Raw genomic sequence first — 144179 nt, forward strand, 5'->3', positions numbered from 1 at the left:
TGGCAAGGGGAAAATCTGTGATGAGACATTTGTAGATCGGGCTCCATGGCATGGCATGACAACGAGGTAGATATATGCTTCAAGACTTTGCTAAGAAGGATTTGTACCAATGCAATAGGATACATATTGATGTTCATGGCAGTGAGTTGCTTGAAAAGAACACACTATCTATCTATTCTATATATAAGACGGGGAGGAATTATGGTCCCTCCCCCGGCCACAGAGAGAGAGAGAGAGAGAGAGAGAGAGAGAGGCCGGGAGAAACAGAGAACGAGAGGTTGCTGAAGGCGGCTGGCCATACTAGTTAAGATAATACCATAAAAATGCCCATATTATTCTCTTGTCTCAACAAGACGAGTATCATTGGCACTTTGAGTGTATAGCTTAGTTGGTCAAGTCAAATCCTACTACATTCACAACCAAGTGGAAAAAGGCAAAGGTCATTCCGCTTGCGCCCGATTGTGTTAGAGGAGCCACCCATAGTGGTTAGTATTTACAATAGGATCACCTTGACTTGTGAGGCTCCATGGAAGGAACTGCTATAGGACTGGAAGCCCATCCTACTAGATTCATTGTAGTCAACCAAGAGACAATATAACCATTAGCTCCATCATGGATAATATTGACTAAAAAACAAGCATGCCCACTAACTTCATCAATGCCTAATATTGGGTGCATAAAAAATATACCAATATATGCTCTCAAGACAACACACACCAGACATAGCACTCAAGGCCATGTTTAAAAAGAAAGGACCCCAAGACAATGCTAAGGCCCTAGGGGCCCTCAACAAGAGGTGCCACAAGGGTGTGCCAAAGTGGCCTACAAGCCCTCAACAAGAGGTGCCACAAGGGTGCACCAAGTGGCCTAAAGGGTCAGTGCACCCTTGTGGCACCTCTTGTTGAGGGCCCCTAGAGCCTTAGCATGGTCATGGGGCCCTTTTTTTTAAGCATGTCCTTGAGTGGTGTGTATCGTCTTGAGAGTATATATTGGTACATTTTTTGCACCCACGAATAGGCACTGATGAAGTTAGGGGGGATGTTGTTGCATTTAGGGAATAATATCCATGATGGAGCTGATGTGGTTAGGCCTCTATAGGTGATGGTGGCACGCCCTTGTGGCACCTCTTATTCAGGGGCCTAAGGGCTTTAGCATGGCACTAGGGACCTCTTTTTTAAGTCATGGCCCCCAACATGTTGAATTGTGTGTTGATGCATGCTCATGAGTGAGTGAGTGAGAGAGTGTGTGTGTGTGTGTGTGTGTGTGTGTGTGTTGGGGTTTTGGGGGGGGGGGGGGGGGGGGGGGGGGCATACATTGGTATAGTACCATTGTTGGGCATTGATGAAGCTAATGGGGATGTTGTAGTATTTAGTGTTGTCTATGATGGAGCTTATGCTTAATGGAGACCATGGTTATATTGTCTCGCGGTTGACTACCACGAATCTATACCTTGCACTTGCCTTTATGGGTGAATCTGGGATTTTCTTGGATTCATCTAGCATATAATCTTCTATTTTAGTTTATACCACAATGTTTTGGGAAAAATCACATGTTGTTGATGTTGTTTGCTCCCTTGCAATCAATCTTTCCATAAAGGCTCTGGGTTTCAAGTTTTGGCTAGGTTGTTTTAGCCAAATCATTTGATGCTAGTCTATATTGACACGTCTCTATTGTTTTGATGAAGGGTTTAGGTTTTACAAGTCTTAGGCTTGCCCTTTAAGAGTGTCATGCACAGGCATCCTAAAAAAATTCTACTTTGGCCCCCCTCTATGGGCTAGGGGGGAGAAATAAAAGGGAAAAGGGGCCAAAGAAAGGTTCACCCCTTCATAAATTTAAGTCAAATGAGTCCAAAACAAGTGAAAGGGTTACGATGGTTTTCAAAAACAATAAGAAAGTGATAAAATTGTTAGGTTGAATTAAACTGGTATCAGTGTTTGAGAAAGGATTGCCTCAACTTAGTCTTGAGTCGATTGAAAATCGAAACTAGCTAACTGCAAACCATGGTAAATGAAAGAAAAACCGATGAAATATGTGAGAAAATCGTCCAAAAATTTTACAAATCTCAAAATTTCTGCTAGTATTTCTGATTTTCTTCTTTGTGAGGAAGAAACTTGATCAGCAACCGCTTGATAAAAGAGACTTTCTCGAACGTAAACACTGATGACTAGAATCAAGCTATAAAATGTAAGAAATGTAAAGCCATGTGAAGTTGTGAAATGAAAGATGAAATAAAAATAACTAATTAATATATGTGTGTGTGTATAGAATTTATTAGAATTATGCAAAGTGAAGCTTCACTTTAGCCTTCTAAAACAATAGAATGCAAAAAAAACATGTGTGTGTGTGTAAAATTTACTAAAAATACAAGAAATGTAAAGCCATGTGAAGTTGTGAAATGAAAGGTGAAATAAAAAGAACTAATCAATATATGTGTGTGTATAGAATTTATTAGAATTATGCAAAGTGAAGCTTCACTTTAGCATTTTAAAACAATAGAATGCAAAAAAAACATGTGTATGTGTGTGTAAAATTTACTAAAATTTATGCAAGGAGAAGCTTCACTTTAGCATTCTAAAACAATAGAATTCAACGAAAGTAAAGACATGTCAGGATGTGAAATGAACAAAGGTAAGTCTCCATCATGTCAGGATGTGAGATGAAATGAGTCTCCCTAACCCAATACAACACTAAGAGTTTCTTTTAGAAAGCCAAAAAATTTCTCAATGAAACATTTATTAGTGAGAAAGACAATTGGTAAAGAACTTGAATAAACCATATAAAGTTACAAATAGGGGCTTTGAGAAGTTGATTACATTGCCAAGAAAGCTATCGCAAAAAGCGGACACAACATAAGCATTGCTAACGTATCAATGTCATTCAGTCCCATAGTAGACATATCTCCACTCTTATGGATCTCTACTCTTTTAATTGTCACAACTAACCATATAGTATAATACTCCAAATTGTCTTGTTAACTATCAACTAACTAGTATAGCAGGCGAAGCCGCCCATCTCTCTCTCTCTCTCTCTCTCTCTCTCTCTCTCTCTCTCTCTCTCGGATGCTACAGGCCACACCCGCGGGTTGAAGGAGGATCTGACGCGTGGCAGAGGGGGAACCGAAATTCCCTCCCCCTTTATGTATTAGTATAGAAGCTACATGCGAGCATGTGGTGTTTCCAAGTGAAGCTAAGTCCTTTTTTTTACATCCTTGTTGGCAAAGGGAGTAGGAGCTAGTGAGTGAAGAAAGCAAGGTAACATTTGCGTATGCATGCACATATTTATTCATACAAAAACCTCTAATTTTGGCATGCCCAAAGGACAAAGGTTATAGTGATGCCTTCTCTTTTTGCTGACTAAAATAGAAAAAAAAAGGTTGAGTTGTATTTTTAAGCATTTTTTGATAGATAAAAAATGTTGATTGGTTGAAATAAAATAGTGGACATCCATTTAAATGAAGAGTGTGTAAATGTAACGATGGACATGTCTTTAGTTTTGAAATATGAAAAAATGCTCATTTACTAAATAAAGGATTTTGGGTTGCCCTTAAAAGCATCAAATGTTGAAAGCTTTAGAGATTAAATGATAAAGACTAAGTGCCTCCACAAATCCCAAGAGTCACCTTTTCATTTTAGGAAGTTCTTTCACCCACATTTTCATTTTATTGCTAATGAAAAAGAGGAGGTTATTCAAGAAATAGATTTTTTTAATAAAAAATCAGTACTTTTTTATTGGTGCATAAAGCTAGTGATTATTTATTTTATTGCTTGGACCTTGGAAAAGCAATCAATGGATTTTTTTTCGATGAATGAGATCTTGATGATATCTACTCTACTCATACCATCCATTAGTGACATTGAGTTTTCGGCAGTAGCATTGGAACCAGCGCTTCATCTGGCCACTCCACATGGCCCGTTGTAGAGAGGGGGGAGAGAGAGGGCGGCTCCTTCTACTTCTCGAGCTCTCTCAGCTATATGCCAGACATTGCCTAAAGTGAAAGCAAGGTTCCATAGAGCACCTGCCGTATTCCATGTACACCCTTTGCCTCAGAATAAGCCAAGGTTATCAAGGTTGTAGCACCTTCCTTTCCAGTACCCAAAGAACCTCCTCCCTCTCTCTGGGCCAGCTTGTAGATGCCCCCTTCTTCTCCTGAATATTTCTCTCAGGTGCTCCCCAACTCTCTCTCTCTCTCTCTCTCTCTCTCTCTCTCTCTCTCTCTCTCTCTCTCTCTCTCTCTCTCTCTCTCTCTCTCAATGCTCTACCTCGTTCTTCTTCTGTTGGCTTGGGAATGGGCATGTCCTTGAGCTCTTAGATCCTCCTTTGGAGCTCCTCCTTCCTCTCCCTTCCTCAATCCCTCTCTTTCCTGCTAATGGCAATTTTTATCAACCTTTCTTGCATGGATCGGCTCCTACTTCCATAGTACTGAACCCACGTTGAAGGCTACTTTATCCCATTATGTGACCCCTGAGAGATCGAGGAGTTGCACCTCCTCGTCTTCTTGACATTGCGGCCCCCCTTGCTTGGAGATACCCTCCTGCAACGCTACAAGGTCACCCTCTCTACCTACTCGACAACCCCCCTCATGGTTCGCAGCATGTCTTGACACAAGCCCCTTGACAAGCCCTCACCTGGCAAGCATGGGCTCCGGCCTCCTTCTGATCTAGAGGGCTTCTCTCCTAGCAAGTTTACTTGGACTTATTCCAATAGGGAGACGTGTTACCTTCTTAAAGGTCACGTCAAAGTGTATGAGCAAGGCTCATTTGAGAGTGGAGATCATTACGTTCCCAAAGGGTATGAGCTGTACATGGGAGGAATCTGAAACCATTGGTAAACACCATAATTTCTCCTGGAGCAGGTTGCATCCTGCGCAGCTCTTGTCATTTGATTCGGGTCGTCACGCCAATCTTTGTGGATGCAAATCTATATCCCTGTTTGTGTCACATTAACCCCCACTCAAAGAGAGAGGGAGAGGGGGCATGGAGAGAGAGGTGCTTGCATGGCAACGCAAGAAGCTGCAAGCACGCCGCTATGTATGCCCACCTTGCACCTAGCTATGGCTCCACAGAGATAGAGAGTAGCTACTGTTGGCCCTCATACTAGGGGGCGCTTCTTGTTTTGCAGGGATTGTGGTTGCGGTTCTTCTGGTCGCACTCTTAGATAAAATCGAATTAGTGGTTCCAGACGGTGAAGGGGACACACTTCCTGTTTGTAAGGGAGGCCACCGTCATGCCCCTTGGTTTGCGCGAGCATGCATGCAATCTCATTAGTACTCTGGCTATGCAGACGTGGGTTCATGTTTTATGCTTTACCTAGTTTAGCATGGAGACGGGAAGCGAAGGCCCGACTCTGCACAACATCAGGCTGCCCTCAATTTGAGACCGACCCCACTTCAAGAGAGAACATAGATTTCGATCCAATGGGACAGTGGGAGGGAGAGCTTCAAAAATATTGAGACTGGATGGAACCCATGCCTAATATATTGTCGCTACAAAGGCCGATGGAATTCGAGAAGTTTCCTACAGTTCTTCGCAATAGAGCAACATGGTTTTCCACCCCACCTTGATCACGCTTTCTGCTCTTGCATCTGGCCATCAGTCCCTTCAAAGCCTCCATCGCACTTGACTTTTTGGGGATCTTGACTGGTGAACTGGGTTTTGAAGCACGCTCTGCACAAGTTTGAAATTCGAATTTTGGATTAGGTGTAAGTGGGGGACTTTTTGGAGTGAAAGTGCTTATTTTTAGTAAAAGGTCAATGATTGTGGCAAAAGAGACTTAAACAAGTGAAAGAATCACGATGGCTTTCTAAAATAATTAGAACGTGATAGAATCATTAGGTTGAGTTTAAGTAGAATCAGTGTTCAAGAAAGGATTGCCTTAGCTTGGCCTTGAGCCGGTTGAAAATGGAGACTACCTGGTTGCAAACCATGGTAAAGGGAAGAAAAACTGGTGAGTAAACAAAATAGTTCAAAAATCTTACAAATTTTAAATTTATGCTAGTATTTTCGGTTCGCTTCTTTGTGGGAAGGAAACTCAATCGACGACCGCTTAATAAAAGAGACTTTCTTGAATATTGACTAGAAATAAGTTATAGAATGTAAGAAAAGTCAAGCCATGTGAGGCTGTGAAATGAAATGTGAAATTAAAAAAACTCATTAATATATGTGTGTGTGTATCCATAGAATTTATTAGAATTATGCAAGTGAAGTTTCACTTTAACATTCTAAAACAATAGAATGCAAAACAAGTCAAGACATGTCAGGATATGAAATGAAAGTGAAATAAACATTCAAAGTAAGTCTCCATCATGCACTCAAAACAATCAAAGTCTCCCTAACCCAATTCAACACTAAGGTTTCTTTTACAAAGCAAAAAAATGGGATCATTTTAGGAGGGGAAAGGGGTCATACTTGAATTTTCTCAAAAAAGTCAATTTTTGGGACTCTTTGAACCACGAGTTTGTTAATGTGGCAAGTAGTCACTTTTTGGAGAGAGAGAGAGAGAGAGAGAGACCCACCACTAGGCCAAAGGCTACTTTTTTAATGTGTAAGATGTAGATGGCTAAGACAGTTTCACTAGGTGGGAACGCTCTCTTATGAGACGGGCAGTGAATCAGTCAGTAATTACTACGGTAATTACCATGGTGAACCCAAGGCATCTAAATAGGGCCCATTACATTGTAATCGTGAGCATAATGGGGTTAGCATTCTGGTGGCATTTGTTGGCAACTGTACTTGAGTTGTCAATCATCGTAGTTATTCTCGGCTATACTCTATCTATCTTTCTGTTCATAAGCCACATCATACTCATTGTAATCTTTCATCTGTAATTCCAATCATAGCAGTATATTCCAGTTATACTTACTCTGTACTCAGTACTCTGAATCTGAATCTGAATCTGAATATCATTCTCAATACATAGTCTAGTTCTTATTCCAGTAGATGTATTCCAGTTCAGTTTCTGTTCCTTTGTCCAGTCTACTGTCTGAACTAATACATCACCAATAAGCTGAAATCTTCTAACACTGGAATTAGCTATCTCAAGAGATCAGCTCCAATTCCATTTTGGCGATCACGGTGGCTAGAGTTGAAGCTCATTGACAAGAACACTCTTCTCCCAGTTGGAAGCTCTCAGCTACGGCAATGGCACCCAAAATCAATCATGGCCGGAAATCCACCATCCGTGTTGATCCTATTCCTGAGGAGTCAGGAAGAGAATCTGACCCTAAGCAAGAGAGGGTGACTAGCACTGAGGCTCATGAGGAGCATAGTCAGGCTGATGAGACGCGGGACTCACAACATTCCAGTCACTCTAGATGCAGATGGGCAGAAAGAGAAGCACGGAAAGCCAAGAGTTCTCGGTCCAGGCAGTAAAGGCAGTCGCCGCACTTCTAGTAGACAGGCCAGAGAGGACACTAACAGAGAGACAGAAACAGATATTGATTGGGATGCAGATATTGACAACTGTAAGAAGACTCTCAAGCGCCATTCAGAATGTAAGAAGAGAAGCGGCAAGACCAGTGGTAATCGGAATGATTATACATCTTCGTTGAAGATTTCTTTTCCAGTATTCAAAGGGGGCAAGAAGGATGATCTCGATGTTCACATACACGCTTTTGAGCAGTATGCCGAGCTGAAGATTATTGATGAGGATGATTTGGGGGAATACTTTCCACAAACATTGAAGGAGCGAGAAAGTGGTACTACCATTACCCCGCTTGTCAGCTTAGATCCTATAACAAACTACTTAAAGCCTTCAAACTGGAGTATTCCAACAACAGAGGTGATGAAGATATCCTCTGTGAACTGGATAAGATCAAGCAGTGGAATCTGTCAATCCGAAGCTATGTGGAAAAAATCAAGGAGCTAACCAGGCAGTTACAGGAACCGCCGTCCGAGAAGCAATTGTGTGCATGGTTTTTGAATGGCTTTCGAAGCAAAAAGCTTAGGGAGCAGGAGGTACCAGCTCCAACCAAGAAATTCAATCATCTGGTACAACGGGCACTGAAGCTGGAACAGCGGGCCAAGAAGGAAAAGATCCATAAAAAGAGAAGATCCAGTAGCAGCAGCTCTGCTATTGAGAGTTATGATTCCAGTGAAGTGTCCAACAGCTCTAACGAACGATCCAAGGATAAGTCAAAGAAGGGATCCTGGACTAACCTAGGTAGATTGCCGAGATTAGCCACACCAGACAACCAGTTCGGAAAATGGAGACTTGGTGTTTAAAATGCAAATCCAAGGACCATATTTCCAACGAGTGCCCACAGTGTACTTACTATAAGGCCTTTGGTCATTTATAGAATAATTGTGGTATCATGATTCATCCCTTTAAGAAGGGCAAAGACCTGTCAGTGGTAGCCTATACTGAACCAGTGAAAGTAGCACCCGCCAAAGTTTCTCAGGAGGAGAGACCAGGTACCAGTGGTACTGGTCAAGGACGCGGCCGATTCCAAGCAGGTACGGGCCAAGGCAGAGGGCGTGGCAACTTCCAGAGCCGGATTTTGAATTGCTACACTTGTGGGAAGTACGGGCATTTCGCGGCTCAATGCCCAAACGCACTTGCACCTACTGCTATTGAGGCTAAGGCACCAGAGCCAGTTCCAGTACAGGTAGTCACAAGAAGCAAAGACGTGGTAATTGAAGAAATTCCAGATACTTCAGAAAAACCAGTCACTGCTGACAGCAGCAAATGGGCTCAACAAAGAGAGATTTGGAAGGCCAAGGGTAAAGAGAAGGTGGTAGATGAATGGCAAGAGCAGAAAGAACTAGCGGCTAAAATCACGGAGGATTTAGCCAAGAAGCTGCCAGAGCAGCCAGAAAGTTCTGAAGCTCGAGTCATTCAGAAGATACCAGCCCAATCAACTGAGAAAGATCAGTCAATACCGGGAATATCTGAGACCATGCTGGCTGCGGTACAAGGAATGATTGGTGAACTGGGAGTTGATGGAAGGATTGGAATCACTGCAAGGGAGGAATGGCAGTGTGAAGATACAACCAGTTCTTCGAGCTCTGACAACCAGTCTGATCAAGAGAAAGAAGAAAACCATGTTAAGATCTGTGATAGAATTCAGAAGCTGACTGTGGAGCTGGAAGATATCATAAAAACCTTGCATGAAGTGGCAGACTTCATCAGACAGCACAGGAAAGCTAAAGTGGAGGCCAGAACAGTGGATATGACGGTTGTCCAAGATGATGAAGTACCACTCATTCAGGTGGACTACAAGGTTCGAAAGCAATGGGAACCTCTTTCAAGTGTTATCTTGGACGGAGGAGCAGGAGTCGATATAATGGGAGTCCATCTCCAGCAAAGGATGGGCATTACGAATCTAAAGCCAGCACCATTTAAAGTGCGAATGGCAGATCACAGAGTAGTACAAGCTACGGGCATGATTGAAAATATGCAAATAAGAGTAGGCAGGGAAAAATTTAAAGCCAGCTTCTTAGTTTTGGATGTGCAAGGAGCATATGAGATGCTGCTAGGGCGCCCATGGTTGAGAACAGCACATTTTGTTCATGACTATGTCAATCAAACCTTAACCATAGAAGGACAGAATTCAGATCCAGACAAACAATACAGGAGCTAGAGAAAAGAGCTAAGGCCGAAGGAATTATGCCAGAAGTACAAGGCAAAGAAGATTGAATGAATGTTAGCAGCTCTGAACATATTTCCTTTAGCAGAGATTGACTTGAATGCAGTTTCAATGAATAAAGAGCAGGCCGACAGGCAGAAAAATCAATTCCCATATCAGTTTACTGAAATCAACACAGGGGAAAGATCAGTTCAGTTAACTGGGAGGCTGAAGGAATCAACTGAAACTGGCATGGTAGAGGAGCCAGTAAATTTTGAAGAGCACACATTGGATCAAAACACTGATTCAGAACTGAATGGGCCATCTTGGGATTATGCTGAGGAATCAACCAAGCGAAAAGGAGGCATGCCTAATTGGTTGCTTCCAGACGACCAAGAAGTTGAAGAATGGAACCTAGGCTCGGAGGATAGTCCTAGGATGATCAAGGTTAATAAGCATCTCAATCCTATAATGAAGGAAAAGGCACGCAGGATGTTCCAAAACTACAAAGACATATTTTCCTGGGAACACACAGACCTGAAAGGGGTGGATCTTGAAGTATGCCAACACAAGATACCGGGAAGCCAGATGCTCGGCCAATACGACTGCAAAGATACCGAATGAACTCCAACTATGCTAAGAAGGTCAAGGAGTAGATTGACAATCTTCTCAAGACTGGGTTCATCACAGAAGTGGCCATTAGCGATTGGCTGTTTCCCATAGTCATAGTTCCCAAGAAGAATGGAAAATTGAGAGTCTGTGTTGACTATAGGAAACTCAACGCCCAAACTATCAAGGATCCATTTCCATTGCCTTTTACTGACATGTTGCTTGATGAGATTGTAGTATATAAAATGTATAGCTTTATGGATGGCTACAGTGGCTATAACCAGTTACAGATCGCTCCTGAAGATAGAGCGAAGACCACTTTCATCACCGAGTGGGGAGCTTTCATGTATCTGGTGATGCCTTTTGGTATGTGCAATGCACCAGCTACTTTTTAGTGGTGTATGATTGAAATGTTTAATGAGTTCCTTCATCGGTTCCTCGCCATCTTTATGGATGACTTTACTGTATATTCAGATGAGGAACAGCACTTACTATTCCTAGAAATGGTTTTCAAACACTGTCAGGAGAAGCGGATTTGTTTGAATCCATTTAAATCCGTTTTCCTAGTCTAGAAGGGATAGCTACTGGGACATGTGGTATCCCGTAATGGAATAGAAATGGCCAACGATAAAATCCAGTGTGTCCAGCAAGCTAAAGCACCCAGAAATGCATCTGAGCTAAGCTCTTTCCTAGGTTATGTAAAATTATATAGAAGGTTTGTGCATAAGTTTGCTTCTCAAGCAGTACCATTATACAAGCTCACAAAGAAGACTAGTAAGTTCAATTGGATTGTTGAGTGTGAGGAAAGCTTTTAGAATTTGAAAAAAGCCATTATCAGTAAACTAGTCCTTAGGCAACCAAACTGGGATGTTGTTTTCCATGTACATGTGGACGCTTCGGGACTGGCAATGGGGGCAATATTGGCTCAGTCAGATGGAAGGATTGATTATCCTGTTTATTTTGCTAGTCCGCAGATTCAGTCAGGCTGAACAAGGTTATACAACCACTGAGCGAGAAGCCCTTGGAATGGTTTTCAGCGCTACAAAGTTCAAGAATTACCTGTTAGGCAAACTATTCCATTTTTACGTGGATCATCAGGCTCTTCTGTTCTTGATTAATAAAGTCATTATTCAAGGCAGGCTGATACGGTGGATGATGTTCCTAATGGAGTTTGAATTCAGAATTTTTCATAAGCCTGGCAAGAATCACTGTGGAGCTTATTTTCTGTCCAAAAGTACAGAGGGTTATTCAGAAGCACCCTTGAGGGACTAACCAGTGGATGCTGACTTATTTCAGCTGGAAGCAGGAGAATCAGTTGACCCTGAATGGTATGATGTTTATTAGTTTCTTTCTCAAGGTGCTTTCCCAGAGGACTGGAAGCAGAATCAGAAGAAAGCTTTGGTCATCAAAAGCTTGAAGTTTACTATCATCGGAGGGTCACTCTATCGATTAGGTGTTGATGGTATTCTTCGGCATTGTGTGCCTATGGAAGGGAGAATGCAAGTCATTTCAGAGGTACATAATGGCGAATCTAGTGGACATTTTTCCAATGAAGTTACCTACAAGAAGATTCTGCAAGTTGGTCTATGGTGGCAAACATTAATTGTTGATGTTAGAAGTTTTCGTAAAACTTGTGACATATGCCAAAGAATGGGTAGACCTACAGCTACAGATATGACTCCTTTAACGCCAGTACAACCACTAGGTGTGTTCATGAAATGGGGTTTAGATTTTATGGGACCTTTTAAGAAGGTTACCCCCAGAAAGAACAAGTACATAGTAATGGCTACTTGTTATGTCACTAAGTGGGTTGAAGCTAAGGCTCTTCCTAACAAGATAGCCAAGTCAACTTCGAGGTTTCTATTTGACAATATTGTATGTCGATATGGATGTCCGGTAGAGATTGTGTCAGACCAAGGAACACATTTTATCAATGACACCATGGAAATTCTATTGGATATGCTTTCAGTCAGGCATTGGAAATCTGCTCCTTATTATCCCAGATGCAATGGATGGGCTGAAAGTAGTAACAAGACAATCAAGACTATTCTCACTAAGGTTGTGCGGAAGAAGCCAGACCAGTGGGATTTGAAACTCCAGACTCCTTTATGGGCGTATAGGAGAGCCTACAAGGTCCCTACTGGGTTGACACCATTCAGAATGGTGTATGGCACTGAAGTTGTAGTTCCTATGGAGTTTGTTATCCCAAGTCTGAGAATGGCTGTGAAGTATGGCTTAGACTTCAACCACAATCTGAAAAATCACCTAAATGAAATTTTGCAGTTAGATGAACTCAAGCAACGGGCTATGCTGGAACAAGAAATTGTTCAGCAACGAAGGAAGAACTGGCATGATCGCCGAATTAAGGTCTGAGAATTTCAAAAAGGGGATTTGGTGCTTCTCTATCAGTTTAGATTGGGTCCTAAGAAGCCAAACCTGAAGATTGCCTGGGCGAGACCATTTGAGGTAGACTGGGTCTTCTCCAATAGCACAGTAAGACTGAAAGATCTATCTGGATTACTATTGCCAAGAGTATATAATGGTGCGAAGATCAAGCTCTAATATTCAAAAGCTAGAGAGTCGGGCCAGGAACAAGGTACTAGAATGCTGGGAACTGAAGATCAAGAGATACTAGAATCAGATATTTTTGGGCTTTTTCATGTGCAGCCAGTTCCAGTTTTAGAACCAATGCCAGTAGGATCAAACCAGACTGATCCCAGGATCAGTACCAGTATGATCAAGCTAGACTGCGAACCAATCCAGTATCAGTGGGAATACAGTTTTCAATTTTTAAGCGCCCAACGGTCAGATGGCATGCCATTAGTAATCATTTCAACGATGGGTAGAAGTCTTGTCCAATGCATGTCTTCCACGACAGCAACGACACACAAAAGTCTAGGAGCGGTGAGTGGTGGAGCTTTTATGGAACGAACGCATATAACAGTGAGGAGAGTCGACATTTTTCCTCACAAATCTTCTGCGCGACGATTTCCTCCCGTTGTTCATTCGCCATCGCCAAGCTTTGAGGTATCTTCGCTACAGCCGCAGACTTCGTCTTGTGAGGAGACAGTCGACTGTCGACTAGCTTTGCCAGCAACACCTGGGTACGGCTTTGAAGCATCAAGTAAGTCTTCCTCTTCCTCACCTGTTTCGTCGTCTTCACAGTGTATGGGTAGGAAGAAGAGTTCAGACAAGATGCAAGAATCTCTCGATGAAACCCAAGCCATTGTTACTGCTGCAAAGGCAAGCCTTCCCATCATTCCTTACAGCAAAATTCAGCGCTTCGTGTTCACTGACCAAGCTATGGCTTTGCTGCAACTGTGGGATCTGCGGGTAGTTCTCCAAGATACAAGAATCGCTTTCGACGTGGCCATCATAAAGCAGGTTCTTGACTCTTTCGATGCCAAAGATGACAGTGCTATGGTGTATGGTAAAAAAGTGTCTGCTACACCAAACGACATAGCTTTTGCGTTTCGGATGCCAAATGAGCCCAAGCCGTCTATGGCAACCCCACAGCAGATCAGTATAGTCCTTAAGAAGGATGAAGCTGCCAAGCGCAAAAGAAAATCCAGTGGTCAAGGAATTCCAGTGGCAGGAGTGGAGGCTTCTACTGATTACAGGTTTGTAGCTGAAGCAGTGAGTCTTAGAAATAATCCAACATATGTGTCAGAGAAAGTTTTTGCTATGCTGCTGACCAAGACATTGGATTCAAATGTCTCTATCAACCTTTGTCAGATCCTGTCACACAACGTGCTTCAACAAACTGCCAAGTTAAAGTCTGAGAGTTTTTTTAAAGCTTGGTATGTTTGGCAATTTTTATATTGGTAAACTGCTCCAGATGCTCATGGCCAGGTCAGAATGGCTTGGAGTGAGAAGCCAGTTCCAAAATCCAAGAATATTGATTTGTCTTCAAATGAAGAAGCCACGGACAGTCAAACCACTCCGACTGGTCTGAAAAGAAAGGCCACCCAAGATGCGGCTGGCAGTTCGAAGAAACAGAAGACGACACTGACGACGAGCAGTGCTTTTCTAAAGCAGAGAGTCAAGTCAAAACCGTGACTACTGAAAAGGCTATAGTTAGCCTAGCTGACAAACAACCTACTCAGAGCACTGAAGTTAACCACTCAATAGGACAGATTACAATCACTACTGGTACTGGCAAAGATCAAGCAAAAGCAGCGACTTCTGAGAAGGCAGCAGAACAGTTGGATAAGGATAAAGGTCAACTGGACAAAGGCAAAGGTCCAGCATCTCCAACCTTACTCGGTGGTGTCTCCATCCCAAATAATGAAGACGCTTTGCACCTGGTAAAGAAGGACAGGTTGCAATAGATACAGACCCATCCACTGAAAGGGTGTCTCTTCCTACAGAAAGCTGATTATGCAGCCTTACCCTATATGGCTCCATTTACAGTGTATGAGCCCACTAATTCTGACCCAGCCACAGTCAATGATGGATGTTCAGTCCTCATCCAGTCTTCATGGAACACTATTGTCAACTGTATGGGACAAATGTTGGATGTTGTAGGGTCAGAAGAAGAACTGAATAAGGCTAAAGCTGACTTGAAGGGAGCTGAAGACCAGATTCAGAAGTTGAAGAAAGCACAAGACGAGCAGAATCTACGCCATACGCTACTTGAAGCTCATTCAGACAGGGCTATTGAGCTATTGAAAAGCAAGTTAGCTAAGGCGGACTCTGATATGCAGATTGTGAAGGAAGAAATGAATGAAGCACAAAGAGCTGCAGATTGGGCTGAAACGATGCTTAAAATAAAGAGAATTGACTACAACTCCTTGCTACTTCACCATACAGCTCTGAAGGCTTCCCTCACTGACAGATATATTTATAATAGCCTGGCTGAAATTTTAAATCCAGCAGGCAACGCTGTCTTTGATCTGGAGAACTTGAAGTCTCTTATGGAGACTATGCAGAGTGACTTGCATGACAAAGTGGCTGAATATAATAGTGCTCTGACAAATCAAGCAATCCTGGATTATATTGAGCAGCAAAATTCCCTGGATGAAGTAGAAGAAGATAAGGAAGAAGAAGAAGATAAGGAAGAAGAAGAAGATAAGGAAGAAGAAGAGGATAAGGAAGAAGGAGCTGATAAGGAGGATGACCAAGAAGAAGGGCATACTAATGATGATGATGATGCCTCACCTCCATCTCCACCTCTAGGACCTGAAACTGGTGGCATAAGGCCAACTGAAGGAGGTCAGTCATCACAACTAGACCAGCTAGGCCAGAATGAAGGGCAGAAGTCGGGCAATCAGCAGTCAGAAGAACAACGACCTAGTCACATTGGGAATCAGCCAGCAAATCAGTCCCAGCTCAGTAGGGAGGATAAAGGGAAAAGAAAAGTTAGGGATGAGGGACCAGCAGCTGATTAGTAGAATTCCTTACAGCTTATTACCCTTAAGAGGCGATTGAGACATCATCAAGCTCCCATAATTATACAATACCTGGAGGACGGTGATCTCTTATCTGATCTGGAACGTTTTCAGCCGACTGTATGTCGGAGCCAGGGAAATGGTGGAGCACTCGAAATCGGTGGCTTTTCATGATCAAGAAACTTGCCGTTTACCTATGCATCCGAGCACAATCACCCTGTTGGAAAGGGTCCCTCAATGGATAATCACTGTTGAAGAGAGAGTGACCAACCCTCATTTGCAAAGACAGTCTACTGCAGATTGTCGCTCTCTCGCTCTTGAATTAAAGCTTCTGTTGGGAAACAAACCAACCTACAAATGTATAAAGGATGTTAGGGATTAGGCTTAGTTGAAAGAGGTTTTGGTGTACATACAAATCGCCAGAGGAGTCTTGCATCAAAGAGTACGGGCCATTCTTGAAGATCAGACAGCCACTAGTAAAGGACCTCAAACTAGAATGTCAGTCGGTGAACAGGCAACTGCTCTCCGCAAACTGTTTCAGCTAGTGAGAATAACCATAAAAATGATGCAGCAAGAGAACCAGACTGTCCTCAATTTTTTAGAATTCGTGTATGATTCTCCAGTTCTCTTGTATGCCTTCCCAGCAAGAGAGACAGAACTGAAAATATTTTTTCCAGCTCTTTACCCTCAACATCCAGAACCAATCGATCGCCTTACATATTTCAAGGTTATTGATGAGCTCCAGGATTGGTATGAGCGATCAACTGTGGAATGGAAAACTTGGCAAACACTGTTCAATGATCTCTCCAACTCAATGATATTCACGAGCTGAAAGAGGAGATGCAGAGGATCTGGCTATGTATGGGTCAGTGGAAGATTCAGACCAGAGGCCTGACCAAGATCACCAATCACTTGCTACAACTTACTGTTGAATCCTCTAAACTGCCTGAAAAGGATATTGCAGCTAAGGCAGGCCTAGCACCACAGTATAGAGAGATGGTTGAGATTCTTTTTGAAGCTTGGGTCAAAACCAATCATCCTCTTCCAGAAGGATGGATCCATACTGCTTCGCATTGTCACAAGCTGGCCAGAACTAGGATCACCAAAGGCAGACACACTCTCTATGATCCTGATACCAAAACTTATCATTCCTTTATGCCTTATGAAGTAGAGATGACCACAGAAAGGCGAGATCAACTTGAGCAGGAGGCCATTTACAGACTCATTCACAAGGAGAATGCTGGCACTGGAACTTCTCAGACGCCATCCAGGCCAAAGGGTAAACGGAAGCTAGTTCAATGGAAGGATACTGGGTAGTTCCATCTCAGACTTCAGTTGGAGGCTTTTCCTCCTCAGCTGGAAGGTTGATATCAGTTTTGTGTAGACGATGAGAGCTCTACACTGACCTTTTTCTTCTCAGCTGGAAGGTTGATATCAGTTTGTGTCAATGATGAGAGCTCTACACTGACCCTTCCAGCTGGTTCTCTATCATTGGTCAAGTCCAATCCCCAACATCAGAACCAGACAGTGGTTTTTTCAGCTTCAAACCAAAATCAGACAAAGGAATTTTTCAGAAATTTTGGAATCTTGCCAAAATTCAAGAAAGGAGGGAAGGATATAGACCGCTGAGACAGTTTCACTAGGTGGGAACGCTCTCTTATGAGACGGGCAGTGAATCAGTCTCAGTAATTACTACGGTAATTACCATGGTAAACCCAAGGCATATACATAGGCCCCATTACATTGTAATCGGGTTAGCATACTCGTGAGCATAATCGGGTTAGCATTCTGGTGGCATTTGTTGGCAACTGTACTTGAGTTGTCAATCATTGGCAGTTGTTGTCGGCTATACTCTGTCTATCTTTCTGTTCATAAGCCACATCATACTCATTGTAATCTTTCATCTGTAATTCCAATCACAGCAGTATATTCCAGTTACACTTACTCTATATTGAGTACTCTGAATCTGAATATCATTCTCAGTACATAGTCTGGTTCATCTATAATTCCAATCACAGCAGTATATTCCAGTTACACTTACTCTGTACTCAGTACTCTAAATCTGAATCTGAATCTGAATCTGGATCTGAATCTGAATCTGGATCTGAATCTGAATCTGGATCTGAATCTGAATATCATTCTCAGTACATATTCTGGTTCTTATTCCAGTAGATGTATTCCAGTTCAGTTTATGTTCCTTTGTCCAGTCTACTGTCTAAACTAATACATCACCAGTAGCTGAAATCTTCTAACACTAGAATTAGCTATCTCAAGAGATCAGCTCCAATTCCATAAGAGTTCAAAATTAGCCTACTAAAGTAGGAGTACCAGTGTTCAAGAAAAAGTTAGATCCCAAAAATCAGCAATTGACTCAAACAAGGGATTGAAGACTTCATATGCAGCTACATCAAGGCTGACCAAAAAGATTGGGCAAACTATTTGGATGTACTATAGTTTCACTATTAACAACTCCATCCACTCCGCCACTGGATTCACACCATTCGAGCTCGCTAAAGGAAAAGAAGTGGTGATCCCCATGGCATTGGAGTCAACAATATACATGCTCAAAATGTTGACGCGGCAAAGAATTCATCTAGGGGTGGCGTGCCGCATGCGGCAAGCAAAGCAATGTTTGGAGGAAAGCGAGCTCAAGATGGTGACGACCACCAACAAGAAACAAAGTCCAAGGGAACTGTTTACCAAAGGTGACTTAGTTTTGGTTAGTTCTCGTAACATTGCAGCACCCAATAATCTCACACCAAAGTTCAACCATCATTTACGGGTCGTACAAAAAGCTACAAAGCTTCAATGACGTGACGTATAAGCTAGATCTACCACCAGAGAAGATTCACAACAACTTCCATGTGAGTCTACTTAAATGCTTCTACTCCGACCTCAAATATGGTGGTGAGATCCCCACTTATGTAAAGGATGGCTCACCATATGAGCCGGAAGCCATCCTTAAATCTTTCTCCATGAGCCAAGGCCTCAAGCATTATGTCAAATGACAAAACATGCCTCTCAACGAAGCTTGTGGGTACCTGAAGATCAATTGATTGACATAGTTGAGCCCTTTGCACTCCAACACTATGAACTCCTCAATGCATAAGCTCTTATTTAGATTTTTCCCTAGGTAGTTGCACTTTCTCACTTGACGAGGATGTCAAGTTCCACTCGGCCCAAGTGAGTGTGAGAAACGTACACTTTGCACGTCCTCACACCATACCCCAGACTCCCAAAAAGGGGGATTTCTATCCAAGGGGCTTGATGCTTTAGGGGTATGCTAGCCTATGTCAAATTTAATGCACCTATAAAGGGGTTAGTAAACAATTGCCTCCTTACCAAGTCCACAGATTGGGCGCCTTACGATTGTTGCGTACGATGCACAAAGATCCTCTTTCTCAAGCTATCTTGCACGCTACCTTGTGGATAGCTCTTCTTGTACACTCTCATTATTCAAGTAAGCAATCAATTATTCTCTTTTAGATTGTGTCTTGCGTACTCAACGCTCAACGTGAGGGATGGTCTTGTGTTCTAAGCATTGCGGCTTCTAGGCCGTACAAAGGGATAAATTCCGTAATGAGGCAAGAGCCATCTAGTCTTTGGTCAGTCGATTCTTCAAAACTATTATAGCAAAACAAATGAGCCATATATATTACCATCAAACTGTGAGTTAACTTTCTTCTACAAGGATGGCCTCTACCCATAGTGGCAGGTTGTGCCTATCAACCCTGGAGGTCAATGGATGTTTAACACAACCAATGTTGCTTGTGCTTTACAAGAATATCCACAAATATTTAAGATGAGAGCACTCGTTCTTCAAATGCAATTATTGCATCCACACAATGTCAGAACCGCACACAATTGATAAAACAAAGAAACTTTAGTAAAGAAGAGAGCAAAGATGACGTAACAAATATGAAGAAGGAAGATATTTTAGAACCAAAGCCACAAATAGAGCCTTATTTAGAGCTTCCACCATCCAAACATTTACCATTGTCTACGGTAGTAGAAGTAGACTTGACTCCCAAGGAGCTTCAAGAAAGCAAACAAGGACAATGAAGAGATACAATTCATTCGGCCTCTTTGCAAATTGTATTGAGGATTGAATATCAAGGTATATCATTCAATCCGATCTGCATGCAAATAAACCACTGCCACCATTTTTGACTCTATTGTTACAAAGAAAATGCCATCGTTGTCATGGTTCAGTAAAGGAGCGACAATTAGCGTCTTCTCCTCTTATTCTCTCTCTCTCTCTCTCTCTCTCTCTCTCTCTCTCTCTCTCTCTCTCTCTCTCTCTCTCTCTCTCTCTCTCTCTCTCTCTCTCTCTCTCTCATTCATTTGAAATACTAATCTATGATCGTTACGTCAATTCTTTAGAGACACCCCCTATCTCTTGAAGTACTTTTTTGTGCTTCTATCCACTACAAACTCGTGCTCCACTGGGTAACCAATAAGAAGATCCCTTGGGCGCTAAAAAGAAAAAGGGAGTTTGAGTTAGAATGATATTTCTCCTTTGATATCAAATTAAAGTTAAAACGATCTTTTCATTTAACTAATTGAGAGAGGGAAGAAAGTAAAAGGGAAGGGTGAGGGGGAAGAAAGGAAAAGAAAATGGAAGTTAGTCGGGTTTTTTTAATGTTTAAGGCTACCGCAAAAGAGACCATAGGCTTGTAGCCTAGTGGTTTAGCTTGACCCTTATAGTTTTAAGGTGATGAGTTCAAACAATGAAAGTTGAAATTATGAGTGGTTTTGATTTCAACTTTCATGGTTTGAACTCATCATGTTGAATCAACGAGGGTCAAGCTAAACCACTAAGCTACAAGCCTATGGTGGCCTTCAGCATATAAGAAAAGAAGATTGACCTGTGTCCCCCGCCCCCCCTCTCTTTCCCCTTTCTTTTCCTTTCTTCTCCCTCACCTCTCTTTTACTTTCTTCCCTCGGTTGTTAAATGAAAAAAACATTTTTACCTTTTAGGTTTATATTGATATCAAAAGGGAACTTTCATTCCAACTCAAACTCCCTTTTCTTTCTCTAGTGTCCATAGAATCTCTTTAGATTCCATCTAATGAAGACGTTGGTACTACCTATAGTACCTATAGGTAGGTGAGTTGGGCATACATATGACTTTTCAATGTAAATCATTGAAATTTCCTATGGATCCTATTCATCTCTGTGTTTTTTTTATTTTTTTGAATACCATTGTGACCCTCTACCTTGGTTAAATTAAACCATGCAATTGCAATATAGTTAAGTTTTCTAGTTTTCTATGAATTCATGCTTTGATTATGATATAATGTAGGTAATTAATACTTTTTGTTATGGTTTTAATTATTCTTTTGTCATTTTCAAATAGATTTTGCTTATGTAGCATAGTTGATAGGTTTTGTCAGTGACATATTCCAAGTTCAATGGGGGATTTCTTACTAATAATGAATATTTATCTTTGGGGAGTTTTATGTGTATGGATATGCCCTTTCCGAGACTATGGCTAGTCATGTCTGTAGAACCTTTTGTGAGGATTGTTTCATGAGGTTTTTTGAAGCTGAGCAGTGGGGAACCGGGTTACCAAATGTGAGGTGGATTAGGTTGCTTGAGATCCCCATTTTTTGCCTTGCCATAGGACATGTATGGACAGGTATAGGTGCTTTGATGCCAAGTAGGCAATCTTTTGAAAGTTCTTTTGAGCAGTATATGCAAGTTTACACCATGTTAGTACTCTGCTTATAGTTTATGCATTGTTTTGTTGAGTTTTACTCAGGATTTTGATTTTTGAATAGAGGAGACTCTGTCAAATTTTTCTACGAGTCGTCTAGTTTACTGATAATACTCATTTTCATTAACATTGCAATGATTTGATGAGTTTTTAGTTCAAATTTTGATCTCTAAACATAGGAGACTCTACTAAAAAATTACCATAAGTTCTTAGTGTTATTCTATTGCAGTAAGCTCTTCTCAGTATGTCTGGATTGTTCGAGAAAGAAGATTACTGCATTAAGCAGTTTGATGGCACAAATTTCACTATATGAAAGCAAAGAATCCTTGATGTGCTAATCAACAAAGGACCTGCAGCGCCATGAAAGAGCGCACAGAGGGTTTGTACATTGATGATCAATGGGAGGAGCTTGATACTCATGCCATGGCAACTATTAGGTCATGGTGAGTCTATATTTTTCGCGATTATAGAAAAAATTAATGTTAAAGAATTGTGGGAGTCTTTATATTCACTAGTATTAGTTCACACTTGAACAAGTTATTAGTGTGTTTACTTAGTTGAAGGGGCTTGCTTCTTTGTTCTTTGCTTGCATCATGGGATCCATCTAACACTACCATTAGTAACGCCGTCCCTAAGGGCAAGCTTTTTGGTGATGTTACCAGTGCTTTGATCATGGAAGAGATTCGATGCCAATCTCTTGACACTAGTGGACATGAAGATGCATATATGGCAAGTGAAAGTAGCCAAAGGAACAATCAAAGATAGAGATTTCGTAGTCACAGTTCTGGTCATTCTCAAGATCACAAGACTCTACATGTAGCAAGAGCTTTGAACATGGCATGTGAATGCTACCAATGTCACAAGAAGAAAGGACACATGAAAAAAAAAATTGTTTGTTGCAAAGAGAGCCATTGTCGTAAGTTTTGCACCTCCTAACAGTAGTGTGAAAACAGAGGATCTCAATGTTGTTGAGTCTTTACATCTTGATGTTGTTTCTAACATGCCACAGCCATCAAATGTACTAGTTTTCAATTTTGATTTGAGTCCAGAGATGTGGTTAGCTCTTGACAAATGCTAATATGTGCAAAATTGAATTACTAGCTCAAGTGCCATTTTTCATATTACTCCTCACAGTTCTCCAGTTATGCTTCTACACATGGTTCAGTTAAGCTGGGCGATTTTGATCAGCTTGAGATCTGTGGCATTGGAGATGTGAAATTATGTATGCGCAACGATATCGAGTTCATTTTGTGAGGTGTTAAGACATGTGTGAGATGCCTATGAGGGTAAAACTGGTGTGTAGATTGTGCAAGGCATCGTATGGCCTAAAACAAGGCTCAAGTGGTACATGAATTTTGACAAGTGCATGCAGTCCCAAGGGAATGAAAGGAGCCAAGAAGATCACTGCTTGTATACCCAAAAGTTGAACAATGGTTTACTTATCATCTTGATACTTTATGTCAATTATATGCTCATTGTTGGGAAGTTTAAAGACGAGATTGCCATCTTGAAAATTTCACTTAGCACACAATTTTCTATGAAAGATTTAGGAGGTGCAAATCATTTTCTTGGTCTGTGAATCAAGTGAGATCAAAAGCATGGAATACTAGATTTGTCACAGAAAAAGTATATCCACAAAGTTTTGAAACGTTTTAATATGTAGTGGGGAAGGCTACATTGAGTACCCCAATGCAAGAATATGCAAAACAAAGCAAGAATGTTACTCCCAAGTCTGATGCTGAGAAAGATAAAATGGACAAGGTCCCGTATTCTTGAGCAATTGGTAGTCTTATGTATGCCACTGTAGCCATGAGACCGGACATTGATTTTGCACTGGGAGTGGCTAACAAATTATGGAAAATCTTGGTAAAAAGCATTGGGAAGTTGTGAATCACATGTGGTAAAAAGCATTGGGAAGTTGTGAATCACATGTGGAAATATCTAAAATGTACAACAGACAAGTGCTTATGCATTGGGAATAGTGATGCATCCATTATGGGTTACACAAATGCAGATTATGTGGGTTGTGTCGATAGCCAAAGATCCACGTCTGGCTATGTATTCCTATTTGCTACAGTAGCCATGTCATGGAGATCATATCTCCACAATTGTACGTCATCTTCACCATAAAGGCAGAGTATATGGTAGTTTTTAATGCTAGCAGGAAGCATGTGGTTAGCTGGCCTAGTGGGAGATCTTGAAATTACTCATACTCCAATGTTGCATTGTGAGTGCAGTTGCATTAGCAAAGAACCCTCTGTTTCACTTCAAGTTGAAACACATAGAGGTTTGTTATCATGTGATATGTGACATATTAGCTACCAAGTGCATTGAGCTAGTCAAGGTTCATATGGATGATAATTCTACAGATGCTCTCACAAAGAGCCTACCCTCAAAGCATTTTGCACAATGCATGGAAGATGATGGGTGTAGGGTGAATCCACAAGATTGCTTCATGGTTGTACAGATGTACATACTTACACCTACACCCACTTGGGGATGATGGGTGTAGGGTGAATCCACAAGATTACTTCATAGTTGTACATATGTACATCCTTACACCTATAGCCACTTGGACCACATTGGCCTTTAATTAGGAGATTGTTAGGATTTAAGCCAACTGGTTGGATGCCCATCTCACAGATTTTACTAATGTTATCCATTATTTTGATCATAAAGAACAATAAAAAGATGTGAGGGTTGATCCTCATGTAGAGCTCCACCAACACTCTATGCACTCATCTTCTTCCTCACCCGCACTTGCACTTCACACAAACCACACGTGCATCACATACTCACCATCTCTAGATCACTATCGTCCTCAAATCTCCAAAAAAATCTTGTTATATCAAGATATAGGATGCACCACAAGAGCAAATTTGCATCAATGTTGATGCTCACCACTCTGGAAAGGTCATCGCCTATAAAAATAGCCACAAAGGTGTCATTCAATGTCAAAAACTCATGTGCAAGATCCACATCCTCAAGGAGGTCAAACCTCATGCCATTCTATGCAAGCATTGTAGAGCTAGTCTGTGATATGGCAATCCTTGTAAGAAAGCCTACCCATACTAGTTGAGCCCCAACCAAATGCATATTGGGATCAATGCCCCCAAATTAGTTCAAAACACCAAAGAACAAAGTGATTTGGAGAATATTCTTGCCAAAATAAACACAAGTGCTCATTACCAAAATTAACTTTACGTGGTGGAAAGTTTGTAAGGCATATTTGAGAGCACCACTCATATACTGTGGTTGTCTATCTATCCAACTTATTTAAAACATATCTGGCATTGCACACTAGTGGTAAGTGGAAAGCCCTAGATATTAAAAATTGAAAGAAGTCTACAATGATTGATGTATATGTGCTATCACAAACAAGAATAGAAAAAGAAGGGTGCCTCCATTCCAAAAAGTGAAATATCAAAATCGACAAGCGTGAAGGATGGGGGCAACCCCTACTGATGAAATGATGCCTGCATGTAGGACAAGCAGAATGTTGCACTCATGGTAGGCCATGAGTTTAACAACATCAATGGATTGTACTTTGAACGTTGAGGGGTTGAGATCCTTCTTAGCCACCGCATTGTAGAAGCAAGCGGTTATGTCTTCAAGCACGAGTGATGTGGCTATGTTTTAGGGGAAAGCATTGGACTTACAAACAGGTAAAGCAATATTTCAAATGCAATCAAAAATGGTATTTTTGGAATCTTAAGCACAACAAACCCCGGGCTAGAAATTTTCAGATTTAAATTCTGACAAAAAATGACCCCGCTAGTCCTTCCGAAAGATTCAACGTAAATTAAATTATTAAGAAAAATTGAATGGTTGCAGTAATCATTTTAAGCATAGACTTTACTAAAGGCCTCCCAGATATTTACAATATATTTACCAATTAATAGGTCAAAATATAGCAGAATTGATATTTTAAAGCTGGCAGGTAATGGGAGGGTCATCACTGACCTGCCAGGGACTCAATTAGCAGCAGGGGATGCCATCTTGAGCTGTAGGGCTACTTGAGCTACAAGAAACTGTCATTTTCAGCCTATGAGAGCTTATGAGTTCCGAGAAACCTATAAATAAGACCCCTTGCTTCACATTTTACGGAGACTTGGAGCCTTGGCAAATTCTCTCTCATTTAGAGGGATCTCTACTCAAAAATCACTAGAGAGCAAAGCTCTAGTCGGTTAATCAACTGTAATTAGCACTAACCCTTTTTTAATTAGTAGAACTATATTAATTTATTTATATTTTCTTACTTAATTCAATTAATTAAGAAGATTAAACCTATTTATACTCTAAAATTCTCTCCTAATTCTAAATTCTCTAGTGATTATTGAGATTAAGCTTAGGGATACTAATCTAATTAATTATTATATTATATTAGGACTAAAATTACATAATTTAACCATAAATTAATGATAATTATACTAATTAAACTTAAATTAAGATGAGATAATTATCAAAGCTGTGTTAGACTGTCAATATGTTTAGAAAATTATCTTTAAATTTTTTGAACAGTTATCTTTAAATTTTTTGAATAGTTTTTGTAATCATTTAAGCAGAATTATATTGTTTTTAAGAGAAAAGGAAAGGGAAAAATGGTCAGATTAATCCAAAAGGCTTTTATATAATTATCAGAGGTAAAACACATCCTAGAAAACCCGTGATAATTATCTTAACCTCAGGTAATTAGTATAACTAATTATCTCAGCAAAAAAACAATGTTTTAAAGGAAAAATAAAAGGGGGAAAATAGCAAACTAATCCAAAAAGCTTTGAGATAATTATCAGACATAAAATACATCTTAATAAAACCATGATAATTATCTTAACCTCAAATAATTAGTTTAACTAATTATCTCTGCAAAAAAACACTATTTTTAAGGAAAAATAGCAAATTAAATTAAAAAGCTTTGTGATAATTCTCAGAGGTAAAATACATCTTAGCAAACCCGTGATAATTATCTTAACACAGATAATCAGTCTAGCTAATTATCTTAGTAGAAAAACAATGTTTTTAAGAAAAAATTAAAGGGGAAAAATACAATTTAAACTATAAGGCTTTGAGATAATTTTCAAAGGTAAAACACATCTTAAGAAACCCGTCATAATTATTTTAACCACAGATAATTAGTCTAGCTAGTTATCTTAGTATAAAAACACTGTTTTTAAAAAAAATTAAAGAAAAAAATAGCGAATTAAACTAAAAATCTTTGAGATAATTTTCAAAAGTGAAACACATCTTAGGAAGCCCGTGATATTTGGCTTAAACACAGATAATTAGTGTAGCTAATTATCTTAGTAGCAAAACACTGTTTTTATGAGAAAATTAAACGGAGAAATTAGCAAATTATACTAAAAAGCTCTGAGATAATTTTCAGAGTTAAAACACATCTTAAAAAGCTCATGATAATTAGATAATTAGTTTAGCTAATTATCTTAGTAGAAAAATATTGTTTTTTGAGGATAAACTGAAAGGAAAAATTTGCAAATTAGATTAAATAGCTTTGAGATAATTTTTAGAGTTAAAATGCATCATTAAGACTTGTGATAATTATCTTAACCATATAAAGTTAATTAAACTAATTATCTTAGTTAAAAGACCCTAATTTTGAAGATAAATTAAAGAGAAAAATTAGTAAATCATGTTATATAATTACATGCTATTTATCAGAGTTAGAATACATAGTAAAAAGGCCATGATAATTATGTCAAGATTGAAAATTTAGTATAGATATTTATTTGAGTCAAATTTTAGATAAAAAGAAAAGGAGGAAATTAATAAATCATGTTAGACGATTACATGCTATTTTTCAGAGCTAGATTACATCATGAAATGGCCATGGTAATTATGTCAAGGCTAAAAACTTTGTATAGATATATTTTATCTAAGTCAAATTATACTAATTCTAGCTAAAATTTAAAGGGGAAAATTAATAAATCATGTTATATGATTACATTCTATTTACTAGAGTTAGACCATAAGATAAAGAGGCCGTGACAATTATGTGAAGGTTAGAAACTTAGTATAGATATTTATTTGAGTCAATTTATACTAATTTTAGATAAAAAGTAAAGAGAGAAATTAGTAAATCATGTTAGATGACTACATGCTATTCTTCATAGCTATATTACATTATGGAAAAGGTGTGATAATTATGTAAAGGCTAGAAACTTAGCATAGATATTTATCTAAGTCAAACTATACTAATTTTAGCTAAAAATTAAAGATAAAAATTAGATAATAAATTAAAAAACAAAAACATAATTACTAGATATAAAAAATATCTTAGAAAACCCATGATAATTATCTTAACCTCACGTAATTAGTTTAACTAATTATCTCAACAAAAAAACACTGTTTTAAATGAAAAATAAAAGAAGGAAAATAGCAAACTAATCCAAAAAGCTTTGAGATAATTATCAAACATAAAATACATCTTTAAAAAACCATGATAATTATCTTAAACTTCAATAATTAGTTTAACTAATTATCTCAATAGAAAAACACTATTTTTAAGGAAAAATTAAAAGAGAAAAATAGCAAATTAAATTAAAAGGCATTGAGATAATTTTTAGAGGTAAAGTACATCTTAGCAAACTCGTGATAATTATCTTAACCAACAGATAATTAGTTTAGCTAATTATCTTAGTAGATTAACAATGTTTTTAAGAAAAAATTAAAGGGGGAAAATACAATTTAAACTAAAAAGCTTTGAGATAATTTTCGGAGGTAAAACACATGTTAAGAAACCCGTCATAATTATCTCAACTACACAGATAATTAGTTTAGCTAGTTATCTTAGTATAAAAACACTGTTTTTAAGGGAAAATTAAAGGAAAAAATAGTGAATTATACTAAAAAGCTTTGAGATAATTTTCAGAGGTAAAATACATTTTAGGAAACCCGTGATATTTAGCTTAACCACAGATAATTAGTTTAGCTAATTATCTTAGTAGCAAAACATTGTTTTTATGAAAAAATTAAACGGAGAAATTAGCAAATTATACTAAAAAGCTTTGAGATAACCATCTTAAAAAACTCGTGATAATTAGATAATTAATTTAGCTAATTATCTTAGTAGAAAAACATTGTTTTTTGAGGATAAAATGAAAGGAAAAATTACCAAATTAGATTAAATAGCTTTGAAATAATTTCTATAGTTAAAATACAGCATTAGATATCTTTGACAATTAGCTTAACCATATAAATTTAATTAAACTAATTATCTTAGCTAAAAGATCCTAATTTTGAAGATAAATTAAAGAAAAAAATTAGTAAATCATGTTATATGATTACATGCTATTTATCAGAGTTAGAATACATAATAAAAAGGCCATGATAATTATGTCAAGGTTGAAAATTTAGTATAGATATTTATTTGAGTCAAATTATACTAATTTTTAGATAAAAAGTAAAGGGGAAAATTAATAAATCATGTTAAATGATTACATGCTATTTTTCAGAGCTAGATTACATCATGAAACAGTCGTGGTAATTATGTCAAGGTTAAAAACTTAGTATAGATATTTATCTAAGTCAAATTATACTAATTCTAACTAAAATTTAAAGAGAGAAATAAGTAAATCATGTTATATAATTACATTCTATTTAACGACATGAACGCGGAGGGGGGTGTGTTGAGCCAGCAGAGGAAGTGCTGAGCCAGCAGAGGATCACACCCACATTTTTGCTCACACCCATCATTTTGTAACCATTGATTGTAATAAATGTCTTTCCGACATTAATTTTGATTTGAGCCATTCATTAAGTAACGGGACTCAATTGAGTTTCCGGCTTATAATCCCGAAGTAATTTCACCTGTTGATGTAAATAATTAGAGATGTTCTCACCTCCAAGGCTGAGGTATATAAGCCAAAGTTTTGTAACCTAAGGAGGATTCAATTAATCAAAGTGAGTTTTTGAGCGCCGTGACTGTGTCTGAGAGAGAGAGAGAGAGAGAGCGAGAGTCTTATCTTCTTGCTACGCGAGCTACGGGGCCGCCATTGGAGAAGCGACACCGCCATTGTGTTAGCAACGGTGAGAGCTACGCACAGATACCAAGAGTGCGCGCTATCGGCTTCTACGTGTGGTAAGTTCCTACGAGCTTCGGTGTGAGTTTTCTTCCAACTCGTGTGTCGGAATAGAGCGTGCAGCATATCTATAGAACCACAACGAGTAGAGCTACACATTAGTACCATCGGGGGTCAAGTTTCAGTCACCTGTATTTTTCGGCCTGTCTTCATACGCGTTTGCCGCACGGAGTGGTTATAGGTTGATTTTGCAGTTCAAGTCTTTAGGGTGTTGTTCTTACCTAGTGCATAGACTTCCCCTTGAGTTTGAGATCGATTCGATGATTCTAGATCCTGTTTCGTATAGCATTCGTTCGTAGTACGGATTTCAGTCACTTGCGTATTTTAGAACTTAGATTTGATTTCCTTAGTAGTGATTGTCATTAGAAGGTCGAGTAGGTGATTTGACACCCACCTAGTTGTTTCCATGCGCCTACGGGTCAAGCTCCGTCCTCGTCTGACAAATTCTGTTGTTGGTTGAGTTCTCGCTATTTAGCTTCCGCTAGCGGCGTAACCGCCTTAACATTTGGCGCCGCTGCCGGGGACGAGAGCCCTAAGTAGGTGACCTTAGACTAATCCTACGAGGTGAGTCGTATAAACTACTTTGTATACTTTAGTTAGAAAAGATCTAGGAGTGGTGGACTCCGAAGATCTCGAGAGATACTAGGAAGTGGGGTATTCCTGGGTCTTCCGTGTTGACAGTATTTTTAGTTTAGCTTAGATTTGTTTGTTGTTTTGTTGGTGTTGAGTAGTTGTTGATAGAAGAAGAATTTGCTAGTCCGTGAGTGACAGTGGATATCTTTAAAGTCACAATTACCAAACCCATTTTATGATTAGGAATAGCTTAGGTAGGACTTCATTTGATCCTGATCTAGAGCTAGTAATCATTGGAGTATTTGCTTGATATGGTTGATTGCATGTTAGATCACTAAACCGTCGAGTTAGTAGTGAAACTTGCAATAAACAAAAGTCAGAGAAATTTTCTGTGTATCTGGGAGTTGCTGAGCACTTGAGAAAGCTTTAGGAAGGATTCTATGCCAAAAAAACTGGAAATCTGCAACTTTAGACATCATACGCGTATGATGTCTAAATGACCAAACAGAGACCAAAACAGAAATTTTGACTTTACCAAAGTGTTCAAAAGGGGGGTTATACCCTAATTTCAACTTAAAACAAGAGCATTAACACTCAAAGAAACCCAAAAAGACAAGTCGGAGTCCAAGAAACGCAAAGAATAGGAAATGTTGGATTCAAATCTTGTTTTTACATTCAAACCTGACAAAAACACTTGAAACTCAATTATAAACATTGGAGAAGGCTTAAAACCAAAAATAGTCAAAATCTGGGACAAAAGACATCATACGCGTATAATGTCTTTTGGCACATCCACTGCTTATTTTTGATATCTGACCTGACAAGATTGTTACAGGCACTGTAGGAAGCATAAATATCAAGTTTGGACCCAAATTGATGAAAAAGACATCATACGCGTATGATGTCTTTGACCTAATTTTGGACATATTTTGATACTTTGCTAACACAGATCCATTGTAATAGCTGCCTAGAGGTTATATTTCAAGTTTCATCCCATTTGGATAACAATTGACCCAAAAACAAGTCAAAAGCAGAAAATTGCCAAGAAAAGCCTGAACTAGCCATAACTTGCTCAAACAGAGTTCAAACTGAATTTTGTGAGTGAACAGAGCATAAAGGGGCCACTGAGAGTGAGCATAACCAAAATAGTCAAAATCTGTGAAAAAAGACATCATACGCGTATAATGTCTTTTTCAGCATAGCTGCGACAAAATTCTCACTTGATGAAATAGAAGTTGTCCAACTGACAAGATTAAACAATTGACCAAGTATCAGTCAGTTTGGATTAATTCTGACCACAAAAACTTGGGGAAAACAAATTGCCGAGACGGAAAAGTTACAGTCCTTTAGGGGAATTGATGAATTTGAGATCGGGCAGGAATCTCCGGAATAATCAACCAAAACAAGGGGAACCAGCAAGTGTCATATCAACCGAGGGAAGTGTAAACCAAAGTTGGGTGCAACCATTAGAGCCGATCTTTGAAGGAAGTGTTTCTGATACTTCTTCGGAGAGGTCTTACGAGATTTTCACCGAACACTCGAACAGGAACAACAGAGAAAATATGGCAGCAGGATCATCAAACCCTTCTGCCACCATGAAGCTATTGTTCATAAAATACCAGTACGACAATGAGCAAGGTGCCAAGATCTACAAAGATGGAATGGACCGCTATTGTGTAAAGATAGAAGATAGACCTAGTGAGTTCAAGGACTTAGTGCCTGTGAGCTATAGCGGAGATAGATATCTAGATGACGAGGGTACCATGTACTTGGTAGTTCTAAACCCTAACATTGTGGACAAGTGGGGATTGATGGGCACCAAAGCCAAAATAGATGAAGAACTCGAGGAGAAAGCACCAATAATGAACTTCCCTAATGCGAGGTTAAGAAGAGAGAATGAAACTACAAGGATCAACACTGATAACATCTATGTGGGGCTATACAAATATAATAATGGGGAGCAAGATCTCTATTATAGATGTGAAGAACCCTACACCGGAGAGTTGACAGACAAAAAAAGACTCTATGTCTTTACCTACACAGAGGGATCGGAAGTGAAAATTGCCGCTTACGATAAGTATGGCAGGCAATACTCAACAATGGGCAAGAAAGAATTAGAAGGATATACATACTTTGGGGGACCACTACATCAGTATTATGTTACTTCTAGCTCACATAGACCAGCACCAACAAATGACAGACTATCTGTTCTCTTTATTGAGGGACTGAGGAACGACACTCTCAAGAAGGACTTGCACTTGAAAGCTTGTACAAGTTTCGAGCAAGTAACGAGAGAGGCATTGTACTTAGTGGATAACTGTACGGTTTATGGAGAAGTGTCAGCGGATACAGATTTTGCATCCAGTAGCTCCTCCTCCGTAGCGAGCGAGACTACCACTAAAAAGAATGTTCAAACAACAACCATGCCAAATGTAGAGCAAATGATAGAAGATGCTCTAAAAAGGATGGCACCTTACCAAAAACCATTACCAAAAACACTGAAATGGTGTGCTATTGAACAAAAATGGACAAATCATCCAACAGAGGAGTGTTATTACAACAAAGGGTATGTAAGGGAGCGCCAGTATGCACCTCCTGCTCAATTAGCACCACCTCAGATACATCCAGTACCTCGATACCCAACGGGAAATGTACCAGGACCTATGGGGATAGAAAGACCGCAACCGGTATTGGGACAACAACCACCTTTACCAGGAGCAAGACCAGTGGGCATTAGATATGCACCAACCTTAGAGAATCAGGAAGAACAAGCCTTAGTGCCTGTTCAAGCCTATTATGAAGAATCTGGTGCACACATGTCTCCAACTGTGTATTACCCACCAGAAGAACCCAAACAACCAGAACCATGGGGCATGATTGGGAATGTTGGAACACCAACAGTTACAAGTGCTTCTGATGAAGAGAGATACAATTTGGACGCAAGAACATTGATGTTCATAGCTCATGGAGGGTTAACAGGACAAAGACCATCCTATCCACAAAGGACGAATCAAATGGGACCAAGACTAGCACTAGGACCCTGTTACAAGTGTGGAGGTGACCATCTGATGAATGTTTGTCCACATACGGAAATCATTAGAATAAATGCTTATTGCACTGAGTGTGGGATTACTCACTTCATTGAGGATTGTTCAAAGAATCCAAACAAAGTGCAAAAGACGACATTGAATATGCTAGAAACTATTCCTACCAGCAGTGGGTCTGAAAATGAAACTCTGATACCAACGCAAGTTGTTACTAGAGCTCAAGCTAAGAAAACCACTAGAGAACCTGAGAATGGAAAGTTAGCGACTGAAGTGGTTAATCAAGGACCGCGGAGTCAGAAAAACACATGGAAAGCTAGAAAAGCACGCATGAAGTTGAGAAAAGAACGTGAAGACGGTATTCTAGCTGAGGAACTAAAGCGAACTAAAGATAGATTAGAAAAACTTGAGAGTCAAAATGGGAAACGAGAGATGAGCCTAGAAAGAACGAAACAAAAGAGTATCAAAGAAACAACGAGCTTAAGCTCAGGGGGATCAGTGCTAGTCGACAAAGTACACGAACCATTGGACGCACTGATGAGAGCTTACGAAGCTAGGTTAAAGAACAACCAAACACAAGAACAGAGGTGGATGACATACCCAAACGCGGAATTGGAAAAGCAGAGACTTGAAATGTGCCAGAGAATGATCGAGACTGCACAAGCCTTATTAGAACCACCAAAAGAAACAATGAATTGTGGAAAGGAAAACCCAATTCAGCAAGAGACTATCGTTTCACGGGTAGCTGAAAAGACTCCCAGTGCACAAAAGCCTGAAAATACACAAAAGGATGACCGCATAGTATTGAACACAACCGATCTGGAGATAGAGAGTTTTCATCCAGTCATACAGAGGATTTACGGAAAAGATGAGGATTACAATGAATTTTGGAAACAAGTGAGAGAGGCAAACTTTGCAAACGAGCTAAGTTGCCAAGCTAATCAGACAAATTGGGAAAAGGACATCAGGAATCCTCCCATAGTGGAATTTGAGGCAGGATCTCAAGTGGACTTGGATCTGCAATCTTACTGGGGAGATGGGGGCTCTGTTAGAACAATGGAGAGCAAACCTCATTCACTGAAAACCTTACCTTCATACTTAGGAGAGTATGAAGCAAAATCCGAGGTTAGAGCACTTCCCTCACGAAGAATTTCATCAGAAAAAGTCATGGACTCGCAAGGATTGATAGAGATCTTGTCAACACCAGTGACATGCACTATCACTCTAGCTGAGCTTTTGAGGCTAAGACCACATATGTGGACAACTGTAGGAAAATGCTTGGAGAAATTCGGGATAACAGACCCAACATCGAGACTGAAAGAGGGTATACAAGATCTGAGTAAACCACAAAAGAACGCTAAGCCTGTACCCTTAAACAAGGTCGGAGAGTATTGCGAAGGTGAAGAGGGGAATACAACCTTACCAGTTGAATTCCAAGGAGTAAACACGATGGAAATACTAGACAGCGGAGCTGGGGTAGCCATTGCTACAAAAGAAATCTGGAAAAAATGGGGGAAACCAGCAATAAGGAAGACTAGGTTGAAACTCCAATTAGCAGATGGACACATGGAGAAACCTATGGGGTTATTAGAGAAAGTTGTAGTGACTTCTTGCGGCATTGAATACGAACATACTTTTGCTATTGTCGATTTTGCCAAGGAGAATAACTATGATATCATATTGGGAAGACCATTCATGAGACAGTTGAAAATGGTCCAAGATTGGGGCTACGATTACATATACTTGAGAAATATGGAAACCACTACACGTGTGAACCTGAAAGACCATAGCTACAAAGATGTGAACCGAACACCGGTAGAGGAGTTTGATTCAGCTACTTTGGCGGGATCCGAATTTCCAGCTTGGTTAGGTAAACCCAAGGAGTTATGGATGTGTGGAGCTTCGAAATGTGGAAGTCTAAAACGAGAAGAATGTGTTTTAGAAAGGGCTATCGAAGACGAAATTTATGTAGGAGAACCCTTTCCAGAGGACACGTTTGAACCATTAGAATGGACACACATTCTAGCAACCCTAGATGTTTGTGCAATTCCGGATGGTCCCACAACAAAATTTTCCGACAAGGACGGGTACGACGTGGTTGCGTATTTCATGTTGAGAACTGTGCTCGAAAAAGAAACTGAAAAGAACGATACACTGGAAAAGGAAGATGAAGAAGAGGTGTTTCACGACATTCCCAATCATCCAGAGTGGGAAAATGAAGCAGACAACGAGTCAACGGACAATTCAAACGGAAACGAAGAAACTATAACGGATGTCCGATTTTATGATTTTCCGAACCAAACTAAACAACGCCAGAAACACTATAGAGCAAAGAAAAAAACAAAAGGGGTTAGAACCAATCCGATGACTAGAATAAGAGGAAAAAATCAATTCCTAATGCTAGTAAAGGCTGAAGATTGTGTTAAGGATAAGATTTCTGGAAGAATGAGAGGCAGTGATCAAAAGAGCTTACGAAAAGACAAAAGAGGCTCAAGAAATCAAGTTCAAAAGAATGGAACGAAAACTGAAACAGAAAAATCATAAAAGAACAAGCGCAACAGAGAATACACGGAGTCCAAGTTAGAACGTAGAAACAAGTACAGAGAGCTCAAGAAAACTCTGAAGGAAGTTTGGACGACAGAAATTGAGAGTGGAGAGGACGAAAACGTCAAAATCAAGGAAAACATGGATGTTCCCTCTCACTATAGGAAATTCACAATAGAGGATAGGAAGGTGATATTAACCCCACCTATTCGAGAGAGGAAGGAGAACGAATCTTATGACGGACCGGAGGATGCAAAAAAAGTTGATTTAGCAGCTCCAGGTGAGACGCCTAGACCGGTGTACATAGCCACAGATTTGTCTCCAAGCGAGGAAGAGAGACTTTTGAGTCTTCTCAGAGAGTATAGGGATGTGTTTGCATGGTCTTATAAGGACTTAAAGGGAGTTGACCCATCGATATGCCAACACTCAATCCCACTGAAACAAGACGCAAAGCCTAGCAGACAGAGACCATACACATATAATGATACTTTTGCTAAGCGAATCAAGGAAGAGATAGATAAGCTAATGGAAGCTGAATTCATATACGAGATTGAACACACTGATTGGGTATCTCCGATTGTGGTAGTACCTAAGAAGAACGAAAAACTCCGAGTGTGTGTCAACTTAAAGAAAGTGAATGCTGCAACAATCAGGGACAATTATCCCCTGCCGATAACTGATCATGTTCTGGAGAGTGTATCAGGGAAAACAGCATACTCCTTTCTTGATGGTTTTTCAGGATATAACCAGCTAGCCATAGCACTGGAAGATCAACATAAAACAGCTTTTGCAACGGAGTGGGGAATTTATGCTTATCGGGTTATGCCTTTTGGTCTAACCAATGCTCCCGCAACCTTCCAGAGGCTGATGACGCATGCTTTCAAAGAATACTTAAGGTTGTTTCTCGAAATATACATGGATGACTGATGTGTACATTCTCTACTGAGAGATGAGATTTAGAACACCTAAGAAAAGTATTTGAGAAATGTAGGACATATCGCATTTGTCTCAATCCTGAGAAATGTGTGTTTATGGTCCGACAGGGCAGAATTCTGGGACATATTGTCTCACAAAACGGAATATCCACGGATTTAGAGAAGATAAAAGTTATAGTGGATATGCCTAGACCAACCAATGCGAAACAAGTACAGAGATTTATGGGACATTGTGGATATTATAGACGATTTATTTACATGTACGCTATAATAGGCCAACCACTTTACAGGCTAATAGTGAACTTTGAATGGACAGAGGAGTGTGAGGAATCGTTCAAGAAATTGAAAGAGGCAGTCATCACTGCTCCAGTCTTGAAATCACCAGATTGGGAGAAGATATTCCATGTGCATATAGATGCTTCGGCATATGCAATAGGATGTATTCTGGCTCAGTCAGAAGAAGGAAACATGGATTTTCCTATTTGTTACGCCAGTCGACAGCTCAACCATGCAGAGAAGAATTACACCACAACAGAGCGAGAAGGATTAGGAATGATCTATGCTGTGAAGAAATTTCGGCATTATCTTCTAGCCAACAAGTTTGTGTTTTTTACGGATCACCAAGCCTTGCTCTACCTAGTGAATAAACCATGCAATACTGGGAGAATAGTGAGATGGTTCATTATCTTACTAGAATTCGACTTCACGGTAGTAGTAAAGAAAGGAAAAACACATCTTAGAGCTGATCATCTTTCGCGATTGACGAATGGAGAAGACCCTATAGGAGTAGATGACGACATGCCAGACGCGTACTTGTTCAACATAGAAATGATACCTAAGTGGTCTCAAAATGTCGTTAACCTATTAACCTATGGAGGAGAGTTCGATAGAAGAGAATAAAACCTGAAACATATTGCTATTCAGCAATCCAAGAATCTTCAATTGATTGCAGGAAGGTTGTATCAATTGGGAAATGATCATGTTTTATGACTATGCATCAATCCTGAGGAATATAATATATATCTGCGCGAAGCACATGTTCAGGAATGTGCATTTCATTGTTCAAGAAGGAACACATATAGGAATTTGTTACAATTGGGAGTCTATTGGCCAGGAATGAAAGAAAGCGTACATGAATATGTCACTGTATGTATTGTATGTTCATCAAAACCGCCAGCCGAGTATTCGACATTATATCAGATAATGATCGCTCCATAATGGAGTCAGTATATTGTTGAATATCTCACAAATAGAACTTTCCCAGAAGGAACGTCAAAAGCTCGTCAGAAATCTGTAGAGACAGAAGCTAGAGATTACGCTTTAATAGGAGATCAACTCTATAAGAGAGGTAAAGACAACCAGCTTAGGATTTGCGCATCAGAGTCTGAGTATGTGATAATCCTGGAGCAAGCTCATGGAGGAGTAGGTGGAGGCCATTTCTCAGGTGATAAGACAACAAAACTTGTCTCAGCCGCAGGAATATGGTGGCCAACATTACATATGGACGCTGAGGAATACGTTAAACGGTGTGATGACTGTCAGCGGACCAAAGTACCACTTAAAAGAGATGATATGCCGCTTAGACCAATGATGGGGGCAAGAGCTTTTGCAAAATGGGGGATTGATTATGTCGGACCCATTTCACCTCCTGCATATAAGACTCATGCACAATACATCATTGTGGCTACAGACTATCTAACAAAGTGGGTCGAAGCAAAGGCAACTCAAAAAGCAGATGCCAGGACCACGGCACAATTTTTGTATGAATACGTCTTTGTACGATATGGATTGCCAATAGAAATTGTGAGTGATCGAGGCACACATTTTATAAATGAAGTGATAAAGATCCTTCTAGATGAATTCATGGTAATCCATAGGAAATCAGCCCCGTATCATCCACAAGCAAACGGACAAGCTGAAGCAACAAACAAAACCATATGTACGATCCTCACGAAGATTGTATCTGAGTCGAGAACTGACTGGGACCAAAAGTTACATTCAACATTATGGGCATATAGGGTGGCGTAAAAAACATCCATAGGAACGACCCCATATAACATGGTTTTTGGGCTAAATGCTATCTTGCCAATAGAATTCTTGATTTCAACCTTAAGGGTGGCTAAGGACCTAGAGTGGACAGGGCACGAGCTTTCTGATAGAATAGATGACCTGGAAAAGCTAGACAAGCTTCGCCTAAAAGCAGTAGCTTCTATCTACGCTCAAAAAAGACGACAAAAGGAATTTTTTGATAAGCATGTGCGGACTAAAGAGTTTAAAGTTGGGGACTATGTCCTAGTTTACACTCTGAAACAGCATGCTAAGAAGCTTAAAAAGTGAGGGATGGGACCTCTGGTGATTAAAGATCTATCACCAAGTGGAGCCGTCAAGCTTGCTACATTAGACGGAGAAGAAATGCCCAATTGGATTAGTGGATGCAGAGTGAAAAAGTATCTTTTGCCGCTAACCCAAGACATGCTTCTCAAAATACATCAAGAAGAGCTGCGTGTCCAGAAAAAGAAAAAGATTGTGGAGGAAGCGCAAGCCGAGGCGAAGGAAAGAATGGAGAAAAGAAGACTACTGCGTCAGAAACAGCGCAATGAAGGAGCAATACGAATAAACGCAGTTAGTATAACAGAAATGGGAAATGACAAAGAAGAACCCATCATTGAATGCAAAGTAGGGACCAACCAAATCAAAGCCAGAGCACTATTGGATTCAGGAGCTCAAGCTAACCTACTTTCACTCAGTTTGTATAGACAATTGACAAATGACACGAAATTACAAACTGCCAAGCAAGAGTTAAAAAGTTACTCTGAGAACTCAATCAAAACTGTCGGATGCACAGTTTTACATATACAGATTAACCAGTATGTGTATCCTCATATGTTTTACGTGGTTGAAGACCAAGCTACACAACATCCATTATTGCTAGGACAACCATGGCAGAAGCAATACAATGCAATGATTGACTGGAGTTCTAAATCAGTGCTTATCAAATACGAAGGTGAAAGTCAATCAGTTAAGTTCACTAAAGGAGCAGAGCCAACTCCAAAGGAAGAATCCACGGACAAGGGCAAACAACAAACAGAGAAAAAGAAGAAGCAATGGCAACCAAAAGTTTCTACACAACTGGATTGCTCGTCGACGAGGAACTCTCAACATTGGATAAGGAAGACAAGCAATAATATAACAGCTCAACCTTGGGATAAAACGGAGTCAACGTTGGTATGGAGACCAAAAAAGGCTGTGCCAGAAAACACAAACAGAGTCTTCAATACCAGACAACAGAATGATTCCAGACAATCAAGGACAGTGAAACAGATCTGGATTCCAAAGAAGTTCATGACAGCACAAAGCTATAGCAAGCAAATTTGGATCCCAAAGATTTGTAAACAGGAACTCCCTTCAATACAATCAACGGAAACTCCTAGGTATTTCAAGGCGAGGAAATCAACACACAGAACAAAGCAGGTTTGGGTCGCAAAGAGTTTGTGGCAAGCACAAGCAAAGCGGAAGCAGATTTGGATTGTGAAAAAAGACAACAAGGTAACGAAGAATCCATCTACTGATTCTACTACCGAAGTGCCAAAACCAACCCAAAACCCGACCACCAATCCTTCAATCAAACAAAGAGCAGCTTTATTGGAAAGACTGTTGTATCATCGCTCTACAATTGCATTGGGAACTTATGACCAAAACAACTACAATGCTTCACCCACAGACACTTCATAGTCGTCCGGGAGGACTCAGACTAGGAGGGGGGGAGGTATACAGGAGCTACAAAGCAGCTACAAGCGGGAAAAACAAAGAAAAACAAAAATTATATTACAAGGGCAGTGTCTTACATGATTTTGCAATTTTTTATGTTTGATTGCAGATATTGATAATATTTATGCCCTTATATACCTTGTTTTGCAACAAGAAGAGATCAAATGATGAATTTGGGTCTCTAGATGTGTAAATATCACTAAATAAGAGTGTTTTTGGAGCTAAAAAGTGGAAAAAGTGGTAATCCAAGTCCAGAAATCACAAAGAAGTGTATATTCATATACACAGGGTTACCAGCTATTTATCGTGTATGTTTGGAATTTTTTGGCTTCAATTTGCTATTTTCCTTTATTTTTTATGATTTTCTTAATAAAAGTAAAAGAAAAATAAAAAAGCAGGTGAAATGAGATCGGAAAAAAGAAAAGAATAGACGGTGATGGTCCTAATGACAAGGGCAACCCATGGTAAAAATTGGGTACAATTCTGAAAAAGTTGCGGAAAGCCCGAAATGACAATATTTTGGCAAAGTGGACAGATTTCTCAGAAACAGGTCAAAGGAGTCCAAATTGAGAAATTTCAAATCCTAAAGTGCATTTCACGACGAGATAGGAGCACATGTCAAATTTGGTAACAAGTGATCCGGGAAGCCCGAAGTTAAGTATTTTTCACTTCACTATCAAGCTCATTTCCACTATTACCTTCTTGGAGAGAGCAAAGAGCACACAGGAGCATCCGACCTTCTACCGCCTTCTACGACTGCTACGAGAGCTCAGAGGACACCAGACATGAGAGGTAGACTCGTTGCCATAAGCTTTTGATGCTTATCGTTAACTTTTGTCGCGAAAACTCACCAAAACCAAGAAACAAGAGCAGACGGGGAATGGGGAAGAACGCTAGGTAGGGGCACAACCGCCTAACCAAACCTTGCAAGAACTTAGAGGTGGGTTACCCTAGTATAGGAGATGAGTTTCTAACACTCAAAGCTCGAGAAAGAACGACTGAAAAAACCCTAGGTCAACAGAGCCTGCAAGAGGCAAACAGAAAAAAGTTGTCGGAACGACACAAAACTTCTCAGGAAGCTTAACAACATCGAGGGCAATGCAACCATGGAGTATCTCCGGGTTTGGATCACCAAAAGTAGGTCGGAACAACCGATTCGGCTGCGGACACACAAAGCGTCATTTTGGCATAACGGCTAAAATTGACGACCAAATGACATGAAACTTCACAAGCAGCTTCAAATATACATGGATGACTTATGTTTGCAAGCAAAACCCAAAAGAAAGCTGATTCACTTACCGATGGTGAAAAAGACGCTTTCGGGCAACCAAATGGAGAAAGATGGAGAACGGGGAGCCAAAGTCAAGTTCAACCAAATAGGTGGCTTCACAACATATCCAATGAGCTGGAAATGCAACTCTCGAGAAGAAAAGTTGAAGAAATTCAACTCCAAGGCAAAAAGACGACTTCGGAGACTGAAATGCCTATAAGGGGGCTTTTTAGCTAAACTGATGACTTTTTAAGTTGAAAACTAGTTAGCAGGGCTTAGGGCACTAGCACAAAGCATTCTTTGCACAAAAAACCAACATTTCAAGAAAAGACATCATACGCGTATGATGTCTCACAGCATGATTTTCACATCCATTTCAACATTTGAGTGCATAGCCTCATTCCACATGTTAATCACATCCTATGAACCAAGTATCATGAGAATTGGAGTTAGAAAACCCAAGGAAAACCAAAAAGACGCAAAGTAGGCCATAAAATTGATTTTTGGTCCTAATTTTGTCAAAATAACTCCAAACTCATTGAAACTTTGTAGGATTGTTGATTAACACATCTACAAGCTATCTGGAACCAAAAAGCACCATTTTGACACAAAAGACATCATACGCGTATGATGTCTATTTGCACTTACAGAGCCAAAAATGCTCATTTGTCATCATACATCCATTATATATATCTAATACATGCTACATATGAAGTTTGGAACCATTTGGTCAGGTGGATCACCCCATTAGCCCAATTAAGAGAAAATCCTTCATACAAAGCCTATTTTTGTCCCAAATCCAACATATTCAAGTCCAAACCAAGATTTGAGTATAAACAGTCCTTCACTAGCACATGGAAAGTCCACAGAACCAATCCCATGAAAAATTGATGAAAAAAGACATCATATGCGTATGATGTCTCCAGAGCCATTTTTAGTCCAAATTCTATCCAAACTTGATAAATCCACTGAATAAGCCTATCTAAAGCCAAAACCAAGCTTATAGAGAAAATTGGTCCAAAAATGCACTAAAAGACATCATACGCGTATGATGTCTCACTATGTGATTTTGGCACCTCGGGGCTTCAACCACCAAACAGAAGTGATCTACATGCCATTTGAAGGTGAACCACCAAGTTTTATCCAATTTGGATCATAAAATCCATTTCCCTTTCAAAATTTTGCCAAGAGCCTGAACTGGACTGAACTGGCCAAAACTTGACCAAATGGGATCCAGACTCAAATCCAAGCATATGATACTCATGTATACACTATCAGCTACAAGCACAACCAATATGAAGTCATTCTGACACAAAAGACATCATACGCGTATGATGTCTCAAGCATGTTTTTGAGCCTAGTTTGCATATTTTTTCACCTACATTGCATCCTTAGGCCCTGAATAGCTCATGTTTCAATTTTCAAGTCATTTGAATAGTTAAAAGCTTCATTTCGGCTTTCAGTACTAAAAAGACGCTAACTTCTGAAATTGGAGTTACAGGATCCATGGATTCCGCTAAGTCATCGGCAACTAAGAGAAAAAGACCAACCATCAAGGATGCTCTTGCAGAAGCAGAACCTTTTGATATTCCAACAGAAACCCTCAAGCCAACCAAGACTTGGGTGGAGGAAGCAGTACTAGAAAAAGAGGGAATAAAGATCTACCAGGGGACTTTCAGAGATCCTCAAGGGCAATCGGTCGATGTACCTATGATCCCACGAGAATTAGTGGATTATAGCAGATCAGAGAACATCAGCAGATACCTGGAAAAGGCTGACTTACACAGGTTCTTCACCTCGAGACCATCAGGTGTAGACACAAGAAGAGTGTATGAGTTGGCAACATCCATTCAGAAGGATGGGAAAGCCACGTTGACAGCCATGGATGGAGAAACAGTTGAAGTACAGATCACTCCACAGCTCATTGCAGATGCATTGAAGCTGCACAACAAAGGGAGTTCTGTCAGAGAAAGAAGGGAGGCCATAGAGGTCTATGGATCAAAGAAACAAAATACAACCTACGGAGATATGGCAGATCAACGAGCGGCAACCCTTTGCCGATTATACAACCAGTTTCTCCATGTGTGCAGTAAAAGACCGCAGAAGTATACTACACCACCCCATGCCATTGCGACAACCATCACATGGGCACTGAAGAGCAACATGCCAAAAGAGGTGAATTATGCTCAATACATCCACGAGCAAGTAATCGCCATGCACAACCAGAAGCCAAAGTACATAGGAGGAGGAGAAATCCTAACAAGAATAGCTTATGAAGCTATTGGAGCGAGGGATCAAGGGCCACGGGTTCCCTCCCAAAATGAGTGGCTTAGAGAAGCCGATGAAGAGAAAGAACAGCAAGAAGTATCCAAGAGGGCGTCCACAAGAGCACGCCGAAAACTAGAAATAGTTTCAGAACCTGAAGAGGCTGTGGACGAGCCGCTCAAGAAGAAAGCGAAGAAGAAGGCTGATCCCAAGCAAACCAAAAGTCAAAAAGCCGCAAGAATGGAAAGGCTGGTGGAGCAGTTTAGAGCGGAAAGAGCTCTAAAGGGGGACTTTGAAGAAATGTGGGTGCCAGACCCCACTAAAGTCGGAACCAGCTCAGCCAGGCCACATGTTGATCAATATGATCAATATATTAGAGCTTATGAGGAGTCGGAGGCCATACTGGAGCAGCAACCTGTCGAACCTTATACTGAAGAGGAAGTACAGCTTTTAAAAGGTGAGCTGAAAAAGGACGACAAGGAGAAGAAGGAAGTAGATGAGTCTACTGAACTTCGAGAGAAAGACGGGCAAGCAAACAAAGGGAAATCCAAGATGACTGAGGACAATCAGCCCTCCTTTACTGATGTACCAAGGCAGAAGAAGACGGAAATTATTGTGGAGGAAACCACAATAGAAATAGAAACAGAAGTTATGGAAAAGCCGGAGGCCGGGACCAAGGAAAAGGAGATAGATCCAGTTCAGCAAAAGAAAGATGATTATGAGGATCTGGTAGCGATCGGATACAGTGAAGAAGAGGCCCTGGAGGCAGTTTATGGGATATCCCTACGAAAACAAGATGATCGGGAAGGGACGAAGGAAAAGACAAAGGGTACAATGGAGAGTGAAGAGAAAATGGACGAACAGAACATACTAGAAGAGCCGAAGCCATTGGAGGTGGTGGCAGAAAGAGCTGTCAAGTTGACAGATGAAGATGAAAAAGACATGCACATGGTGCATGAACTGCTCAGCAAGATTAAAGAAAGATCCAGAGCAAAGGAAGTAGCAATTGAGACAGCAAAACAAAAGGAAGCAGAGTTGCAGAAGAAGTTAGAGAATGCTATGACTGAATCTGAAACTCATAATGCATCACTCTACGACGCAGAAAACGAGAGAGACGGCTTGATACTCCAACTAGCTGAAGCTTCAAGAGAGGTAACAAGTTCACAGGAAGCAAAGGAGCGAATAGAAGATGAGCTGGAGGCAGTCAAGGATGAGCTCATTGAGCTAAGGGAAAGAGTCGAACTTCAAGAAAGGACAATCACAAGACTCAGGACCACCCCTAGAGCTAGCAGAGCAGGAACAGAACAAGAGGGAGCCCTCGTACCAGCTCTGGAAGATCAGGTCAGAAGTTTGCAAAGAGAGCTAAGGTTAGAGCAAGTGCAAAGATTGCACATGGCGGAGGGATCATTTGCTGCAGAGGAGAGGCTCACATCAGAAAACCAAACACTAAGGACAGAAAATGAGGCCCTCCGCAAACAGCTCCAAGACCTCCAAGAGCAACAAAGAAGAGAAACAGAGACACCACAAGAAGAAGCAGGGGGAGCAGCCATAGAGCTACCAGAAACTAGAGAGGCAACCACAATTGAAGATCCAGCCCCAGTTCAAGAAGTGGCCTCAACTTCAGGAATCTCTGAAGAAGAATAACAAAGGCTCCAGGACCAAATAGAAAAGTCAACAGAGGAAAGTGCCAAGACGGAAATGGAATGGGAAAGGAGACTCCTCATCTCCATTAGACTTCAAGGTTTAGACACAAAAGTGCTCCATGAAGAGTGGATACAACCCAGCCTGCCTTTCCCTCTGATGAAATTTGAAGTGATAAAGACGAAAAAGAGAATAGAGGAGGAGCAGTATGTCGCTCTTTACGAAGGCGACATCACAAAAGATGAACAATCAAAGAAGATTGTAGATTCTCAACCTAGATGGAGGAAAGGTTGGCTGAACAAATACCCAGCCTACCTCATCTACTTGGTAGAGGCTCCAAAGGAGATTCGGGAGGATGCAACCTTCTGCCCGGTGCCAAGAGTCAGAAGCTGGAAAGAGCATGGCAGGATTGCAGAAAAGAAGCCAAATTGGCTTAATTACCCAAGGATGCCAGGACCAAAGGCAGGAGAGAGAATAGGTAAAGCCTACATGGTGAAAACCCTAACGGGCACCATCAAACTCTTTACTGGCTCTCCTGACCTTTCGTGTCAGATGCTAAAGAAGATCTGCAGGACTCTCTTAGCATGCATTGAAGTGTTCGCGCCAGATAAAGCCACGACCTCGAGTCTACTATCGATGGCCGACACAGTGACGGATATGATGTATGATCTTTCATTGCAGCCATCACCAAAGGTGTTACATCTCTTATACCAAAGAATTATGTTTTTGCCTAGCTTCCACATGCAAACATTCGAAGAAGCTTTCTACACCGGCTTTTTCACTCACGAAAGCAAAATATTCGGCCCAACCTTGACCATCGGCAACCTACGCTACGAATCACATTTGCAGATGCTCAAGACGACAGGACTCTATTGACCAAGCCTAAAAGTCATGTCAGGGACGACATAAACGCGGAGGGGGGGAGTGTTGAGCCAGCAGAGGATCACACCCACATTTTTGCTCACACCCATCATTTTGTAACCATTGATTGTAATAAATGTCTTTCCGACATTAATTTTGATTTGAGCCATTCATTAAGTAACGGGACTCAATTGAGTTTCCGGCTTATAATCCCGAAGTAATTTCACCTGTTGATGTAAATAATTAGAGATGTTCTCACCTCCAAGGCTGAGGTATATAAGCCAAAGTTTTGTAACCTAAGGAGGATTCAATTAATCAAAGTGAGTTTTTGAGCGCCGTGACTGTGTCTGAGAGAGAGAGAGAGAGAGAGAGAGAGAGAGCGAGAGTCTTATCTTCTTGCTACGCGAGCTACGGGGCCGCCATTGGAGAAGCGACACCGCCATTGTGTTAGCAACGGTGAGAGCTACGCACAGATACCAAGAGTGCGCGCTATCGGCTTCTACGTGTGGTAAGTTCCTACGAGCTTCGGTGTGAGTTTTCTTCCAACTCGTGTGTCGGAATAGAGCGTGCAGCATATCTATAGAACCACAACGAGTAGAGCTACACATTAGTACCATCGGGGTCAAGTTTCGGTCACCTGTATTTTTTGGCCTGTCTTCATACGCGTTTGCCGCACGGAGTGGTTATAGGTTGATTTTGCAGTTCAAGTCTTTAGGGTGTTGTTCTTACCTAGTGCATAGACTTCCCCTTGAGTTTGAGATCGATTCGATGATTCTAGATCCTGTTTCGTATAGCATTCGTTCGTAGTACGGATTTCAGTCACTTGCGTATTTTAGAACTTAGATTTGATTTCCTTAGTAGTGATTGTCATTAGAAGGTCGAGTAGGTGATTTGGCACCCACCTAGTTGTTTCCATGCGCCTGCGGGTCAAGCTCCGTCCTCGTCTGACAAATTCTGTTGTTGGTTGAGTTCTCGCTATTTAGCTTCCGCTAGCGGCGTAACCGCCTTAACACTCGCATCGCCTTTTTTTTTTTGGGGGGGGGGGGGGTCCACCTCGAGATGCCTGCCATCCCTCTTGCATCATCGATCCCCTTACCCGCCCCCACGTGCGTCCCAGTGTCACTTAGTGCCATGAGTCTACAACTGAACTTGGATGACTCCTTAAATAGTCATTTTTCTATTTCAATCTGAACAAAAGATTAGGGTTCTTATAATTCGTCCCATCTTACAATTGGAGGGGAGCATTTTTCCAAAGAAAATGTATAGGCTCGATATTTATGGGCATTGAGGTTGCTTTAAAGACACCAATATCATAATCATAAATATAGCGTGTATATAGGGTGTTAATCAGAATCCTATTATACACGTGCGACACGGAGAGGTTTTGAAGAGAGATCCAGAACAACAAAATCATCTACACCATTTACACTAGTATAAAATGGCACCGCCTTCAGCGGCGGCATGGCCCCTCTTACCCTCAAACTCCTTGCTTCCACTGCCTATTCAAAGAGGGTTTTGGACCACTTGCCAAAATTATGAGATACCAAGATCAATGATACCTTGGACTATTTTTAATGGAGCTCTCTCTCTCTCTCTCTCTCTCTCTCTCTCTCTCTCTCTCTCTCTCCCCTAATTCACTGCAGAGAGCTCAGGACTATTCTAGCATGTCATGGGAGACGTCTAGTACGTCTATTTACAAAGACGGACATTGATGATTCTCTTCAGCGCATCGATGCAATACTTTCTCGGACAATGCCCGGCATCGAACAATGCCCAATGCCATGCATCACAGAATCCTTGGGCATTGATGATGATGATGATAAATGAGTCTCATTTTAACTTTACTTCATTTTTATTTTGTGATCAGACATTGTATTAGATCCACCAAGATTGTATGAGTTTGGTCTCATAGGTCATTTTGGCCCTTGGCCCTTTGAAGACGTTTAATATAACATTTCGTTTCATTTCATTCTCCCCTCGTTTTGTCTTCCACGCTCCTTCCTCTACATGTGAGTGCTCTCTCTCTCTCTCTCTCTCTCTCTCTCTCTCTCTCTCTCTCTCTCTCTCTCTTCCCCTTCCACGGGCTTCTCATCTCCAACAACACAATAGGGGTGACCTTGATTTGGCATGGGTGATTCTATGCATTGTAGAAGCAAGGACCATTTTGGTATTTTGGGATCTGCCCTTGCTCCAAATCTGCTAAAAACAGCTTTCCTCTAGGGCATCGTACCTTCGAATGCATCGATTGCAGCATGTGCCCGTAGGTTGGCCATCGTGGGCATTATGGAAGGAGTGGAGGAGGGTATCGGATTGGTAGTCCCACTATCTCCCACAGTTGGATGGTGCCGCTATGAAGGCTGGGATGATACATGGCATTGCTGCTCCTTGGCATCCTCTCTCTCTCTCTCTCTCTCTCTCTCTCTCTCTCTCTCTCTCTCTCTCTCAACGAAACTCTCAAGCCGATCAAGCTTGACTACAACGCAATAGATTGTATCACCTGGAGAGGCCCTGACAAGCCTATACCACATGGGCATGCCATCATTGAATTCGGAAGCAAGGAAGGTTGGCTCAAGCTTATCCAACAATCACGTCTTCTCAAAGACACCAAGCTTTGGATCGCAAAAGAACTCACTCCGCTACAACTCAAATGCAAAAGTGAAGAGCTCAAGAAGGTACAGGAAGATCGCAAACAAGGTAAATAGGATAGCGGTTGAGCGCCTACTATACGCCATGAGAGTAGGTGAGTCGTCTTCCTCCATTTCTTCCACTAGATTCAATGGAGAGTTGTTGCTTTGCCAGAAGCCATCCACAGGATTCTGTTTCAGCGTGCTTGCATAGCAGTTTGAGCCCCTAGTAAGTACCATGGGATCCCTCCTTCTTTACCTGAGAAGACTCTCCCTCTCTCTCTCTCTCTCTCTCTCTCTCTCTCTCTCTCTCTCTCTCTCTCTCTCTCTCTCTCTCTCTCACACACACACACACACACACAACTTGACGCTCCTCCTCTCTGTGCTCATGTTCCCGCTTTTGATAAACGAAGACCCTCCCCAATTTTTGAATTAGGTGCAATCTGATCAAAACTAAACTCTGGAAAAAAACTAAACTCGGGATCCTGAGTTTAATTTTTAAAGATGGACGGCCAGATTGCGTGCGCCCCTCTTTTTGAATGAGCATCGTTGATCCCGTGCTTATGACCGTGTGGCACTTAAAGGGGAGCGTCTCCCTCTCTCTCTCTCTCTCTCTCTCTCTCTCTCTCTCTCTCTCTCTCTCTCTCTCTCTCTCTCTCTCTCTTTGCATCACGATGGTGGCTGCTCCTAGCGAAAAAGGGTTGAGAGCCCAGCAATGGCCCGCCACGTCCCTGTAGCTAAGCACCGAGAGACTCACCGGCAATGTACCTGCAGCATCGGAACTTCAAAAGCTATGCGTAAATGGTAACCCCCGATGCTAGTCATTCACGTGGAGGGAGCAGGCCTCATTGGCTGTGACGTAGGGATAGTGTGTCAGGAGAGGTTGACTTGAATGGCCCATCGACGGTAGTGCTGCAGCATGTGCGCAAGGTGCCGATAGGTAGTGAATTTGGGGTCTCAACCGGCCAGCCATCGGAGACCAGCGCATGTGAGCAGGCTATCTCTGAGCACACAGAAGACAGTGCACACTTGCCTAAAGTGGCCGGAGTAAGCACATTTCACCACGTGTCGGGAGGGAGGGGCCGGAATCCCTCCCCCATTATAATAGTATATATAGATAGATAGATATAGCTATAGATATAGATCGTCAAAGCCGTGATGAGGGAGTTTTGAAGGTGGCGAACCTCGTTTATAAGTGACATGGGGTGTCACTCATGGGATCAACGGCAAGGCTCTTTAACGGCGAGGTGAGGGAGCTTTGGACCGTCGGATGCACGCGACAAGGGGGTCCGAGAACTTGTACGTGTGGACTCGCATTGCATGCACAGATGCGTGATAGGCAAGCTAGATAGAGTGTGGGAGTCTGTGGGATGAGGTCGGGGGCTTGAGCAACGAGCGCGACAAAGGAACCCTAATTTTTTTAGGTCACGCCAGCAAGATCAAGGCACCGTTGATCCCTCGAGTCGACCCCGTGTCACTATAAACGAGGGGTGGCGAAGGAGGCTCTTGGAGATGCAAAGGCTCTTATTTTTACACCTCTTTTTTATTGTTAACACCCTACAATCTCTAATTGTAAGAGTCTATATTATTCATTTTACCATAAGCCACCATATCTCTACTACCGTCGTCTACCACTACTACTGCACTTTAAATATAATTCCTGAATACCCAAAAGATTCCTCGCACTTTTGACGCGCCTGTGATTTCTTAGGCTGGGTTCACATCGGGCGGTGGAAGGAATTGGAAAAGCTTGTAAACCAACAAGAAAGTGCCATGTGGACCTTGTTGTTCACATAGGGCGGCGGAAAAGTGAGATGGAGAGTGCCACATCGTGGAAGAGAAAAAGAGGATTTGTTCCGACCCCCCTCTGCGCGCCCCCTGGAAGTTCTTTCTTCCACCCTCCCACTTGGCAAAAAATGCCATGCTGGCAGCAATCACATTAAACTAAAACTCCCACCCTTTTGTCCACACTTGCCTCCTCTTCTTTCTTCCGCCGCCGCCCGGCGTTCACATAAGACGGTGGTAGAAAATTGCCTCACATTTTTCTCCGCCAACAATGTGAAACATGGCCGGGAGAAGAGAACGTTTGCAAGCTTCTCCAACTGGAAGAGCTCATAAAGTTTCTTGTTTTCCGTTGCCTCGATGTGAACCCAGCCTTGGCCATGCGCCTTTCCTGTTCCTGCCATAGCGACCTGGCATTGTTGACCTCCTCCTTTAGCCCTGCTACTTGTCGTAGCCCTCTTACCGCTTCACCCTTCTCTCCTCCCTCTACAACCTGTTGCCTGCATAGCCCAAAATGTAGAAACACACACACACACACAACAAGAGCACTTTAAGCCCTGCTCCATCCTTTTCCCCCCCTTTTTGTCCCTCTTTCCATGCCACCCAACCCCTATACCCTCAACAAATCTTTGCCCTGCAGACATCGTGTGGTGAAGAGAGAGGAGGAAAGATGATGAGCCCTACAGACGTCGTGTGGAGAGAGAAATATGGCATGGATGCCCACGTAGGAGTAGAAATACAGAACCCACTTTTGAAAACAAGTCCATTTGCTTCTAATTAACCCTCATAATCTCACCCTTCCCTTTTCTGTTTAAACTTAATGAGGTCATTTTTCTATTTTATTTCAGCTGGTATCCCCTACTTGTAAGAGTCTTTATTATTCATTTACCATAAGCCACCATAGCACTACTTGTAAGAGCCTCATGAAATTCTTGGAGGCCTTGTTCTATGCGTAGAGAGTAGGGGAGGGTAGGCTAGATCTACAAGAGGGGGCACCAGCCCTACTTGTAAGAGTCTTTATTATTCATTTACCATAAGCCACCATAGCACTACTTGTAAGAGCCTCATGAAATTCTTGGAGGCCTTGTTCTATGCGTAGAGAGTAGGGGAGGGTAGGCTAGATCTACAAGAGGGGGCACCAGCCCTGGCGGTCTCACATCGACGTGAGGAGCTCCTCATGTGGGACATCCCGGGGCCGCCCTCTTTTGTGGGTTTGGTGTACAACGTTGTTGCCCGCTGTGCAGAGTTTCTTGGGACACGTGGTTGTAGGCCAGTGGACAAGGGAGGTCTTGGGTAGGGACCTCCAGCTGCCCTTGCGGGTCATGGAGCTCTTCTGGCTCTTCAAAGACAGGCCCTACTTTTGATCTTGGGGGTTGGAGGATCTGGTTCTGTCGTGGCTCACCAAGGTGACCTGGTCAGAGTTTTGCTTGGAGGTTGCATGTGGGAGGATTTGGTTCTATCGATGGTCTAGATATGGGATCTTTGTTCTCCAGTGGGAGCGGATTAAGCGGTGGGCAGGTGTGAGTTTCCCGACGTCTTGGTGGCAACCCGTTTCTGCATGATGGGAGCTAGTTATGTTGGTCAATACGTGATGGTACGGTTCATCTATCATGGGGTGGCTATTGCTTTGGGATCAATAAGCTTGCTATTCCTACTCCGTTGGTTGTTTGTTGGTTGTGTTTTGTCGGACTTCGTGGGCACTAACAGCTCGGTGTGAGAGGGCTAGCAATGGTGGCACCCTCTAGGTTCTGCACGGCTTTATGTTTTTTTTGTAATTGGTTTGCAGACTTCCATGTAAAAAGCCTGGTCTTTGGACTCCGGTGTTTACATATACTTGGTCTCTAGGCTTTTGTGTATATGGACTTCTATTGTTGGTTGATGCTCTTGCTCAGTATGAGGGGAGCTATGTATGAAATTTTTTGGTTTTCTTTAGTACAGTATCACTCACTATTGAGTTTCTAGGGAAAAAAAAGAGTATATTATTCATTTACCATGTAGACCACATGTGTACGTACAACAAAGTAACAACATTCTCAGCAGTGTTGGAGGGGATTCTTTGTACAAAGAGCATTTCCACCATTGGTCGTTTTTAAGCTCCTTAATCCAAGGGTTGACCTTGCCTGGAAACGACCAACTCCTTGTGAAGCTCTTCACGGACGACTCCCTGCTCTTCTTGAAAGCTAGCCATAAAATAGTCAGGAAGGCTCTGGAGATTGTGCAAGCATTTTCCATAGCCTCAGGGTCACCACACTCTAATGATCAAGACTGATTGGTTCTCTTCCTTCAATAAGCAGTGAGGTAAACAATGGTCGGAACCTAGTTGGGTGGCGGTAGCAAATAACAATTGGAACCCACAATGGCCACTATCGATGAAGATTTTTTTGTGAAAGGTGTTATGGGGGGCTTTTCCACAACAAGCATCAAGATCCAAGCTCGAGGTATTAGTTCAGATAGATGCTCAGGGTGCAAAACAACAACTGAGGATGCCTCCCACTTATTCAAGGACTGCCCAACAATTAGAGGCCTGGCAAGCAAGATATGTAAATGGATTCAAAGAACTTGGAAGACAGGGTTCTTCAAAAACAATCTGTTCTTAGGAGGGAAGGGGATGAAAATCCAAGCGGTTCTAATCTGCACACAAATTATTAGATTCCTCTTTTAACAAATTTGGAAGGCCAGGAACTGCCAAGTGTTCAAAAAGGACCTCTCAATAGCCAACTTCACAGAGATTATCCAAGAAAGCAGAGAAATGTTAATTGTTACGATTGGGAAAAGAAAAAATTTGGATGAGCGAAATCGGACAACTCTCGTCGTCATGACCGTTAAACAGTGAGTAAGGGCTCATGGATAACGACTCGTCTCTTCTGAGGCAATGTAACTTCTTGGTGCAGTGATTCCTCAAGGCTCGACACAAGCTTGAGGTTACTTTGTACATTTCTTTGTGGAAAATTTAATACATTTACTCATGTGAATTTGGCCAAAAGAAAAAACTCCTTAATTAGAACTCTATAATCCCTACTCTACAAGTGAAGGTTTCAAGGCTCTCTATAGGTAAAGGTTTCAAGGTTCTCTCTCTCTCTCTCTCTCTCTCTCTCTCTCTCTCTCTCTCTCTCTCTCTCTCTCTCTCTCTCTCTCTCTAACAAAAAACGCAGCTATTTTTTGACCTAGTAGACAGCAGTTCACTCTTTTGATCATAACTTCTTCATCCGAACTCCGATTTGGGTGATCTATAGCCTCAATCAAAGAGCACAAAGCCCTCTACGCATTGATGTAAAGACAAAAAAATTTAGAGTTATGGAAGGTGTTTCTGTAACATCTTTTTGAATTGAACAGGTTCAAGAAAATTGACTCTCATCTCTTATTTTACATACAATGTCTTCCGGCACTCGCGAGGGTTCTTCTTCTTCAACAAGGTCTACAACCATTGTGGAAAATGATCCAAAATCTCCTAAGTATGGAGATAGCAACACATCCACCTACAAGGCATTGATTCAAAAGAAGAGAAGAAGATGGGAAGTAAAGCAACAACTTTTTCAAGTCCAAGAAAATGCACATGCATGTGGAAGATTTTGGAGAAACTTGAGGGACAAGCGGGTTGAGAATTTTGGTAACTTGAGTCTTGTGGATATGTACACACATTGTAGGTAATTATATGAACAAGCAAATGCTGAAAAATATCATTTTATGGTTCACTCCCATGTATGCCCTCTTTTTTTACTATTGAGGATGTATGCGGTGGGCTTGAAAAGTTGTCCACTCGTAAAGCGGGAGATCTTCAAGGTATCAAGCCGGAGATTATCAAATGGATGGGAGATTTTATCCATGAGTGGATGTGTGATATGTTTAACCTTGAACTTCAACATGGTATGCCTTATGATTGGAGTACTAATTGGGTTAAGCCTTTGCATAAAGGAGGGGATGTAAAGAATGTACACAACTACCGGACTATAATGATTGGGTCTCTTATGGAAAAGTTGTTTGGGTGCATACTGGAGATGAAATTGAGCGATTGGGCTGAAGAGAATGACAAGCGTGCAAAGGGACAAACGGGTTTTTGTCGATGCCATAGCACCATTGATCATCTTGTCACTCTTCGTGTTCTCATGGAGGAAAGTCGGTTGAAAGGCAAGCGATTGTATTGTTACCAACTCTCTTTGGTCTATGCATCGATCGATTAGAACAAATGGTACTTGACTTTATGCAAGAAGAAGGCATTGAAGAGGTCACTATTTGCAATGCGGTAATCATGCTTTTGTTGTATGCGGATGATGTAGTGCTTCTAGCACACACTTTAGAAGATGCACAAAAGTTTATGGTTGTCCTTAAGAACTTTTGCTTGCATAGTGGGATGATTGTGAATGAATCCAAAACAAAGGTTATGCTTGTGAACACCAACCATAAGAAGAAGCCACGCATTGTGTACAACAATGAGACACTTGAAGTTGTTGAGAGCTTTAAGTACCTTGGCCTTGAGGTTTCGTCCAATCACAAGTGGCATGAATGTGCTATGCGTCGTTTGGAAGCGGGAAAGAGAGCATATTATGCATTTGAGAACATGTGTAATGCGGGAAACATCAAGTGTTGGGTGCTCAAGAATATATCTTTTTGATGCAATGGTGACACTGGTTCTTCTCTATGGAGTTGAAGTGTGGGGCGGGAGCATCTCAAAGTCTACTTGGAAAGAGTTTGAGAATGTCCAAAAGCATTTTCTTACAAACTTTCTCCAACTGAAGACACAAACACCATATATGCTCCTACTTCTTGAGTCGGGATGTCTTCCAATTGAGGTTATGGGCATGGAAAGGGTTGTGGAGTACATGATAAAGATGCATCAAAACCCCTCACATCGACTTCCTACAATTGCAGGGGAAGCAAGCAAAAAAGTTCAAAAGACGCATAAAAGCGAGACCTTGAGCACGGGATGGATACAAGACATAAAGAAGTGGTTTGGGAGATGGGATGCATTACACTTGCTACATGATGCTTCAATTGACTCCCAAGTGAATGAAGCTTTTCTACAACGCCAATGTATTATGGCTTGGGAGAAATCCAGTGGGTCACGCTTCATACATTACACCACCCATATTGCCCCCAACTACAAAACCATGTTCTTCGCTGAAAGAGGAAACTGTACTCACACTTACATGCTTGAGCCTATCCCCTTGTCGGCGAGACGCACTATTGTAGCCATTTGGCTTAGCTCCCATTTCCTTCGATGCGAGATAGGGCATTGGGGCAATGGAGAAGAGTTAAATCGATTGTGCATATTACGCTCATTGCAAGTTCGAGAGTCTGAGTATCACATACTACTAGAGTGCTCAGCTTTTGGTCACATCCGAACTTGCTTCTCTCACATTTTCAGCCATAACTTAGACCTACACACTTTCCTCTCCCAGCCAAAGTGAGGGCTCTCCATTGCGACTCTCGTCACCACAATTTTGGAGCATCGAGAGTCACTCATCAACCATACATATACTACATCCCATGTAACTTTGGTCCCATAGGTCATATTTGACCTCCGAGGATGATAATGAAATCTCTCTCTCTCTCTCTCTCTCTCTCTCTCTCTCTCACACACACACACACACACACACACACACACACGGCGTGCGTAAGTAGACACATGAGCAAGGTACTTCAAACATAGGAAAAGATTCGTATGCAAGATTCTAGCAGGGGAAGAGTAGACACATGAGCAAACTCTTTCTACTAGGCTTGTGCAAAATGGAATTCAAAGCGCCATGCTCATTGTCTATTTGCAAGAGAGAGAGCCAAAATCATGCATATGAATCTCTTCCCATGTTTGAAGCACCATTCTCATGTGTCTATTTGTGTGCGCGCGCGCACGTGCGTGCACGAGAGAGAGAGAGAGAGAGAGAGAGAGAGGGGGGGGGGGGGGGGGGGGGGGGGGGGGATAGAAGGAGAAGTTTTTATGTCACAGGAACAATTTTAGGAGTCTGTGTGATGTGAACTTGGCCAAAAAAAAGACTCCTTAATCCAAACTCTATAATCCCTACTCTGTAGGTGAAGGTTTCAAGGCTCTCTCTCTCTCTCTCTCTCTCTCTCTCTCTCTCTCTCTCTCTCTCTCTCTCTCTCTCTCACACACACACACACACACACACACACGTGTGCATAAATAGACACATGAGCATGGTACTTCGAACATGGGAAGAGATTCATATGCAAGATTCTAGCAGGGGAAGAGTAGACACATGAGCACACTCTTTCTACTAGGCTTGTGCAAAATGGAATTCAAAGCGCCCTGCTCATTGTCTCTTTCAGGAGAGAGAGCCAAAATCATGCATATGAATCTCTTTCCATGTTTGAAGCACCATTCCCATGTGTCTATGTGCATGCGCGCACGCGACACAGAGAGAGAGAGAGAGAGAGAGAGAGAGAGAGAGAGAGAGAGAGAGAGAGAGAATAGAAGGAGAATTTTTTATGTCACAGGAACAATTCCAAGAGGCTCTGTGTGATGAGTCTTGAACTCAAACTTGATTGTGCAAATGGAGTGGTTGACACAAAGACACCAAAGCAACACGATGAAATTGGTGAGGGCAAGCGACAATGTTTCCATCTTACCTCCATCTATGATCCCAAAAGTTTTGTGCACGTCAATGTGTGTGGGTGGACAACGATGGTTTCACATAGAATATGGTTTCACCCCCGTAAAATAGTATTTCAACTGTATTCAATTATGTTGATTAGTTTCAAAAAAAAAATGTTTTTTTTAGAAGAGTAGAATGTATTTTAATAAAAACAAAAAAGGATACAAAGATCCCACAGTAAGGGTGTGGCATAGAATTTCAAAATTATTTGCAAAACATTGTCCCATTGTTACTCATGTAGTAGCCTTTCGTCAATTTTGTTTTATTTTTTTCCCCAAATAGTGTGTGTGTCTTTGAACACACGGGATTAATAGGTAGGTTGGTATGCAATTTTAATATTAGAAATGCACACAATTTCTTATAATCTTTAAAAGTTTATTCCTTATATAATTGGAAATGACGCTGTTGAGACTTTGAACTTTGATGCATGCAAAGAATTCGATAAAATTCTTAAGGAAGTTGTGATCGTGTTTAAACAAGTGAACGAATCACACTGGCTTTCTAAAATAATTAGAACGTGATAAAATCATTAGACTGAGTTTAAGTAGAATCAGTGTTCAAGAAAGGATTGCCTCAGCTTAACCTTGAGCCGATTGAAAATGAAGACTAACTAGTTGCAAACCATGGTAAAGGGAAGAAAAACTGGTGAAATATGTGAGAAAATAGTTCAAAAATCTTACAAATTTTAAATTTATGCTAGTATTTCCGGTTCACTTCTTTGCAAGAAGGAAACTCAGTTGACGACCGTTTAATAAAAGAGACATTCCTGAATATTTACTAGAATTAAGTTATAGAATGTAAGAAAAGTCAAGCCATGTAAAACTGTGAAATGAAATGTGAAATTAAAAAAACTCATTAATATGTGTGTGTATCCATAGAATTTACTAGAATTATACAAGTGAAGTTTCACTTTAACATTCTAAAACAATAGAATGCAAAAAAAATCAATACATATAAGGATATGAAATGAAAAGATCCATTTACTATTTTAAAATTGAAATAACATTTAATGTAAGTCTCAATCATCATTGAAAACGTTGAAACCCAACTCAACTCTGAGGAAAGCCAAAAATAGTGTGTCGTGCCTTGCTTATTTATAATTTTTGGAAGGGAAACTCATGAATGGCGTGCCACATCTCATGAATAAAGCTATGCAAAGTTGGGGACAATAACAGTTGCTTTGATGTGTGCATTGCAACGTGCACCTCTCTATTCATGAAGGCACATTTTACCTACCAGCCCTTTGACTTTCATTTGAGCTTTAGTCCATCATGAACATAGTCCTCCTACGTGAAGTAGAGGATGAAGCCCCCCTCCCCTGTCCACAAGTGGTAAGCTTTTCAAGCTTGCTTTGAAAAAATCTTATAAAGTTTTCACATGGCTTAGGGACAGATCCCTCTTTTGGAACCCGTCGACCCTCAGAATTGATGTGCATCAGTTTAGAGAGCGTATGCTTTCATGGTTAAAGCAGCACAAATGAAATCCTCAATGCACCAATGCCTCTAAACTCCCCCCCTGTGGAGGTCCTCCCTTTGGCATCTTCAAGCGTATGCTTTCGTGGTTAAAGCAGCATAGATGAAATCCCCAATGTTAAATCAAGAGCTCGAGCCTTGCTCGCACCAGTGCCTCTAAACTCCCCCCCTAGAGATCCCCCTTTGACACTCATTTTTGTTACCTTAAATGCGAAGAAGTCCTCGATCTTTGTCTTCAGTTTGCCAATCGTGAAGGTGTCTTTGATGCATATACGTGTTGCGTAGGGCTTTTGATCGAGCCCCTTAAGCCCCAAACAATTATGTATAGCGTTCACAATTCCTCGCCCAATTTGGGCATCTCTAAACCAACTCCTTTACCCTAGTGTAATAATATTTTTTAAAAACAATTGGCCATAGTCACAATTGTGAGTGGAGATTTGATATTAACTCTGCACGAATGTAGAATGATTCTCAATCACAACTTGTGCGTTGAGGGGACAACCTTCCTATAAAGGGGCTACTAGTTACAAAATCAAGAGCATTACTAAGATAGTTGCATTGGAGGGTCAATGTCATAATAACTAATATCTAATTCTCCTAAATGATTTTCTCATGTTAAACTGATCATTTAATATGGGGAAGTGCCAGGGGCGAAAAAGCTAAAATATTGGTTAAGCTGGCAGATCAGCCACACTAGTGATCCAAAGGAGGGAAAATAGGGATCGAAAGGGGGGGACTATCTGCAAAAGAGAAAGGTGCAACAATGGGCTTAAAAGACCCTAAGGTTCAGCCCATTAAAACTTCCAAAATGCTAAGGTTCCAAAATTCAAAGGTTGTGTCAAGCTTAGGAAAATTGGATGCTTTGTGTGTGTGCTCAAAAAATCTTCATGCATCCCTACATAGGAGGGGGCGAGCCCTAGAAGTAGGAGATGAGAGAGAAACACACACACACTCACACAAGCTCCCTTTACATAAAGAGAATGAGGGACACATGTCAGCTCCCTAGGCCAGACGCCCACAAGGTGTACTCAAATCCTATTGGATGGCCATGGAGGTGGACCATTGAGAATTAGGCTAGAGTAAATCTAATTTAATTAATTTAAAAACACTTAATAAAGGAACCAATAAGATCTCTAGAAGACTATTGGATAGTCTCCCAAGGGGTCCAATGACCACTCAGCAGCCCAATGGCTTGCATGATTCCTATTGGCCGGGAGACAAAAGGGGTCGAATAAGAGTTGAGTTGCATTAATTAATTACCTAAAGCTCTCACAAAAGGGGAAAGGGGAACACATGTCAGAAGGCTATCACTTATGGTGCTTATTTCATTCGCTAAGCTTGGCATGGGCCAATAGGGAGTGATCATGAGCAAATAGCAATAGGGGTCGACCGAGAGAGAGAGAGAGAGGGGGGGCTGATTTTCTCAAGGCATTATCACTTACACACTCACACAATCTCATGTGTAGAGCAAGAAGACTCTCTCTCTCCTTCTCAAGCTTTAATGGAAAGCTTATCACCTACTCCAAGCTTGTGAGAACGGAGGCCTACACCAACAACTCTTGGCTTTGTGATGCAAATCCAACCAAGAGCCAAACTTCAATGCATGCCCATCTCCTCTACCATAATTATTAAGCTAAGCTATGCTAATATGAGTGATTATGTGAGGAGATGTACATCTTTCTCGTAAGACTACTCCTCCTTCCTCTCAATCTACTCTCATACCCCGCTAGCTCTCACCATCTTCCAAGGTGTGTGAGGTGTTGGGTCTGAGACCGTGAGGGAATTGATGTTGTGTTTAATAAGTGTTTTGCTTAGTGCTTGAAGTTTCCATCTTCATTGCACTAGCTAGTATTGAAGGAACATAAAGAATTGTATTCTAAAATGTCTCTCTTGATGGGAGAAACCATAATACAAAGCCTTTTGGAGGGGGGACCGGCTCCATGTAAATCCGGTCCTCAACTATTGTCAATAGCTTAATTTCTCTCTCTTTTGAAGTATTGTTCATGCTATCTAACTAGGTGTTATACTTTTTCTTGCCCTCTCCACCCAAGCACTCTTGTTATTCTCATTAGGAATCTATTCTAATGAAATGCTCACTATGTTCATGCCATTTTCCGCTACAAACAAGTTACTACGCCATTAAATGTTACATTGGTATCAGAGCAAAGGTTTCTCTTTTCTTGCTCAAGAACGGAGGTCCTCAAGCTAGCTATAAATGGTTGTTATTATTAATTGCAAATTAGTAAGTAGAATAGGTATTTTTCAGCCTTGCAGTGCGCATGCCTTCGTGTAGATAATGGGGCATCACCGTCGAGAGCTATGGTCTTAATAGTGGAGTCCTATGGGGCTTGGCTACGGCTTAACCACTATTGAGCTATTAGAAGCTTGACAGGAGCCGGTGTTGTTTTGGTGTTGAACGACTCTCTCTTCTATTCCTTGCAATTAATGGTATTCGAGCCACGGATATAGTAGCTTGAGTACTTTTTCTAAATGGGTAAAGAGGAGTAGCAACTAGGGGTAAAGAGGAGTAGCAACTAGGGCTTGAAGTGCTTTTTCTGAAGGGGTAAAGAGGAGTAGCAACTAGGGCTTGAAGTGCCAAAGTACACCTAAAAAGTTTACACTCACCTAAAAGTTTTTAGAATGGCTGACAATAGTAAAGAGAGTGAAATTAATGTTGATAACTTTGATTTTGCTAATGAACAGGCTACTAATTATGCCCCTATGCTTGTTAACTATCTTGTTTCTCGGCTTCATCAAGCCATGGGTAATCCATCCCTCCAAAGTGAAGTGCAACGGCAGCTTCGTGCTCATGGGATTCTCCAAACTCCCCATCATGACGAGAGAGTACCTAGGAAGCCTCCTTGTGAGACTCCCAAAAGAGGCCTCTCTTCGATTTGGGAGGAAGAAGAGGATCAATATGAAGGGCTCAGAAATTTGCTTCTTGATGACGCATCTCCTTCTCAAAGGAGAACTCAATGATAAAGAAGTGAGTCTCCTGCCACCTCGGTGGAGATGGCTCCACGAAGACAGCGGGCTAAACGCTCTCCATCACCTCCAAAACGGAGAAGACCATCACACACTTCTCCACACCATAATTCAAAGAGATGACAAAAAGCAAGAGAAGAAAAAGGTGAGAAAGAGGACACCCTCTTCTCCATCTTCTTCATCCTCTTCCTCTTATGAAAGTGATGGTGAAGACAAAGAAGATCAAGGCAAGAAAAAGGCGAGAAAGAGGTCACCCTCTTGTCCATCTTCCTTGAATTCTTCATCTTCTGAAGAAAGCGATGGTGCAACTTTTGAACCATCAAAAAGAAGAGGCCATAGGAAATTCTATGCCGCATGGAAGAGGTCGTCCAAGCTCAAGAAGTTCAAAGAGGGAGAAAAGAGCATCTCTTTCCTTACCTACGATGGCACCTTTGGTGCTACGGAAAAAGTCTTGCCCTATATCCAACAATTTGATGCGGCATTTGGAGATGAGGGCTTCACGGAGTCCTCTAAGCTATGCCATGTAGCTATGCACTTTCAAAAGTCCACCAGGCAATGGTGGTATAGCCAACGGTGAAGCTCCACAAACATGGAAAGCTTTAAGAGCTTCCATTATGAAGCAGTTTTTCGCCAACTGATGCCAAAGACAAAGTACTCACCAAATGGAAAATCTTGAAGCTCTCTCCCTACGAATCCATTCACAAATATGTAGACAAGTTTTGGGACCTACAACTCAAAGCCACTGTCTTCAAAAAGTTGGATTTTGGAGAGCAAAAGCAACAATTTAGTGCGGGCTTAATCGAAGAAATGGCAGAGGCCACACACCATATCGGCAGTTATACACCATACTATGGTGGCTTCTCGAATCAATTTCCAAACAGAGGCTAAAAGAAATTATAAGCCCACGGAAAACAAGGGTTCCAATGAGCCTTAGGGGAAGGACAATGTCCAAAAGTCTCCTAAGGGCAATTCCAATAACAACAAAGCTAAGGAGAAGGAAGTTTACAAAGGCAAAAATAAACTCTCTCCTGAAGAGCATGAGCGTTATCGCAAGGATAACTGTTGTTTCAAGTGCGGTGAGCAAGGGCATGCGTACCACGCTTGTCCCCAAAAGAACACTCGCCATGAGCCTCCTAGAGCTACCTTGGTCGAAATCCAAGAGGAGGAAACTCACCACAAAGGATCTCCTCTATGCCATGCTTGGGGAAAGGTAAGAGAACATGATGATTTTATTCTCTTTGACCCTGGTTCTACTCACAATTTCATATCCACAGAGTTGGCCACCAAGCTAGGCATACAAGCCTACGAGATGGGAGATTTTATACCCACATATGGTGATTTCAAGGGGCAAGAAGCTTCAGTCACTCCCTTAATCGGGAAATTGAAGATCCATGTCCAAAGTTATGTGGACAAAAAGGACTTCTTTATCTCTCCTCTCAAGTATGAGAATGTAATCATAAGGGAACCATGGTTTGATTGCATGGCTACCAATGTTAAATTCCCTGAAAGGAGAATCTACTTTAGGTTCAGAGAAAAGGATATGTACATAGATGCTAAGAAAATGGGTAACACCATACCCATTGTACATATGAAAGCTTTTAACAAGTCAATAAAGAGCTCTATTTTCGTGTACATGATTTTTCTTAAAGATTCTCAAAATGAACCTAATGCTCTAACAAAAGAAAATATAAACAATCACAAAGAATTAGAGTTATCCAATTCTCTCAAGGGGTTTCAAGATGTCTTTATTGACGATATCCCTTGTGAGCTACCTCCTAAACAAGGTAATGATGACCATGCAATTGAACTTCTTCCAAGAAGTTCACCGCCTAACAAACCTCCTTATAGAGTTTCTCAAGCTCAACAAGAGGAGATTATGCGGCAAGTGCATGAGTTAGTTGAGAAGGGCATGGTTAGGCCTAGCTCATCTCCATTTTGCTCACCTGTGCTATTAGTACAAAACAAAGATGGCACATATCGTATGTGTGTTGACTATAGAGCACTAAATAGGATCACTATCAAGAATAGGTTTCCCGTTCCACGGGTAGAAGACCTATTTGATAAGCTACAAGGGTCCACGTACTTCAATAGGATTGACCTAAAAAGTGGCTATCATCAAATAAGGATAGTTGATCAAGACATTGTAAAGACCGCATTTCGTGCTACATTTGGTCTTTACAAATATATTGTCATGCCTTTTGGCTTGACCAATGCACCAGCCATATTCCACCGCTTGATGGAGAAGCTATTGAGGCCTCACCGAACCTTTACTGGAGTGTTCTTTGATGATATCATCATCTACTCTAATTCATTAGACGAACACAAGCAACACCTCCAGGTAATATTTCAAGTTCTAAGAGAGAATAGACTTTATGTTAATCAAAAAAGTGAATTTTTTTTACAAGAGATTCAGTATTTAGGTCACATTATCTCTCAAGATGGCATCCAAATGGATCCATCAAAGTTGGAGGTAATAAAAGGGTGTCCTAAACCAAGGAATCTTCATGAACTAAGAAGCTTATAGGTATGTGTGCATACTATAAACGCTTCATAGAAATTTTCTCACAAATTGCAGGACCATTACATGATCTAACAAAGAAAACCGTTAGGTATACATGGTCTGCCAAGGAGAACAATGCTTTCAAAAAGCTTAAAGAAAAGCTTATCTCTCAACCTGTGCTTACATTGCCGGATCTCTGAAAGCCATTTGAGGTCCAATGTGACGCTTGTGTTGATTGCCTTGGAGCTGTTTTGCTCCAAGAAGGGCACACCATAGCCTATGAAAGTCAAAGGCTCGACCCTGTTGAGCAAGATCTAGGCATATATGAAAAAGGAACTCCTCGCAGTTCTACATGCCTTAGACTCATGGAAGCGCTATTTATTGGGGACTCCTTTCATTCTGCGAATGGATCACCAAAGTCTTAAGTACTTCATGACGTAGACCAAGCTCTTCGACAAACAAATGAGGTGGGCAAATTTCCTTTCGCAATTTCATTTTCATATTGCTCACATTGCTGGCAAGCATAATCAAGTAGCCGATGCACTCTCAAGACGATTGAGAGTGAATGCCGTTTCCATAGCAACTCACAATGATCTATCTTCAATGATAGATGAGTATGCTATCGATTCCGATTTTCAAGATGTGATTTCAGCCCTTGCATTAGGGAATAAAGAGGAACCATTTACTTTACAAGATGGTTATCTTCTCTATGGCAATAGACTATGCGTTACTAACTCACTACGTGAGAAATTAATGTATGAATCGCATGCTCCTCCTTATGCGGGGCATAGAGGGATTCAGTCTACCCTAAATGGGATTGAACATATTTCTATTGGCCTACCATCCTAGGGCGGTACTTTTTAGAATGTGTATGATATCACGTGAGTTAACCGGAGAGGATTATTAAAAGACCAAAATGTATAAAAATGTATACATACAGAGGGGGGTTGGGGGTTTTTTAAATAGGTTCACAGTGTAAGTATAGTATGTATATTGGGGTATTATTAATTACCTCTTGAACGCACGCGATATAGGGGTCTTTTGATAAGTGACTGCCCCGGGCCTACCATGAAAGAAAACATACAAGAGTATGTTTCTAAGTGTGTGGTATGCCAAAAGACAAAGTTTGATAGAGGGAAGCAACCTTTGCCAATCCTTAATTCACCATGGGAGAGCTATCCATGGATTTTATCTTTGGATTCCCTAAGTCTATCAATGGGAATACGGGAATATGGACGATAGTAGACAGGTTTAGTAAACAAGCTCATTTTATACCTCTCAAAAAGACTATCAAAGCCCATCAAATGGAAGCCCTCTTCATTTCACAAATCTTCGAGTACCATGGCTTGCCGATGTCCATAGTGTCGAATAGAGATCCTAGAATGACCAGTAATTTTTGGAAGGGTCTCTTTAAGAATTTAGGGACAAGCCTAAACTTCTCTTCGGCCTATCACCCACAAATGGATGGCCAAAGTGAAATAGCTAACTTATCAATTCTTGATCTACTAAAAGCCTATGTAACGGAAGTAGATGAAAGGTTCCAATGGGAGAAGTACTTACCCTTAGTGGAGTATGCCTACAATAACACTGTACATACTTCCACGGGAAAAGCACCTTTTGAGGTAATTGAGGGAAGATCAAAAATTCCCTTGCTACGTAAGGTACACGGGAAGATCTTTGTTGTAGACGAGTATAGACGAGACCTACAAGAATCTTTCCAAAAGATTAACGATGCTATCTCTATCTCACAGCAAAGGCAAAAGGCTGCTACTGACAAGCACAAAAGAGCCCAATCCTTTAACGAAAATGATTGGGTCTTACTCAAATTTCCCAAAGCTCGATTAAGGCAGCTACGAGACACCAAAATTACTATGCTAAGTTAGCAAAAAGGTACTATGGTCCCTTCCAAATTCTTAGGCCAATCAATGAGATGGTCTATCAAAATTGAAGTTGCCCAGCCATTGGCTCATACACAATGCTTTTAATGAGAGCCTATTTAAGCCTTACAAAAGAGAGCCACCACAAGAACCTACTATTGAAGACCCACCGGAGATCAAGGACCAAGAAGAGGTGCTGCAGCCCGAGTCCATTCTCCGACATGAAGACAAGGTATTAAGAGGCGGTAAGACTATCCGATGATATCTTATTAAGTTTAAGAATTATCGTTTTGAAGATGCTAGATGGATGCAAGGCATACAATTAAAGGATAACCCTAAACCTTGTCAATGCTTACAATGCTTCCCTAGAGTAAGCAAATGTACAAATGTTAAAAATGAACAAAGTTTTTGTCTTATAAGACTCTCTTTTTCTTTATTGTGCACAAAAATGAAGTAGTATGCATGCTTAGATCAAGTTTGCAGAGACGACGTCTCCCAAACACCAAGTAGAGCTTGTCACTCTACTATGGAAGAATGATAGGACTAATGTGCATACATGTGTGTGGCAGCTTAGGCTCTCAAGCATCAAATGGACTAGTCATCCATTCTGGAAAGATGTCGTAGGGTAACATAGGGATCCTCTACCCGCTAGAAAAGGGACTAATGAATATGCTTTATCTTCTCTACCCCATAATCGAGGACAACTATGGCTTCAAGAGCGAGGTAATGTCATAATTACTAATATCAGATTCTCCTAAATGATTTTCTCATGTTAAACTGATCATTTAGTATGGGGAAGTGCCAGGGGGGGAAAGCTAGAATATTGGTTAGGCTGGCAGACCGGCCACAGTAGGGAACCAAAGGAGGGAAAATAGGGATCCAAAAGGGGGCATCTGCAAAAGAGCAAGATGCAAAAATGGGCTTAAAAGATCCTAAGGTTCAACCCATTAAGACTTCCAAAATGCTAAGGTTCCAAAATTCAAAGGTTGTGTCCAAAGGTCAAAAGCCTAGGAAAATTGGATGCTTTGTGTGTGCTTAAAAAATCTTCATGCATCCCTGCATAGGAGGGAGAGAGCCCTAGAAGTAGGAGATGAGAGAGAAACACGCACACACCCACACAAGCTCCCTTTACACAAAGGGAATGAGGGACACATGTCAGCTCCCTAGGCCAGATGCCCCAAGGTGTACTCAAATCCTATCGGATGGCCATGGAGGTGGACCAATGAGAATTAGGCTAGAGTAAATCTAGTTTAATTAATTTAAAAACACTTAATTAAAGAACCAATAAGAATTAAGCTCTCCACAAGACTATTGGACAGTCTCCCAAGGGGTCCAATGACCATTCAGCAGCCCAATGGCTTGCCTGATTCCTATTGGCCAGGAGACAAAAGGGGTCCAATGAGAGTTTAGTTGCATTAATTAATTACCTAAAGCTCTCACAAAAGGGGAAAGAGAGACACATGTTAGAAGGCTATCACTTATGCTGCTTAAATTTCATTGGCTAAGCCTGGCATGGGCCAATAGGGTGTGAGCATGAGCAAATAGCAAGAGGGGTTGACCAAGAGAGAGAGAGGGGGGGCTGATTTTCTCAAGGCATTCTCACTTACACACTCACACAATCTCATGCGTAGAGCAAGAAGACTCTCTCTCTCTCCTTCTCAAGCTTTAATGGAAAGCTTATCACCTACTCCAAGCTTGTGAGAAGGGAGGCCTACACCAACAACTCTTGGCTTTGTGATGCAAATCCAACCAAGAGCCAAACTTCAATGCATGCCCATCTCCTCTACCATGCTAATTATTAAGCTAAGATATGCTAATATGAGTGATTATGTGAGGAGATGTACATCTTTCTCGTAAGACTACTCCTCCTTCCTCTCAATCTACTCTCATACCCCGCTAGCTCTCACCATCTTCGAAGGTGTGTGAGGTCTTGGGTCTAAGACCGTGAGGGAATTGATGTTGTGTTTAATAAGTGTTTTGCTTAGTGCTTGAAGTTTCCATCTTCATTGCACTAGCTAGTATTGAAGGAACACAAAGAATTCTATTGTAAAATGTCTCTCTTGATGGGAGAAACCATAATGCAAAGCCTTTTGGAGGGGGGGACCGGCTCCATGTAAATCCGGTCCTCAAATGTTGTCAATGGCTTAATTTCTCTCTCTTTTGAAGTATTGTTCATGCTATCTAGCTAGGTGTTATACTTTTTGTTGCTCTCTCCACCCAAGCACTCTTGTTATTCTCATTAGGAATCCATTCTAATGAAATGCTCACTATGTTCATGCCATTTTCTGCTACACACAAGTTACTAGGCCATTAAATGTTACAGTCAAAGGGAAGCAAACCTGAGCTAATTTGGACAGCTTGGATCCTGACTTTAGAGCTCATGTGTTTTCCAATGGAGATGAGCACTTCCCTGCTTTCTTGCACAATCTCTGTCCAGCTAGCTATCAAGGGTTTTTTTCCAAGCTGCATCAGTTCCAGGTCGTCCAAAGTTTCCTAAGGAAATATTAGCGGGAAATTTGGGTGTATCCGCATGCAGAGTTGGGGATTCATCTTAACAAAGCAGACCTTTTGTGGTTTTAACTAGAATTGAGAGTGATAGCTTGTATTGCTTGTTTCCTATCACCAGATCTCCTCCTTTTTCCAATTGATGTTATCACTTCTGTGTTTCCTTGGATAACCTCATTAAAGCCAGTAGTTTTGAGAGGTCATTTTCAAATATGCGTTGGTTCCTAGTCCTCCAAACCTCTTTAATGTAGCAAAAGAGAACAATTTGCGTGCAGATTAGAAGGGCTTGGTTTTTTAGAATCTTCCCTCCCATGCTAAATCACTCTTGTAGAACATATTCTCCATCCCTTATGGATCCATTTGCAGGTTTTCCCATCTAAGCCGCTTATACTCATGTAGTCTTTGAATAAGTGTGGAAGATCTTCACTCGCCGCTGCAACCTCAGCACCTATCTGATCCAATTCCTCTCGTGAAAATCTTAGTGCCGATCAAAATAGTTCCCCCACATTACCTACCACAGGAAAATCTTCATTGCAAGGGGCATTGGCGGTCCATACGTTAGTGGTTGTCATTCCACACTTAGATTTTGGCCATGCTTATGCTTCTATTTATTGAGGGGGGGAAACCAATCTCTTTAAAGCATTAGGGAGTAGTAAATTTCTTTGATTTTAGATTTACAACAAAAATTGTTCAATGGCCATTGCCAAGCCTTCCATTCAAATTCAACCTTGCAAATAGGCATCAAAACATTAACTAGATCTCAGATAGCTTTGTTGATTATTAGCATATTGTTAGCTCTGTTGCAGTGAAACTGGGTTGTTAATTAGTTTGCATTATTCCACCTCACGTTGTTGCTTTTGCAAAATTGAGCTAGATGATAAAGCCCTTTGATATTGATCTTCCTGCCAATCTCTCTCCAAAATAATTTTCTACCCACCTTAGATAGCCACGGGACCAATGTTTCATGGAGTTTTGGAAATTACTTGGCCACCTCCCCCCATCCAATGGTCTCTACAGCTCTATTACACTTACATTCCAGATAGCAGATGGTGCCACCTAATCTCAGGTTCACCCATCAAGGTGCTAGCAGTTTGTTGTTAATCTCTAACTCCTTCCATGGCCCACCTTGAGAGAAGAGCTTCACCTTGTCAATCATGTCCCCTATCATAATGGCCCATGCATGGTCTTGTTTAGCAATCACGACAAAAAATTTAGCACACTTGGCCTTTGCATGAATTTCAGGGTTGAGTATCCTAATACCACCTTGCTCCTTGGACCCAATAACATACTCCCATTTGGTCCATTGCCCATGAAGCGAATCTTTGGTGTTGTTCTTTCAAAGGAAAGTTTTCACCGGTTTTAGAAATTCCTTCTAGTTACGTCTAGCTATTTTTAGCAGCAGACAGATGAAGGATAGTTACAAAATCATGAACAAATTAATAATAAAACAATTTAACAAAATGGACTTTCAAAGGTCTTTAAATGAAAAGATTCTTTCACAAATTAAAATATTGCAATATCTTACATCATGGGATCAAACTTCTACGAATGCACTCCCTAATGCCTTCTTCTTCTTTAAGGCCTTTTTCAGGAGGCCAAAAAATGTCATATTCCTCCTAAAACTGATAGTGTCAACTTTTTTTTGAAAACACATCAATGTATTAAGAAGAGAAAAGGAAATCACAACCTTGTCAATCTTTTCTTTTATTTTAAAAAATTAGCAATGTATTAACAAGAGAAAAGGAAATTACAACCTTTTCTCACATGTGAGACAAGGTTGTAATTAAGAAGACAACAATGTATTAAGAGAGAAAAGGAAATTACAACCTTGTCTCACAGGTGAGGAGAGACCGTGTCAATTTTATTATTTTCCCATAGCTGTGATGACCTTTCTATAAAGCATTTAATTTTCTAAGTTAGAGGCTATCAACTATATCTATACTTACTATATAATGGAGGTTAAAAATTTTCAAGGAAGGAGAAGGCATCACTTGTCATACATTGGTTTACTTCAAAGAAAACCTTACAAAACTTCTAATTTAAAATGCAAAAGTGAAGGGTACGAAGCTTTAAAATGCAAAAGTGAATGATAAATTGCAGGAAATGAAAAGACTTTTGGCAATGGATTGGAAAGCTTGGAAGTGGCCTGGAGAAAGACTATTTTGCTCGCCAAAAACTAAAGCGATCTATGAAAGCTTTGGTACTCAGAGGCTTGGATTGAACCCCTGAACAAGGTCTGCTCAAAACTTGGGACGCTAGCAAATGGTCTCAAGTAGTGGGAAACATGTGGAAATCCAAATGCGAAGAGAGAGACAAAATCTTCTTGTGGAAGGTTCTATTTGGATGCGTGCCAACTGGAGATAAGGCAAAAGCAAGAGGGCTAACCGAAGGTGCTTGTGTTAGATGCAAGCACTCGATCGAAACCCTCACGCACGTTTTCTGGGGATGTCCAGAAATCAAAAACTTCACACGCACTACAGGTGGGTGTTCGTCCATCTACAAACTCCCTTCTTCAGTCGTGACCTTGCTATGGACTCTAGGCGCATTGATAATGTGGATCTATTGACTGGCATATGCACAGTAAGTGGAAGTACTAAGGACAGTATGGCTGTCGAGAAATGCGTTAATTTTTCAATGTAAGTGTGAGCCTCTGGATGCAAATTCTATCTGAAGACATGCTGGTGAAACTTCTTGTGTAGAAGGAATAAAATCCGCAAACCTAACAAGTAAGAGGATCCGAGAGGGTGCGTCCCATGTGTATTTTTTAATGGAAGGTCCCTGTGCAAAGGTTATGCCCGGGCTGTTTGTAACTTTTTTAGTTTAATGCAATTCAAGCTCGACTTAGCACTTTTTTTTTTTAGGACTTTTGGCAACAGAAAGTCAAAAGACTTTTAAGTGCACATTTAAAAAAAGGGCAATTTTGGTGGAGATTTTGTCATTTAATGAAAACCTAATTTTAATTTTTGAAGATATATTTGGCTTTGTCTTTTCAAGGGGCTTTATTTGAGACCAATATTGATATTTTTTTAAAAAATGTTCAAATTTTAATTTCAAAATTCAAAATATAACTATAAAGGGAAAGTGCTTTAAAAGTTTTTGAACATTACACACTTATGTTCTGTCCTTCCTCCCCTGATTCATGGGTTATTGCTGTGAGTGTGTGTATGTACGTGCACGCACATGATAAGAGACACAAACAAAAATTCAAACATTATGTTTTTATGACAAGAGGGGAGCTTGTCTACTTACAACAAAGTTGGGCCATCAATGGGCTAGCTCAAGATGCAACTCACGTATGTCATGAGAAGAGAGCGAGAGAGAGAGAGAGAGAGAGGGGGGGGGGGGGGGGGGGTTGGTGCATCTTTATCATATAGTCCACAACCTTTTCCATGCCCATAACCTCAATTGAAGAGATCCCGTTGAAGAGATCCCGACTCAAGAAGTAGGAGCATATATGGTGTTTTTGTCTTAACTTGGAGAAAGTCTGTAAGGAAATTCTTTTGGACATTCTCAAACTCTTTTCGAGTAAACTTTGAGATGCTCCCGCTCCACACTTCAACTCCATAAAGAAGAACCGGTGTCATTAATGCATCAAAAAGGTACTTCTTGAGAACCCAACACTTGATGTTTCCCTCGTTTACAAATGTTCTCAAATGCATAATATGCTCTCTTTCCTGCTTCCAAACGACACGTAGCACATTCATGCCACTTGTGATTGGACGAAACCTCAAGGCCAAGGTACTTAAAGCTCTCAACAACTTCAAGTGTCTCATTGTTGTACACAATGCATGGCTTCTTCTTATGGTGTTCACAAGCATAACCTTTGTTTTGGATTCATTCACAATCAGCCCACTATGCAAGCAAGTGTCATAAAATTTAATATCTAACAAACCCAAATTATTTTCTCATATTAAATGTGGGAGAATAAACGAGAACAAGGGTTAGAATATAGACATGTGCTGATGCATCTATCTCAACACGGGGCCAAGGTTAAATAAGGTTAGCTTCATTAAAGACCTCCAAAAGTTAGTGTTCAAAAGTCCTTTGACCTTAGACAAGCTAAGGTTTTGACCTTGAGGTTGGAATCCTACCCAAGCATCAGGTGCTTGTTGGCTTCCTAAGTGTTACAGGGAACCTTACCCAAAAGCTTGAGGTGTTTCTTACATGCTTAAATGAATAAGGTTCTTGAAGTATTCAATTTAAAGATAATTCTGAAGAGGCATCATCGTTTTTATGCTTGATTGACTAAGTCCTTGAAGTATTCAATTCAAACAAATGACTTAGTAAGCATAAAAGACACATGTTCAAATGATCCTCCACAAGTGGCCCTCGTGATGTGCTTAAATGTTATTGGATAGGTTTTAAAGAGCTCCAATGAGAATTTAGATACATAAAAATAAATAATTAAGTTATTTCTCTCAAAGAGGAAAAAGAGGATACATGTCCAAATGAATTAATAAAATAATACAAGAGAGAGAGAGAGAGGTGGACCAAGCATGAGAGGGGGGTATACTCTCCCCAACACACACACACACACACACACACACACACATGCGCGCACGCGCGTTCTCTCACTGTGTGGAGTGCAAAGTGCAAGAGCTCCATCTCCTTCTCCAAGCTTGTTGAGAAGTGGAGAGCCTACACCAACACTCTTGTCTATGGAATGCAAATCTAACCAAGAGCCATGCTTCAATCCTTAATCTTGTCATCTTCTTCATCTTCATTACTATGCTATTATGCTATGCTAAGCAAGAAGATTGATGATAAGTGAGAAACTATTTCTTTCTCCTATGGATGATTCTTCTTCCTCTTCCCTACCTTCATTCACGCTAGCTCTCTCCACCTTCGAAGGTGTTTGAGGCCTTGGGATTGAGGCTTGGGATAGTTAATGCTTTTTGCAAAGTTTATGTTAAGCTCGTGGTGCATGAAGCTGTCCATCTTCATAGTATCACCAAGGTCGCAAGGAACACAAAGATTGTATTGTAACAAGTCTCTCTTGATGGGAGAATCTGTAATACAAACGCCTTTTGGAGGGAGGACCGGCTCCAAGTAAATCCAGTCCTCAACTGTTTTCATGTTCTCTAATAATCTCTCTCTTGCAAAATTATTTTTCATGCCAAGTTAATTAAGTACTATGTTCATGTTGCCACCATCAATTAAGTTCACCCTCAAAGTTCTCAAAGTAATCTCACAAAAATGCTCACTCAATTCTCTCAATTCTGCTATTCTCAAAGTTCATAGGCCATTTCCATTACATTGGTATTAGAGCATTTGGTTTCTCTTTTCTTGCTTAAAAAGAGAGGTCCTTAAGTAGCTTATTAATTCTTGATTTTGTTAATTATATTAGGGTAAGTGGGACTGGGACCTATTATCCGTTTTGTTGAGCGCACTATGTGGGATATGGTGCACACCTCGGGAGATTTGGTCTTAATAATGGGGTCTTTTTAGACTTGCCTACGGCTTTACCATTTGAGCCATAAGAAGTTCAAAAGGAGCTATCCCTCGGCAATTCTGCTATGTTAGACCCATCCCACTACTCTTTATAATTAACCAATTCTAGCCGTGGGTGTAGATACTTAAGTGCTTATTTTCAAAGGCTAAGAGGAGTAGCAACTAAGGTTTTGAGTTGCCAAAGAATACAGTAAGTAAACTCATAAGTATAATTAGCATGGCTGACAATAACTAAGAGAGTAGAATAAACATTGATAACTTTGATTTTGTACATGAGGGTGCTAATGATGATGCCCCAATGTTTATCAATTATCTTGTTACTAGATTGCATCAAGCTATGGGCAACCCTACTTTGCAAGCCGGAGTTACTCAACAACTTTGTGCTTATGGGATTTCCCTTCCTCTCCAAAAGGAGAGAGTGCTTAGGAGGCCTCTTGATGAGACCCCCAAAAGAAGACTCTCTCCCATACAAGAGGAGGAATCCAAAGAACAAGAAAGTAATGAATCCCTAAGTTCCTCTGAAGATGTGGCTCCATAAAGACAGTGGTCTAGCTGATCACCAACTCCTCTCATGAGGAAATGGTCAACACACAATCCTTCTCTTTGTCACTCCAAAAGGAAAGAGAGGAAACAAAGGAAGAAAAGGTCAAGAAAGAGGTCACCCTCTTCTCCTTCTTCTTCACCTTCCTCCTCTCCGGACGAAAGCTATGGCTATTCTCCTAGAGAATACAAGAGGGGAGGACATTGCAAATCATACCCTACATGGCAGAGATCACAAAATCTCAAGAAGTTCAAAGAGGGAGGAAAGAGTAACTCTTTTCTTACCTATGATGACACCTTTGGTGCCACCGATAGAGTATTGGCCTTCATCCAACAATTTGATGCGGCCTTTGGAGACGAGGGCTTCACGGAGTCCTCCAAGCTACGTGGCAACGGTGAAGCCCCAAAGACTACGGGTTTCCATCATGAAGCAATTTCTCACAAGCGATGCAAAGGACAAAGTACTTACAGAAAAGCGCAGTTTGAAGCTTCTCACATGAGTCTATTCACAAATATGTAGACAAGTTTTGGGATTTACATCTCAAGGCTATTGTCTTCCAAAATATAGACTTCATCGAGAAAAAGAAAAATTTTGTGCAGGATTACCTGAAGAAATGGCCGAGTATGTCAACTCCCAACGGCCTGGTTCTATCATCAAAGTAATTATTCACTAATGACGCTAATGGTTTATCAAATGAAAGTGGTAGGAATCAAGAAGAGTTAGACTTGTCTACTTTTCTAAATGGATTCCAAGATGTTTTCATCAATGATATCCCTATGAACTTACCTCCAAAACGAGGGGATGATGACCATCAAATTGAGCTCTTACCAAGAAGCTCACCGCCTAACAAGCCTCCTTATCGAGTTTCCCAAGCTCAACAAGAGGAGATCATGAGGCAAGTACAAGAATTGGTAGACAAAGGGATAGTGAGGCCTAGCTCCTCTCCCTTTTGGTTCTCCAGTCCTTTTAGTGCAAAAGAAAGATAGACTATAGAGCCCTAAACCATATCACTATCAAAAATAAATTTCATGTGCCTCGGATAGAAGATCTGTTTGATAAGCTACAAGGCTCTACCTACTTCAGTAGGATTGACCTTAAAAGTGGATATCATCAAATAAAGATAGTGGATGAAGATATCCTAAAGATTGCATTTCGTACAACATTTGGTATTTATGAATATCTAGTCATGCCTTTTGGCTTGACCAATGCACCAGCCACATTCAATTATTTGATGGAGAAACATTTAGACCCTACTGCAAGTTCACTGGAGTGTTCTTTGATGATATCATCATCTACTCCAAGTCCTTGGAGAAACACAAGCAACATCTTTAAGTAATTTTTCAAGCATTGAGGGAGAATAAGCTTTGTCTCAACCAAAAGAAAAGCAATTTTTTCCTTCACGAGATTAATACTTAGGTCATATTATCTCTCAAGATGGTATCCGTATGGATCCATCAAAGTTAGAGATAATAAAAGCAAAGCCTAATCCAAGGAATCCACATGAGCTAAGAAGCTTTATTGGTATGTGTGCATACTATAGACGCTTCATAGAAAAATTTTCTCAAATAGCAGGACCATTAATAACGTTAAGTATTTATAGACTGCTAAGGAGCAACAAGCTTTTGACAAGCTCAAAGAGAAGCTTACCTCTCAACCAGTTCTCATGCTTCCGGATCTCTCAAATCCATGTGAGATCAACTGTAATGCTTATGGTGATTGCCTTGGAGCAGTCTTGCTTCAAGAAGGGCATGCCATAGCATATGAGAGCCGAAGGCTCAATACGGATGAACAGGTCTTGGGCATTTATGAGAAAGATCTTTTAGTTGTTATACATGCCCTAAACACATGGAAGCACTATTTATTGGGGACTCCGTTCATTTTACGAACAGGCCACCAAAGTCTCAAGTACTTCATGACGCAAACCAAGCTTTCCGACAAACAAATGAGGTGGGCAAATTTTATTTTCATATTGCTCACTCTACTAGTAAGCACAATCAAATGGCTGATGCACTTTCACGACGACCAAAAGTCAATGCAGTGAAAGTCATGTATGACTCCCATGCTCCTCCATATGCGGGGCATAGAGACATTCAACCTACTCTTTGAGGAGTAGAGACATACTTCTATTGGCCTACCATGAAAGTGTAAATATGAGAGTATGTTTCAAAATGTGTGGTATGCCAAAAGACTAAGTATGATAGAGGGAAGAAACCTAGATTACTCCAGCCATTGCCAATCCCTAATTCACCATGGGAGAGTATATCCATGGATTTTATCTTTGGATTACCCAAGTCTATCCATGGGAATACAAGAATATGGACAATAGTCGACAGGTTTAGCAAGAAAGCACACTTTATTTCTATCAAAAAGACTATTAAGGCATCATATCTCAGATTTTAAAACACCATGGATACCAACATCCATCGTGTCAGATAGAGATCCTAGAATGACCAGTAATTTTTGGAAAGGTCTCTTTGAAAATCTTGGTACAAGATTGAATTTCTCTTCGGCCTATCACCCACAAACAGATGGCCAAAGTGAGATAGCAATCTTATGATACTCGATCTACTAAAGACTTATGTTACAGAAGTAGATCAACGATCACAATGGGAAAAGTACTTACCCCTTATAGAGTATCCGTACAATAATACTATCCATACTACTACAAGAAAAGCACCTAAAAGTCCCTTGCTACTTGAAGTACATGGAAAGATCTTCGCTCCTGATGAGTATAGCCGTGACCCACAAAAATCTTTTCAAAAGGTTAAGGAGGCTATATCCATCTCTCAACAAAGGCAAAAAGTTACTACTGACAAGCACAGAAGGGTCTTAATGTTCAAAGAAAATGATTGGGTCTTACTTAAGTTTCCCAAGGCTCGATTGAGGCAAACAACGGGAAAAAATCCTACAGGCCATCTAAAGTATTATGCTAAAGTAGCAAAAAGATACTATGGTCCTTTTCAAATCCTGAAGCCAATTAATGACATGGCTTATCAACTCAAGTTGCCCAACCATTGGCTCATACACAATGCTTTTCATGTGAGCCTACTTAAGCCCTACAAAGGAGAGCCACCAATAGAACCAATTATTGAAGACCCTCCAGAAATCGAAGACCAAGAAGAGGTGCTACAACCCAAAGCTATCCTTTGGCATGAAGACAAGGTACTACGGCATGGTAAGATTATCAGACGGTATCTTATTAACTTCAAAAATTATCCATTTGAACATGCTAGATGGATGCAAGGAATACACATTAAGGATAGTATCAACCTTCTTAATGCTTACAATGTTGCACTAGAGTAAGCAAATGTAAATTCTTTCTAAATAAACAATGTTTTTGTCTTATAAGACTAATCCTCTTTTGTGCACAAATTTAAATACTATGCATGCTTAGAATCATGTTTGTGATGTTGGAATTAGGGTTGCAAAGAAACGCACACAGCTTGGAGAAGGTGAAGGAAGCTCAAGGCACACAATAGAGAGTGTGATACTTAGTGTGAAATGGAAAGATACATAGCCCTAGGGTGATGGGCGTATATACAATGCACGGGGGGAAAAACCTCCTAAAGAGGGAAAAAATGCCCCAATGGTCCTAGTGTGTTCACACACATCACTACCACATGTATATGGTAACAAATCTTCCCTGGAGTGATGCGGTGAACGAGAGCTGGCACATGAGTAAAGGGAAGTTCCATGCCCTGAGGACATGATCAATCCACAAAGGGGAGTAAGCCCAAAGCTTTGTAGAAAGCTTTGAGCTTCTCACGAGACAATGCCTTTGTGAAAAGATCTGCAAGGTTGTCCTGTGTTGGCACATAAGCCAAGCTGATCTCTCCTTCTGAGAGCCTCTTCCTGACATAGTGGTAATGCACCTCAATGTGCTTTGTGCGAGCATGAAAAACTATGTTTCTTCCAACTGCCAATGCGCTATGACTGTCAGTGTAGATAGTGTTGGCAGTGTCCTATCCAACACCCAAATCAGCCATAAGGCGTCTGAGCCATACACACTCAACCCTAGCTGTGAAGACTGCCCTGTACAAAGCCTCCTGTACAAAGCCTCACAACTAGAAGTGCCATAGTAGGCTGCTTCTTGCTCAACCATGATATACATGAACTGCCAAGCATGAAACAGAAACCACTTGTGGACACTCGCGTGTCAAAACAACCAGCCCAATCTGAGTCCAAAAAAGCATGTAAGTTTGGCGGCAATGATCCCCCCTTGGGATAAAACAAGGCCGACACTACCGTGTAGACGGCGACACTGCCTGTTGTTAGAGAGTGAGAGAAAGAGAGAGAGCTCTTGACTGCATTGATCGGCAGAGCAGAGAAACACACACACACACACACACACACACACACACACACACACACACACACACACACATACAGCCTCTTGATTGCTTTGAACGGCAGAGAGAAAAATATAATCTATTTTTATTAGGGACCTAAAAAATAGCATTAAAAAGCCTAAAAGAAAGCCTAAAAAATGTGTACACAAATTGATAGGCATCACCCCTATGTCACTACCTGCAAGTAGGCAGTGCCAACAAACCAAGATGTAAAGTGCCACTAAGGTAGCGAAAAATCCTCTTGACATCACGCCAATGCTTAAACCCTGGGCTATGCATAAATCTGTTGACCTGTGAGACTGCAAACTGAATATCTGGCCTCGTGTTACATATGTAAATGAGACATCCAACATCAGTTTGGTAAAGAGTAACATCAGCAGGATCACCAGCGTCATGAAGACTTGATTCCAAACTTGTTTCCATAGGAGTGGCAATAGGTTTGCAATCCTCAAGTCCAAACTTACATAGCAATGTCTCTATGTAACTTTTCTGACACAAGGCAATACCACCATCACATTGCTTAAACTGTATACCCAAGTAATGATGCAACAGTCCCAAATCATTCATCTTGAAAGTAGCATTCAAATCAGCCTTAAATTCACCAATATGTCTTTCATTTGGTCCAGTGATTAGCAAATCATCTACATAAAGAACCACAATGAGAAGTACATCACCCTTATGCTTTACATACAATGTGCTTTCTATTGGACTGTTACGAAAGCCTTGTTTGACCAAATGAGTGTCAGCTTTCTCATACCAAGCATGAGGAGATTGCTACAACCCATACAAAGCTTGTTTTAGATGGAACTTCTTAATTGTCTTCATGAACTCCTGAGTGATTTTGCACAAAGAATCTTTTTCGATTATGCGGTTGGATTCAGTCTCCATTGGGTAATTGAAGTGGTTTGAGTTTCAAAGGGAACTAGAGATTACCTTATACCCAACACTTATGTAGCATGGGAGTTATATGTTGAAGCTCAGCCCGAACATTGAACACAAGTTCCTGATAGATTCATGACCAACCCACAGCTTTGGGTGAAGGAAAAGATCCAAGAAGGCGATATTAAAGTGCAAGGATATGTTCTTAAATTATGCTCTCTTTTGGACATACCGAGTCGTGTGAACTCATACTTAGTAAGAAGGCCCTTATGCTAAACCAAAGATACGACTTTTGTGAGAAGGTCATAATTAGAGTATGAAAGAAGTCAAATGGTGGCAACCAATTCCATTATGTACCCCAAGATTGGTTCAATAGAGTCTATGGACCTATTCTCAAATACAACCCTCACAATGTTACCTTTGATGACTACGAGAAACGAAGGTGCATTACTGACTTTGCTCGAGCACAACCAAATGCAGTGATTATCACGCAAAGATGTATCACGGGGGGAAGAATGGTACAAAAATAAAGACGCGACTTTTAGTGCACAAGTTGAAGTGCTAAACTTTGACGCCCAAGATGTGACCATATATAGGGGTAGAAGCTCAGTTGTAGGAACCAAGAATTGGTTCATTGGACCCTTCCATATTTATGTATCTCCCTAGAAACTCTATGTATCTTTTTAGTCTTTTGCGGTTATAAAAATCTGATTTTGGTATAACACATATTGTTTTGAGGATATAATATTTGAGTTTCAATTTTGTTTTCATCATTCTAACTAACATGAGTGATGGGGTGTGTGTGTAGATGACTGTCCGTTTACCTCGAGGGATATGGGTGGATATACTCTCTCACCTTATGGTGGAGGAGCATTTCCAAACTGTAGTGAAAGTATAAAGACTTGTCACTACCACGCATAATGGGTAAGAGAAGAAAAGGTTGATGTTTACGGATTTCATTGTACCAAATACCTTTCGAGCTTGGTATCATTATACTATAGGGAACCCCGAGTTTAGACCACCTCAGCATAAACCCTCGTCTGTTGGGAGTATCGAGTGGATACAATCTAAGTTGGGAACAGAGATTGTAGTCACTAATCAAATATTGTACATAAATGCTTATGAACTTACCCTAAGACTGACACAGGAAACATGAATGGCCAAAATTATACTTTCTTGCAAAAACAATGACCGACATTTCTATAGTCCAGTACCTTGGGAGTTATTCTTTGACTTATTGGAAAGTCACTAATCTACAATCCTTGCAATGTAGAAATTATATACAATGCCTACAACAGACCCCAATGCCTTGCAGATTGTGCAAATATTCACAGCTCAGTAGGATGGGACACACTGGATGTGTTTCCAAAGGAATATGCATTCTTCGATGACAACTTTGAGTATAGGAAAGTGATTATCCATATCGAAATGAGAGTACCTGTAACAAACAAATCTCTTACTCAAGAATGGTATGACTCACACGCCAACGAAGAAATGTTCTAGCAAAGATTATAAAGGATTATTTGTCAACCATTAGACATACTCAAGGAATGGGACAACTATACTCCATTGGTGGAAGAATGTCACAACGGATATTACCGAGTGCATTATGTTAGAGCCACTAGGATTTATTATAAACTTTGAGACACCTTCTAGATTTTGGGAAACCCAAAGTTTTGTGATATAGGAATTGGGTTAATTTATTCATTATTCCTTCTCCTATTTTCTTCTCATCTTATATTTTAACGTCTATTCTATTTGATTTAAGGACTTCGAATGGGATAGGATATTTTACTAAGTGTGACCTTGGTTGATATGGTGTAGTAAGTTACCATGCCTCTTAGAGGAAATGCGGTTGTTGCTAACGCAAATGTGCCTATTGTTCCTCAACACACGATCATTGATAGAGACATCGATGCTATGCTTTGCAAGTCTCAACCGGGGCTCATTCGTCCGCGGTGAACAAAGCTATCATCATTAAGTTCAAACTAGAGAAAACAGCTAAGCATTGGTGGAGAGACCATTGCACAAAAAACAATGTTAATCCTAATGCTGCAACTTGGGATTATCTTAAGACCCCACTTAAGAAGAACTATCAGAACAAAGTTTATCATTGAGATCGTATGAATGAATTTCTTGACTGTACTCAAGGAACCAGAGATCTGGAACCATACTACCAACATTTCTTAACCCTTGTCAAGTATGCTCTAGTAGGGATGACTCAAGAGGTCAAGGTAGCTTGATTCATATCAGGGCTACATAATCCTATAAAGACTAGACTTTAGAGTCTTCGTCTTACCAATTTTGCAGATGTCCTTAATGCAGGAAGACCCATTGAAATAGAATTATCTACTATCGGAAAGAGGAAACTAGAACGTGTTCTTATTTGTGAATTCAAAATATTTTATTTTGAGGAGGAACAAAGATTTGGAAATCAAGAGCAAAGAAGAAAGAACTTATTAACTATGAAAGCTAGACATGATCATTTATGCTCTACTTGTCTTGATCTTGGTCATCAATCCAGGGATTGTCCCTTTAACAATTCAAGCTTCACAGGTTTGGTGGACAATTATGAACATAGAATCTTCAATCTAAATCAAAATTTTGGAAACTTTAGACCTAGACCATTGGTAGTTTAGAGGAACTTCAATCAGCAGAACTTTAACCAAAACTAGAGAACAACAACGAGAATGTTAACTGTCAACTTCGTCCAGGAGGAGGAGGAAGAAATCAAAGACCTCAAGGAAGATCTCAAGGGACTAGAGGTGAAGGAAATCAGGCAAATGCATATGTTCATGCTGCAATTGAACAGCAGGGAGCGAATGAATGAAAATCAGTTATTCAAACTCCAGCAGAGTATCAAGGTATCCATTTTACTTTATTGATTGATTCAGGGAGTACACATTCTTTCGTATCTCTTAAGTGCATTAGAAACCTCATTTTGTATGAACACCCTGATACAGACCTTACAATAGAATTAGCTACGGGTAGGAAGGTTAGATCTCCTACTTCAGCGGGTAACTTGAATTTTTTTTTGGATGATCATAATACTTCTGCAAACTTCAAAGTTTTATCCATCGAAATCTACGATGGAATTCTAGGAATGGATTGGCTTAAAGCCAATGATGCTCACATACATTGTAAAGAGGCTTCATTGACCTTTCAAAATGATCAAAACTCTAGAGTTACAGTTATTGGGAAACGGGGAAAGCCTAAGCTCAAACTAGTGAACTTTACCAAACTTATGAAGAGTCATGGGAAGGATGAAAGGATTCACGTAGTAAATCTTAACCCTAAAGAGAAGAAGATGGATTCACATGAAACCGAATGGATAACCGAATTTGATGATGTATTTCTCGAAGAACTTTCACAACTACCACTGAAGCGTGATGTTGATCATGCAATAGAGCTTACTCCATGAGCTCAACCAATTGCTCATTGACCTTACAAAATGTCAGTACTTGAACAAGGTTTCATTCGACCTAGCGTTTCTCCATGGAGTACTCCTATTCTCTTTAATCAAAAGAAGGATGGTACTTTACGTATTTGTATTTATTATTATGGATTACCTATAGCAGGACATCTAGGATACATTAAGACTTACTCTACTATAAGAAAAAGTTTCTTTTGGCCAGGACTAAAGCGCGATGTGTTGAACTATGTTACAAGATGTTTAACATGTCAACGTATTAAAGCTGAATGAATTTGATATCCCGGTAAGCTTCAACCTATTGATGCTCCACAAATGAAATGGGAATGCATATCCATGGATTTCATTATAGGACTTCCTAAATCTCTGGGATATGAATCTATTTTTGTGGTTGTTGATATGCTTACAAAAACGACCCATTTGTTTCCAATCCAAACAACATTTACGGCTAAGGATATAGCTTAAGTTTTCATCATGAAATGTGTTTTCATGTATCATGGTTTACCTCGACGAATAATTTTGATCGTCATGCAAAGTTCACCTCTAATTTTTGGAAAGCCTTATTCTCAGCTACAGGAACCCAGTTAGCCTTTAGTACTGCTTATCATCCTCAAACTGATGGGCAAACATAAAGAGCAAATTAAATCATTGAAGACATGTTGAGAGCTTATTGTATGCATGAGCAGAGTAAATGGACTAGATATTTGTATATGGTTAAATTTGCATATAATCCCTCATTCCAACGCGCAATTGGAATGTCTCCTTTTCAAGTGTTGTATGGACAAGAGTGTCTTACTCCACTTAAATGGACAGACTCTCTCATACGAGTTCAAACATCCAAAGAAATGTTGGATGAAATGAAAATACAAACCGATCTTTTACGGCAGAATATTAAAACTGCTCAATATTAAAACCTGTTGGAATTAGGGTTGCAGAGAAACACACACAACTTGGAGAAGATGAAGGAAGCTCAAGGCACACAATAGAGAGTGTGTTACTTAGTGTGCAATGGAACGATAGATAGCCCTAGAGTGATGGGCGTATATACAATGCTCGGGGGAAAAAACCTGCTAAAGAGGGAAAAAGAGCCCCGACAGTCATAGTGTGTTCACACACATCACTACCACATGTATATGGTAACAAATCCCCCTGGAGTGATGTGGTGAACGAGAGCTGGCACATGAGTAAAGGGAAGTGCCATGCCTTGAGGACATGATCAGTCCACAAAGGGGAGTAAGCTTAAAGCTTTGCGGAAAGCTTCAAGCTTCTCACGAGACAATGCCTTTGTGAAAAGATCTGCAAGGTTGTCCTATGTTGGCACATAAGCCAAGCTGATCTCTCTTGCTGAGAGCCTCTCCCTGACATAGTGGTAATGCACCTCAATGTGCTTTGTGCGAGCATGAAAAATTGGGTTCCTCGCAACTGCCAATGCGCTCTGACTGTCAGTGTAGATAGTTTTGGCAATGTCCTTTCCAACACCCAAATCAGCCATAAGGCGTCTGAGCCATACACACTCAACCGCTCAGCCTCACAACTCGAAGTGGCCACAATAGGTTTCTTCTTGCTCAACCATGATATACATGAACTGCCAAGCATGAAAAAAAAATTGTGGACACTCACGTGTCAAAACAACCAGACCAATCTGAGTCCGAAAAAGCATGTAAGTCTGGCGGCAATGATCCCCCCTTGGGATAAAACAAGCCAAGATGTAAAGTACCACTAAGGTAGCGGAAAATCCTCTTGACAGCCTGCCAATGCTTAGACCCTGGGCTATGCATAAATATGTTGACTTGCGAGACTGCAAACTAAATATCCGGCCTCGTGTTGCATACATAAATGAGGTAGCCAACAGCAGTTTGCTAAAGAGTGACATCAGTAGGATCGCCAGCATCATGTAGACTCAACTTCAAACCTGTTTCCATGGGAGTGGCAATAGGTTTGCAATCCTCAAGTCCAAACTTACATAGCAATGTCTCTATATAACTTTTCTAACACAAGGCAATGCCACCATCACACTGCTTAAACAATATGCCCAAGTAATGATGCAACAGCCCCAAATCTTTCATCTTGAAAGTAGCATTCAAATCAGCCTTAAATTCAGCAATATAACTCTCATTTGGTCCAGTGATCAGCAAATCATCGACATAAAGAACCACAATGAGAAGTACATCACCCTCACGCTTTACATACAATGTGATTTCTGTTGGACTGTTACGAAAGCCTTGCTTAACCAAATGAATGTCAGCTTTCTCATACCAAGCACGAGGAGATTGCTTCAACCCATACAAATCCTTCTTACATTTGCACACTTTGTCCTCTTGTCCTTTTACGACAAAACCGCGAGGCTGCGTTACATAAACTTCCTCAAATATGTCACCATTCAAGAAAGCAGTAACAATGTCTGATTGATGTACATCCCAACCAAAATGAGCTACCAATGCACATAGAAAACGCATAGTAGTCATACGACAAGTGGGAGCAAAAGTCTCTTCATAATCAATGCCTTTTTGTTGTGCATAACCCTTTGCAACAAGTCGAGCCTTATGGCGATCGATCTCACCATCCGGCTTGCGTTTCAACTTGTAAACCCACTTCATACCAATGGCCTTTTTGCCAAGAGGCAAATCACATAAAGTCCATGTGTCATTTTCTATGAGTGCACCATATTCTGATTGCATGGCAGCCATCCAATTTTCTGAATTCTGTGCTTCATCAAAAGACAGAGGCTCCTCAACATCATGTAAGCTAGACACAGCCAAATCATAATAATCTGATGCATAAGATGCATGGCGAGAGCCTGAACGAGTACGACTAGACAAAGGTGCATCCAATTTACTGTCACACAAAGTGTGCATCAGCCATTTTGGCATACCTCTAGCCTGCTCATTTTCAGCCCTTTCCTCATCAAGTACATCATGTCCATCTACATTAGTAATAGGCTGATCTAGAACATTTTCAGAAACCCCCATAGGTTGTACATTTGCTTCATCAGAATTTACATTCGTATTTCCACAACTGAAAAGAGGCAACAAAGTGTCATAAATGTCTTGTGAGCTTACATTACTATCTCTAGTACATGGCAGCAAGGGCCGAACAGAATCTTCCACAAACACTACATCCCGTGAAACCAGAATACGCTTTGTTTGTGGATGATACAACCAGTAACCTTTGCTTTTAGCAGTATAACCAACAAAAATACATTTGACAGTCTTATCATCCAATTTTTTGCGTTGTGTTTGTGGCACCAAAGCATATGCCAAACAGCCAAAAACACGCATGTACTCAATAGGCTTTCTATCATGCCATGCTTCATATGGAGTAATAGATTGCAAAGCTTTCATAGGAAACCTGTTTAGTACATAAGTGGCACACATGATGGCCTCAAGCTAAAAAGAATACGGCAAAGCATGACTTTTGACCATACATCGTGTCATTTCCGTAAGTGACCTATTTTTCCTCTCAGCAACACCATTTTACTGAGGTGTATAAGACACTGTACATTGGTGTTTTATCCCATGACTAGCCAAAAATGCATTAAATTCATGAGACATATACTCCCCCCCTCCATCGGAACGGAGGTGCCCATAGTACATTTTGAGACATTTTTAGCCATAGCCAGAAATTGTTTGAAGCACATAAAAACTTTGGACTTCGCTTTAAGCAGAAATACCCATGCATGCCTAGAGTAATCATCAATGAAAGTCACGAAGTAAAGGTAATTGCCCAAGGCTGGAGTTTGCATAGGCCCACAAACATCACTATGCACAAGTTGCAACCTGCATGTGGCCCGAACTGAACCATCCTTTGGAAACTTCGAACGTTGCAGCTTACCCAAAATACAGCCTTCACAAACATGTTTGACAGGTGCTTCAAGAGGTGGCAAAGAAGCAACCATATCAGATTTCTGCAAACGCAGCAAACTGGCAAAATTCATATCACCAAAACGTGCATGCCAAAGTTTTGCATCTGAAATAGCCCTTGAATCTGCAACTGCAACTGCATTTGGAAAATTTTGTCCACACTTGTCATACAAAGTGAGCTTACACAGCCCACAGCACAAAAGCCCAAATGCAATGGTTTCATCACCAAAACTGAGATCATGAATTGTACATCTGTCATCCAAAAATTTAACTACAAGTCCAAGTCTAGCAAGTGTCGATACAGACAAAAGATTCTGCTTGATCCCAGGTACATAAAGTGCATTAACAAGTGTGAAAGAGCTGCCATTTGCAGCAACAACAATTTTCCAACTCCCTGAACCGGATAAGAGGCATTGTTGGCACAAGTGACTGAATTCCGATGAGGGAGAGAATCGAGAGAGGCGAACAATTCACGATGTGAGGTAATGTGCTTTGTAGCACCACTGTCGAAATACCACACATGTGAATCTACACCAACTGACATGCATGCATCATGGACAGCAGGATTGTAAGTGCACTCAGCACTTAAAGCCCATTCTGCATCAACATCAACATTACAGTCTCCTTTTACAGAAGGCTCAACAGTGGCTGCATTTGTAGTGGAACCAGCATTTGTAGTGGAACCACCCTCTTACTTCTTAGCCTCTTTGGCCTTCAACTTAGGACACTGCTTGATCAAGTGATCATTAGCTTTACAATAATGGCAACGCATCTTCTTTTTGCCCTTATCACCAAAATTGCCAGAAGAATTGCTGCCAGTAGAAGGTTTAGGAACAGAAGTTTTGCCACTCACAGCAGAACCATAAGAAGTGGCTGCATTGTTGTTACCACCCTTTCTTTGAGAAGAAATAAAATCTTGTTCAACTGCACGTTGTCTAGTCCTATTTTTTCTGAAAAGTGACTCTTGCAACATCAATGTGCATAATGCATCAAACTTGACAACTTCTGGATTTCCTTAGGTTAGAAGTCTCCAAGTACTAGCAAAAGTCTGGTAAGAATCTGGTAAGGCATCGAGAACAGTCAGTACAAAGGAACTCTCTAAAATGACTTCACCTGTAGAAATAAGTTGCTCATTGATATCCTTGACACCAGCAAGAAAAGTGTCTGTGTCATCTTCCTCATGCATAATCTTCGACTCCAGCTCCTTACGCAGTAAAGCAATTTTAGCCTCATTGCGGCTTGCATAAAGACCGACATCCCAAGCCTGTTTTGCAGATTTTGCTGAACGAATGTGAGGAACAATGGTGCGCTTCACAAACCACACAATCAATGCATGAGCCTGCGCATCCTTTACATCCCAACGAGCTTGTTCTACCGTAGGCAAAACATCTCTAATAACAGCAATCCTTGCAGCAAGACCTGCAACATCCTCAACATCGCCTACATCCTCAGAACCAGGACATACATCAATGCCTTGCACAATATTCCAGACGCCCTTTGACACAAGAATGTGTTGCATCATATAAGCCCACATAGGGTAATTGTCCCCATCCAACCTGTCCTCAGCAGCAAACATCTTGAACACATTTGTGTTATTGTCAGCCATGGTAAATGTTGCACCTGATGTGAAAACTGCCCAAAAATAGGAGAACCGGAGCGGGAACAACATGTGCTATATAGCACAAATCGTAGAAGACTGTAAGGCACCTGTTATGCAAAAAACGGCACTGACAAGAATTTTGCACAAAATGACAAAATTGCATGTGCATGCCTTTCTGTAGTGGAAACAGAGGCCGAAATGAGCCCAAATCAGAAATCTGAGCAGACTAAGCTAAATGAGATTTCCCAAAATATTTATCAACCTGCGAACGCTTGCCAAACCTCACTAAAATTGGAGAGATTGAGCAAGCGTGTGCTGGAGCAGCTGGTGACTAAGCTCGGGAGGATGCAACCTGCTCTGATACCAATTGTTGGAATTAGGGTTGCAAAAAAACGCACACAACTTGGAGAAAACAAAGGAAGCTCAAGGCACACAATAGAGAGTGTGTTGCTTAGTGTGCAATGGAAAGATAGACAGCCCTAGAGTGATGGGCATTTATACAATGCACGAGGGAAAAAACCTCCTAAAGAGGGAAAAAATTCCCCAACGGTCCTAGTGTGTTCACACACATCACTACCACATGTATATGGTAACATGTGATAACGATGTCACTCAAACACCAAGTAGAATTTGTCACTCTACTTTGGGAGTATGATATGCACTAAAGAGCAGACATGCTTGCGGAAGCTGTGTCTCCCAAGCACCAAATGGACTAGTCATCCATTCTGGAATGATGTCGCAGGGTGAAAAGGGATCCACTACCCGCTAAGAAAGATGTATGACTAAGACTTTTTCTCTTCTATCTCATAGTCGAGGATGACTATGATTTCAAGAGAGAGATAATGTCATAGAATCTAATATCTAACCAACCCAAATGGTTTTCTCATATTAAACTCATCATTTAATGTGGGAGAATAAACAGGAACAAGGGTTAGAATATAGACATGTGCTTATGGATCTATCTCAACACGGGATGAAGGTTAAAAGGGGTCTAAATGAGAGATGGTATGTTAAAGAGCAATGCTACCGAATGGAGCTTAAAGACCGTAGGGCTAGCTTCATTAAAGACCTCCAAAAGTTAGTGTTCAAAAGTCTGTTGACCTTAAGCAAGCTAGGGTTGACCTTGAGGTGAGAATCCTACCCAAGCATGAGGTGCTTGTTGGCTTGCTAAGTGTTAGTGGGAACGTTACCCAAAAGCTTGAGGTGTTTTTCACATGCTTAAATGAATAAGGTTCTTGAAGTATTCAATTCAACCAAATGACTTAATAAGCATAACAAACACATGTTCAAATGATCCTCCACAAGATGCCCTCATGATGTTCTTTAATGCTATTGGATAGGTTTTAAAGGGCTCCAATGAGAATTTAGATACATAAAAATAAATAATTAAGTTCTTTCTCTCAAAGAGGAAAAAGAGGACACATGTCCAAATGAAATAATATAATAATACAAAAGAGAGAGAGAGAGAGAGAGAGAGAGAGGTTGACCAAGCATGAGAGGGGGGTATACTCTCCCATACACACACACACACACACACACACACACACACACACATATTCTCTCATTGTGTGGAGTGCAAAGTGCAAGAGCTCCATCTCCTTCTCCAAGCTTGTTGAGAAGTGGAGAGCCTACACCAACAATCTTGGCTATGGAATGCAAATCCAACCAAGATCCATGCTTCAATGCTTAAGCTTGCCATCTTCTTCATCTTCATTACTATGCTATTATGCTATCAAGAAAAGTGATGATAAGTGAGGAACTATTTCTTTCTACTATGGATGATTCTTCTTCCTCTTCCCTACCCTCATTCCCGGCTAGCTATCTCCACTTTCGAAGGTGTTTAAGGCCTTGGAACTGAGGCGAAAAGTTTATCTTAAGCTTGTGATGCATGAAGCTTTCCATCTATATAGCATCACCAAGGTCACAAGGAACACAAATATTGTATTGTAACAAGTCTCTCTTGATGGGAGAATCTGTAATACAAACGCCTTTTTGGAGGGGGGGATCGACTCCAAGTAAATCCGGTCATCAATTATTGTCATGTTCTCTAATACATTCTCTCTTGCAAAATTATTGTTCATGCCAAGTTAGTTAAGTACTATATTCATGCTGCTGCCATCAATTAAGTTCACCCTCTATGTTCTCAAAGTAATCTCACAAAAATCCTCACTCTAATTCTCTTAATTCCACTATTCTCAAAGTTCATAGGCCATTTTCAGTATAGAAAAGTTCTCAAGGACAACCATAAGATTTTGTGCATCATCTGAAGTGTATGCTAGAAGCACGACATCATCCGCATACAACAAAAGCATGATTACCGCATTGCAAATAGTGACCTCTTCAATGCCTTCTTCTTTCATAAAGTCGAGTACCATTTCTTCCTAGGAGAGTTGGTAACAATGGACATCCTTGTTTAACCCCAATAGTGCTTACAATGTTTTTTGAAATTCCTCTTTCCATGCGCAATTGTGACACATCACCTCGTCATAGATTCGAGAAACCGCAAGCATAAACTCACTTGGCACTTGGAATTCTTCCATTCTTCTCCACAAATTGTTACATGGAATCATATCAAAGGCTTTCTTAAAGTCCACAAAACAACAATACAATTGCTTGCTTTTCAACAGACTTTCCTCCATGAGAACACGAAGAGTGAAAAGATGATCAATGGTGCTACCGCATCGACGAATATCCGCTTGTCGTTTTTCACACTTGTTCATCCCAATCACTCAATTTCATCTTCATTATGCACCCAAACAACTTTGCCACAAGAGATCCAATCATTATAGTTCAGTAGTTGTTTACATTCTTTACATCCCCTCCAATATGCAAAGGCTTGACCCGATTAATACTTCAATCATAAGTCATACCATGTTGAAGTGCAAGGTTGAACATATCACACATCCACTCATGGGTAAAATCTCCCGTCCATTTGATCATCTACAGCTTGAAACCTTGAAGATCTCGCGCTTTGCGAGTGGCCAACTTTTCAAGCTCACCGCATACATCCTCAATAGTAAAAAAAGAGAGCATACATGGGAGTGAACCATAAAATGGAATTTTTTTAACATTTGGTTGCCTATATAATTGCCTACAATGTGTGTACATATCCACAAGACTCAAGTTGCCAAAATACTCAACCCGCTTGTCTCTCAAGACACGCACGTGCCTCTTCTTGGACTTGAAAAAGTTGTTCCTTTATTTCCCATCTTCTTCTCTTCTTTGTGTCAATGCCTTGTATGTATGCAAATGACTTTTATAGTTGTCTTTGTACATAGTTGCATCAAGCTTTATCAAGGACTTTCGAGCATCTTGACATTCTTTAACAAACCACCTTTTATGTGATCTAGCTTTGTTAATACCATGGAGATGCTTTATGGCAAAGCATTCTTTGGCACAAGAACAAATAACTTTCTTGAAAGCTTCCCATTTAGTTTCCAATGGTGCGTCATATTGAATCTTTCTCATCCATAACTTTTTGCTCAACCATTTCAATGTACATTGGTGCCCGTTTAAATTCCATACATAGTGATAATTTCTCTTTCCTTTGGCTGAAATTATCATGCTTAGTTGCTTCTCCACATGAACGGTCAATACATAAGGTCCAATGGTCCGATTTCAGGGTCCATTGGCCAATCATAAAACTCTTTCTGCGATACATGATGGCTTCGGAGAGTAGCATATAGTCAATCACACTATCCCCATTATGTTCTTACATGTAAATCCATTGGTTCCACTCCACAAAGATACACCATTGGCAATGAGCATACCCATGCTATTACACATGTGTAAAAGTAACTTTCCATAGTGATCCAGCTCTTTCTCATCCATTGAAGTACGATCATACAAGTGAACTTACTCCAACTCCCATGGCATATCAAATTTTTGAGTATCATGTTGCAATGTTTTTGTGCGAGCATTCATATCCCCAAAATACAATAACATCACCTTCACCTTTGAAATAAGCAATGTCCTCTTCTAAATCAAAAAATGGTTGATCTCTATCCATGCAAGCATAAAAGGGGTACCGTGATGAGGAATGTAGCAACCGGCTACAAAAATGGGTGCTTTTTTTGGTGTCATAATTTTCAACCATACATAACGTTTGTACTTGTCATCTTTCACAATTGATACAAAATCTTCCAATCCTTTTTTAACCATACATGCTACCCCTCCTTGCTCTCTTCGTTGCTTGAGATTCTTTGACCACATCAATGAATGTACATTGTAATCCTCTAAGCCGTTAATCCTTTGTGTGTCATGCTCCCAAATTTCAACAAGAAGTACAACATCATCTTTGCTTGTTGTTCATGACTGCCAACCCCTGCATTCCATGGGTATCCATTACAATTCCAAAAGCATATTTTCAATTGTAACTCGGTATCATAAGTCACGCATCCCTGTTTTCTCGAGGGACTTGCCTCCTCCTTGCGCACATTTTCTTCGTGAGAGATGTCCTTGTTTTTCTTATTCTTTTCATCATATGCCTTGCGACACATTTTTTGTTGCTTAATAGTGCAATCTTCACATACAAAACATTTTGTATCTCTCAAATAGATCTAACTATTATCAAGAAGAATCTTTCGTTTGGTCTCATCCGACATGGTGCATATAATTGGTCGTTCTCCCGAGCGAGGAGCTCCTTGCTTCCCCACTCTATGTGCTCCATAGACCATAACTCTGGACATGCCAAAGTGGGTTTTGAAGAAATCTTCGATAAGAATGGCAAGAGAAGGAGGTGTCTCTAATTTCTCTTCGAGAATACCATGAATAACAATGTTCTTGGAACGTCGCTCCCGTTCCTTCAACTCCTCCACATCCACATTCTCAACATTCTTTGTTTGAACCATAGCTTGCATGAGTGAGAATTAGGAATCACATTGTTACCACATACATCAGCCCAAGACTTGTTTGTGCATATATTTTTCATGTTGCATACATCCCGGCTCATGGTGTCAAATTCTCCTCTTTCAATACATGGCCATGCTCTTCTCCTTCAAAGCATTCAAGTCCACAAGAGAGAATTTTACATTCCTTGACTTCCTCTTCGAGTTGCATCAAACGTGTTGTTTGCATCTCAAGTGTCCTCTTGAGATTCTCATTCTCAACCACAGGTACCCTTATTGTGCCATTTTCCATTGCAAGTGCTCGTAAGTCTTTGCCTTGCTTGTTTACGATCTCTTGCAACGATACCAAGTATGCCATGATCACGGTTTTTGATGTCGTTGGTTGGGAGGTTGTGTTGTTGTCTCCACACTTAGGAGATTTTGGATCATTTTCAGCAATGGTCGTGGACCTTGTTGAAGAAGAAGAACCCTTGTGTAATATTTAATGGCCTAGTAACTTGCATGTCGCGGAAAATAGCATGAACATAGTGGGCATTTCATTAGAATAGATTCCTAATGAGAATAACAAGAGTGCTTGGGTGGAGAGAGCAACAAAAAGTATAACACCTAGTTAGATAGCATGAACAATACTTCAAGAGAGAGAGAAATTAAGCTATTGACAACAGTTGAGGACCGTATTTACATGGAGCATGTCCCCCCCTCCAAAAGGCTTTGTATTATGATTTCTCCCATCAAGAGAGACATTTTACAGTTATGATCAAAAGAGTGAATTGTTGTCTACTATGTGAAAAAACGGTTGTGTTTTTTGTTGAAGGGGTGTGTGTGTGTGTGTGTGTGTGTGTGAGAGAGAGAGAGAGAGAGAGAAAGAGAGAGAGAGAGAGAGAGAGAGAGAGAGAGCATGCTCCTATATAGCCAACTAAATCAAAATACATATAAATATATAAGGTTGCTACCATCCCATACATACATAAGCGCGTACACACACACACACACACACATATATATATACACATATATATATGTATATACATATATATATATATATATATATATATATATATAGAGAGAGAGAGAGAGAGAGAGAGAGAGAGAGAGAGAGTAGTGTCATCATCAACAGTGAGAATATGACCTGTGGGACCAAATCAAACATGTAAAATGCTTTATGCTGGGTTAATGACTCTCAATACTTGAGGATTATGAAGATGAGGGTGACAATTGAGCATCTAAGCCTACTAAACTTGCCAAATGGAGAACACTTCCCAAATGCATAATGGGTATAGTGTGTGTGCAAAATGGAGAACACTTCCCAAATGTCCCAATACCATGTTTCATATCAAAGGGAGTGGGAGCTAAGTTGGATCAATGTTTCTGTGCAAAGTGTGGGTAGATGCTAGGCTCAAGAATTTAAAGGTGAGTTCAATAGGTCATCTCTTAGAGATTAACATGCTTTAGCAATTGATGGCCATGTTGTACTTTGGATTGTTATAAGTTGTCACAACTTCAGTATTTACATTTGATGTTTGAAGTCTTCAGCCATCACCACAGAACACTCGGCTATAAAAAATTACAATAGGGTATGAGGTGTAGATTTGATTGCCACAAAAAAACCCAAAAGTATCCCAAAAAACTCAAAAAATGAGCATTTAAGCTCGCAAGTTTTTTTCAAAAACAATTATGGCTAATAAATTGTAAAATTTATATGTCATGCTTCATTTAACAATGAAGGATTTTGAAAACAATGGAGAATTGACGAATTTACAATCACATGTTTAACTCAAAAAAATTACATTCCCATAATCACATCAATTTTTGACCAATTAATAAAACATAAACTTTGTGATTTCACTATTGTGATGAAAAAATGCAAACAAAACACACGCTTATAATATAGAAACCCCAAATTTTGCATCTAATTTTTTTAAAAGTTAAGTAATAAGATTATCTCTACTTTTGCAACAAAGCTTCATAAACAAAACTAAAAAGTAAAATTATGAAGCAAGTTTGAAAGCATATTTCTTCTCTTTGTCATTCACAATTTGTTTTTCTTTCCCTTCTAGAAGACAATATAAGATATCCTGCGAGGTATTTTCTCTGACATCAACAAGATAACCTACCACTTTAAAAATGTTTTCCTCATTGTTGGGGCCTTTATCATCAATGGCATAAAGAAATAAGAGGTTCAATAATTGTTTGATCGTGCCCGAAAACACCTACTCAAATTGACCAAGCATGACCTTTAGGCTTGTGTTGTGCATGATCCCAAAGGATTTGAACATCATGATTTGATGCTTTTTTTTGTTTATGAGAGGTAGCAAGCATACCCATAGGGGGGAAAATGACTCTATATAAAGGCACCATACCTTGAGCTTGTTCTACAAATTGATGAGCAGCTAACAACTGTCGTCGAGGAGCACCACTTTCAAAAGTGAAAGGAGGTGGAAGCAGTTGTCTTCTAAAATCTACTCCAACTATTGACACATGTATCCTAAGTGCTTGAAAGTGAGAACTGATGGGAGCAAGTTTACTACATGAGGGAGTGAGTGAACTTGTACGACCTAAACCAATTAGAGAAGATGAAGATTGTTTAGCAAGATTAGATTGATGACCTCTTCTTTACTTCTTAAAAACATGAGCATCACCAGAAGGAGAAGGCTTTACAAACAAAAAGCTGCAAACATCGACAAAAGCACCATAAATTCTTGCTATCAAGCGTTCCAAATACAAAATATATACTTTAAAAAAACAAGAAGGATATAAAATTTACAAAAAATCAAACAAAGAAGATTAAAACATCCCTTATATTTCAAGGCTTTCTTAAGTAGAAAATTAAGAATTTATCTGTATTTAAACCAAAAAAATCAAAGTATGTCTTTAGTTATGGCACAATAGATCTTTTATATGTTAACAAAATGATACCAAAAGCAAGTCCAATATGCTAGTTCCATCTCCCTTGCTCTAGTGTCTCAACAACAATAGGTGCTACAATAGTGCTCACACTATCTCTTTGCAGAGTGGTTAGAGCAACACTCAACGGTTGAATCGCCAAGCCAACCACATAATGTCACAAATTTCTTACAACAAGTACTTGTTTGACCAAAGAAGACCAAAGAGAGTAGTTTATACCATCCAACCTATACTCATTGAAAAGTACATCAAGAATAAAAGAATCACGCTTGCTTTCTTGTTGTGTCCATATGTATACAACAATAAATCCGTACCATGTGTACAAAGATCTACACAACCAATGTATCAAACAACCAATGGTGGAAAATTTCTCTGCACAAGATTGCCAAAACATAGCTCTCTCTGTACCTACAATCCATCATGCATGTGTAATTATAACCTCCACACCAATACATGTTTTTTGTAAGAGACACACATGAAGATCTTTTGTATGGCTGAAAACTATCTTCTACTATGATGCTCAAAACAAAATTTTGAGGGCATAAACAGCTTTGAAAGGGGGGTAAAACCCAAGGACGCAAGAATTTCTCGATATGTTGAATATGTTTGTCCAAGTTCTGGACCCAAAAAGTGTCTTTAAACTTCACGCGCGTGCAAAAATGCAAAAATGATTCCCACACAACCATGCAAAGTACACACATGAAGATAAAGCAAACTCACCCAGAGAACAAGGAGATAGAGAACATGAAGATGGAGATGAAGATGAAAAAGACATACCTAGATTGACCTCTAGAGAGAGCAAAACCTTCTCGTTGTGTTTTGAAATACAAGATTGCAACAAAGTTGTATTCTAGAATACACCTATGCTACAAACTTGTATTCCAGAATACACTTGTGCTACAAGTTTGTATTCCAGAATACACTTGTACTTCAAACTTGTATTCCAGAATACACTTGGGCTACAAACTTGTATTCCATAATACACTTGTGTTGTAGTTTTGTATTCTGAAATAAAAAATTGTTACAATCTCGTGCTCTAAAATAGAAAAGTGCTAAAACTTGCATTCCAAAATACAAGATTGAAGTACTCTTATCTTCTAGAATTAAAAAAACTTGAATCCTAAAATACTTATACACAACAAATGAACAAAAATCTTCATACTCGTGTATTCTATGATACAAGTATATTGCAAATTTGTATTCAATTGATGTTCATTGATACAAAGCAGTTTGAGAAGATGCAAATACAAGTAAGTACTACTTGAGGTGATCAAGGTGACTAAGAAGAAGAAAACAAAAAATACGGAACGAAGTATCAATATATTAAACTTGGAGGATATGAAAATTCTTGTTTATGGTCTCACTTTGAAGAAGTTTGGTCATCTTTGTCAACAAACCATAAAAATTTTGATAGAAAAATTTTAAGGATTGTAATTGAAAAACTTGAGTCTTCAATTGTAAGCTTTCAAGGACGTAATTGTTTTTTAGTGGAATATTGTGTAATTTTTTAAGGAATATTTGCACTTTTTAGTCTTACAAAACTTTTTATAATGACTTTAGTTTAAAAAATTGAAGTCTTTTTGGCAATGTTCCGTGTTATTTTTTTAAGTTGCTCCAAAAATTGATGTTTTTTGGGTATTTTGAGAACTTTTGGCCAAATTTAAGGTGAGGTATATTTTTCGCGATTTACGTGTACTTTTTTATGACCAAGCGTTATAGTATGATTAGGGTTATCATGATTCAATGTCACTCTCTCATATCATCATTCATTATCAAAGCATTAGTAAGTGTATGGACATGATGATAAAGGGTGGGATGTCACTTTTAAGAATGATCTCTTCATACGAAAATTCATGCTCTAAAGACATGGATCTCTTGCTTCATTTTTGTGTGTTGGGGTGATGAGATGATGATGGCACCGCTCCAATTTCCTTCTTGTGAGCACATTTAGCTTTAAATTTTTCTGAAATTTGATTAGGTTTGGTTCCACCCACCAAGTTACAACACTACCTCTCATCACACAAGGTCTAAGAGTTTGCACTCTCTTGCCTCCCTCTCTCTCTCTCTCTCTCTCTCTCTCTCTCTCTCTCTCTCTCTCTCACACACACACACACACACACACTTACTTAGAGAGAGGGATAGAGAGAGTGGGGAGTCAATGAGAATGTTGGATGGTTGAAAGTCATTGATGCTTTTTTGGCTTTCTAAAAGAAACCCTTAGTGTTGTGTTGGGTTAGGGAAACTCCTTTCATTTCATATCCTGTCATGATAGAGATTTACCTTTCATTTCACATCGTAATATGTCTTGACTTTTCTTGAATTCTAAAGTGAAGCTTCACCTTGCATAAATTTTAGTAAATTTTACACACACACATGTTTTTTTCGCATTCTATTGTTTTAGAATGCTAAAGTGAAGCTTCACTTTGTATAATTCTAATAAATTATATACACACATATATATATTAAAGTACGGCCAGCCGCCTTCGGCGGCCTCTCTCTCTCCCTCTCTCTTCCTCTTTATCGTGTGCAAAGGGGCTTGTTTTTGTTTTGGACTTTAGCCTTCAAGTCGCAGATTACGACAAGTGTAAAGGGCTCCCCTTCCGCCATATTATGTTAGTAGATGAGTTCTTTTTATTTCACCTTTCATTTCACAACTTCACATGGCTTTACATTTCTTGCATTTTATAGATTGATTCCGGTCAGTGTTAACGTTCGAGAAAGTCTCTTTTTTTAAGCGGCTGTTGCTGATCGAGTTTCTTCCTCATAAAGAAGAAAATCAGAAATACTAGCAAAAATTTTGAGATTTGCAAAATTTTTGGACAACTTTCTCACATATTTCATCGGTTTATCTTTCGTTTACCATGGTTTGCAGTTAGCTAGTCTCGATTTCCAATCGGCTCAAGACTAAGCTGATGCAATCCTTTCCCAAACACTGATACCAGTTTAATTCAACCTAACAATTTTATCACTTTCTTATTGTTTTTAAAAGCCATCGTGACCCTTTCACTTGTTTCTCTCACTCTCAATCTCATGTTCACCTAGTCACATCAGTAGACCAAGCTCGATATAATCTTTTACATGTGGTTAACCATGTGGTATTTTGGATCCTCAAACATAGAATTTTGAAAGGGTTTTGATGATGTCATAATGGATCTTGGAAAGTGTAAGTGGTCTAGAGTAGCAATGGGGAGAGTTGTGAGCATTATGTTAGGCTATGTTGATATAACTAAACAAAGTTTGAATAAAGTAATGACTTGGGGTAGCATTGTGTGTAAGTTCAAGCTACAATTACAAAACAATTATGGAAACACTCTTTTATTTTTATTAAAACAAAGTGACTAAGAAAGAAATAATGTCTCTTTTCTTTTCATACAATAATAGGTAGATAAGTAGGGAGCGTATCCATGCCATTAACAAAGCCCTCCACAGCAATGCACACACACATGGTGCATCAAATATGTTCCACTATCTAGCACATCACATAGGTGAAAAAAGAGTTAGATAAGTAGGCATCTTTAGGGCCAATTACTTTAAAGTATTGTCAAAGAAAACTCTCAATGGCACTTTATATAGCTTCTAATATTTCTTTGTAATGAACAATGTAGTATGTGAGGATCCCCTTTCACTTTGTGTGTGTGTGTGTGTGTGTGTGTGTGTGTGTGTGTGTGTGTGAGAGAGTGAGAGAGAGAGAGAGAGAGAGGAACTCATGCATGAGCTTTTGATAATAGTAAAGGCATTTTCTTGGCTAATCGAACAACAAAATCCTAGAAACTATGATTGAAATATTATGTGATATGCAAGTCTACAAATCCTCATAGATTATACACCGTGTATACCACGGTTATACATCTCACCTATAAATCCTAAAACAATTAGGCCATGCTATGAGCAAAAAAAATGTATCACCTCAATTATTTGCCAGCCAATGAACGTCAAAGAATAACCAATTCAATGGAACAATATAGCAACTTGAAGCACTCAGCAATTACTTTATGTTTCAAAAAGGTTACAAGGATAAACACATTGATGTGGGTGGATTTTCATTCGATTGTCTTTTGAGAGGGTTTATATGACATGTCCTCCATTTTTCTATAGCGGATGTCACTATTGATAGTTAGCTATAGTTGCCTTATCATAGCTTTGGAGGATTATCTTATTTAATAATGAAGCATCCAAAAATATATTTGGCGCTACCTTATGGATGCATAGAGAATGTTTGCACATGTTGCCACCTTGGGGGGAAGATGACGGAGGAGAGTTTCACAGAGTTAAAACCTTGCTTCTAATTAGCCGCAGCAACATGCGGGTCACATACTAGTTTTGTAAATTAGGCAATAAAACTTTAAACCTTTGATTTGCTATGATTTGCTTTCTCTCTTTTCAAAGAAAAAAACACGAGGCTCTCACTAGTGGGAAAAAAAATTGTCGTGCTATTACATACATGTGGTTGATTCAACACTCAAGATTTAGGGCATGTTCAAACTTTTCACACCCATCCCACTTGCAGGCGAGATCTTCAAGCTTTTCAATTCACAAAGTAGTTGTGTATGTTTCCCACCGGCTTTTGTCATAGTAAGCCGAAACGTGCAATTGGCTAGATCAGACAGTTCTACGAGCTTCAAGTCCTATGCTCAAAGCTTCATCCGCAATTCATGCTAAAAAGTGAATGGAAGGCTCATGCGTTCGGTGTGGTGAGACCACCCATGGAAAACGTGGGTCCAAAACATTTACATCATTTTTTGAACACATTTACATTATACTTCTTAGAAATTATGTTTTGCTATCTACCCTTGTAACTTGCTTGTGGGCGAGCGGTTCAAACCTCCCATCAGACCTCTTAGTCTCCACTCTCATGTTTTGGCTTTCTTAAGTAAACCTTAACAAAAGAGTTAAGTATACATTTGATGTGAAGTAAACCTTAACAAAGAGTTAAGTATACATTTGATGTGAAGTATTGACTATAGAAATTTTCTTTGATATTTTAATTTCATTTGAAAGCTCATATAATATAGGCTCTTTCATTAAATTGTTTTGCAATGCCAACCCAATGTCCAACGTGACTCTTTATCTTGTTTTCTATCTCAATTTGCTACTTCTGGATCATGTCAAACCGCCTTAGCGCGCTCTCTCTCTCTCTCTCTCTCTCTCTCTCTCCCCTCAAAAAAAAAAACAAAACAAAAAAAAGAAGATAAAAGTTCAATTGTCATTCTTTTTTTTTTAATAGCAAAACTCACAATTGTGAGTGAATTATATTGATCAACCTAAAAAATTACAAGGTCTTGTCATGTTCATGTCGAGCAATTGTCATTCTAAAACATTCAAAATAAAAGAAAAATCAAGTCATGTAGCAAAGCAGATCTATAAAATAAAAGGACCATCGACAAACCAAAACTTCAATTGTTCACATGAAAAACAAGGTCACAAGACACAAATGAGAATTATGGAGAGTGAGTCTAAATCGATGTTTAGAATCACATGGCATTTTCTTTTGTGTTTTAGTATAAAATTGTATTATCCAATATACATACATAATCACAAATGGATGATATATTATAAAGGAACCCACTTAAACAATAAAGTGAACGGTATATGTGTTACACATTAGTATTTCAAAATAAAATAAAATTAAAAAATAAGACAAAAAGACACATGACAAACCAAAACAGAAAAAAATTTTAATGCTTTTACTGAAGTCTTCAAATGAAAGGACTCTTTACAAATTACAAGATTTTTTTTTTTTCAATGAACTAATACTTCAGATCATTGACAAAAGACGCATTGACAGCCCAAAACAAGAATTTATTTTAATGCTTTTATTAAAGTCCTTAAATGAAAGGACTCTTTACAGATTTCAAGATTTTTTTTTTCAGATCATGGATCAAACTCTTTAAATGCACTCTTTAATCGTTTGCGCTTTAAAGCTTTTCTCAAAGTCTCTAAAAAAAAAGTGAATGAAGCTTTTATTTGAAAAATAGCATTAAAAATTGAATATAACTTTCACAATAGCATTCAAAAGGGACAACACCTCTTTTCCTTGAAGACTTTTGCAAACCATGGTAAAGGGAAGAAAAACTGGTGAAATATGTGAGAAAATAGTTCAAAATCTTGCAAATTTTATATTTATGCTAGTATTTCCGCTTCGCTTCTTTGTGGGAAGGAAACTCAATCGATGGCCGTTAAATAAAAGAGACTTTCCTGAATATTGACTAGAATTAAGTTATAAAATGTAAGAAAAGTCAAGCCATGTGAAGATGTGAAATGTGATGTGAAATTAAAAAAACTCATTAATATATATATATGTGTGTGTGTCCATAGAATTGACTAGAATTATGCAAGTGACGTTTCATTTTAACGTTCTAAAACAATAGAATATAAAAAAATCAAGACATGTCACAATATGAAATGAAAGTGCAATAAACATTTAAAGTAAGTCTCTATCATGCACCGAAGACAATGACTCCCTAACCCAACACAATACTAAGGTTTCTTTTAAAAAGAAAAAATAACAAATTTTCAATGTCGGTCTCACTCTCTTATCCTCGAAGGCTTGTATTAGAAAGCCAAAATTTTGTTGAAGCTACTTCTAACTCTATTCAAGGCTTTTGTCTATTCCTTGTCACATTTCTATGTTCAAAGAACCTAATTAAAAAATCTAGAAGAATATGGAGTCTTTCCTCTCCCAAGGAAACAAGGTCATCTAAAAGATCACTTAAGCATGTCAAAACGTACAAACCTCTCATTGAAAAAAATATAGATCATAAATTCTTCCTTTAAAAATATTTGAAATCCCAAAAACTTCAGATCTAAGTGAAGGGAGAATGAAAAAAATTTAAAGACATAAAAAATGATTATCATAAATCTAAATCTCCTATGAAAATATAAATAATATTGCATATAAATTTCAAACAAAATATCAATTTATTTATACAAGTGAAAATTTCACAAAGCTTGTCAGATTGATGTTGGGTTCTCCACATAGGCTCATGATGTGCTTAACGCACCATATATAATCTTTGTGCACAATGTGCAGCTCAATGTTAGGATTAGAAGGGCTTCGTATGTGTTGACTTCTCAACGCACCGATTGTGTTTAAGGCTTTACGTACATTTTTTTGTGTGTTAATACAACAGTTCTTGTATGGCCAAAACCAAAAAAAGAAAGATTTGAAGGCTATGTATTCTTCCAAAAGACTCGCAAAGAAGTTCAATATCCATCTAAAATGCTGCACTTGCAAGAATTTCCTCAAAGCCTTTGCTCCACAACTTACTTCAGGGGCCACTACCACTCTCCACTTACCACCAGTACATATTCCCTATGTTATTAGTACGTACGAATTTGGTGGAGGCTTTGGTGAACCTTATGCTAAAAATAGCCCATATTGGTATTTTCAACAAATTCTCTCCCTCTCTCTCCCTCTCTCTCTCTCTCTCTCTCACACACACACACACACACAAAGATGGTCGCAGGTAGCACCACGCAGCTCGCAATCTGACAGTGCTAAAAAAAAACCTAGAATTATAGTCTTATAAAACCTAGAAGTAAAAAATGAATTAGATTTTATATTGTTTTAATTCAAAAGTCTAGCAAATGTACAACCAGGTGTACCTACAATCAAGGTCTCATAAAGCCATTAGTACATGAGTTTTTTCTTGGTACACATCCCCCCTCCTCTCTCTCTCTCTCTCTCTCTCTCTTTCTCTCTCAAAGATGGTTGTTGGTAGCACCACAGAGCTCGCAATCCAACAGTGCTAAAAAAAACCTAGAGTTATAGTCTTATAAAACCTATAACCAAACAAGTGAAAAATCACGGTGGCTTTCTAAAACAATTAGAACGTGATAAAATCATTTGGTTGAGCTTAAGTAGAATCAGTGATGGTCAAGAAAGGATTGCCTCAGCTTAGCCTTGAGCCAGTTGAAAATCGAGAAAACTTGGTTGCAAACCATTGTAGAGGGAAGAAAACTGGTAAAATATGTGAGAAATAATTCAAAAATATTGCAAATTTTAAATTTATGCTAGTATTTCTGGTTCACTTCTTTGTAGGGAGGAAACTCAACCGAAGGCCGCTTAATAAAAGAGACTTTCCTGAATATTTACTAGATTTAAGTTATAGAATGTAACAAAAGTCAAGCCATGTGAGGCTGTAAATACTATTAGAGAGAAACCGGTATACAATGTATTTTAACCGACTAAAATCATAAAATCTCGGTTAGATTTTACGATTACCTTGAAAAAACCCAACAAATTCACACAATTTTTAGTGTAAATACCGGCAAAAGCTTCAAATTTTGACCTAAAAACCAATAGAATTTCAACTTTGCTCTTATTTTCTTCGGTTAGGAAAAATGTATTTTTCTAGCCTTGACTGTGAAATGAAATGTGAGATTAAAAAAAACTCATTAAGATATATATGTGTGCGCGTGCGCGTGCGCACGTGTGTATCCATAAGATTTACTAGAATTATGCAATTGAAGTTTTCCTTTAACATTTTAAAACAATAGAATGCAAGAAAATTCAAGACATGCCATGTTATAAAATGAAAGTGAGATAAAAAGATCCATTTACTCTTTTTTAATTGAAATAAGGTAAGTAGCAAATCATCACTGAAAACATTGAAAGTATGCCTAACCCAACTCAACTCTAAGGATTCTTTTAGAAAGCCAAAATGGAAGTAGATATTTCTACATCTTCTTAATTCAAACAAGGTGAAAGTTCACTATGGCCTATATAAGGCTATGAGAAGTCTCCAAAGAGTTGGTCTAACGGTAAGGCTTTGGCCTCTCAACCTACATGTTGTGGGTTCAAATCCCCCGCTGGGTCACACATGTAGATGGACACCTTATGCTCACCTGGTGTTCGCATTGCTAGCGCTCTTGCCCTTGGACATTCGATTACATCCTCCTCCTGGGGTGGGTCACTCGACAAGGAGGTTCCTAACTGGTTGCTACGAGTTCTCTCTATCGTTTCCAGCACATGGTGCATCAATGAGGTGGCCATGGTGATGCTTATGCGTGGCTCTTGCCGAATGTTACGCGGCCCTTGCCTGACCATGTAACATGGCTAATATTTGGAAGGGATAAGCACCTCCCCTTGTGGGCCCTCTTTGTGTCAAAAAAAAAGGCTATGAGAAGAATTCAATAATGAAAAGGTTTCTTTGTGAGCGAAAACAAGAAAGTGACGCTAATTTTTAAAACATTTGTTATCACAATAAAAAATTATGTTTCTTCAAAAATGTGTAACAATAAAAGAATTAAACTTTAACATAAAAAATAATGGTTGAAAAACCACTTGTAAGCATTGTAGCAAATTGAGAAAACAAAAGTGAAAGAGGACGAGAAAGATTGTGTGTGACCCAATATTCAATGGCCTTCTTTAAAGAGAGAGAGGTACACAATTGTCAACACCTCTCACAAAGACCTAGCAAAAATATTAAAACTATTTTTTTGCCATGTGGCACGAATCTACAAGGTTTATCCAATGGTCATCAATTGCACCAAAACCAAAAATCCAACACTTCACTAAGGACTCCTTATGTAGTCCAAAAAGTAGAGACCATAGGTTGATTAAGCTTATTCCAAATTTAGGGATTCAAAAACCTAATACTCTTAGCTATACATTTAACTTTTCCAAAAGAGTTTGAAAGCTCTACTCGTATTTTTGGACGACATAAGGAGTCTTTAAGTGAAGGGTTGATTTTTGGTGAAACGGTGGACCATTGGATAAAGATTACGGAAAAACTTTCTTCAAATTTTTTTTGGCTTTCTAAAAGAAACCCTTAGTGTTGTGTTCGGTTAGGGAGACTTTCGTTGCTTTCAGTGCATGATGGAGACTTACCTTTCATTTTGCATCCTGACATGTCTTTACTTTTCTTGCATTCTATTGTTTTAGAATGCTAATGTGAAGCTTCACCTTGCATAATTTTAGTAAACTTTACACACACACACACACATATATGTTTTATTTTTTGCATTCTATTGTTTTAGAATGCTAAAGTGAAGTTTCACATTGCATAATTCTAATAAATTCTATACACACATATATTAATTAGTTCTTTTTATTTCACCTTTCATTTCACAACTTCACATGGGTTTACATTTCTTGCATTTTATAGCTTGATTCCACTCAGTGAGAAAGTCTCTTTTATTAAGCGGCTGCTGATCGAGTTTTCTTCTCACAAAGAAGAAAACCAGAAATACTTGCAAAAATCTTGAGATTTGCAAAATTTTTGGACGACTTTCACACATATTTCATTGGCTTTTCTTCTGTTTACCATGGTCTGCAGCTAGCCAGTCTCGATTTTCAATCGACTCAAGACTAAGCTGAGGCAATCCTTCCCCAAACACTGATGCCAGTTTAATTCAACCTAACAATTTTATCACTTTCTTATTGTTTTTGAAAGTCGGTGTGACCCTTTCACTTGTTTTTACTCCCTTGTGAGAGGGTGTTGACATTTGTGCACCTCTCTCTTAAAAGAGAGACATTGAGTATCGTGTCAAACATTATTTTTTATGCTTTTGGAATATATTTTAATCTTAATAGATTGTTACACTTTTTCCAAAAAAATAATATTTTATTGTGATACCATATGTTTTAAATAGTAGTGTCACTTTCTATTTTTCTCTCTTACAAAGAAGCCTCTTATTATTAAGTTCTTCTCAATATAGTGAATTTGTTGAGTACTAATCTTTTATTTTTTTATTTTTCTCTCTTACAAGGAAGCCTCTTGTTATGAAATTTTTCTCAGTAGCTTTAAGTATTATTTTAGTAATTATTTATTATGATTTGGGAATATATTGTAATCTTGAATAATTCATTGTTATGCTTGTTTCCAAAATATATAATCTGATAACAAATGTTTTAAAATATTAATGTCACTTTGTTGTTCCCCTCTCTCAAAGAAGCCTCTTATTATTATTAAATTCCTCTCACTATCCTAAGCCTTATGAAGGCCATAGTGAACTTTCACCTTGTTACATAAAGAGCTATTCAACAAAAATACATAGTTTCATAAATTATTAAAGAGTTCTAATGCATATTGTAAGTGAATTATTATTGAATGGTTATATAATTCGTTAAAAAATGACTGCAACTTTGGGAAGTAGCATTTGAAATGACATGTTTTTCTCCTCTTTTTCTCTTCAGGACTTTTAAGGCTTTCTTTAGGGACATCAAACAATTAGAAATGAACGATTTTCATCTCTATGGATACTAAGGCCTTTAGCAAACCAAAAAGATTAAAAATTTAAATTTTCTTTTGGAGGAGTTTTAAAGGGATTTGTGTAGTGCTTTTTAAAGATAAATTTAAAAAAAAGTGATAATAAATTTCAAAAAGATCAATGGAACTACGGAAGGTTGCTCTTAACGTAAAGACCCCGCACTTCAGTACTTTTAAGGCTTTCTTTAGGGACATGTATCAAACAATTAGAAATGAACGATTTTCGTCTGTATGGATACTAAGGCCTTTAGCAAGCCAAAAAGATTAAAAATTTAAATTTTCTTTTGGAGGAGTTTTAAAGGGATTTGTGTAGTATCAAAATATGCTTTTTAAAGATAAATTTTAAAAAAGTGATAATAAATTTCAAAAAGGCCAATGGAACTACGAAAGGTTGCTCTTAACATAAAGACCCCACACTTCAGTTGATTCACTTTAGATCTCAATTCTTTGAAATTGTACTTGCAAAACACATGTCAAAACACTTGAACATGAACTACCTTTCATACTTCTCCTCTAGGGCTTGTTTTTGGCTTTCTAAAGGACGCCTTACAGGAGTGTTGAGTTAGGCATACTTTCAATGTTTTCAATGATGATTGAGACTTACGTTAAATGTTATCTTGATATGTCTTGACTTTTCTTACATTCTATTGTTTTAGAATGCTAAAGTGAACCTCCACCTTCACCTTGCATATTTTTAGTAAATTCTATACATACATATATGTGTATATATTTATTTATTTATTTATTTATATTTATACACACGTATAAATTAATGAGGTTTTTTATTTCACAGCCTCACATGGATTGACTTTTCTTGCATTCTATAGATTAATTACAGTCAATGTTTGGGAAAGTCTCTTTTATCAAAAGTAGCCATCAGTCGAGTTTCCTCCTTGCAAAGAAGCAAACAGGAAATACTAGCAACAATTTTGAAATTTGTGGGATATTTGAACTATTTTCTCACATATTTTCCTAATTTTTCTTCCCTTTACCATAGTTTACAACCGATTAGTCACAATTTTCAATTGCCTCAAGGCTAAGCTGAGGCAATCCTTTCCTGAACACTGATTCAATAGTTAAACTCAACCTAATGATTTTATCACTTTCTTATTGTTTTAGAAAGTCACCGTGACCCTTTCACTTGTTTTTATTATAGATCAATACTCACCCAAAGAGAGTGAATGATAAAATATATTAACCACAATAAGAAGAATTACAACTCCTCCATGCTCATGCCAACCCATAGAGAACATACAAAGACTTTAGGAAACCATACAAAGACAAAAGGATCATATCATCACGCTAAAAGTCCATACCTTCGGGCTTTTTACATGGAAGCCCATAACCAGTATATAGAAAATCTAAAACCTGTGTCATGCAAGTCACCACCACCTGAGGACTGCCACCCCACCCGAGGTGCCCATAGCCTAGGAGACAAACAAAAATCAGATCAAACCAGTAAAGCCAATGAGAAGTACCTTCCCCCCGTCGTACCAACGAAAGAGACGTCCGATCAAAAGAGGTTGAAACGAGAGCCAAGCCCGAGCAAGCGCACGGTGATGCCACCAAAGAGAAGTCTCCTACCACAAGGCGAACCCTCAATTGCTGCATGTCCCCCTACAAATGCAAACTTCCATCCTTTCTCCTCTTTCATGAAGAAGTGGAGGGGCGACCCTCCCAAGGTGCGAAAAGTGAGGTTTCGGCAAGGGAAAGATGCACTAGAAGGGGTAGATATGCTCGGGGGCTCCCTTTCAAGCCGCTCTTGATCCTTGACCTTGCCATTGTGCCATCGCACCTCTCTAGTGCATAGCAGCACCTCACGCCCTGTCGCAACCCACCAGTGAGCCTTCCTACTCTATGGTAGCTTCCAAGCTATGTGAGGGTGAACCAGTACACTTGACCAAACCCTCTGGGGCTTGTTTTAACAATCCGTAAGAAATCAAGAGGGGGTAATTTCTTTCAATCAAAGAGAGAAATCAAAATGGGAATCTCTAATAATCAGAATAAGAGTGAGTTTGGGATGCTACTCAACGTGGGAGGATAAAGGGTTTGAGTGGAAATTTGGCTTGCAAATGAGAGAATCTTAGCTACCCTCTCTCTCTCTCTCTCTCTCTCTCTCTCTCTCTCTCTCTCTCTCTCCTTTGTGTGTGTCATGTTAGCATATACATGTGGTAGTGATGTATGTGAACACACTAGGACCGCTGGGGCATTTTTTCCCTCTTTAGGAGGTTTTTTCCCCCGTGCATTGTATATACGCCCATCACTCTAGGGCTATCTATCTTTCCATTGCACACTAAGTAACACACTCTCTATTGTGTGCCTTGCGCGTCCTTTGTCTTCTCCAAGTTGTCTGCGTTTCTCTGCAACCCTAATTCCAACAATTGGCATCAAAGCAGGTTGCGTCCTCCCGGGCTTAGTCGCCAACTGCTCCAGCACACGGCTGCTCACTTTCTCCGATTTCAGTGAGCTTTGGCAAGCGTTCAGGCTAATTTCGGGCTCCATTTCCATTGTAGGCACTACTGTACATGCTATTTCGTCATTTTGTGCAGAATTTTTGTCAATGCCGTTTTCTGCATAACAGGTGCCTTACAGTCTTCTACGGTTTGTGCTATATAGCACTTGTTGTTCTCGCTCCGTTTCTCCTATTTTCGGGTAGTTTTCATATCAATTGCAGCATTTACCATGGCTGACAACAACACAGATGTGTTCAAGATGTTTGTTACTGAGGACAGGTTGGATGGGGACAATTATCCTCTGTGGGCTTACATGATGCAACATGTTCTTGTGTCAAAGGGCGTCTGGAATATTGTGCAGGGCATTGATGTACGTCCTGGTTCTGAGGATGCATGCGATGTTGAGGATGTTGCAGGTCTTGCTGCAAGGATTGCTGTTATTAGAGTTGTTCTACCTATGGCAGAACAAGCTCGTTGGGATGTTAAGGATGCTCAGGCTCATGCATTGATTGCGTTGTCTGTGAAGCACCCCATTGTTCCTCACATCCGTTCAGCAAAATCTACAAAACAGGCTTGGGATATTCTAGCAAGTCTTTATGCAAGCCACAAAGAGGCTAAAATTGCTTTGCTGGTAAAGAGCTAGAGTCGAAGATTATGCATGAGGAAGATGATATGGAAACTTTTCTTGCTGGTATCAAGGATACCAATGAGCAACTTATTTCTGCAAGTGAAGTCATTTCAGACAGTTCCCTTATGCAGACTGTTCTTGATGCCTTACCAGATTCATACCAGACTTTTGCTAGTACTTGGAGACTTATGACCCAAGGAAATCCAGAAGTTGTCAAGTTTGATGCATTATGCACATTGCTATTGCAAGAGTCACTTTCCAGAAAAAACAGGACTAGACAGCGTGCAGTTGAACAGGCTTTTATTACTTGTGAAAGAAAGGGTGGTAACAGCAATGCAGCCACTTCTTATGGTTCTGCTGCGAGTGGCAAAACTTCTGTTCCCAATGCTTCTGCTGGCAGCACTTCGTCTGGAAATTCTGGTGATAAGGGCAAAAAGAAGATGCGTTGCCATTATTGTAAAGCTAATGATCACTTGATCAAACAGTGTCCTAAGTTGAAGGCAAAAGAGGCTAAGAAGAAAGAGGGTGGATCCACTGCAAATGCTGGTTCCACTATAAATGCAGCCATTGTTGAGTCTTCTCTAAAAGGAGACTGTAATGCTTATGTTGATGCAGAATGGGCTTTTAGCACAGAGTGCACTTATAATCCTGTTGTCCATGATACATGCTTGTCAGTTGCTGCAGATTCGCATGTGTGGTATTTCGACAGTGGTGCTACAAAGCACATTACCTCACATTGTGAATTCTTCACCTCTCTCGAGTTTGTCCCTCATGGGAATTCAATCACTTGTGCCAACAATGCCTCTTATCCAGTTCAGGGAGTTGGAAAGATTGTGCTTACTACTGCAAATGGCAGTTCCTTCACAATTGTTGATGCACTTTATGTACCTGGGATCAAGAAGAATCTCTTGTCTGTATCCGCACTTGCTAGACTTGGACTTGTAGTCAAATTTGTGGATGACAGATGTACAGTTCATGATCTCCGTTTTGGTGATGAAATTGTTGCATCTGGGCTTTTGTGCCGTGGGCTGTATAAGCTCACTTTGTATGACAAGTGTGGACAAAATTTTGCAAATGCTGTTGCAGATTCAAGGGCTATTTCAGATGCAAAACTTTGGCATGCACGTTTTGGTCATCTGAATTTTGCCAGTTTGCTGCGTTTGCAGAAATCTGATATGGTTGCTTCTTTGCCGCCTCTTGAAGCACCTATCAAACATGTTTGTGAAGGCTGTATTCTGGGTAAAATGCAGCGTTCTAAGTTTCCAAAGGATGGTTCAATTAGGGCCACATGCAGGTTGCAGCTTGTGCATAGTGATGTTTGTGGGCCCATGCAAACTCCGTCCTTGGGCAATTACCTGTACTTCGTGACTTTCATTGATGATTACTCCAGGCATGCGTGGGTATTTCGGCTTAAACCGAAGTCCGAAGTTCTTATGTGCTTCAAACAATTTTTGGCTATGGCTGAAAATGTCTCAAAATGTACTATGGGCACCCTCCGTTCCGATCGAGGGGGGGAGTATATGTCTCATGAATTTAATGCATTTCTGGCTAGTCGTGGGATAAAACACCAATGTACAGTGCCTTATACACCTCAGCAAAATGGCGTTGCTGAGAGGAAAAACAGGTCACTAACGGAAATGGCACGATGTATGGTCAAAAGTCAAGCTTTGCCGCATTCTTTTTGGCTTGAGGCCATCATGTGTGCCACTTATGTACTTAACAGGTGTCCTACGAAAGCTTTGCAGTCTATTACTCCATATGAAGCGTGGCATGATAGAAAGCCTTCTATTGAGCACATGCGTGTTTTTGGCTGTTTGGCATATGCTTTGGTTCCACAAGTGCAGCGCAGAAAATTGGATGATAAGGCTGTCAAATGTATTTTTGTTGGTTATAGTGCTGAAAGCAAAGGTTACAGGTTGTATCATCCGCAAACAAAACGTATTCTGGTTTCACGGGATGTAGTGTTTGTGGAAGATTCTGTTCAGCCCTTGCTGTCATGTACTAGAGACAGTAATGTAAGCTCACAGGACATTTATGACACTTTGTTGCCTCATTTCAGTGGTGGAAATACGAATGTAAGTTCCAATGAGGCAAATGTACAACCTATGGGGGTTTCCGAAAATGTTTATTACTTATGCAGATGTACATGATGTAGTGTTTGTGGAAGATTCTGTTCAGTCCTTGTTGTCATGTACTAGAGACAGTAATGTAAGCTCACATGACATTTATGACACTTTGTTGCCTCTTTTCAGTGGTGGAAATACGAAGGTAAATTCCAACGAGGCAAATGTACAACCTATGGGGGTTTCCGAAAATGTTACAGATCAGCCTATTTACTGATGCAGATATACATGATGTACTTGATGAGGAAAGGGTTGAAAATGAGCAGGCTAGAGGTATGCCAAAATGGCTGGTGCACACTTTGTGTGACAGTAAATTATATGCACCTTTGTCTAGTCGTACTCATTCAGGCTCTCACCATGCATCTTATGCATCAGATTGTTATGCTTTGACTGTGTCTAGCTTACATGATGTTGAGGAGCCTCTATTTTTTGATGAAGCACAGAATTCACAAAATTGGATGGCTGCCATGCAATCAGAATATGATGCACTTATAGAAAATGACACATGGACTTTATGTGATTTGCCTCCTGGCAAAAAGGCCATTGATACGAAGTGGGTTTACAAATTGAAATGCAAGGCGGATGGTGAGATCGATCACCATAAGGGTCGACTTTTTGCAAAGGGTTATGCACAGCAAAAAGGCATAGATTATGAAGAGACTTTTTCTCTCACTTGTCGTATGACTACTGTGTATTTTCTATGTGCATTGGTAGCTCATTTTGGTTGGGATGTACATCAATTAGACATTGTTACTGCTTTCTTGAATGGTGACATATTTGAGGAAGTTTATGTAACGCAGCCTCACGGTTTTGTCAAGAAAGGACAAGAGGACAAAGTGTGCAAATGTAACAAGGCTTTGTATGGGTTGAAGCAATCTCCTCGTGCTTGGTATGAGAAAGTTGAACTCATTTGGTCAAACAAGGCTTTCGTAACAGTCCAACAGAAAGCATGTTGTATGTAAAGCATGAGGGTGATGTACTTCTCATTGTGGTTCTTTATGTAGATGATTTGCTGATCACTGGACCAAATGAGAGAGATATTGTTGAATTTAAGGCTGATTTGAATGCTACTTTCAAGATGAAAGATTTGGGGTTGTTGCATCATTATTTGGGCATATAGTTTAAGCAGTGTGATGGTGGTATTGCCTTGTGTCAAAAAAGTTACATAGAGACATTGCTATGTAAGTTTGGACTTGAGGATTGCAAACCTATTGCCACTCCCATGGAAACAGGTTTGAAGTTGAGTCTACATGATGCTGTTGATCCTGCTGATGTCACTCTTTACCAAACTATTGTTGGCTGCCTCATTTATGTATGCAACATGAGGCCGGATATTCAGTTTGCAGTCTCACAAGTTAGCAGATTTATGCATAGCCCAGGGTCTAAGCATTTGCAGGCTGTCAAGAGGACTTTTTGCTACCTTAGTGGCACTTTACATCTTGGCTTGTTTTATCCCAAGGGGGGATCATTACCGCCAGACTTACATGCTTTTTCATACTCGGATTGGGCTGGTTGTTTTGACACATGACTGTCCACAAGTGGTTTTTGTTTCATGCTTGGTGGTTCATGTATATCATGGTTGAGCAAGAAACAACCTGTTGTGGCCACTTCAAGTTGTGAGGCTGAGTACAGGGCAGTCTTCACAGCTACGGTTGAGTGTGTATGGCTAAGACGCCTTATGGTTGATTTGGGTGTTGGACAGGACACTGCCAACACTATCTACACTGGCAATCACAGCGGAGGAACCCAGTTTTCATGCTCGCACAAAGCACATTGAGGTGCATTAGCACTATGTCAGGGAGAGGCTCTCAGTAGGAGAGATCAGCTTGGCTTATGTGCCAACCCAGGACAACCTTGCAAATCTTTTCACAAAGGCATTGTCTTGTGAGAAGCTCAAAGCTTTCCGCAAAGCTTTGGGCTTGCTCCCCTTTGTGGATTAATCATGTCCTCAGGGCATGGCACTTCCCTTTGCTCATGTGCCAGCTCTCGTTCACCGCATCACTCCAAGGGGGATTTGTTACCATATACATGTGGTAGTGATGTGTGTGAACACACTAGGACCGCCGGGGCATTTTTTCCCTCTTTAGGAGGTTTTTTCCCCCATGCATTGTATATACGCCCATCACTCTAGGGATATCTATCTTTCCATTGCACACTAAGTAACAGACTCTCTATTGTGTGCCTTGAGCTTCCTTCGTCTTCTCCAAGCTGTGTGCGTTTCTCTGCAACCCTAATTCCAACATGCCACACCTCTTTGTGCTATTTCTTTTGCTTGCAAACACTGATTGTGTCCATGCAAAGACACTATCACTGTTCAAGAAGGAATGTTCAATGGAGTGCAATGCAAAGGGAGTGGGTGTGGGAGTAGAGACCATAAAGAATGATGTGGTGTTGCTTATACTATGTGGTTGGCTACATCTCGTGTCCATCCAAGCTGCATCTTTGTGAGAGGAGATGGATTTGTACATGATGGATTGGGTGCTCTACAATAGCGAACGACACAAAGGTGGAACCGACGCATGTGAGATGAGGGAGATGGAACATGCAAGTGAAATAGAGCACTTTAACAAGCTAACAGGCTTCTTCACCTCTTGTTCTTCTACTCTCACACAAATCAATATGTGTTTGCCCCCCTCTATCTCACACTTACTCATCATTGGGGTTAAGCTAGGTTCTCTCTCTCTCTCTCTCTCTCTCTCTCTCTCTCTCTCTCTCTCTCTCTCTCTCTCTCTCTCTCTCTCTCTCTCTCTCTCTCTCTCTCTCTCTCACCCGCGTTCGAGTTTGAATGCACACTGCTTCATGACAAGTGAGAAGGAAGGAAAATGTTGATAAGTTGAGGCACCACACGAAGGTGCTGCTAAATCAAACAAGAGAGACTCATCTGTAAGGACCTTTGTGTAGAATTTAATTGGAAAAAAATCACTACAAATGTCACATTTAATGGTCTAGTAACTTGTGTGTAGCGGAAAATAGCATGAACATAGTGAGCATTTCATTAGAATAGATTCCTAATGAGAATAACAAGAGTGCTTGGGTGGAGAGAGCAACAAAAAGTATAACACCTAGTTAGATAGCATGAAAAATACTTCAAAAGAGAGAGAAATTAAGCAATTGACAATAGTTGAGGACCGGATTTGCATGGAGCCAGTCCCCCCTCCAAAAGGCTTTGTATTATGGTTTCTCCCATCAAGAGAGACATTCTACAATACAATTCTTTGTGTTCCTTCAATACTAGCTAGTGCAATGAAGATGGAAACTTCAAGCACTAAGCAAAACACTTATCAAATACAACATCAATTCCCTCACGATCTCAGACCCAAGACCTCACACACCTTCGAAGATGGAGAGAGCTAGCGGGGTATGATAGTAGATTGAGAGGAAGAAGGAGTAGTCTTACGAGAAAGATGTACATCTCCTCACATAATCACTCATATTAGCATAGCTTAGCTTAGTAATTAGCATGGTAGAGGAGATGATCATGCATTGAAGCTTGGCTCTTGGTTGGATTTGCATCATAAAGCCAAGAGTTGTTGGTGTAGGCCTCCCTTCTCACAAGCTTGGAGTAGGTGATAAGCTTTCCATTAAAGCTTGAGAAGAGAGAGAGAGTCTTCTTACTCTACACATGAGCTTGTGTGAGTGTGTGTGTGTATAATTTCCTTTGAAAAATCAGCCCCCTCTCTCTCTTGGTCAACCCCTCTTGCTATTTGCTCTTGCTAGCACCTCATTGGACCTCCCCAGGCTTAGCCAATAGGATTTCAGGAGCATAAGTGATAGCCTTCTGACATGTGTCTCCCTTTACCCTTTTGTGAGAGCTTTAGGTAATTAATTAATTCAATTAAACTCTCATTAGACCCCTTTGCATCCTGGCCAATAGGAATCAGGCAAGCCATTGGGCTGCTGAATGCTCATTGGACCCCTTGGGAGACTGTCCAATAGTCTTCAAGAGAGCTTAATTCTTGTTGGTTCTTTTACTAAGTGTTTTTAAATTAATTAAACTAAATTTACTCTAGCCTAATTTTCATTGGTCCACCTCCATGGCCATCCAATAGGATTTGAGTACACCTTGTGGGCATATGGCCTAGGGAGTTGACATGTGTCCCTCTTTCCCCTTGTGTACAAACGAAGCTTGTGAGTGTGTGTGGGTGTTTCTCTCTCATCCCCTACTTCTTGGGCTAACCCCCTCCTATGTAGGGACTTGTGAAGACTTTTGTACACACACACACACAAAGCATCCAAATTTCCTAAGCTTTGACCTTTGGACACAACCTTTGAGTTTTGGAACCTTAGCATTTTGGAAGTCTTAATGGGATGAACCTTAGGGTCTTTTAAGCCCATTGTTGCACATTGATCTTTTGCAGATGCCCCCCCCCTTTGGATCCCTATTTTCCCTCCTTTGGATCCCTACTATGGCCGGTATGCCAGCTTAACGAATATTCTAGCTTTTTCTCCCCTGGCACTTCCCCATATTAAATGATCAGTTTAACATGAGAAAATCATTTAGGAGAATTAGATATTAGTTATTATGACATTACCTCTCTCTTGAAATCATAGTCATCCTCAACTATGGGGTAGAGAAGATAAAGCATATTCATTAGTCATTTTCCTAGCGGGTAGAGGATCCCTATGTTACCCTACGACATCGTTCCAGAATGGATGACTAGTCCATTTGGCGCTTGAGAGCCTAAGCTGCCGCAAGCATGTCTGCACATTAGTCCTATCAGTCTTCCATAGTAGAGTGACAAGCTCTACTTGGTGTTCGGGAGACGTCGTCTCCACCAACTTGATATAAGTATGCATACTACTTCCTTTTTGTGCATAATAAAGAAAAAGAGAGTCTTATAAGACAAAAACTTTGTTCATTTTAAACATTTGTACATTTTCTTACTATAGAGAAACATTGTAAGCATTGACAAGGTTTAGGTTACCTTTAATTGTATGCCTTGCATCCATCTAGCATCTTCAAAAGGATAATTCTTGAACTTAATAAGATATCGTTGGATAGTCTTACCGCCTCTTAGTACCTTGTCTTCATGTCGGAGAATGGACTCGGCCTACAACACCTCTTCTCCTCGATCGCTGGTGGGTCTTCAATAGCTGGTTCTTGAGGTGGCTCTCCTTTGTAGGGCTTTAGTAGGCTCACATGGAAAGCATTATGTATGAGCCAATGGCTGGGTAACTTGAGTTGATAGGCCATGTCATTGATTGGCCTAAGAATCTAGAAGGGACTATAGTACCTTTTTGCTAACTTAGCATAGTACTTTTCGTGTCCCGTAGGATTCTTGCCCGTCGTGTGCCTTAATCGAGCCTTGGGAAATTTAAGTAAGACCCAATCATTTTCTTTAAAGGCTTAAGCTCTTCTGTGCTTGTCAGCAATAGCCTTTTGCCTAGAGATAGCATCCTTAATCTTTTGGAAAGATTCTTGTAGGTCTTGGGTATACTCATCTGCAGCAAAGATCTTTCCATGTACCTTAAGTAGCAAGGGACGTTTTGATCTTCCCTCAATTACCTCAAAAGGTGCTTTTCCCGTGGAAGTATGTACAGTAGTATTGTAAGCATACTCCACTAAGGGTAAGTACTTCTCCCATTGGGATCTTTGATCTTCTTCCATTACATAGGCTTTTAGTAGATCAAGAATTGTTAGGTTAGCTATTTCACTTTGGCCATCCGTTTGTGGATGATAGGCCGAAGAGAAGTTTAGCCTTGTCCCTAAATTCTCAAAGAGACCCTTCCAGAAATTACTGGTCATTCTAGGATCTCTATCCGACACTATGGACATTGGCAAGCCATGGTACTTGAAGATTTGTGAAATGAAGAGGGTTGACATTTGATGGGCTTTGATAGTCTTTTTAACAGGTATAAAATGAGTTTGTTTATTGAACCTGTCTACTATCGTCCATATTCCCGTATTCCCATGGATAGACTTAGGCAATCCAAAGATAAAATCCATGGATATGCTCTCCCATGGTGAATTAGGGATTGGCAAGGGTTGAAGCAATCCAGGTTGCTTCCATCTATCAAACTTCGTCTTTTGGCATACCACGCATTTAGAAACATACTCTTGTATGTTTGCTTTCATGGTAGGCCAATAGAAATATGTTTCAATCCCCTTTAGGGTAGACTGAATCCCTCTATGCCCCGCATAAGGAGGAGCATGAGATTCATACATTACTTTCTCACGTAGTGAGTTAGTAACGCATAGTCTATTGCCATAGAGAAGATAACCATCTTGTAAGGTAAATGGTTCCTCTTTCTTCCCTAATGCAAGGGCTAAAATCACATCTCTGAAATCGGGATCAATAGCATACTCATCTATCATAGAAGATAGATCATTGTGAGTTGCTATGGAAACCGCATTCACTCTCGGTCATCTTGAGAGTGCATCGGCTTGTTGATTATGCTTGTCTGCAATATGAGCAATATGAAAATGAAATTGTGAAAGAAAGTTTGCCCACCTCATTTGTTTGTCGGAGAGCTTGGTCTGCGTCATGAAGTACTTAGGGGTCCCCAATAAATAGTGCTTCCATGAGGCTAAGGCATGTAGAACTGCTTTTCATATATGCCTAGAGCTTGCTCAACAGGGTCAAACCTTCGACTTTCATAGCCTGTGGCGTGCCCTTCTTGGAGCAAAACAGCTCCAAGGCAATCACCACAAGCATCACATTGGACCTCAAATGGCTTTGAGAGATCCGGTAGTGTAAGCACGGGTTGAGAGATAAGCTTTTTGAAAGCATTGTTCTCCTTGGGAGACCATGGATACCTAACGTTTTTCTTTGTTAGGTCATGTAATGGTCCCGCAATTTGTGAGAACTTTTCTATGAAGCGTCTATAGTATGCACACATACCTATAAAGCTTCTTAGTTCATGAAGATTCCTTGGTTTAGGCCATCCTTTTATTACCTCTAGCTTTGATGGATCCATTTGGATGCCATCTTGAGAGATAATGTGACCTAAATACCGAATCTCTTGCAAGAAAAATTCACTTCTCCTTCGATTAACATAAAGTTTATTCTCTCTTAGAACTTGAAATATTACCTAGAGGTGTTGCTTATGTTCGTCTGATGAATTAGAGTAGATGATGATATCATCAAAGAACACTCCAGTAAAGGTTCGGTGAGGCCTGAATAGCTTCTCCATCAAGCGGTTGAATGTGGCTGGTGCATTGGTCAAGCCAAAAGGCATGACTATATATTTGTAAAGACCAAATGTAGTGCGAAATGCAGTCTTTACAATGTCTTGATCAACTATCCTTATTTGATGATAGCACTTTCCTATTGAAGTAGGTGGACCCTTATAGCTTATCAAATAGGTCTTCTACCCGTGGAATGGGAAACCTATTTTTGTGATCCAGTGCTCTATAGTCGACACACATACGATATGTGCTGTCTTTCTTTTGCACTAGTAGCACAGGAGAACAAAATGGAGATGAGCTAGGCCTAACCATGCCCTTCTCAACTAACTCATGCACTTGCCGCATAATCTCCTCTTGTTGATCTTGAGAAACTCTATAAGGAGGTTTGTTAGGCGGTGAACTTCTTGGAATAAGTTCAATTGCATGGTCATCATTGCCTCGTTTAGGAGGTAGCTCACAAGGGATGTCGTCAATAAAGTCATCTTGAAACCCTTGAGAAAATTGGATAACTCTAATTCCTTTTGATTGTGTATATTTTCTTTTGCTAAAACATTAGGTTCATTTTGAGAGTCTTTAACACAAATCATGTACATGGAAATAGAGCTCTGTATTGACTTATTGAAAGCTTGCATATGTACAATGGGTATGGTGTTACCCATTTTTTTAGCATCTATGTACATTTCTTTTTCCCTGAACCTAAAGGAGATTCTCCTTTCAGGGAATTTAACATAGGCAGCCATGCAATCATACCATGGTGCCCCTAGGATTACATCCTCATGCTTGAGAGGAGAGATAAAGAAGTCCTCTTTATCCACATAGCTTTGGACATGGAGCCTCAATTTCCCGATTAAAGTATAACACCTAGTTAGATAGCATGAACAATACTTCAAAAGAGAGAGAAATTAAGCAATTGACAACAGTTGAGGACCGGATTTGCATGGAATTGGTCCCCCCTCCAAAAGGCTTTGTATTATGGTTTCTCGCATCAAGAGAGACATTTTACAATACAATCCTTTGTGTTCCTTCAATACTAGCTAGTGCAATGAAGATGGAAACTTCAAGCACTAAGCAAAACACTTATCAAACACAACATCAATTTCCTCACGGTCTCAGACCCAAGACCTCACACCTTCGAAGATGGTGAGAGCTAGCGGGGTATGATAGTAGATTGAGAGGAAGAAGGAGTAGTCTTACGAGAAAGATGTACATCTCCTCACATAATCACTCATATTAGCATAGCTTAACTTAGTAATTATGGTAGAGGAGATGATCATGCATTTAAGCTTGGCTCTTGGTTGGATTTGCATCACAAAGCCAAGAGTTGTTGGTGTAGGCCTCCCTTCTCACAAGCTTGGAGTAGGTGATAAGCTTTCCATTAAAGCTTGAGAAGAGAGAGAGTCTTCTTACTCTACACATGAGCTTGTGTGAGTGTGTATGTATAATTTCCTTTGAAAAATCAGCCCCCTCTCTCTCTTGGTCAACCCCTCTTGCTATTTGCTCTTGCTAGCACCTCATTGGACCTCCCCAGGCTTAGCCAATAGGATTTCAGGAGCATAAGTGATAGCCTTCTGACAGGTGTCCCCCTTTCCCCTTTTGTGAGAGCTTTAGGTGATTAATTAATTCAACTAAACTCTCATTGGACCCCTTTGCCTCCTGGCCAATAGGAATCAGGCAAGCCATTGGGCTGTTGAATGCTCATTGGACCCCTTGGGAGACTGTCCAATAGTCTTCAAGAGAGCTTAATTCTTGTTGGTTCTTTTATGAAGTGATTTTAAATTAATTAAACTAGATTTACTCTAGCCTAATTTTCATTGGTCCACCTCCATGGCCATCCAATAGGATTTGAGTACACCTTGTGGACATCTGGCCTAGGGAGCTGACATGTGTCCCTCTTTCCTCTTGTGTACAAATGAAGCTTGTGAGTGTGTGTGGGTGTTTCTGTCTCATCCCCTACTTCTTGGGCTCGCCCCCTCCTATGTAGGGACTTGTGAAGACTTTTGTACACATACACAAAGCATCCAAATTTCCTAAGCTTTGACCTTTGGACACAACCTTAGCATTTTGGAAGTCTTAATGGGTTGAACCTTAGGGTCTTTTAAGCCCATTGTTGCACATTACACTTTTGTAGATGGACCCCTCTTTGGATCCCTATTTTCCCTCCTTTGATTCCCTATTGTGGCCGGTCTGTCCGCTCAACCAATATTCTAGTTTTTTCTCCCCTGGCACTTCCCCATATTAAATGATCAATTTAACATGAAAAATCATGTACAAGAATTAGATATTAGTTATTATGACATTACGTCTGGAAACCCAAATTTCAAATAGTGACTATAGTTTTCAGCCTATGATATCAAACTCATGAGGACATATAAACTACATGTCTTGTTATGTAGGTCAGCATTTATCCATACAATAACTTAGTTTAACCAATGGTGCTTAATCCTTATTCACAACTATGTGCACTCTCAACCTTGCAAGGTTGACCACATATGAGCTACTTGGGGTATGTCAACGTGTGTGTGTGTGTGTGTGTGTGAGAGAGAGAGAGAGAGAGAGAGAGTGTTGTATCCCTTCTAGTTTTAATTCCTTGTTTCCATCTTCCTTCTTTATCTTAGGCACAAATAAAGTTCACATAAGACACACAAACACATGTAGCAACACGTTGTAGAAAGGATTATAATTACAAAAATAAGTCATGCCCTATATCACCTAGCACATCAGCTTGTTTGGAAAACTATTTCCTTCAATTGTGTGTGTGTGTGTGTGTGTGTGTGTGTGTGTGTGTGAGAGAGAGAGAGAGAGAGAGAGAGAGTGCTTCTTTTAATGTAACCTTCACTAATTGACAACCTAGTTTCAAGAAAGAAATGTAACCTTTGTTAGATAGCGCTATACAATCATTTTATGCTGCTTACTATAATCTTGTATGCTTTCCCTCTGTGAATACATGCATGATGCTAACAACGAGCAAAGACAAGCTCATGTTGGGAAAGGTTAGCTAGGGCACGTACATAAGCTATTAGATAGGTTAGAGCACCATACTTTTATATTTGTCGAGAGGTGCTCTGTTTACATCAAACTGGTCATCTGCTTTACTTTCAAAAGCCATTGACGTGGCTTTTGAGAATCAAAGCTCTAACCTAAGCCTCTCTCAACCATCCTCTCACACACATGATGTTTGTGCTCCTCAACTGCTCTTGCCCACTTTCATCTCCCCTTCTACCTTTGAGGCTAAAACCATTCATCCCTTATCCTCCAAATATCCACCCTATAGTTAGTTCTCTCTATTTTGCACCTCCCACAACCACAAAACCTTAACCATATGGCCACTGCCTACTCTTGCATGTGTTTTGTGTGTGTGTGTGTGTGTGTGTGTGTGTGTGAGAGAGAGAGAGAGAGAGAGAGATGGATGTTTTGCACCCTTCTTAAACTGTTGAAGACCTGATTTCCAGCAAACACTTTGTAATGAAATTGGCCTATTTAATTTGAGAGTAGCGGAACTTAATGAGAGTACTTTTGAGAAATGACTTTGTGAGCATAGCGGGTGAACATAATTGAAGATAGCAACATAATCATAGCAATTAGTTAACTTGGCATGAACAATACTTTTGCAAGAGAGAGAATTTAGAGAACATGACAACAGTTGAGGACCGGATTTATGTGGAGCCGGTCCCCCCTCCAATAGGCATTTGTATTATGATTTCTCCCATTGAGAGAGACTTGTTACAATACAATCTTTGTGTTCCTTGTGACCTAGGTGATGCAATGAAGATGGAAAGCTTCATGCATCACAAACATAACATAAACTTGAAGAAAGCTTTAACTATCCCAAGCCTCAGTCCCAAGACCTCAAACACCTTCGAAGGTGGAGAGAGCTAGCAGGGAATGAGGGTAGGGAAGAGGAAGAAGAAACATTTCGTAGGAGAAAGAATTAGTTCCTCACTTATCATAACTCTTGTTGCTAGCATATATAATAGCATAGTAATGAAGAAGAAGGAGATGGCAAGCTTAAGCATTGAAGCATGGCTCTTGGTTGGATTTGCACTCCATATCCAAGAGTGTTGGTGTCGGCTCTCAACCTCTACTTGCTTGGAGAAGGAGAGGGAGCTCTTGCACTTTGCATAGCACACAATGAGAGTGTTTGTGAGTGTGTGTGGGTGAGTATACCCCCTAAGCAACCCCCTAGCTTGCTTGGGTTGACCCCCCCTTGTAGCTCATGCTTGAAGCTCATTGGACCCCTCCAGGCCTAGCCAATCACAAGCAGGAGGCATTACAAGCAACAAGGGTAACATTGAGACAAGTGTCCCCCTTTCCCCTTTGAGAGAGAGGGCTAGATAAATGCTAAATCAATTAATTAAATCTCCTAAATTATTATTGGACCCCTTGGGTGGCCAACCAATAGGCTTCAGGCACACCATGAGGGCAACTTGACAAGTGTCCCTCTTGCTTTCTTTGTACCATGCATGCCTTGTGTGAGTGTGTGGGTGTTGTCTCTCATCCCCCCTCATGTTGGGCTCGCCTCCTCCTTGTAGGGATTGAATATTTGACCTTTTGACACCTCAAGCCCCTCGTACATAGGCCCAGTTCCCACCACAAGCTTGGCCGTTAAGCACTTTAAGCTTGGGCTAGGTTCTCACCTTAAGTGCAACCCTAGCATCTCAAGCATGTCAAGCACCTCAAGCATCTCAATAATTAAGCACCTCAAGCATCTCAATCATCAAGCACCTCAAGCACCTTAGTCATCAAGCATGACAAGCAGGACAAGCACCTCGAGCTAGGTCGGGTTCCCGCGCCTCAAGGTCAGCCCTAGCTTACCTAAGGTCAAAGGACTTTTACACACATTATTGGAGGTCTTCAATGAAGCTAACCCTAAGGTCTTATGCTCCATTGGTTAGCCTTTCTCTTTGATAGACCATCTCTCATTTGGGCCCCTTTACCATTTGCCCCATGTTGAGATAGATCTATAAGCACATGTCTATATCTTAACCCTTGTTCCCGTTTATCCTCCCACATTAAGTGATCAGTTTAATATGAGAGAATCATTTGGGTTGGTTAGATATTAGATATTAGATTTTATGACATTACCTCTCTCTTAAAATCATAGTCGTCCTCGACTATGAGGTAGAAGAGATAAAGCCTTAGTCATTAGTCAATTTTACTTAGCGGGTAGAGGATCCCTTTTTACCCTACGACATCTTTCCAAGATGGATGGCTAATCCATTTGGTGCTTGGGAGACATAGCTGCCGCAAGTATGTCTGCTCTTTAGTCCATTTCATTCTCCCAAAGTAGAGAGACAAATTCTACTTGGTGTTTGAGAGACGTCGTCATCACAAACATGATTCTAAGCATGCATATTAGTTAAATTTGTGCACAATTAAAAAGAGGACTAATCTTATAAGACAAAAACATGAGTCATTTAAAAGAAATTTGTACATTTGCTTACTCTAATGTAGCATTGTAAGCATTGACAAGGTTCATACTATCCTTAAGCTGTATTCCTTGCATCCATTTAGCATCTACAAAAGGATAATTTTTGAACTTAATAAGATACCGTCGGATAATCTTACCATGTCGTAGTACCTTGTCTTCATGCCGAAGGACAGCTTCGAGTTGTAGCACCTCTTCTTGGTCTTCAACTTCGGGAGGGTCTTCAATAATTGGTTCAGTTGGTGGCTCTCCTTTGTAGGGCTTAAGTAGGCTTACATGAAAGGCATTGTGTATGAGCCAATGGTTGGGCAACTTGAGTTGATAAGCCGTCTCATTGATGGGCTTCAAGATTTGGAAAGGACCATAGTATCTTTTTGCTAGTTTAGCATAATACTTTTGATGGCCCGTAGGATTTTTGCCCGTCGTTTGCCTTAATCGAGCCTTAGGAAACTTGAGTAAGACCCAATCATTTTCTTTGAAAATTAATGATCTTCTGTGCTTATCAGCAGCAACTTTTTGCCTTTGTTGAGAGATGGATATAGCCTCCCTAATCATTTGAAAAGATTCTTGTAGGTCACGGATATACTCATCGGCGGCGAAGATCTTCCCATGTACTTTGAGTAGCAAGGGACTTTTAGGTCTTCCCTCAATGATCTCAAAAGGTGCTTTTCCCGTAGATACAGTATTATTGTAAGCATACTCTACAAGAGGTAAGTACTTTTCCCATTGTGAGCGTTGATCTACTTCGGTAACATAAGTCTTGAGTAGACCGAGTATCGTAAGATTGGCTATCTCACTTTGGCCATCCGTTTGTGGGTGATAGGCCGAAGAGAAATTCAATCTTGTTCCTAGATTTTCAAAGAGACCTTTCCAGAAATTACTGGTCATTCTAGGATCTCTATCTGACACGATGGATGTGGGTAATCCATGGTGCTTGAAAATCTGAGATATTAGGAGAGTTGCCATTTGATGTGCCTTAATAGTCTTTTTGACAGGAATAAAATGTGCTTGCTTGCTAAACCTGTCGACTATTGTCCATATTCCTGTATTCCCATGGATAGACTTGGGTAATCCAAAGATGAAATCCATGGATATACTCTCCCATGGTGAATTTGGAATAGGCAATGGCTGGAGTAATCCAGGTTGCTTCCCTCCATCATACTTGGTCTTTTGGTATACTACACATTTTGAAACATACTCTTGTATGTCTACTTTCATGGTAGGCCAATAGAAGTACGTCTCTACTCCTCGGAGAGTAGGTTGAATACCTCTATGCCCCACATATGGAGGAGCATGGGATTCATACATAACTTTCTCACGAAGGGAATGGGTAACAGATAGCCTATTGCCGTGGAGAAGATAACCATCTTGCAAGGTGAATGGTTCCTCTTTCTTCCCCAAAGCAAGGGTTGACATTATGTCTCTAAAGTCAGGGTCAGTAGCATACTCATCTATCATAGAGGATAGATCATTGTGAGTAGCTATAGACACCGCATTAACTTTGGGTTGTAGTGAAAGTGCATCGGCCACTTGATTGTGCTTACCAGCTATGTGAGCAATATGGAAATTAAATTGCGAAAGAAAATTTGCCCACCTCATTTGTTTGTCGGAAAGCTTAGTTCGCGTCATGAAATACTTGAGACTTTGGTGGTCGGTTCGTAGGATAAATGGAGTCCCCAATAGGTAGTGCTTCCATGTGTCTAGGGCATGTAGAACAGCTAAAAGCTCTTTCTCATAAATGCCCAAGACTCGTTCATCAATATTGACCCTTTGGCTCTCATATGCTATGGCATGCCCTTCTTGAGCAAAACTGCTCCAAGGCAATCACCACAAGCATCACATTGGACCTGAAATGGCTTTGAGAGATCCGGAAGCACAAGGACGGGTTGGAAAGTAAGCTTCTCTTTGAGCTTTTCAAAAGAATTTTGCTCCTTAGCAGTCCATACAAACTTAACGTTCTTCTTAGTTAAGTCGTATAGTGGTCCTGCTACTTGAGAGAATTTTGCTATGAAGCGTCTATAGTATGCGCACATACCAACAAAGCTTCTTAGCTCATGTAGATTTCTTGGGTTAGGCCATGCTTTTATTACCTCTAACTTTGATGGATCCATTCGGATACCATCTTTAGAGATAATATGACCTAGGTATTGAATCTCTTGAAGGAAGAATTCGCTTTTCTTTTGGTTGAGAAAAAGCTTGTTCTCCCTCAATGCTTGAAAAATCACTTGGAGATGTTGCTTATGTTCCTCCAAAGACTTGGAGTAGATGATGATATCATCAAAGAGCACTCCAGTGAATTTGCGGTATGGTCTAAAAATTTTCTCCATCAAACGATTGAACGTAGCTGGTGCATTAGTCAAGCCAAAAGGCATGATTAGATATTTATAAAGACCAAACGTTGTGCGAAACGCGGTCTTTCAGATATCTTCATCCAGTATCCTTATTTGATGATAGCCACTCTTAAGGTCAATCCTACTGAAGTAGGTAGAGCCTTGTAGCTTATCAAACAGATCTTCTACCCGGGGTGCGGGAAATCTGTTTTTGATAGTGATATGGTTTAGTGCTCGATAGTCCACACACATACGGTATGTACCATCTTTCTTTTGTACTAAAAAGACTGGAGAACAAAAGGGAGAGGAACTAAGCCTCACCATCCCTTTGTCTACCAGCTCTTGTACTTGCCTCATGATCTCCTCTTGTTGAGCTTGTGAGACTCGATAAGGAGGCTTGTTAGGTGGTGAGCTTCTAGGAAGGAGCTCAATGCGATGGTCATCATCCCCTCGTTTTGGAGGTAAGTCCATAGGGATATCATTGATGAACACATCTTGGAATCCTTTTAGAAAATTAGACAAGTCTAACTCTTCTTGATTCCTACCATTTACATTTGATGAAACATTAGTATCTTTTAGAGACTCTTTGACAAAAATCATGTACGCAGAAACTGAGCTCTTCATTGACTTATCAAAAGCAAAAGGATTTACAAGTGGAATAGTGCGACCACGCTCACTAGCATCTATATAAATGTTCTTTCCCCTGTAGGTGAAGTAGATTTTCCTTTCAGGGAACTTCATGTTGGCAGCCATGCGATCAAACCATGGTGCCCCTAGGATAACATCCTCATGTTGGAGAGGAGAGATGAAGAAGTCTTCTTTGTCGACATAGCTTTGGACATGAAGCCTCAACTTCCCAATCAAGGGAGTAACAGAGGCTTGTTGTCCCTTGAAAGCTGCATCAGCCACTACTATATCTCCCATCTCAAAAGCTTGAATGCCCAACTTGGTGGCCAACTCCGTTGATATGAAGTTGAGAGTAGAGCCAGGGTCAAACAAGATGAAGGCATCATGCTCTCTTACCTTTCCCCAAGTATAGGAAAGTGATGATCCTTTGCAATGAGCATCCTCTTTTGGAGCTTCGATGGTGGAAGCCCTAGGAGTCTCATTGCGAGTATTCTTCTTGGGGCAAGAACGATAACCATGTCCTTGCTCCCCACACTTGAAACACTTATGGTCCTTGCGAAAAGCTTCAAGCTCTTCAGGAGAGAGTTTGTTTTTACCTTTGTAAACTCCCTTCTCCTTGGACCGATTGTTGTTGTTGTTGGAAGTGACTTGGGAAGTATTTTGAACATTGGTTTTCCCCTTTGCATCATTTTTGTCTTTGTTTTCCATGGGTTTGACATTACGTCTAGCCCTTGATGGAAATTGATGCGTGAAGCAACCATGGTATGATGGATTACTTTGCTAATAGTACCAGGCCGATCTATTCGGCCATCTCTTCAGATAATCCCACACAGAATTGTTGCCTTGGCTCGGCAAAGTCTATCTTTTGAAAGACAGTAGCCTTGAGATGTAAATCCCAAAACTTGTCTACATATTTGTGGATAGACTCATGGGAGAGAAGCTTCAAGCTGCGCCATTCGGTAAGCACTTTGTCCTTTGCATCGCTTGCAAGGAATTGCTTCATGATGGAAACTCGTAGAGTTTTCCATGTCTTTGGGGCTTCACCATTGCCATGAAGGCTAGCCCACCATTGACGAGCTGATTTTTGGAAGTGCATAGCTACATGGCGTAGCTTGGAGGACTTTGTGAAGCCCTCATCTCCAAAGGCCGCATCAAATTGCTGGATGAAGGCCAACACTTTGTCGGTAGCACCGAAGGTGCCATCATAGGTGAGAAAAGAGATACTCTTTCCTCCCTCCTTGAACTTCTTTAGCTTTTGTGACCTTCGCCATGCAGGAAATGATTTGCGATGTCCTCCCCTCTTGTATTCTCTAGGAGAATAGCCATAACTTTCGTCGGAAGAGGAGGAAGGTGAAGAAGAAGGAGAAGAGGGTGACCTCTTCCTAGCCCTTTTCTTTCTTTGTTTCCTCTCTTGCCTTTCAGAGTGATGAGGAGAAGGCCTATGTGTTGATGTTTTCCTCTTGGGAGGAGTGGGCGATCGTCTAGACCGCCCTCTTCGTGGAGCCACATCTTCAGAGGAACATAAACTTTCATTGCTTTCTTGCTCTTTGGATTCCTCCTCTCGAATGGGAGAGAGTCTTCTTTTGGGGGTCTCGTCAAGAGGCCTCCTAAGCTCTCTCTCATCTTGGAGAGGAAGGGAAATTCCATAAGCACGAAGTTGTTGAGTAACTTCGGCTTGCAAAGCAGGGTTGCCCATAGCTTGCTGCAACCTAGTAACGAGATAATTCACAAACATGGGAGCATCATCATTAGCACCTTCATGTGCAAAATCAAAGCTATCAATGTTCATTCTACTCTCTTGATTATTGTCAGCCATGTTAACAAAATTTATGTATGTACTTAGTGTATGCTTTGGCAATTCAAAACCTTAGTTGCCACTCCTCTTAGCCTTTGAAAGTCGGCTCTTAAGTATCTACACCCACGGCTCGAAGTGGTTAATTATAGAGAGTAGAGGAGTAGGTCTAACATAGCAGAGTTGCCAAGGGCTAGCTCCTTTCGGACTTCTTATGGCTCAATAATGGTAAAGCCGTAGGCAAGTCTAAAAAGACTCCATTATTAAGTCCAAAGCTCCCGAGGTGTGCACCATCCCCCACATAGTGGGCTCAACAAAACCGATAATAGATCCCAGTTCCACTTACCCTAATATAATTAACAACATCAACCATTTATAGGCTACTTAAGGACCTCTCTTCTTAAGCAAGAAAAGAGAAACCAAATGCTCTGATACCAATGTAATGAAATTGGCCTATTTAATTTGAGAGTAGCGGAAATTAATGAGAGTACTTTTGAGAAATGACTTTGTGAGCATAGCGGGTGAACATATTTGAAGATAGCAACATAATCATAGCAATTAGTTAACTTGGCATGAACAATACTTTTGCAAGAGAGAGAATTTAGAGAACATGACAACAGTTGAGGACCGGATTTATGTGGAGCCGGTCCCCCCTCCAATACGCATTTGTATTATGATTTCTCCCATTAAGAGAGACTTGTTACAATACAATCTTTGTGTTCCTTGTGACCTAGGTGATGCAATGAAGATGGAAAGCTTCATGCATCACAAACATAACATAAACTTGAAGAAAGCTTTAACTATCCCAAGCCTCAGTCCCAAGACCTCAAACACCTTCGAAGGTGGAGAGAGCTAGCAGGGAATGAGGGTAGGGAAGAGGAAGAAGAAACATTTCGTAGGAGAAAGAATTAGTTCCTCACTTATCATAACTCTTGTTGCTAGCATATATAATAGCATAGTAATGAAGAAGAAGGAGATGGCAAGCTTAAGCATTGAAGCATGGCTCTTGGTTGGATTTGCACTCCATATCCAAGAGTGTTGGTGTAGGCTCTCAACCTCTACTTGCTTGGAGAAGGAGAGGGAGCTCTTGCACTTTGCATAGCACACAATGAGAGTGTTTGTGAGTGTGTGTGGGTGAGTATACCCCCTAAGCAACCCCCTAGCTTGCTTGGGTCGACCCCCCCTTGTAGCTCATGCTTGAAGCTCATTGGACCCCTCCAGGCCTAGCCAATCACAAGCAGGAGGCATTACAAGCAACAAGGGTAACATTGAGACAAGTGTCCCCCTTTCCCCTTTGAGAGAGAGGGCTAGATAAATGCTAAATCAATTAATTAAATCTCCTAAATTATTATTGGACCCCTTGGGTGGCCAATCAATAGGCTTCAGACACACCATGAGGGCAACTTGACAAGTGTCCCTCTTGCTTTCTTTGTACCATGCATGCCTTGTGTGAATGTGTGGGTGTTCTCTCTTATCCCCCCTCATGTAGGGCTCGTCCCCTCCTCGTAGGGATTGAATATTTGACTTTTTGACACCTCAAGCCCCTCCTACATAGGCCCAGTTCCCACCACAAGCTTGGCCGTTAAGCACTTTAAGCTTGGGCTAGGTTCTCACCTTAAGTGCAACCCTAGCATCTCAAGCATGTCAAGCACCTCAAGCATCTCAATAATTAAGCACCTCAAGCATCTCAAGCACCTCAAGCACCTTAGTCATCAAGCATGACAAGCAGGACAAGCACCTCGAGCTGGGTCGGGTTCCCGCGCCTCAAGGTCAGCCCTAGCTTACCTAAGGTCAAAGGACTTTTACACACATTATTGGAGGTCTTCAATGAAGCTAACCCTAAGGTCTTATGCTCCATTGGTTAGCCTTGCTCTTTGATAGACCATCTCTCATTTGGGCCCCTTTACCATTTGCCCCATGTTGAGATAGATCTATAAGCACATGTCTATATCTTAACCCTTGTTCCCGTTTATTCTCCCACATTAAGTGATCAGTTTAATATGAGAGAATCATTTGGGTTGGTTAGATATTAGATATTAGATTTTATGACACACTTGCACTAATTTGCAAAGCCCTAGACATCCACAATAGACGTGAGGGTGAATCACACATAGGGCAACAAACTCTAACAATTAAATACAAGATTGTTGAATTGTACAGTTGGCAATTTTGGCTGCTTGTATAGCACAACAATGCTAACCCTTTTGTTTCCTCAAGTTTTCACTAACTAATGTCCCGAACTGGTCATATGGTGCATATTAGTTTTGTTAGAAACATTGGATTCAATGCTTGCAAAGATCGGGGACCTTATGTACTCCGCACCAACAAGCACATCTGACTCACCTCTAGTTTTGCTTGCTTGCATTCAATTGTCGATCAGAAGCAACCAAATATTCCATTTTAGGTGCGCAATATGTGCCTCATCGAGACGACATGATAACCTCTTTATCGCGTGATAATAAAAGACAAGTACTAGTAGCTATGGTTAAGATGGGCTTTGCAATGTTTAACGATGATGCTAAAGAAAAGAAAAAACGATCCGGGGGGGGGGGCACAGTCCCAAGGGATGGGTGAAAAGGCTATATGTAGGTAGAATGGGCGGTGATTTGTTGGTTTCTATTTGTACGCCTAAGATACAGAGGAAGCCAAGATAACAATAGAGTAACGTCTCGGTTGGGTGCTACTGGTTGGGAGAAGCATAGGAGAGAGTAAAAGCACTAATATGATGTCATTGAAAGAAAAATCAATCAATCCTTGCATATACTGCCACCAACTAGGAACAGAGACTATCGAAAGGTGGCCCTAGGCATGGCGCAATAGCAAAACTCAACAGATTCTGGTCTGGCATCGCGAGTGAAAGCGAATTGCAAATCTGCAATTTTCAGTTGAAAAAAATTGGGCCCTTGAAGCACAAGAAGATTTAGAAATTTTCTCATGTAGGAAAACGGAGTCTTTCTCATTGTTTTTCATACAATGCATAACATCATGAGCTTCTCCTCGAGAGGCACCGCATACCTAGCTAGGTATGCGGTGCTACCGGGCCGGCAGTCCCCTACCCCCAATCGTACCTAGCTAGGTATGCGGCGCCTCCCTCACAGAAGCTCATGATGTTGAGGTAAGTCACAATGTGGGAAATATTGTGAGAATTTGTCCAAAACTTCTTGTGAAGGAGTACATACCTTACCCAATAGAAGGAGATCAATGCTAGCATGGATCAAAACTGACACCTACACCAATCACCAAAATACGCTCTCTCTTGTGCTACCATTGGCAATATATATATATATTTGCATAGTGGCGCCTTTACCCTGAGTGGGGCGTGTCTATCAAATCTAGCTAGAAGTAAGAAACTTGTAAAGACAGAAGCTTTTGTGCACGTCAAAGAAATGTTTTTGCCACGCGACTACCAAATGGTAAATGGTGGACCACGTGGCACGGAATGGGCAAAGCGGGGTTCACTTTTTAAACCCTGGTTAGGCTAGAGGGCGGCGTGAGTTCTGTTCAAACCACGAGGGTCTTTACCTCTCTCCTCCAGTGACTTCTTCTCTCTCTCTCTGTGTCCACGACTACCTCTCTCCTCTCTCTTCCGTGTTCCGTCACTCTCTCTCCGACAGTCTCCCTCCCCCCTCCAAGTTCCATCGTTCTCTCTCCAAATTCTCTCACAGACTCCGACTCTGGCCCGCCCAGGCGTGTCGCTTCTTCTTTCTTTTCCACTCTCTTTCACCCATTTTCAACTTTTTTGTAGTCCTGACCCTCCCCTCTCAGTCTCTCTACCCCTTACACACGCACCCACCCACCAAACACACGCGGACACAGCTTGACACGAAGGTTTCCCCCTTTCTCCTGTGGCTGAATTTTGAACGATTCCTGGGTGATTAGCCCTTTCCGAATCATTGCGCACAAGGAGAGAGAGGGAGAGAGGGGAGGGAGGAGGAAGCAAATGCAATCTCTGCTTGTAGGCTAAGTTGATCGCCTCGCAACAGATATTGCGATCTTAGGCAGGCACATCATCACACAAACACGCGCGCACTAAGACTCCCCGGGGGGGGGGGGGAGAGAGAGAGAGAGAGAGAGAGAGAGGGGGGTCTCCACCTTGGTGCGTACCTAGAATTGTATCATCTTTTCGACCACTATTGCCCCACACTTTCTTTTGAGAAATTCAAGGGCTGCCTCAAGGGGAATTGGGTCATCGGCACACACTTGTAGTCGTGGGTCTAGCTGCTGCAGAGGGCATAAGCTCTAGCTATGGAGCGCTGGCGAGCTTTTTTTGGTAAAGCAAATGCAGACATATGGACAGTAATAGAGCAAGCCATCAATGTGGCCGCTGTGGATCACCCTGAGGTCTTCAGAGAGAAGAGAGGGGACATTGCAGAGACTCTTTTTGCAAGGAGATTACTTCAGGTAGTGCCGTCGCATGATGAAGTTGCATCGTTAGGGGTTCTTGATGATATTGATGAACATCCGACGAGTGCAATGGAAGAGGGTGAGCTTAAGGATGATGCTGATGAAAGGGCACCCACAGCTTGCCTAGATGATGAAGCGCATAGGCTTCATCCATGCTATGACGAGGCGGTAGTGCTTCGAGAGGATGTTGATCAGGAAGTGGCTTTAATTGAAGAGATTAACAGTATCAAGCAGTCTATCACTGGCGATAGTCAGGTATGTATACTTGTCATCCTGTTGATTGGCTTGTGTGAAAAGTATCTTTGGCATGCATATGTCTGCATTGCTTTTGCACCATCTTTTATCTTTGCTAACATGGGCGCTAGTGTTTTTTTTGTTAAGCTGAATACAGAGGTTCTAGATGTCTAGTTCTGTTTCTTATTTCCATGATTAGACTCTGTCTTAAAGCCTGCTCTGAGTTTACTGGGTGTATGCTGGTGCTTGTTGAAATCAAATGCGTCTTTTGAATGATGCTTAAGACTGCAATTTGAGGGTTGAACAATCTGACCATGTCGCATTTAGCTCATCTTTGTGTTATGTGCCCTTGCATCCTCTCAACCACAGATTTGGTTGTTGCATTGGCGATTAAACTGTTGAATTCTCTCTTGCATGTAGTCTTCTGTGTTTTTTGAACAAAGCATCCTCTTCCCTCTGACAAGGAAGTGAGATGTCATTCTCACCAGTCAGAGGAAGAGAGGGAATCTTGCACCGTCTTCTTGCACCTTTTGCTGATATGAGTTTCTGATGTTTGCAGCCGGAGAACTATCTTCTGGAATTGTTGCAGAAGTTGAAGGATATGCAGATCACTGTCCATGCATTGAAGGTTTGCCTTATGCTGTTTATTTGTCTTGTCTTAGGGCAAAACTATAACAGGTTGTGTAGCATGTGGGTTTTAAAACCTCGCCTGATGAAATTTTATTGAATTGTGGGGAGAAAGAAGTGTAATGGGGCTGCTCTATTTTGGTCAGGTAACTGAAATTGGAAAGCAAGTTAATGTTTTACGCAAGCATTCTTCGAAGTATGTGCGAGCGGTTGCCAAGCAACTTGTTAAGTAAGCACAGATCTTATACTTCAAGTCATAGTTTCCATGGGTTGGACGTGTCAGAGGAGAATGCAACTAGTATCTTTTGAAAACTCGTTTTTAAGCGCAGTATATAATTTGCAGGCACTGGAAATTTTTAGTAGATGAATGGGTGAAAAGTGATGGGGAAGCAGCTGAGGTTGGTGTAGCAAGCCCAGTTGCGGCAGCAGGCATGTGTTTCTGTTTTTTTCACTATCATACTTTAGTTGTATAGCAGTGGTTATGGTCTGTCTTTTTTTGGGCCAAAGTTGTGCTTGTAGTCTTATCAATAGCGGCTTGCTATTTCAGGTTTACAGAATAGGGACGAGCCTGATGTTGCAAATAGGTTACGGTTACTACTTTCCCCCCCAGCTACTGAGGATCTAAGTTTGCCACTGGAGAAAGGCTTTTCTGGTGAATTGACCAAGGTAATGCTAGAGAGTTGAAGCTCGTTCTCTGTTCATTTTAGAGCTCTACAGCAATTGTGGTTTGGTATACGTTGCCTCACCAAAGATTTTAAATTTTTAATCCTTTTGTTGTCAATATGTTTTCAGCTCTTCAGCTTCATTGACGACGAGGATCTTTGTAAGTTTCCTTATTGGATCTTTCCTTTAATTTGAAATGGCAGTGTCATTGGCATTTTAGTAACCACTCGGGCTTGCCTTTACAGGTGGGCAAAATAAACGAGGTGTAGAGAATGATATGGATTGCAGGGAACATTCTGTCAAAGGCAGCATGCAAAATTCAAGCAGGTCGCATTCAGGGAGCGCATTAACCTACTCCAGTGATTGTGATGCTAGGATTAGTTCTAGTCAAGCATGGGGGATACAAACTCCAGGAGAAATGGGAAGTGCAACACGGGATAATCACACTTCTGAGAGAATAGAGAAGTTGTTGGAGCCAGCTCCAAAGACGCTGCTGGCAAAGAATGAAATGGCTCATAGTGGGGCAAATCATATTAGCGGCATGCAGCCATCATCCAAGGCACCGACAAAGCCTGTCAGTCTTGCCAAAATAAGTTCTGACTCTTCAAAACCAAGGGTTAGTTCTGATGAGGCGGTGGCAAGGAGATCTGCAAATGATCACTCACAGAGGAGTCATTATGCGCAGAAAGCAAGTGCGCCGCATGGGAGCGGGAATGCGAAGAATGTGAAGCCATCCATGCCCAATGTAAGAAGGCTACTGGACTGGCATTGTGTCTCAATAGTGTGGGTGATATAGGTTGTGGGGTATCTAAAAACATAATACCTGAGCCTATAGCTGCCCGAGCTGCACAGAACTGCCAGTTACGTTTGCATTGGCATGGATGTTATGTCTCTATCCACCTGATGTCATATATGCATGTCGCTTGAATCACATGCCTTGTGATAGTCAGGAGTAAAGGAAATTGCTTGTGGGGAGAACAAAACGTAGGTGGCATCAGAAAGGGTTGTCTGTCATTGCTTTTCAGTTCAGTGGGAGAGGTGTGGGTCATGTAAATTTGTCTGGCTTGCTTCTTTGCAGAAGTTATCGGACAAAAGTCAAGTAGAGCAGAAGCTCGAGATTGCTAAGAGAAAGCTACATCAAGGGTACCAGCAAGCAGAGAATGGTGAGTGTATGTCTTTGGCTTTCCTTGTTGCTGTTCTAGTTAGTTTCTTTGTGGGCATAAAAGAGGAACATATATATATGATGCTTGTAATCTTGTGTTGCCTCAGCGAAAAAACAGCGGACTGTGCAAGTTTTGGAATTTCCAGACCTTCCCAAGAGTTCCGAGACACGGGGGAAGATGAATGCAGCAGTGCAGAGCAAGGCTGGCTCCCAGGCTGGCCATTGGAGTCAAATGAAGAGGCATGGGTGATATTGTCATAGCAGACCAACGATCTTTTGCTACAGCTTTTGTTTTGCCAGGAACATTCCGGCAAGCCAGAATTTGTTCGGACTGTGTCTCTAGCTTGCTTTCTGTTAAGAACCTGTATGAAGGGCTATTCTGGTTGAACTTTTCGTTCCCAACAGTCCTGCTGTATGACCATATGGTACCTAATCGGTGCTGTATTGTTCTCTTCTTGTGGCTATGCTTGGCACTTTAGGTGGCTTTACGCTTCGCTGTGCGTTTTTGCTTGGCATATCACATGTCCGGTCGCTGCATTTATGGCGAGCGCAGGTTACAGCTAAGCAAGGTAGGAAATGTGACAAAAGACTACTAAATGCCGTTGTTGCTATAATGCTTCCAAAGACCTTGCGTGTCTGCCCTCAGTATAACCTGATTCTTGAAGGAGAAGCAATCTTTGGCTTCATACCTGTGAAAGCTGAGTGTGTAGCGTCATGCTTGTCTAGTTACTAGCATAAGGAGCTAGTAATTGTTATCAAGGAGAATGGGGTCAGCGATTATACAGAGCTGGTTTTTGGAACTGTAATCTATGTAAATTGTACTTAACCTGAGAAATGAGCTACTAAATAACGGGAGGGATTTGAAACCTGAAAATTTGCCTTTCTTCTGGATGTTTTCCTTTCGGTGGAGAAAGTTGAGTGGAAAGCTGCCTCGTTTGTTAATTGGTCTCAATGCTACTTTTGTATGTTTGTTGTCAATGTTGTTGTGCTGGTTCCTCCTTATCCTTATGAAAAGGAGGGCCTGCATCCCCCACTGCTTTGGCCTTCTTGTGATGTTTTTGGATTTCCTACTAGGTGTCATACTCTTCAGAATTAAAACTGAAGTTTGTGCTCTCAATTTTAGTAAGCATTATGATGTATTTGCACTTGCCTGCGTGCTTTGTTGAGGGAAGCTCAACCCACTTATAGTATGCTATGAACTCATCAATCACTGTTGATGAAATGTGTGGTGCATTTGCATCATATGAGGCATGATATCATGCAAGGAAGATAGCTACAATGTAGGGCCATTTTCACTGTCATTGTCTCAGGCCAGGAGGTATGATGGTGGCTTATTTATGGAGTTTATAACTGAGGTGACATGTAGTTTTGGGCTGTCGATGCAAATGATGATAAACGGTCCACCACGAGGGAAGTTGTGGATATGGATCTGAGCTGATACTTAGCAGTACTATTGTGCTTTGGATATCTTGAATTTTAGTTTATTATGATAAATGGTTCACCACACCCGTGAGAGAAGTTGTGGATATGGCTTTGGGCTTGGACACCTTATCTGAGCTGATAGAAAGCAGTACTATTGTGATTGTTGCTTTGGATATTTGGAATTTTAGTTTATGGTATCGGAGTTCTCAATGAGTCAGCTCTGCTTTTTTAAGGCGAATTTGACTATGAGGTTTTTAGGTAGGAAGCACTGATGGAATCACACATTATCAATAGGTCACCTAGTACCATTGAATTACCAGATTCTAGAGGAGCTATGGTATGGAAAGAAGCAACATTATATGATTATATGCATTTCTTTGAACGTGAGGCATGTACACATGTACCCAAAGAGCTTCAAAAAAGTTAGATCCAAAGTTGCACGTGTATTTTTCTTGGTTATGATGCAAATGGAGAAATGGGATATTGCCATTGTCACTCGGTATCTCATAAAGTCAATTGTAGTTCATTATTATCTTCAATGAATCAAAGCTATCAAAGAGATTATAGAAAAGTCACATTTGAGGTCAAATTTGTGAAAACTTAGAAGACTAGTGATACACTTTATACTCATCTCAACATGTTTAAATTTGGAGTGAAACATGGGATTCTTTGTCAAAGCAATGGCACTTTGACTATCACAATTTAAAACTGGAACCTAATAAATGTCTAAATCTTCTACTAAGCACACCAATCACATAGTTTCCTTGTTGACATGTGACATTGCAATGTACTTGGTCTTTGCAGTGAAAGCAAGTATCTGAGGATGTGTTTTATTGCTATACAATGCTACTTGCCATGATTAGCAATATATTGATTAACCACTTCTACTACAAATGCAATGTTTGGTCTTGTAGTTACCATAGCATACATAAGACAACTTACAGCTGATGAATATGACACTTGCCATTTTTGCTATCTCTTCATCTAACTTGGAGAGTCTTCCTTGATCAGTTTCAAATATTATGGGGCAGGGAATGCTCCCTGAGCCCCATAATTCTTCGACCCCTTGGCGATCGTGGCACCATTTATTTAGCTCTGTTCGAGGGCATTGACGCAAATTTGCCGCAGAAGTTCTTATGTTGCCATTCATATAGTGATTGTAATTCTGGTTGTTGAGCTACACAACACTGATTGGTCTGTTGATTGGCACCGCCAATCATTGCATAGGTGATGGTGTTGTGGAATTCTAAGTGTTACTCCTGGGAGGGGAGATTAGCAGAAAGCGATTGCCAGGTTGGGTTGTCCCTCGTGGGGCCCATAATGGTCGTCGTGGACCGCAGCTGAGGAGTGCCTATGCGGATAACGTTGCAACATTCCTCTGCGGGGCCGTACCGCAATACTACAATGCTCTGGCCCATGAGGGTGTTTGAAGCTCGTAGGGCTTGTAGTTATTGCGTACGGTGCGGTCTCGCCTAACATGGTCCTGGGGCTTTCCGAGCGGGCCTTGGTGACCATGGTTGGCCGGATCGGGATGCCTCCTTTGAGCCGACGCCCACTTTGGGTATGGCAGTCCTACCGGACATCCGCTGGACGGGGGCCTTTTTCTACCAGGCGAAAATCCTGGAGTACCTGGGCAGGATTCAACACGGTCTGTGAGTTACAACGGTCTGTCCCTCTCTCTCAGCCTTGGTCCTTAAATGCATCACTGAATTCGTTTGGTGATTTCCCGACGTTACCCTCGGGTGGCGTGACTAACAAGGGAACATGGACTGACTAACATGGCATGAAAAGACTTTTTACTCCCCCGAGGGGGAAACCTGCTTCCATTCCCCGTTGACATGCCACGATACGGCATGGAGGCGCTTTTCCCCTTGTCGGCAAGTTCGCAAGATAACTTGTCTCTGACTCGTTTGCGTGCACGCGAAGCAAAGGCAGTTCCTTGCTGGCTTGCCGGCTCTAGCCCAAAAAAGTAAAAAGTAAAAAAATGTGGCTCCTGTAGCATGAATCTTAGCTAGGCTTAGATTATGGTTGCTGAGTTGTCAGCACCAGGTTGCATTCCCCATGCTGATGCGCATGCCTTACATTGGTTGCCGGTTATTACCGCACCTTGAATTACAGGAGCTGAGGTGGCATCCATCCACAGGTTGCATGGTTGATTCCGCTAAATAAGTTACATGTGATGGACGGCCAGGATCCGCTGCCCCCTGACCCCCGACCTTGACGGTAGTGGGGTACTCATTGCCTTTCCTCTCTGTGGATTGAAATGCTGCAAGACCTTGTTGATATAAGATTCTTGAGACAACTCAAGACTTCTCTTTTTCCTGTCTCTCTTAGACGCATAGCAAGAAATGATTAACTTCGTTCAAATCCTTCATAGCAAAGTTTTTACTCAACATTTGTTTTAATTTGGCAATCTCCTTTGTGAACTTTTTCGCAATTAGCATATTTACATATAAGATGAGAATGATCAATGAATTATCACTAAGTTTCCGTATATACAAGCAGTGATCCTCTTGACTCCTTGTAGAAACCTAGGGACCGCATGAAAGCATGAAACTTTTGATGCCATTGTCTTGAGCCCTTCTTTAAGCCATAAAGCGCTTTCTTAAGTTTTGCATACAAGCTCCTCCTTGCTAGGGTATTCAAAACATTTAGATTGCTTTATGCATACATCCTCCTCAAGACCCCTGTGAAGAAAGGTTGTCTTTACATCCATTTGGACAAGCTCCATGTCCTCATTGACTACTAGTTGAAGCATGTTAACCTAGTGGATGCTCTTATAGGGAGCCTTGCTATGAAGCAAATTGCACATTGCATCAAGTTAATGGGTGTAGGATGAACACAATTGTATAAGGGTGAAGCTATTGCGCTTCATAGTTGTACATGCTAGCTTTAGTTATAGCCACTTACGGTTACATTGGCTTTTAAGTGGGAGATTGTTGGGTAAAGGTCAGTTGGCCACCTCCGATTAACCTTACATCACTAACTCACTACCCATTTACAACACACACTCTTTCCTTCTTGTGTGTTGTTTCTCCATCTTGGTGTCATCTCTTCTCTTCCTTTCCCTCTATGCATACCCGCATGCACAAATCGGATACCCCTTCATCTCCCTAACATAACGATAATGCTTCTCAATGTGCTTTGTGCGACCATGGAACACTGGGTTTCTAGCAAGTACCAAAGTACTCTAGCTATCAAAGAATATAGCATTGGTAGTCAACACCTAAATCAATCAAAAGGCTTCGAGGAAAACACAGGCACTAGTAGCTATGAAAGTTGCCTTATACTAGCCTCACAACTAAAAGTCGCCACCGTAGGCTACTCCTTAATCAACCAAGTTATGCATGAGTTCTTGAGCATGAACCAATGGTGGACACTTGTGTGCCATAGCAACTAGCACAATCTCAGTCTAAAAAGCATGTAAATCTGGTGACAATGATCCCCCTAGGGATGAAAGAAACCAATGTTACTAAGTGGCAAAAGATCCGCTTAACTACCTTTCAACATGTAGACCATGCATAAATCTTCTCATCTGCAAGATCGCATACTGAACATGTAGCCTCATAATGCATACATAAATGAGGCAGCTGATAGCCTAATGCTAGAAAGTGGCATCAGAGTAGTTTCCAACATCATGAAGACTAAGCTTCAAACCTATCTTCATAGGGGTAGCAATAGCTTTGCAACCTTCAAAGCTAACCTATGCAACAATGTCTCCATGTACTTGGTTTGACACAAAGCAATGCCTCCATCAACACCTACTTAAATTTTATGCCGGATAATGATGAAAAATCCCCAAATTCAATATTTGAAAGGAGCCATTTAATTAAGCCTTAAAATAAAAAAATATTCCTCATTTTTTCTAGTGAGCAACATATCATCAACATAGAGCACGATGATGTTTATGATCATCCACATGTTTTACAAAGTTCTCTTAGTTGGATAATTCACAAAACTATGTGTCGCCAAGTATGCATGTATCTTTTCATACAAAGCACACAGGCCTTAGTCCAACCCATAAAAGCTTTTGTAATCTTGCACACATTGACCTTTTTGAACAAAAACTAAGAGGCTACACTACATACACGTCCTCATGCAAATCGCCATTCAAAAATGCAGTCTTTATGTCCAATTGATTTACATTTCCAACCATTATGAATTGTTGATGTCAAATGCTATGGATGATATCATATGATAAGTGGGAGCAAAAGTCTCAAAATCAATGACCTTTTCTTGCGCATAACCTTTTCCATAAGTTTAACCTTATATAGCGATCAAATCTACCATCATGCTATGTTTCAGCTTGAAAGGCTAGGGGCCAAGTGCCTTTTTACTAAGAGGCAAGTCACACAAAGACCATGCACCATTCTTCATGAAAACATCATACTTAAATTGCGTTGTAGCCACCCAAGTTTTTGAATTTGTGCTTCATCAAATGACAAGGTTCTTTCTCATCTTACATACTAGATACTACCAAAACATAACACTCTGATGCATCATAGGCATGGTGAGAACCTGAATAAGTACAAGCAGAGGTGCACCCAATGAACTTTCACACATAGTATGCACTAGCCAATATGCCCATACATCTAGCCTGTTTAATCTCCTTACTAGATAAGAGGCATTGTCAGCAAAAATAAAATATTCTTGTTAGGGTTAGTATGACGATGTAATGGAAATGGCCTATGAACATTGAGAATAGCGGAATTAAGAGAAGTATAGTGATCATTTTTATGAGACTACTTTGAGAACAGAGAGGGTGAACGTAATTAGCGGTAGCAACACAATCATTATACTTAATTGACTTGGCATGAACAATACTTTTGCAAGAGAGAGAATTAGAGAACATGAAAACAATTAAGGACTGGATTTATGTGGAGCCGGCCCCCCTCCAAGAGGCTTTTGTATTATAGATTTTCCCATAAAAAGAGACTTGGTACAATACAATCTTTGTGTTTCTTGTGATCTAGGTGATGCAATGAAGATGGAAAGATTCATGCATCGCGAACATAAAATAAACTTTCTAAAGGCATTAACCATCCCCAGCCTCAGTCCCAAGGCCTCAAACATCTTCAAAGGTGGAGAGAGCAGTGGGGAATGGGGGCAGGGAAGAGGAAGAAGAAATAACATACGAGAAAGAGATAGCCCCTTACTTATCATCACTCTTCTTGTATAGCATAGAATAATAGCATAATAATGATGATGAAGAAGATGTCAAGCTTAAGCATTGAAGCATGGCTCTTGGTTGGATTTGCATTCCATATCCAAGAGTGTTGGTGTAGGCTCTCAACTTCTCAACAAGCTTGGAGAAGGAGATGGACCTCTTGCACTTTGCCAAGCAAGATTGAGCTTGTCAGTGTGTGTGAGAGAGAGTTACCTCTCAAGCACACCCCTAGCTTGCTTTGGTCGACCACCCCTTGTAGCTCACATTGGAAGTTGATAGGACCCCTACA

At 40.5% G+C, this 144179-nt stretch overlaps 1 protein-coding gene across 1 annotated transcript; it reads left to right on the forward strand.

Moving 5' to 3' along the window:
- Window positions 1-133982: 133982 nt before the first annotated feature.
- On the forward strand, window positions 133983-138184 carry LOC147420745 (putative mediator of RNA polymerase II transcription subunit 26b). The gene is made up of 9 exons (XM_086504426.1): window positions 133983-134870; window positions 135409-135477; window positions 135623-135705; window positions 135820-135905; window positions 136024-136142; window positions 136269-136299; window positions 136385-136884; window positions 137218-137302; window positions 137409-138184. Exons 1-9 carry the CDS (start codon window positions 134457-134459, stop codon window positions 137549-137551), a joined length of 1530 nt encoding a protein of 509 aa, XP_086360552.1. The 5' UTR covers window positions 133983-134456; the 3' UTR covers window positions 137552-138184.
- The last annotated feature ends 5995 nt before the right edge of the window (window positions 138185-144179 follow it).

The sequence above is a fragment of the Adiantum capillus-veneris genome, chromosome 28 (assembly GCF_014529385.1).
Source record: "Adiantum capillus-veneris isolate H3 chromosome 28, ASM1452938v2, whole genome shotgun sequence".
NCBI lineage: Eukaryota > Viridiplantae > Streptophyta > Polypodiopsida > Polypodiales > Pteridaceae > Adiantum > Adiantum capillus-veneris.

What these genes read in the sequence shown, in the direction of transcription:
- LOC147420745 (XM_086504426.1), top strand. Translation starts at nt 134,457, where the DNA reads ATGGAGCGCTGGCGAGCTTTTTTTGGTAAAGCAAATGCAGACATATGG. An exon ending in TCACTGTCCATGCATTGAAG is followed by an intron (nt 135,478 to 135,622) that starts GTTTGCCTTATG and finishes TATTTTGGTCAG; the next exon opens with GTAACTGAAATTGGAAAGCA. An exon ending in AAGCCCAGTTGCGGCAGCAG is followed by an intron (nt 135,906 to 136,023) that starts GCATGTGTTTCT and finishes TTGCTATTTCAG; the next exon opens with GTTTACAGAATAGGGACGAG.